Source organism: Erpetoichthys calabaricus, chromosome 18 (genome assembly GCF_900747795.2).
Source record: "Erpetoichthys calabaricus chromosome 18, fErpCal1.3, whole genome shotgun sequence".
Taxonomy (NCBI): Eukaryota; Metazoa; Chordata; class Cladistia; order Polypteriformes; family Polypteridae; genus Erpetoichthys; species Erpetoichthys calabaricus.
The window spans coordinates 61,645,831-61,767,726 of NC_041411.2; the positions used below are offsets into that span (position 1 = coordinate 61,645,831).

The following is a 121,896-nucleotide window of genomic DNA, read 5'->3' on the forward strand; positions in this document are numbered from 1 at the left end:
TCAGTACAGGAGCACAGGGCAGAAGCGGACACGGATGAGCTGCCAGTCCATCACAGGGCACAGGTAAAGTGGACCTACTGACCGCATGTGTCAATTAACATGAACATGACAAGAATGTACAAACTGGGATGACAGGAACTGCGGAGAGGTGCTGGATCAAATTTTAGTTGATATAGCGTCTTTCTAAAGTGCCTGCCACTTTTCAATGCTTTACACAAGTAAATGTTTCCGTATTTCTTCAGTTAAGAGTGCAGGAAGGTGACGTGGCTTAAATCGTAATACCGGCAGTTCCTAAGCAGCCCTGTGTCTTAGTGGCTACTCTCTCCATTTCTCAGGACATAGTAATAAATGGCCGTAACACCTCTGCTGTGACCATGTCACTGTGATCGTTACTGGTCATTAGTCAGTGCTGTACCAAACAGTAATGGTTAAGAGACTGTCTTAAGTTTCAAATCCTAATCCGTTTGCTTGCCATTTTGTTGCCAACTGTGGACAGATGCTACAAGGTTGGATTTCTCATTCTCCTCCTTGTGGCGCCACACCAAAGAGGACCTTCATACTGGATCTGAATGCTCAGCTACACAAGAATGGGAGTGCGTCTCGACCAGACTGGGCAGCGATTGTGTCACCTGTGCAGTGCTAAATGACAATGGAGCCATGACAGCAGTGCAACTGAAGCGCATCACATTGTTGAGAGAAAGTGCACCGGTGGAGTCCCAGAATGAAGAGAGCGGAGGATCAGACTGTGGCTTTACCCTCTTGGTCTGCTGCATAACTGGTGAGCCCTGCCTCATTTAGCAGCGTTCCTCTACGGCAGGCAGACGCGTCGCTCTAGCAGTGATGGTGTGTGGCTGCTCATGTGCCTCGGCTCTAATTATAGCAGCTAATTACTTGTGTTTGGGCTGCTTGGAGAAAAGCTTTCAAGCCGCCAGGGAAATCTGCCAGACGTGTCAGCAGCTCCAGGTGCCCCATCATATCCTAGATAAACCGCATCAAAAGAGAGGAAGAACAAAAAAGTACAAGAAGCCGCAATTAGAGGAAATGTGCCGCCTAAAAAAAAAAAGAACGATGAGCCCAACAATCGGGGAGAAAAGTCAAACCGTCATCTGCTAAGAACAAGAAACGGCTACCCAGCTGCAGAGCGCCAAGCCGAGGTGGGATGCGCCCCCAAGTTCTGCCTTTATCCACACAACTGGGAACAGAAGCAGAAATCTCATCCACAATCTGAGTGACATTTGCTCTTCACTGATTTAATGTGCACCCCTGCTTGTTTTTAAGTAATGTCTGGCTTGCTCTCCTGCACAGTTTTACTTTGTCTTTTCAGTCCCAATTTACTTGTAGCGGGTCATAAGGCACACAACCTCAGCTCAAGGTCTGCCCAGTGGGTAAAGGTCACCAATGTGATCAGGCTGGGCCAGGCAGCCATGTTCTCTTCTATAAAATCACACCGAGGCCAGAAATGCAAACGCACACACATGCTAGCAACTTGGAATTTTGTTTTTTATTAATGTTTCACTGCTTAACCTTGAGGTCTTGGTAAGAAATGTTAAAAGACTCCACACACTGACAACCATCTCAAAGCACAGTGTATAAATATAAAAAAAAAGTTAAAAGAAATTAAAACTATAAACAAATTTAAAAAATCCCAAGTGGCCACAGCTGGTCAGCATTTATTCAAAGAATCAAGTGAGACACCAACAAGGAGAGATTCAAACCAGTGCAGCAGGACCACCATGGGTGACTAGTGACTTGCCGACTATACTACCGCTGTGAACTGAACAATAATCCCATTGACATGTCCAAAGGTGACACTGCCAGAGCAAGGCCTGAACCTGAGGCCTGCTGCGCCCTCTTTCTGTCACCCTTACGGGGCTATGTGACTGTTGCAGGTGCTGCCCTGGTGGCTTTGGAGATCATTATGAAGAAGGACTGGGGTGAGTGACAGAACACTATCATTACTCAGACAGACAGACAGACAGACTGACAAAATGAGAGAGGCACTTCACATCCATGTCATTGTTTCTCCATTTGGTTTTGTACTCATCTGGCAGTTCCCCAGGGTACAAAGCTCTGGAAAAATATGGCTTATGCCAAACCAAAGCAATACTATCAACTGAAATGGAAAAACCTGGGAAAATAGAACACAGAAAGACAAAGAGAAAGTGTGATAGGGAGGCATCCCAAGTATTGTGCTACCCCTGCACACACAGGAAAGCTACTGGTGAAAGGACATTAAAGAGAGAGATAAGCACAGCGTTAGTAATGCTCCATGGATCCAGTCGCCAGCTCCTCCATCATTTTTTTTACCTTCTTGTGATATTGGAAAAGTGCTAAAAAGAGTCTCGAAGAAGTTCCAACACTGAGGAGTATCACAAATGAACAAGGCAACTGTGGGTAGGCTGGGTCCTCGCCACATGGCGCACCCTGCTCCCTGTTATAAGTTGATCGTGGCCTCTGCTCCGTCAACAGGGGCCTCCTCTTCTATCTCCCCTTTGGTCAATTTAGAAAGTATCTCCACCCATCTCATCTGGGCAGCCTCATCGTCCGCACTGAAGAGCAGAGTCTGATGGGGGTGGCTCAGTCTGAAAACATTCTTCACCTCGTGCTTTTCTGTTGACACGCCAATCTTGAGGCCAGGGAGTGGAACGGGACGTGGGCTACGGCTCTCCTGAAACACAAGACAGGGGCCTGAAAAACACCTAGGGTCTGGCCAGAGGGAGCAGTCTATCAGTCTATAATGGAATGAATAACTCGGCTAAAATGCCACCGATAATGAGAGAGTCTGGAATCTGTCAACTGTCCTATAAAAATTCCAGCCATGCCTGAAACCTGTTCCCATCTCACCATGGGTCTACCAATTCATCCTGTCACCTACAGTATGCATTCATTCCATCAGCTCTGCGTCTACCGTCTCTCCATTCTATCAACCCACACATTTCATTGACTCATCCAACTTTCAATCTACTAATCTATCATGTCCATTACCCACAATCCATTTATTTTGATCAAATCATCTCATCCAACATTTACCCCATTTTCTAAACCCAGCACAGGGTTTTAAGCAGTAAGACCCTATCATCGCAACACTGGGTGTCTGGGTGGGACAGCAGTGCTTTACCGTTCAGCCATTTATCTACTGTACTTGTATGTCCCCTTATTTTCCTGATTCATTTAATTACACTTCCACCCTACCATTAGTCAAATTCATCCATTCATCACCTGCCAGCATAGCCACCTTTTGTCTGTTTCCCCGAGTATGGCATCTGTTGATCCAGCTAACAAGTTACTGATTCACTCGTCCATCTAAAATTCATCTGTTTGTCTGCTACTCATTCACTAAGCTGTTTACACCTTTAGTTATAAATTCATCTATTTTCAGTACTCCACACATTCTTCTGTGATACACAGACTGGAGTAACTGGACTGTGTACAGGACAGCAGGGACCTGCCAAGGGGTAACATGACATTTTCAAGTCTACTTAATCCAATTACCAGGTGGACGTTTTTCTGGAGGTCTTGTTACACTTTAACAGACAATGTCCTTTAGCGGGACACCAGAGTATAACATCTAACTCTGGGAAACGGATCTGGCTATCGTCACTCTGTGCGGGTTCTCCTGCCCTACTTGTGCTCGTCTCTTCCACTCCGTCTTCATCATCCATTATATATGTATTTATGTTCAACTTCCTTGGTAAATAACTAGGGGGCTCTGCCCCCTGCTCGCTTCGCCTGCCCACCCCTGGGTTTGGTTATCCAGATATACAATTTAAAGAGATTGTTATTTTCATGGGTATTGTTACATACTTTTTTGATTCTATGTTTCATCGCTTCTCCGTGATCATAAATATACACCTGACCGAAATTGTGGTTTCTTCGAAATGAAACTTGTCGTAGCTTTAATTGTTGCGGGACCACAGATTCTCATAGCGTGTGGTCAGTTATGTAAGAATTTCCGTTTGTTTGTGCTAATGCGATCTTTATTATCTTTTTTTTGATACTTTTGAATTTTCCTACTTTCATATTCTTTAACTTGTTCTGCATGTGTATCACGGCAACGTTTTTGAACGTAATTATGAAATCTTTTATTTCTGTCCCCGATTGGACCTACAAGGTTTTCAATTCCACATGGTCCAGGCTGATTATTACTTTCCTTATTTTCTGAATTTGCACATAGATTATAATTGTTCTCTTGTGCATCCTTTTTTGCCTTTTTTGTCTCTTTTCAACGTGGTGCTCTTTCTTCTTCGCTTAGTCGATGATGTGCCATCTAGAACGTATTAAATTTTTAAGAGCTGTGAGCACGTGAAGTGTGTCTGCCAAAAGCATTCCAACAACTGAGAGGTTAGATGTCCGTGATCTTGTTTTAAATTGTTTGTAAGTCGGGCGTGACGTGCAAAAGTCACCGTCTCACGGGTCTTGCTTCCAAAGGTTGTAAAGTCTAGTCTCGCAGGACGCCAAATTGTCTTTCTGAGAAGATCACGGATTGACCCAAAACAAAAAAGTCTAATTATAATAGAGAGATATCTTAGAGCTCATTTGTTGAGTGCATGTGATTAAAAAGGTGTGCTTTTGCTATACAGCCATTCATTACCCATCCACCCACTCAGCCTTCTAACCATCAATCTATGATTCTTCAGTTTTCCATCTACTCAAACATGATTCACTCACCATCTTTAACCACCTTCTTTAACAGAAGAAAAAAGAAATCACCATGTGCCTGCTTGCAACCTGTCCACCCAGCCAGGAAAACCAAGAGGTTGAATGTGTGCCAATAACTTTAGAGAGGCTGTCAGAATACTGGAGTGTGACCTCTCTTGATTTCCTCACCTGGTTGCTCCATTGTAGGTACATCACAAGAGGCTCATTTTTGGTGATGGCGACCCAAACTCTGCTCCAGTTCTTTCCCTTTCCCTCCATAAACTGAAGATGACCACAGACTAGGCAGTTGTCAGCCGCCAAGGAGACCTGTTTCTGGAAACAAAGAGATCACTGGGGTTAGGGGCTGTGTATTGTTCTGGATAGCACACACGGTCATGCTGCACCTTCCTAAGATGTCAGATTTAGGTACAAGCTCTTCAGATCTGGCCATGACTTTGTCACCATGTGGAGTTTCTATTTTCAAAGGGTACATTCAGAACAAAGCCCAGAAAACACCTCTCCATGCAGAGCTATGGGAATCTGAAACAAATGACCCAGTCATGTAGCTGAATGAGAAACTGTGACAACTTTAAAACATTTCTACATGAGATACTGGGATTACTTAGCCAACCAAACGAGTGAGATGGACTGAATGTTCTTCTTTTGTTTGTCAAGCTCTTTATGTTTTAAGTAATCACTTCCTGGAAATTACAATTATATATAAGGGCTTGTTGGATTAAGTGTGCCCCTAAAAATTTCAAAAATATAAATTTTAGTACAATTCCCAAACATAAGGCATGGATCGTCTCACCTCAAGTAACTTTTTCTGCTGCTCCACTGTTACGTCAGGTCCTGGGCTAGGAGGTACCCCCACTGGTGATGCAAAACAGTCTTTACATACTCGGCTTTGCCGGCTGGCATCCGGGAAAGGCATGAATTCTGAGCACTTGGCACAGATCGCCTGAAGGAACAAGAACAAGGCCGTACTGAGGAAAGGTTAGCTTGGTGGTCGGGATCTGGCAGGCATCCCTACATGACAAACTGATCCCATGATGGAAGTTCTGTGAGCCACATTCTCAGATAGTTTACATTTATATAGAGTATCAAATGCAGTGCACCATATCAAGATTACCACTAGACACATAGGCTTCAACTATCTGGAATGTTTATTGGGTTTTCTAGGTTTACCTCCATCTTCTCTCCCAGACAGAATGTGTCACACGCGACACAACACAAGGAAAGGGAATCACAAGCATGGATGACATGCATTTGAAAATGCGAGGAGGAGAGATGACTTGACGCCTTACCGCATTGCAGGCTTTGCAGTGGTGCCTCCGCTTTGTGATGGAGTTGAAGCTCTCATTGCAGCTTTTACATGTTTGTTTCTCTTTCTCCTTTTTTATTCTCGAGTGTTTCCTCCAGGAGTCCACCTAAAATTATGACGACACAGAAACACAGGAAGATATGCTATCTGTTGACATTGATCCTGACCTTTGTTGCCATAATTTCTCAGTTTCTTCTTCTAGTGTTTATTTCATATAATTCTTCTTGAACCTCAAGGCCCTGTCACACTACACAGTTTTTCTAGTGATTTTCAGTTGCAAATGTCAATTACATAATTTTAGCGAGTTGAAGGAAGTTCCCGAGTGCTTCTAGTGAATGCCAGCAGTGCAGCTTGACATCCCCAGCAACTCAGATAGACAAAGAGTAAGATTCGTCCCGACAGGGGTAGACCCATTGTGTGTGAGTTCTGAAAACCAATAAGCGTTTACCCAGAAGTACAATGCATCCACAAGGAAGCAGGGGGAGCATGTGTATTGGAATTCATAAACAGAACAGAGGCTTGTCTGTCTGATGTCTCATGTTTTACACACCATGACAGAATGGACAAAAAAGAAAATAAAAGGGCCAAAGTTGTGGCTGAACTCCCTAAACCAGGAACGCATTAGTACAGCACTGGCATGGTCAGGCAGCAGTACATTGCTGGCTGTCATAAAAAGAGGGGAGCTCACAATACTTGGGAAATGTGAAACTGCTGGAAAGTCGTCATTGAGTCCGGTGATTTCTCATTTCCTGTACCTTCTACTTGTGTAAATTTGACATCTTTAGCAATTGCAGTCATTATGTTTGACATCCCCTCTGACTACAAGTCATGTAATGTGACGCCAGCTTTAATCAGAACTGGGCTGACAACTGGAAAATGCAGTTAGCGGTGCATGCAGGAACTTATGTAAAGCAAACTTTGGAAAAGCTTTAGGTTTTCATTTTGACATAATATTCTCCTTACACATGCATCACGAAGACGTAATCAAAAGACACATGAAACATTAGGTTGCACTGTATATGCACCATGCTACAAAAAGGGAAGCTGGGCATAGATGAGCAATCAAGTGCATCCCTGCACCAAAGGCCACAAGGCATTGTGAAATACTTACCATCTCTCTTGCACCAGCACTCACTGTTTCCAGAAATGATGATGCGTGAGAATCGAGGATACGACTGATTACAGTTAACCATGCAAAGCGAGCAGGTGGCAAGAGGTTACAGCCACCATAAAACTGGCACAGGGTAACCAAAATTGTTGCACAAGATGTTCAGGATGGACAGAGAGAGAGAGAGAGAGAGAGAAGCCCCCCCCCCCCCCCCCCATACACACACACACGGACACACTGGTGTCATGAGAGGTCTAGTACATACGGGTGTGAGAGACCAAAGTATACTAAGAGGTAGCATGTCCTGCATGTATGTGTGCTGAATGTCTTTGGAGGGGCAAAATGAAGAACTACTAGCATGAGAGAGAGCGTGAGAGAGATGGATTCTTAACAGAACCATGCTGTTATTAGTCCTGGACAGTAGATGGTTAGGTGATGCAGCATGTGAGAGGAATGCTACAGCCTCTGGTGAGTTGAGAGAATGAGTGTTGTGCCACAAAAGAGAAAAGGCAGAATGAATAGACAGGGACCAGATAATGAGATGTAGTTATTTTCTCTAGCCAAGTTCAAAACCGTTTCACAATCCCATCTTTCACAAAGCAACTCAAAGTTCTGAAGTCAGAAGCAGAAAATCTAATCAAAATAAAGAACTGCACTTGCAAAGTTCTTAGGTTTTATATGTGATTGCTTGATAAGCACAAAGTGCATGGCGACCTTTATGCTGTCATGGTCCTAACATCATGCACCATGCAAAGCCATACCTGGCAACAATGTGGTAACGCCAACAAAATAGTGATGCCCCCAAGAAAAGCAAAATGGCTTCTTGAAAGATGTGAATATGTTATATTTTAAAAATTAAAAATACAATTTCTATAAAAAAATTGGACATCAGAAATTGAGTATTAATATTCAAAAACCGCAACAGGACAAAGAAAAGCATAGAATACCACCCAATAACATCAGCAAAAAATAAAAATGAAACCATCGTCACAGTGTGAGAGATAACGAGGCCTCAGAGGGTAAGTAGGAGAAAGCACACGGCCCCAAACCAAGAATAATGGGGTCATGTTGCCACTTTAAAAGTGGACAGTTACAAAGAGGCAGGCTGTAAGTACTGAGACAACACTGGCGCTTTAAAGCAGGCAGCATGACAGACCTTAACATGTTAAGGACAACAGGAGGGCAGGAACTCCAGGAACTGCCAAATGGAGAGGTGGGCTGGTGCCCCTCATACAAATGCAATATATACCTGCATCAGGACCAAAGTCATTTCTGGGGCATGGCTGAAAGTAACACTAGGAATGACCTTAGAGCCTCCTCCTAGTTGAGAGAAATATTGGCTGGGAGGCTCAAATTATGGGAGAAATAGGTTAGCTTTGAGACAGAAAGAGACAGAAGGCAAGGAAGAAAGCATATGGGTCAACATCTCAGGTGGGCAAGTGAGTGAGGTGCCCCACTGGGTGCATAGCAATTTAAGTCCTTTACAGTCAGGCCCACCATGAAAGAAGAGATTTGGTTGTCTTCCATACTTTGTTTTCCCACGGTGTTCATCCCACCCCTGATTACTGAATAGAGACACCACTTTTGTTCAACCTCTGATCTCCGTTATGTTATTCTGAGTGTCAATAGCAGCAAAGGACGTCCACTCCCATCACCTCCATTTCTAATTAAATATATAACAATTACTCACAACCTGTGCTGGTGAAGATCTATCAAAAATGCTGAATACAAGTGGCAAGTGCTCACTTTAAAATCCAATGCTTATTTATTTTAAGAAGCAAGTCATTGATATATATGTCCAATTTTGGAATCAGACCATGTGTGTTCTTACCATTTAGTGAAGACAATCAACATGCTTTCATAAAATGTACTGTGGAAAAAAGAGATGCCAACTTGGGTTAGCACTTAGAATGAAAAACACACAAGTACCAGTGTGAAAGCACCTTAAGGGAAATTCAGCCTTACAACAGACAAATAAACCTCAAGGCCCAATCCAGATCTTTGATGATCCAGCAGAACTCTTTCGGTTAAGCAGTAAATTACATCCTTGAGGACACCAGTGGAAATTAAGAAACTGCAGGGATGCTCGTTCAAGATGGGGACCCAGAAACATCAAACCAATTTTGATAAATGCTAAAATGGCCATCATCTGTATGCCCAATGTGCCAACCCCTGTCAAATAAGTGTCTGTTAAAAATATATTCAATAGGGTGAATACATTTGGAGAATTTAAACTGTAAGATTATAGTGTTGTAGCATTTACAAGTGGTAAAAATGACAGTTTACATTTAAATACAGTTTAAATACATTTAGCTATGAAGTGTCCTGCTTCTCTACATTATTAATATGGTGTTAATGCTTTACCAACACTGTGCCACTCTTGATCAGCTTTTGATGTTTGATAATTGGAACTTCCAATATCTAGAATTAAATCTTTATAGGTGAATACATACCCCTGCCACAGCGTTGCTTCCTTCTGCTGGCTCCAATGAAAAACTTCCTGAAACATTCTGGAAAGAAAAAGCAAAGCTTTGAGTGGTGCATAGTGGCGATTGAGTTGATGTTGTTTTTGCCTTCTTGTGGTCTTACAGCAGAGTTTAATTAAAAAAGCAGCTTAATTTATTTACCATATATACTCGTGTTTAACTGTGGTGGGCTGGCACCCCTGCCCAGGATTTGTTCCTGCCTTGTGTCCTTTGTTGGCAGGGATTGGCTCCATCAGACCCCCGTGACCCTGTGTATAGGGGATATAGCGGGTTGGATGATGACTGACTTGTGTTTAAGTTCTCCCGCGGATAAGTCGGGGCTTGATTTTACCACATAATTTCCGGTATTTTATAATGTCGGTCGTATAAGTTGAATGCGGATATGCTAACACCCACCTGAGAGAGTCACCACGGAGCACACAGCCTTGTTTTCTATGCATTGTGCCTACGTGACCACACAGTACTACCCAAACTATTCTGAAGCAACATTTGCACTGTTTTGTGTTTTTTGTATCTCACACTCTCATACACCCTTATCTACGATGGAGCGTATGATCAGAAGAAAATATGGAGCTGGTTTTAAATTAAAAGTCGTTGAAGTGGCAAAAGAAATTGGTAACTGTGCTGCTGCAACAAAATTCAATGTGTCTGAGAAACTGGTGCAAGATCGGAGGAAGCAAGAAGATGAAAAAAAAAAAAAAATAAATAAATAAAGTGTCCTATTTTTGAACAGGTGTATAAGTTGGGGTCCAATTTTATGATCGATTTTTCATGTTTGAAGACCTGACTTGTACGCAAGTATATACGCTACATTAATTGAGCTAAGAAATGCAAGACATCCTCCACAGGGGAAATGCAGCAACTGAAGCAGAAAAAGAAAACTGGAGTGTTTTCCCACAGAAAATCAGGTACCAAATGTGGAAATTGCCAGTTGCTCAGAACAGTTAGCATGAGGAGGCTGAAGTGGCGTTTACCACTTCTGGTATTGTAGCTGCCTCCTGAGCTTACCACCAGCCTGTTATAACATATTCAGGTCATGTTTCCTCCAACCTAACAGCTTAACAGTTGTGTGATGTAATAAGTAATCAATGTGTCACTGTGATTTATACTTTAGATAGTGATATCCTTTATTTTTGCCACATATATTTACTTGTGTTTAACTTATATTTATAGACATTGTCACACACACGCCTTTCTGGCAGGACGTTGGAGGATCTGTTCATGAGGTAAAGTGGGAGACAGCTTTAGGTGAGGCACAGTTACTAACCTCTCTTCCTCGTCCAGCCCTAGAGTGGAGGAGCCCTCCACACACTAGCAATGACAGAGAAGTAGGCCTAGCAGAAGCCCCAGCCTGTCACCATGCTCTATAAGAAATGACCAGAAGTCGGAGTTTATTCATTGGACCACATCTTCTAGAGACAGACTGACCGTAGAAACATATAAAACTTTAGCTGAAATGATCCCAGAACATCTTCATTTGTATTTTTTTTTTCATTTTGTTTTTAAGTCTATCGTTTCTATTAAATGGGAATCTCAGTGGGGACACACCAATACTTCATCTTTCTTTTGACAACATATATAAAAGAAGTTCAGCTTGGGCTATGAACATTTAGGGACTTTGAGAATATATTGCAACAATCTTACACTGTCACAGGATCCATCTTAATTATTTTTACTGTGGTACACAGTTTTAGTATTATGGATTGAAGCAGATGATCAAGGCGTAAGTGCAGAAGTAAAAACATTTGAGTCTTAAAAAATAATTTTTCCTTTTTTCAGTTCTTGCATCAGATGTATTAGAGGACCCCCAACTCATCACATTAAGACACAGTACACCTCACTCTTTTAGGCAGCATGATGGAAGCCAGCACATACCAGCCAACTAGGATGCTGACGCACACAGAAGGACACGCTCCTCACACGCAATAAGCCATACAGACTACTGTGAAGGTACATGTTAGCGGAGGCAGCTAAAATGAATATCATCAGTGTAGAATGGAGGTTATAAAATGATTAAAACAGCCAACCAAAGAAAAATCAGTCCTTGTCCATTGTGGTTAACAAGAAAGGAAACAACCTGCATTATCTTGACATACTGTACATGTTTAAAACATTTAGCGTAGAGTACTTGCAATGTATAAACCACAACTGACGCACCATTATCAAATGACAAACTACAGTGACATTAATAAACACAACTTATGCAACGTTTTTGAGGGAGCAGTCCGACTTGGCAGCTATGAAGCCAACAGAAATGTTATGAGATCCCCCACAATCAAGACATGTGAGTGAGAGGTGTAGAACTTGACAGTGGCAGTTGTGGATCAAACCACATCATCGGAGAGAAACAGAAGTGTGCTGTGACAACCCCAATTTCAGAGAGAACTGTCACAAAGCTTCTTTTTATCTACAACTACTCTCTATAAAAATGGCAACTATGAGCCTTTTGCAACCCACTTGAGTTGAACACTTAAAGAGAGGTGACAGCAATCACACTTCACTGCTTAAGAAACTCTTGAGTTTTCAGAATTGAAGCTCCAGTCACAGGCTGAAAAATACGTTTTCTTACTGACTGCCGAGCAAATGTAGTCACTACCCTGTGGGGAGTCACAATATTTAACTGCAAACCCACATACTGAGATTCTTTTAAATGTCTTCTCTTCAGCAGCATTTCAAATAGGGTGCCTGACGTTCCTTTCTACAAGAAAATATTGGGAAGGTGGAAATGGGATAAATACTTTTAGAAAGTTGATGGAAAAGGTTGAAAGAAAAACCAGCTCTGCACAGATATCTACTTTAAATTATAAGATATTTTTACAATGTAAACAGAAACAAACTACAAATCAAGACAGAGCTGGACATCAAGGACAAGATTACAAACTTGCCAGTATGTTACATTTACAGAGTAGCTATTAGAAGGGCCCTTTATGTTATCTTTTTTGAACTAAGTATTATAAAAAATATTTGAATAAGATAATAAAAACAGAACTATCTCCTTTTTGTGATTTTTAACTTCTAAGCGCTGCCCTGTTAGAATTTATCAAGTTATCTGGTCTTTGGTCCTTCTCTTCCCCAAAAGCCATAGTTTAGGAGTCATAGCCTTGCTTCTGTTCCTTCTGTGCTTGTTCTGGTGGTGAAATGCTCTCATGTGCATTGACAGCTGTTTATTTCAAGAAGTCTTGATATTTGAGTGTTTTGTTAATCAGTTGTCTATTCTAAGGCATGTATGGAAAAATTATGCAATTAATGAAAAGTTCAGAGATAAAAGAACCCAGGTTTCAGGAAGCATAGGTCCCCTGCAAAATATTACCTCACGGTAACCTGTGGCACATTATGCCATACATCTTGTTTAGAAAATAAATCGTGCAAGGTGCCCTTACTCAGTTTTACTATGGTAGTCACACAGAACAACAGGTATGTTTGAGGTAAGCAAGATGGCTAAATGTGTTTAGAAACTATTAGTTTAGAAACTATGAGCATCACCCTGCTCTCAAGCACACATGATGGACCTTTTATGTGAGGTGAGCTACAGCCACACTCATTGTTCACATCAAGTGGCTGCAGCCTTAATGAGCCACATCCTTTCTCTCTATATATAAAAGAAAATCCTGGAATGGAAAGCAAATGCGGTAGGGGAAGTGACGGCGAAGGTGGTAGGGATGAGAACGGCGCCCATACGCATGCGCCACACATCCGCCCTGCTGGCCACTGCCGAGAGTTGTTTCTACAATATAATAAAATTAAAAAGAGGAATAACATTGGAGGTAATTACTAGTAGATGCCATGTAGTATATGTGTACCCATTTCAGGTCAGTATTTCAAACGGTTTGCGAGCTACAGGTGATTTAAAATCCTGGACAGACAAACGCACAGCCACAGTAGCATATCTCTCTATATATAAAAGAAAATCCTGGAATGGAAAGCAAATGCAAGGCTACAATACGTGATAATCTCGAAAGACATTTTAAAGACCCGTGAGACCAAGGAGACTTGCCACGGTGCGTCTCGCGGGGACCATAAACATGAGACTTGGTGCCAAGAGATTGTCCCAGGGCCGTAGCAAAAAGGACAACGGCTGTACAGGCTTTAAAAAGATCGAAGGTCAGCGTGACAGCAGCTACCCCAACCGAACGCGAGCAGCATTATACATCCTGCAAGAAAGAATTCAACCACGCCCGGGGCCAGAAATAAAAGACAGGTATTGCTTTTACAACGTCACGCGAGACCAGGCAGTGAGCCATCAATTAAAACAAGTCAACAGACCTCTAATCTAGCAGTTGTTGGATTGCTTTTGGCAGGCAAGCATCATGTGCTCCGAGCTCTTAAAACAACGACATGCGACAGGCAGAAGAGGCAGCTAGCAAGCAGCAAAAAGACAGCAAATGATCCAAAGGCATATCCTTAGCGTACCTTCAGCCGCAACACCCTTCACAACACGAGCAGCATTACATGTCTGGGAAGAAAGTGATGTAACCTCGCGCGGGGCAGGAAATAAAGAAACAAGTATTGTTTTTGTACAAAAGTTTTTAAAGTAAAAGTGAAAATAATGCATATGTAACAATTCACAAGAAAATAACAATCTCTTTAAATTGTAGATTGCCTGCCTAAGGTAAAGTCATCCCTGATGAATGGGGACGTGGGAATGAGGGGTCCTTTCATCGGATTAGCGCTATTTCAGATGTGGAATGGCAAAATGGGGGAGGCAGCTTTATGAATAAGGTCTCCAGGACTTAAAACAAATCCAAATCATATTATGTGATATTATCTAATGTGAAATTCTACTCCGTACTTCTAGAATTTTTATTTTTATACTGTATTGAGGATTTATTCTGTTCTATGTATTGTATTGTATTGTATTGACCCCCTTCTTTTTGACACCCACTGCACACCCAACCTACTTGGAAAGGGGTATCTCTTTGAACTGCCTTTCCCTAGGTTTCTTCCATTTTTTTCCCTACAAGGTTTTTTTTTTGGGAGTTTTTTCTGGTCTTCTTAGAGGGTCAAGGCTGGGGGGCTGTCAAGAGGCAGGGCCTGTTAAAGCACTTCTTGTGTGATTTTGGGCTATACAAAAAATAAATTGTATTGTATATCCGGTAAACCAAACACAGGGGTTGGCGAGCGAAGTGAGCAGGGGGCGGAGACCCCTAGTTTCTTATAGTAACATGCTTGCTTCAAGTAGTCAAGGACCATAATTTTTGTAGGGTTGTAGTTAGCATTTTGCTCTCATGACTTTCCAACCCACCTTACAAGGAGGCAGCAAACTGTGAGAGAATAAGTTTAGGGTTATGTAGCATTCATCTTAAAGAAATAGCATAAAGGGTTAAAAAATGTTTAGGACTATCAGGAAACCAGATAAAGATCAAGTGAACAACAAAGACAAAAATGAAATACACAAAATGTACTAAAAGATGACTAAGAGTTTAGATGTTCTGTATACAACAAAATTGGACAGTCATTATGTACATAGAAATTCAAAGGTTGGTGGTTCAAACCAAAGAATATAAGAAGAACCAGAATGTAACAAAATAGACTTTTATTTTATATAGCTCATTTGTGTGTAAACCAACGAACATTATGTAAATTCAGTTTCTTATAAAACAGATCTACACCTTTAATAATTGACCATTCTGATCATGTTGTGAAAGAATGCTCCCTGTTTAAGCATTAGCTGAAGAGTAATAAATGACACGGATGGACAAACTTTGCTCCTGCCTGATTACTGATTAAAAAGTTTTACCAGACTTGTCTTGTTAATTAAGATGTTGATTTCTACCACAAAACCCATATTAGAACATTACACAAATTTAGACAAGAACAGGCCATTCAGCCCAACAGTTCACCAGTCTCATCCACTTAATTCTTCCAAAATAACTTTCAAGTCAAGTCCTGAAGGTCCCTAAAGTCTTACTGTCTACCACACTACTTTGTAACATATTCCATGTGTCTAAGAAGATTTTCTTTACACCGAGAACAGTTTGGTGAAATTTACCCTTAACAAATTTCCAACTGTATCCTCCTGTTCTAGATGAGCTAACTTAAAAGTAACAGTATCCACTGTACTAATACCCTTCATAATTTTAAACACACCAGACATGTCACATCTTAGTCTGCTTCTGCTTAAACTACCAGGAGAATATAACAAGGAAAACCAGAAACACAAACCCAAGAATAGTGAAAAAATAGGTAAGGATTTATAACTAAAGTCTTCTAGGAAGTGCCTTGTAGCTTCCTGTAACCCTAATAGAGGTACCAAAAGACCCAACATGACAGAGATCAGTTCAGGGAATGGCAAAATATTCAGAATACTAGAGATAAGTCAAAAGTACTCATCATTAAAAGCCCAGTATGCAAAACTAAAAATCAAAGGTGAAACAATCCATAAATCTACAGAAACGTTCCAATATCAGAAACAGTGACTCCAAATCTCAGATTACCACACTTAACACCAGTCTAGAAGGGCAACCAACTGTCTACTTACTGGGGAATCTGGGATGTGCTCATCATCTCTGGAAAAGGAGGTGCTGAACGCCTTATTAAATGTTTCACTGTTCTGCTTGTGCTTCTCGATGGTGGACTGGATCTCCTTAAAAAAAAAGAAGTGTACTTTAAGTAACTAAGATGCTTACAGGGGCAACCCTTCTTCATCAGTGTTCTCTACCTATCTATATGGCCCAGGCAAACCATGATGGATGAGAAGAATGATATTGATGATGATAGTGAAGCCTGCTCTAACTCCACTTTCTGCTAAGCAACTCAACCTGCTTTGCCAGTGGGGATACATTTCTAGCTTGGCTTGAAATGATTATTGGTACCAAGCAGGTAAATATGATGAAAACGTAAGTACTGTATATTGTCTTGGTTGCAGGCGGTAGGTCATAAATCATCTCTGTGTCATGAAGAATCTTTCTGAACTTCATAGCAGGATGCAACACATTAAAAACATTTTAAAGAAGTGTCACAGAAAAGGAAGCCAGATACTTCATACCTGAATCCAGTCTTTCTTCTCTTCCTCAGTTCTGTAAAGCAAAAATAGAAAAGCTGTGAAATACTGACAACAAATGTGGCAGGTGATGCAGAGCCCTGTTCGGATCCATAAGGCTACACTGCCTCCTTCATCAGGGAGCTACCTTCTATTCTAAAGTCAAAGACAAGAAATGGAGCAAGATGTTATTCCCACACTTTACCTGGCTTGTAGCTCAAGGGAGCGCTGCTTTCCCACAATGGTGAAGGTGTGTGGTAGATTGTGCTTTATGTTCTCCTGCACCTGAAACAGAGAACAGCAAAGGTCAGACGGCTTTTGGAGGAACAGCAGTTTACTGAGGGATCAAGTGGGTGTCTGTTTGGGGCCTCACCTGCATTCCTGCAACGTCAATCTTGTCTCTCACACTGAATTTCTGACCCCTCAGTCGTAGCTTTGGCACGCAGTACAGCAGCATGTTGTTGAACTGTGAGGACAGAAAAAATGACTGACATTAAACAAGTACTTAACTGTCTTTTGCATATGGGTTAATTTAAACACTTAATAGGCACAATATCAAATCCATTGTTTGTGTAAAAGATTAAGCTTTATTAAATATAAGGTAACCACTTCTCCATATAAAAAAACATTTAGCCATCGGCATACCTCAAACACACCCGCTACTCCATGTGGCTGCCATAGTAAAACTGAGTATCGGAATTCCTCCCCTCATACATTATTTCAGTTTCTAAGTAAAACATTTCAATGTATGGCAAATTGAGGAGTCACTCAAAAATATAAAAAGCATTGACAAAAGTCCAGGAGATTTTATAATGTCCCATGAGTCAAAAAGAGTAAACACCCCTTTATCATTCCAGTCTGCTTTATTTGGTGGCTCTGAGAAGACAGCAGTGTGTGCTGGAAGGAGCTGGAGCCTGTCTGGAAGGGTTCACGTCAGTCATTTCCCATCACTCCTGTATGTCCTGCCTTTCTAAGTGTAATGCAGTTATGGAATCAAGCCACAAGATGTCGCTGTTTCCCACAGTCAAACTCCAGCTGCGTGCCATCAGGCGGATAGCAAAAAGGCATTTATTGGTCTGTTTGTCAGGACAAAAATTTGCTTCTGTGGATTGGATTGTAAAACAAAGTTCTAATTTTTACTCTATCAGAAAACAAAATGAATTTGAATACATTTATGTGAGGGTAAGGTCAATTATCATAAGGGAATTAAGTGCATTGAGCATGGGAAAATCGCTACAAAAATCTACTCTATATATATAAAATCATAAGACTAAAAGTACAACGATTTTGTGCAATGATATTATGTGAATTTTTATGTCAAGTTTTTTGTCACACTTTAAATCAGGCTTATTTTAAAACCTACATACTGTATATATGTTTGGTATCATTCTTTTCAGAATTTATCAAACTTTAATATGATGTTGTTAGATTTTTAGATTCTTATTCAGTTTTTAAATTATAAACTAAAAAATATCAAGAACTCACTTCCCGCAAGACAAGACTTTGTGCCAACAGATTTAACCATGCCCGGGGCCGGAAATAAAAGACAAAGAGTAGATGACAAAGACAGCTGCTGTGCAGGCTTTTAAATACTTGAAGCGCCGAGCGAGATGCAGATCATGTGACACGGCAGCAGCAGCAAGACAGCAGCTAATTGAGTAAATAGGAGGTAAAACAAAACTGTATTTGTTTCCCATTGTATCACCTTTTAAGAGGGGCTTTCGGATGAGCGACTGCGTCTCCTTGGGGTGCGTTCAGCCTCCTTCTTCACAGCACGAGTGGCAGAAGACACGAAGTGGCTGGGGGGTTGGCAAGCGAAGAGAGCCCCCTAGTAAAATATATTATTGCTAGCCATGTGCGCCCAACTACGTTGCGCGTGTTAAAGTTGTCTGTGAAGGGCTCCCTGTTTAAACGTGGCTGCCAGTCGTGAACTGGACCCTTCGTCGCACAGCATTATGATTTTTTATAAGGGAAACAAAATTACAAAAGAAAACCCTTGGACATTGATTCGATAGGAACGGCCTACTCGGAATCACTGTCCGAATAGTAATTATGTGGTGGTGTAGGAGCATTTCTGCTTCTCTCCGTTCACAGTCTGTCTCGTTTTCACGCCGTTGTCGTTTCCTCTCACGATCTCTTCTCAACCTTTCTCCAATCTCGCAGGTTGCTTCGTGGCAATCCAAAGAGTAAGGCAATATACACGGAGCAATAGTTATAAAAGGGGGACACATAGGTATCCAGGCTCTTTAAAGCAAAAACAGGGATCACTTCACTGACATGTGAGCAAGCCACGGTACAATTGTGAGACGCGCAGCACTCGCCGGCTACAACGTAACAATAATAATTTCCGGAACGTGCGGTTACGTTGTCATTCTTTTTACCCACTTCTTTCATTCATATGTTACGTAGGCATGTACCTTTTATCTTCGGCAATCTCATTCTCTAACCAGGCCTCAGGAGCTAACCAGCGTAACACTGTCCACCACTCCTTTCGTTATTCCGGCACATTGTTGACATCCATGAGTAACAACAACGTACTAAACTGGAAGGTGGTCTACGTGTGCGTGGAATTCGCGGACAAACAAAGATCAAGATCCAAATGAAGATTATATATAAAGATTAGTTAATTTAAAGCACAACAATTTGTTTAGTTTGAATGTCTGTGTTTTGAGGTCTGACTGGAGTACTACAGTCTTCAGTAGTATAAGCCTGGAGGAGATTCTTAATGCAATGCCTATGTTTTAGCTGTCTCTCTACTGCCATCTAGTGCTTCTTCTTCTAATTAATTCGTGGACAAACAAAGATCAAGATCCAAATGAAGATTATATATAGAGATTATTTATTTCTCCCAAACCCAAATAAAGCATAGTCATTAAAGTGCTTTACTTAGACTTTATCATTTCTAATTGCATATTCAAAGGAAAGATTTTTCTGATTTTTGCAGTCTTCTACAACTAGTGCATGATTGGTTTTGGGAGCTGTGATGCCCAAAATAATATGAAAAGAAATGTAAGCAACACAAGTGACAAGGTGAGTGAGCCACAGCATGTGAACACACAAGTGCACCTGATTGAAGCCTGCGGATCATCCCCACCATATTCGTTAGGCTGTCATGAGGACATCATTGGCTGTAGAAATAAATAAAAGTGGGATTGCGCGTCACCAGCATCCAGTCCTGCTCCATTCTGCTGGCTGCAGTGAGGGGTACATTAAACAACTGTGTAGATGACTGGGTGTTAGCACCAGTGTCATGCATTTGAGAACCGTCCCAGATTCTTTCTATGCACACATTTTCCAAAAGCAGTTATTTGAAATGAAGGGAAGCCTGTACTTTAGATAACTGACTGATCAAATCATTATGCACATTTGCTTAGCCAATTTTTTTCTGCTTTAATATTGCAAATAACAAATGTCCCCAGCAAAATATAGCAGAGTAAAAGTAGCCATTTGTGTTTGAAAATGTGATGAAATTTAAGTGAAAGTTGACAGAAAATCATATACTTAAGTACAGTAAAAGTATTCTCAAATCCTACTCAAGTACAGTGAAGACAATGTATCTACTTCATTACTATACAACACCGGCCTATTTTCACGTTTAAGCAACAATTCACCCTTCACAAAACGCATTCATTTTGTACAACCTAAGACCCCTATTAATGAATAAATCACCAGAAGGGACAACTTAGAGTGAGAGACAGCCTAATGAGACAGTCTAAAGTGCTGTAGGTCTCAGTCCCTTTGTGTTACGGATTGTAAAGCCCACTGGGACACCTGCCATTGGTGGCTTATATCCAACATAAAAAATAGTTTACACATGCAGGTCCCACTAGTTTGAATTTGCATGCCCTGTAGGTGTAAGGAGGGAAGTAAGGTGGTACAGCAGAGAGCATTGATGCTTTTAGACCTTGGATTCTGAGTTGATTTGACACCTCGGCATGGAGTTGGATGTTTTATGAATGGTTGAGTGTTTTTTCGCCTCTCTGAAGACATGCACTTTGGTTGCTTTGAAGACTAAATTATCCTCGGGTGAGTGGGTGTGATGTGTGCAACTCAAAGGTGGGTCCCTGTATTGCAACTAGGACAGATGTGGGCTTCAAAGAAAATGGATGTGTAGACAGAATATTTGTAATATCATTTAGACTTTATTAGCTTGGTGCATGTCACAGCATCATAAAACACAAGCTATAATGACAATGAAAACCACAGTGCAGAGCTAAATTTTGTAATCACATGCACACACACGTGCAGAGACTGGGCTACCAAGCACCCTCATCACGCCCCAATGAGTCTAGTAAATGCTCCTCCTTTAATGTAAAAACAATTTGCAAATCACACAATTAACTCACCAGAAAAAGATAACGGTCCTGAGCGCTGCCATTCTTGGCAGACAGCTTCAGCAGGTGGCCTTCCTTGATGAGCTCATTAGCAGGGTTCACAATGTCTTCCTCCCCACCGAGTCTTTCATACACTTCCAACAGTCTGTGCATCTTTTCCTTAAATGGACAAGTATATGGATATTAAAAGACACCCTTTGGTCTGTAGCCACACTTACCATCCAGGCAAGATACTGCAAGCCAACACAGACTGCTGACAGCTGCAGAACCCTGCAGCTACCAGTCATCCTTCTGTTCCTCTCCCATTTTTTAAACATAAGCTAACAGGTTATGAGAAGGTGGAATCGAGAGGAGGAAGGAGCCAACAAAGAGTTAACTGAAAAAAGAGAGGGGTCCTTCAGTCTTGTGTACAATAGCAGACCCTAATGATGGTGCATGGTTCACAGGAAATGTGAAAACAACAAAGTGTGTCACCTGGTTCTGAGTTTCTTGAAAACTCTTTGAAAAAAGTACAAAATGGTGACAATTCTAATGTTTTGGCTACTGAACTTTCACTAAGTGTTTATGCATAAAAAACACAGACACAACTCTTGCGACAAAAAAACAGTTGCTCTCGGAAGCAGTGATCTCAGTTTACTTGGAAACTGGAAAGAGAGATTAGTGTTAACCAGTATGCAAATGATTAGGATTTGCATATCAGTTACACTCATAACTGCCACTAGAGGGCTGAGCTGCTGGCTTACAACAAACAATCAGTAAGTAACCCAAGGCACGGAGAGGACATTCTGAATCAGCAACAGCAGCAGCATAACAGGTGTCAAGGTGTGAGGCAGCAATGCCAGTCCTCCTCTCCTGCATGTTACATGGATACTCTCTCAAGCCCAATTAATTCAAGCAGACACAGAGGTCCAGAGCTATACAAATATTGAGTCTAAACTGGAAACAGCCCTGGACAGGGTTAGGGTTAGGGTTAGGGTTAGGGCCAGTCCACTGCAGGTCACATTTGTATATAAGCATGCTCAAACAGACTGGCCCCAATTTGTAGCCACCAATGATCTAATCTAAACTTCTCTGGGGATGTGTGAGGAAACCAAAGTACCTGGAAGAAAACCCAATTGTTAACAACCAATTTTATTACACAACTATGTGTCATGTAGGTTCTTCTGACCATGACCAAGACATACAATCCCTAAGTATATGCCATGTCCTAAAGCTTGAAATCCAAACATGGCTGCCATGTCCCAGGAATTCCTAGGTCACATCAGAACCAGTAAAGCATGTGAAAGATATTTCTAAGACACAGATAGCCCATTTTGTTCCCTCCAAAGACTATAATTTTCATGGAAGAACAAATTCAATTCTATGTTAAAAATGCTAAACATTGGTGGGTTTGCATGCTGGTTGTAATGGTTTTGCCTGATAATGACTGCCATGAGTAGACCCCCTTATGACAAATAATTCATTTCCCTGCTTTAGCTTTACATTCCTTAGTTTTTACATGTTACCAGTTCTGTTTTGAAATTTAAACCTCCTCTTCTGGGTGAATAATTGCATTTTTGAGTTGACATCGATGGGCTTACGTGACTGCTTGGGGTGGAAGGACTTTAGCTAAATCCCTCATGAGCCACAAGAGGAACTGCTAAAATTTTTTAGAGTTACCAATTTACTCTGTAAATTGTGGAAAAGCTGAGGTGGTGGCTCAATTTAGGCAGCCTGGTGCCGTTTACCTCTATTGCCACAACTGATTTGGCTGAAGTTCCTTTACTTTAGTGATTAACTTTTAAACAGTCATTAAAATGTTGTTGTTATACATATAAGGTACTGGTAACTCTAACAACATTAAAAAGAATAGTATACACCGATCATCCACAACATTAAAACCACTGACAGGGGAAGTGAATAACTTTGGTTATTTCTTTACAGTGTCGCCTGTCAGGGGGTGAGATACATATGTTAGGCAGCAAGTGAACAGTCAGTACTTGAAGGTGATGTGGTGGAATAAAAAAAAATGGGCAGGCGGAAGGATCTGAGTGACTCTGACAAGGGCTAAAAAGTAATGACTAGATGACTGTGTCACAGCATCTCCAAAACAGCAGGTCTTATGGGGTGTTCCTGGCAACCAGTGGTTATTACCTACCAAATGTGGTCCGAGGAAGGCTAACATGTGAACCAGCAATATTCATTGATGCACGTGGGGAGCGAACAGCTACTGTAGCACAAAAAAATGTAATGCTGGCCATGCGAGAAAGGTGTCAGAACACACAATGAATCACAGCTTGCTGTGTATGTGCAGCCACAGACTGGAAAGGTAACTACAGTGGGCATGTGAGTGTTAAAACTGGACCAAGGTGGCCTGGTTTGATAAATCATGTTTTCTTTCAGATCATGTACATTGCTTACCTAGGGAAGAGATGGCAGCAGGATGTACTATGGGAAGACGGCAAGCCAGCAGAGGCAGTGTGATGCTCTGGGCAATGTTCTATTGGGAAACCTTGGGTCCCGGAATTCATGTAGATGTTATTTTGACACATACCAGCTACATAAAGATTGTTGCAGACCGCATACACCTCTTCGTGGTAATGGTATTCCTTGATGGCAGTGGCCTCTTTCAGCATGGTAATGTGCCCTGTTACACTACAAGAATTGTTCAAGAATGGCTTAAGGAACAAGTCAAGGAGTTCAAAGTGTTGTTTTGGCCTCCAAATTCCTTTGATTTCAATCCAATCAAACATCTATGGGATGTGCTGGAAAAAGAAACCTGATCCATGGAGGCCCCAAATCAGAAGTTACAGAACTTAAAAGATCTGCTGCTAATGATTTGGTGTCAGATACCACAGGACACCTTCAGAGGTCTTATGGAGTCCATGCCTCGATGGGTCAGAGCTGTTTTGGTGGCACAAGGGGGACCTGCACAGTATTATTCAGGTGGTTTTAATGTTGTGGATGATTGGTGTATAGAGATGATGTAGAATGAGGACATTGCCTCAGTACTGTGTATGAGCACTTTCTAATCAGTGTCACAAATTGTATACACATATTCACATATTGGTGTAGCCGGCAGACTTTGCACTGAAATTGGGACAGTGTTGGATGTGACAGTAACATTCTAGAAAAAAAAGTCTTCTCTACAAGCTTTTGAAAGTTTTTAAAAAGGGGAGCCATAGACAGTGAAAGAGAAAAGGCATCGAGTGTTTAAGGAGAGATGATGTGCTGGATAGGAGTTGATAAGGAGTCAGCCATACATCTACAGGTGTGTGTGACACGTTGAGGTACTGTCATAACAAATTTAAGGGGACAAGACAAGGTAAGCCATGACCTGTCCCAGTGTCAAACAGCAAGTTTGATGTTTTAAAGCTTTAGCCCATAGTCCTAACAGTGAGAAAGTTTGTTTATCTGAATTAGGATTAAGCATGTGCCACATTTAATCAAACAACAAATACCGCTGTGCACTTAAGGGCTGAACTGCTGATACAGTGGCCCATCTCTGTCAGTGTCACCGTTACTGTCGTCCTGGTGCTTATCAATCACACCACATGCAAACAAAACAATTTCCCTATTAAACATTTTATGTGCTATTCAGCATTATTTCCTGTTTGCCGAGGTTAGAGATTGGTTGGTTCAGGTTTTTACTTGTAGATTCAAATTCTTCAACACCCCTACAATATGTCAATAACAATTAACAAGCATCCAGCCAAAATTCTGCATCAAGGACAGAGAACTATAATGCTTTGTGAAAGCCAAAAGAAGAAGTTTTGTTTCCTGAATTGAGCTCAGTGCAGACATCAACGTGGTTCTGCATAAAGTAAATATTTAGAAGTATTGTTGCTTGTGTGACTACATCAACATCACTGTTAGTGTCAGACGGAAGTCACTCAGCAGGCGATTTCAAATTCTTGACTAAACTTGTGTCCAGCCATGAGGTAGGAGCAGGGCTTTGAGTGACCTGTGTACGCAGCTACCTTTGAAGAGGGGCACTGAGCTTGTACTAATCTACGAGAGAGATAAGTCCCTAATGCACTTCTTACACTAGGCTGAGGAGGTGGTCTGGCAAGTAGCAAAGAGTAAGAGCCTGATGTGCAATCATCAGCCAAAACAGATGGCTTAGCTTTTTTTTTTTAAAGGAATTTGCTGACACCCTTGCATCCCAATTAGCACATTATGATGTTGCCCATTGCAGTTCCCTATTGGGAGATTTTATAATACACATATTAAATATTCCTCTGTGTTTTAAATGAATTATTACTACTGTTTTTCTAAGATAAAATGTTGACAAAATGTTAAGTGACAAGCTCTTCCTCTTTCTAAGACAGAGAACTAAATGGTTTTAGTAAAAATGGCTCATCATTTCCTGCTGTCTCGGGTCTCCTTGTGCCAAAATTCTGTGCTTGTTTCAAGTGAGAAATGAGACATGAACTTCATAATTTTTGCATGAATGGAAAAATTTATTTATATGTTCTGCAGGGTAGGGTCTGGGTATTGGAAGATTATTTTGGATATTTCTACTTACCATCTTGCGAATTGCTGCATTGGAATGATTAGCTGCCGTGGCAATGAGTTCCAGAGACTCTGTGGTAATTAAAAATATGAAGCATTAATATTGCTCAGCCAGACAAAAGACCCCAAGCTCTACCATCCCATCTAGCCTAAAGTGAAGCAGGAATACTTGAACAAAAGCTTTTTTTGTGGTTTGGAAGCATTTTATGTCTACCCCGCGTACCCCCATATACCTGTAATCTTAAGAGACGGGAAGAACTTCTGATGTTGACCATCCTCTTGTCTCAATGCTTTGCTGCACATCTTTTTTGTAAGTTGCTCCTACTCTCAGGAGTAGTCTCCCTAGCTCTGCTACTACTAAAACTATGGCTGAAAAATCCATCTCTTCTTTGTAGTCTTCCAGGACTGTTCTTCCAATAAAAATCATCCTTCATCTTGTTTTAATTAAAACACCTTTCCACAACAGGGTTGTCAATTTCAGATGACCAGCAAAATTTTCCAGGCTCTCCATGCATCTCCCAAAACTGCACTCTCATTTCAGTTTGATATTTTATTCTATGAATATCTGTTCTGTAAGGCTTGTCGTGATGCTGCCAGATATGTTGCCATTAAAACTGACTGACTAATTATACTGTGAAGCAGCAATTCAATAAAGACTATTTCACATTACAAAATATTTCCAACGATTTTCATTCGAAGCCTTCATTTATATAATCTTACCAAGTCAAAGTCAGTCAACAGTGCGCTCCCTTGACGATGATCGTGTATTATGACATGGCCAGCAACTCACTCCAACTAGGCTGCGACTGGCTTCAGTAAAATCACACAGGCCTGATTCTGTCTTTTAACTAAGGCATGCTCTTTGTTTATGAGGGCTGACAACAACTGAATACTAAACCAGAAATATTATTCATATAATGCACTGACAAGGAACAAGGAATGCGTTTATTTTGGACCTAACATATAGAAGAGAAACTCATCTGTTTGTCAGAATGCAAACAAGAAAAGATGGGCAGAGATTTCGGCTGAACTATTCGTACCTATTAACCCTTTGTACAATGCTGGCTTCCTCAGACAGAATGTTATTGGCTGTCACAAAAAGAACTAAGCACAACTACACTGGGAGGTTGTCACTGAGTCATTTAAATTGACATGGTCTGGCAATGACATCAGCAACTACAGTTGGCAAGTCAGATGTACTCTACCACTAGATGTCAGGTGATGTGACTTAAGCAGACCAGGAGACAAATTAATAATAACTTACAGCGCTGATTAGCTCAGTTTTGTGTACCAGACCTCCACACCACCATGGATGCTTGCTGAAGAAGTGGGGCTATGCTTAAAGGATATCTGACCAAGTATTGTCACAGATAAATGTCTTTGCCTAAATCTTCTTACTTTCTGCATCCTTCCTGTCTGCCGCGTCCTCTGGCAGCTTCTTCAGGTAGTCCTTGAGGAGTAGCTCATAGCGAGGAATGCGCTGCACTGGCTCCAGCATATGATGCTGCAAGGTCAAGTTACCACACACGTCCTGTTTCTGTTGGAGAGGAAAGAAACAAATTACACAGCCTGTCTAGAGATCCAGTTTCCAGCCACCAGGACTGCTGTTGATGCTGTGCTTTCGGTTGGTTGTTCTACTCAGCACCTGAAATATTGTCAATTGTGGAAATCTGTTCCAAATACACTCTTGCTGTCACATCTGCTGGCCACTATCTTAACAGGTTCAAAGGCAAATACATATGTAGCCCTGGACACTCTGCCTCTGAATTACATGCACACCCCTGATGCGCTATAATTTGTGTGTCCACTTTAGCATTGTCTGCACATATGAGGATACAAATCTGTTTCTTTATGTGTACAAATTCTTTATACTCACATTTTGCGAATTTCCCATCGGGATTAATAAAGTATCTATCTATCTATCTATCTATCTATCTATCTATCTATCTATCTATCTATCTATCTATCTATCTATCTATCTATCTATCTATCTATCTATCTATCTATCTATCTATCTATCTATCTTGCCTGAGAACATGAGCACTACACAAAAATAAACTGAATTGATTATTACTGATCAAGCACTCAATTATGTGGTAAAAGCAGTTGTATTTAATACAGTGAACACAGACAATTATTACACTACTCAAGGTTTATTCAATTCTAACTGACAGTAACTGAAAAAACAGTGACTTACTCGGCTTATCATTGCAGAGCATTAGGCACTATTATTTATTTTGCATAATGCTTTAATCCTATAAAAATCTAAACAATGTCTATCAATAACCTAAGGAAGCTGACAATTAAACCAAAACAAAATATACAGTACAAAAAAAAATAAGACAGAGGAAGAGCACCAATCCTCTTCATACAAAACACACAATCAGATGCAAAAGCAAGCTTTGTCAAAGCATCAGCAGTGCAAGACAGTGCAGAGCAGTGGGTAGCTCAACACCCGAGAAGAACCAATTCGTTAATTCAACTTACATGCCCTCTGAGAGATCAAGAGTAGTGACGTCCAGTGTGGGCGCATTACAATTCAGTGACTTCCTGTCCTCTGTATTCATTTTGGTGTTTTTTTCTGTGCCCAGACAATCTCTCTCCATGTTCCCCACTGCAAGTGTGATTTTGAGTCGATCCTTCCCATATTGAACACTGTCATAAGACTGGGGACCCAATAGGAAGAGGACTGAGCGAGTGATAACGTATTTTCAAAGCTTGCGCCTTGCAGGGTTACATAACTTGCTTAAGGTCACAGTGAGTCAGGGACAGATTTGAAGTATAAACTTTGTGGTTTCCAGTCTAGTGCTTTAGCAATGGGCCATGCATGCAGTATCCTTTGTTTGTTTTTTTTTTTTTTGTCCTCCTGGCCATCGGACCTTACTTTATTCTTTGTTACTTAGTATCCCATCCATCCATTTTCCAATCCGCTGAATCCAAACACAGGGTCACGGGGGTCTGCTGGAGCCAATCCCAGCCAACACAGGGCACAAGGCAGGAACCAATCCCGGGCAGGGTGCCAACCCACCGCAGGACACACACAAACACACCCACACACCAAGCACACACTAGGGCCAATTTAGAATCGCCAATCCACCTAACCTGCATGTCTTTGGACTGTGGGAGGAAACCGGAGCGCCCGGAGGAAACCCACGCAGACACGGGGAGAACATGCAAACTCCACGCAGGGAGGACCCGGGAAGCGAACCCGGGTCCCCAGGTTTGTTACTTAGTATTGCCTAATCTTATTATTATATTTTTATTTTTTCTTTCTTTATCTTGTAAAGCACTTTGAGGTCCATATACTTTGTATGAAAACGTGCTATTGAAATAAATGTTGTTGTTCACAAATCAAGCATTAAAAGAAGAGATGTCTACAACTACAGTAATTCCAAGTATTTGATGAGGTTTATTTAACACTGATGTTTTAATTGCTGTTAGACATGTCTACTGCTCTTTCAATACAAATTACAATAATTGTCATAGTGACTGGGGTCTAACAGCTTCTGGTTCACTTGGCCCTGGAAAGACTGGCACAGTAGACTCAAAAACAGATTTTAAGTAGCTGCAACAGAACAGCAACACTTAATCATATGGACAGCCAACAAAATGATACATGCAGCAAGCGCATACAGCAGAATTACAGGTGCCAGAGGACCATCCCACATGGCGTCAGCTTTCACCACCTTTAACTGTGCTGACATACTGAGGCACATTCCTCCAGTGATGGTATTTTTTATTACAACACAATAAATCCCAGCTGTAATGAAAATAAAAAAGAAAACAAGACACAAGGACAAATATGGACAAAAATAAATGCAGAAGATACAACCCACTCCCCAGAACTACCTGGAAAAAGAGGGGCAAGCATCAGAAGACCTACGAGTTCTCTGTGCCTCCAACAGCTGTACTGTAAAAAGCAGAGTTTGCAGATCAAGATGTGATCAAGTCGTAAAAAAGCAAAGGAAAATAGCCAGCCATCCATTTTCTGAATTGTATTTATTCCAACATGAGGCAGTGGGGTTGGAGTATCAGACACAGAATGTCAGCCCACTAGGGGACTTGTTTATTCCAATTTATTCTGTGCCAAATACAGCGACAAATCACTCCAATCGGCACCCTTTTGTATCAGAGGAAAACAAGTTACCATAAATCATCTAGGAGTCTCTGGCCATTTAACCTTAGGATACATAAGTAACAAAGGCACATTCTGGAAGGGCATGGACCTTTTCTATACCTTACCTGATCTGTGCAGATGTAAGTGCTGTACAAGTAGCTAAGAGTCACAAGTTTACTGGTAAAAAAAATAAACATTAACTCCTTCATACCCCACTAAATATGACAGATAAACCAATGGAGCAGGCTCAAGTCACTTTCTTGTTTGTGGAAGCAACTTGAGATAATGCAAGTTTTGTCACATGGTGCATTTTCCTGAAATAAATATCCATTTCAAAAAAGGGTAGAACTTTGGGGACACTGTGACACAGAAATGAGGCTCATTTCATATTAAGAGGTGTAACGTGTCAAGAAGACATTCAACACACCATTATAATAACACCACCAGTCTGCTGTTTACACAAAAATCTGACCTTAACATCTACATATCACAGCAGAATTCAGGATTTACTATAGCAGATGAAACCTTTCTGATCATCAGTTGTCCACTTTTGTCAATCATGTGCCCACTGTAGCCTCATACCCCTACTCCTAGCTGGCAAGAGGTGTGGTCTCCTGGAATTCCAGCTCATCTGCTTTAAGGTCCAGTGTATAGTGCTTTTAGAGATCCATATTTCAAACACATGTTTTCTGAGGATTGGTGACATTTCTATTACCTTGCAGTAGCAGTTCTTTTCATATTTCTTTCATTAACAAAGTATTTTCACACACAGATCCGTCATCATTGGATTTTTTTTTGTTTTGTCACACTAACACTAGAGACTGTAGTGTTTGAATGCTCAGAAGGGGTTTTGGAGATGTTTGTTGTCAATAATCATACCACAGTCAAAGTCGCTTACATAAAACATTTTGCCCATATGCTATGCATATATTGAAGCTATGTCCACACTACTACATTTTCATTTAAAAATGGAGTTCTTTAACTAAAATGATCTCTGTCCACGCTAGGATTTTTATATTGTTTTCAAAAGAATTTCAATCCATACTGGACGTATTCTGGTATGCTGTTAAGCCCAATTTGCAGCCACCAACTGATTTTCTGAGTTGGCCCGAATTTCAGCTACAATGGCCATTGTTTCACATTCAGTATAAGACTGGTTGTGGTGCCCAGTTGCATCTTACAATTGGGCTCTTGGACGATCAGAAGAATTGTCATGTCAGAAACTTCATTCGGTTGGCCTGTAGTGTTAGAAGTCTCACGAGCCGATTTTCTGACATTAAACTTGCCTAAATTCATTATTGTAGTGACCACGGTGAGTGTGCCTTGCACACGTATAGTCTGAGCACCTGCATCATTTCATGTCAATCGGACTGAATGTGCTTGTGCTGTTTGAACACATATATGACTGGCAATTCTATTGTGCAGTATGACTAGACCTTTGACCACGATTTCTAAAAAAATTGCACAAAATGCAATTTAGATGCATACAGGTAAGCAACATGGCAAGTGCCATGGAATGCAATACTTTTATGTCTGCTATGCTGGAATATGTTTTTCTTTGGTGAAGGGTAACCAATCAAATAATAAGACAGTTAATGAGCAGGATCCAGTCAAAGCATAAACCAACCAGTTCCTGCAGTGCTCTGTAACTTTTGGTAATCTCTGAAGGAAACAATTCAAAACTGAGGAGTAACTGACAGTCTTACGCATAAGACAAGCATATCAGTATAGATCAGAAACCCATAGGCAACGAGAGATATCAAGACTCATGGATGTACCACCAGGCCTCCCCTCTTACTTTAATGTTTATGAAGTATTAAACCTCAAGTCAGCCATTTTGCTCAGATGAAGTTCTGACTTTAATATAAAATATATTGTATTAAACTAGTTCAAAAACTGTTTAACACTATAGTAGAATGTCACACTTCAGCTGTGTTACTAAGTCTCTTTGTATTATTTTTAGACATTTTAATAAAGGATGATGGTCACTTTTGGTTTTATAAAATATTTGCCCCTTAAATCATATACAGCTCAGTCACACCCAAACCATCCATACTCACCTGAATGCTGTGAACAACACTTTTGAACTGTGAAGACCGTTGTGTGTGAGTATTCACTAGGTCCATAGCTCTGTCAAAGTTTTTCACATATTCCCCATACATTTTGAGGAAAGGAGCCAGCTTTTGGAGAATGTCACCTATTCGCGGATTCTCATTCCTTAAAAAATTGAGAAAAGCATCGTTAAGAGGTGACATTGCACAGGCCAGTGTGTAAAATATCATCCACGTACAATAAGATCTCAAGTGCTTCCTTCCTCTTTACACTGCTGTATCTGTCACATCTCATAGCAGACTATAACATGCAGAAGATGGTATGGTGGTACAGGGCTTGCCATGCTGCCACACAATGCCTGTGTCTGGTTCCTCAGGACATGTGCTGTAAATGATCACCTTTGAATTGCTGTCATGTGAATTTGTTTTCTGGTAATAGACTGTAAACTGTTCAGTGGTCACCACAATTCATATAACTCAGATATACCTAATATGAGCTATAAACCTATACTGTACATATGCAATATTGTTATCAGTAACTTTGAATTTAGTGATCCTGGTTTCTTAACTTCCTTAGCATTACAGTTTTTCTTGAAAAAACATGTTAAAAGAGTTGCATTTTTTGGCTTGAAAAATTACATATTTATTAAATCTGATCTTTCTACTGTAAAATACTACAAGTACAAAGTCAGAAGTGTAGAAAGTATAATGATGATACAAATAATAATAATAATAATAATAATAATAATAATAATAATAAAAATAATCCTAATACCGTATATGTTGTTAAAATGTGTCATTTGTGTGGTATATCTTGAAGCACGGTAGAATACATAATCCAACGTCACAGTTGAGAAAATAGTAGTGTGATTCCTTACGGATTTTCTTTCCAGACTGATCAGCTTTTGAAAAGCACACTGCACATGTGTGATTAACACGCGTGTCACTTTCGATTTCACTGTTCATTTCAATTTCACTGCCTGAAGACACTCACTTTGTCATCACTGCTCGTATCACTGTCAAGAGCATACAACATCTGGGCTGCTGAAAAACGTTTCTTACAAGTCGCCATTATGAGGCTAGAAGAAGCTGTGTCTGCACAATTGCCTGGGTAACACTCGGGCCTGACGTTTATGCAAGACACGCCTATATCGTTTCTTGAACAACGCTTGGCACTAACACTGTTGCCGCTTTTACAGCCAGAGTAATCCTCAGGTTTAACACTTACGTGAGACATGTCTATATAGTTGCCCGAATGACACCCGAGACTAATGCCTTTAGCTCTGTTTTTACAAGCCAAGTGACACTCGGATCTAACGCTAAGGAGATTAATACATAATGTGCCATTCCAACTTCTAATAGGTAGCTAAGTAATCCTTACTCAAGCAAGAAAATAAATAAATAAATAAATGCTTCCTCACAATTGGTTAAAATAAGTGTATTGTGACAATCTTAACCATAACCTGTCTCCTCCCCAGTATTTATGACTTGAGAATACATTTGCCATCAACTGGGTTCCAGCTGCCATTGGACTTCTTCCACCACAAGTTGATGTGCCTTTTGTGTGAGATTTTTAATGCTGCCATACTGCATGCTTTCCCATTTACTTGATCCACAGAACTTTACGGATCCTTAGAACTCTTTGCTTTGGCAAGCACTTATCTCAATTTGATCACGCTCAGTCCTCCCCAATCCTTTATTGTTCCTCTAGACTCTGACCCTCTTCCTATCCTTCACTCTTTTCTAGTTACATCATACCTAATATGTATAACCATATAACTTGTGCATTTAAATGGCTTCTGATTAGGTTTAGTTTATTTTAAAACTCTTCTTTTAACATACAAAGTTATAAAATGTCTAAGCTTCTCAAAAAGTTGAAGAACAATTTCATTTTTATACTCGTGACTATAAACGGCAATCTCAAAATCTTAAGGTTTCTTATAAGTGCTGAGGTTAGTGAAACTATTGAAGGATGCACAACCTATAGCTATAGGACCCCACTGAAATAATCTACCTGCCATTTTTCACAGTTTAAATTAAGACTCAAGACAAGCACGGCATAATCTTATCGACGCTTACTTTGTAAGTTTCAAATACACACTCTCGGACCACACGCAGTATAGACCAAGGGCTTCATAATGTTATCGGGAGTCTGTAAGTAGTCCCCAGAGTCTACTCAATAGTTGACACTGGCTAAGGTTAAAAGTCCCTTGGACCACCAGCATGGTGAGCTTGGAGTTGGGTGTGGAGTACTAATCAAATGCTCACATGGTGGGAGGCAGAGTAGCTATACCAGAGAATAAAGGTGTGCAAGAGAGTGTCATAGGGAAGATGAGAATGGCTAAAAGATACTTGACTGGGTAAGCCACCCCAACAGCACACTTCTGAACTGCCTATATATGGCTAAACAGGCATCAGTTTGTTGTTTTTCCTCTTTTCTGTGTTTACTTTGTGTTCTTCTCCAACTGTACTTCCCTTGGTTATTTTCATTAAGGTCTTATTTTGATTACTGTGGCCACAGGTCACTGCATCCCAGGGTCACATGAGCTGCAGGTGCCCAGAAATATATGAAAAACAAAAAAGTTCAGTTTTTTAAAAGAAAGATTTCTGCTGGTACATTGGTTGATTGAGTCCTCTTTATCGTTCACTGCTAGTCACATAGTCATCCCTACCCATCAACCAGTGAATTGTAGATAGTGTAGACAGTGACGAGGGCGACTCTTGAACATCATTTACAGCATTCTTCTTTTAACATATAAAGTTATAAAAGTCTTAGCTTCTCTTAAAGTTGAAGAGAATTTTATTTTTTATCCTCCTGAGTGTAAATTACAACCTAAGTATCTTAAGGTTTCTTATAACTGCTGAAGGACAGCTGAATGCAGACTATTGGAACAGAAAGCACATGAATAAAAAAGCGGTTTGTCTTATAAGTGACAGTTCTTCAGCAATGGCCAGTGACAGCATTCTACTTGTAGTGATAGGGAAGCATACAAAGGTGATGATTTTGCATGAATGGGAAACTCTGTCACCACTTCTGAATATGCGAGGTGTAACAAAAGTACTGAGAAAACGTTTGAAGCTGCCATTCACTGACATCCTGGGTGCAAGGCAGATTGGTCATGTACAGATGATGCCTTACAGAATTTCAGTCTGTTAATAAGTGATGACTATGGTTAACAAATCACGTGAACTGAAAAGGTCGCTTAGCAATGAAGCGATGCAAACTGTACCTCGTATAGTTATACAGTTAGTAGCATTTGTATTGAACAAAATGTACAATTTATTGGTAGCTGGACAAAAGTGCCCTAGAGTATGCAAACTGGTGAAAAACTAAACCTGTCGATGTGTTTTTATTTTGTATTTTAAATTTATTTTTTTCTATTTTTATTTTCGTTTTAAATGTTTTTTACTTTAACAGTTGAAAATACCAGAAAAACTGTGAAAATTGCTAGGTGCCAGCTTAATGGTTTTTAATGTTTTCCTCCCTCTCTCCTTCTCGTTCTTTCACAATAGAAAGCAGAAGGATCAAACTATCTTTGTTTTAAATATCTGACATGACATTCTTTGTTCTGATGTCTACCAAGTAGAATTGTCAGCTTGGCATTGCATGCTCTGTCTCTCTCTGTCACTCATAATCTCAGATGCTGTTTCTGTAATTTTTAAGGCTATCCATACACCTTCTATATACTCTTGCATGAATATTCCTGTTAAGAGTGACCTGTGACTCATTTTCATTTTGCTGCTGAATAACTGTGGCAGTTTTATAAATGTATCAATGTTTAACGGTATTAGGGTAAATCCCTGCAATGCCTGGAAAGGGTCTGAATATCACGTTAAAATAGCAGATGTCATTTCTGCAGGCTGGAATCTTTTTATTGTTTTCTCAGTGTTTTGCTTATGGTATCTTAATATAATATCACCATACATTTCCACTTAAATTATTAGTATTTATGTGAAATAAACCTATATTTAAATAATATAGAATATATATGTCTATGTGTCTATTGCATAATTCTGTTTGGCATAGTATTTTGTTATTTTTTTACTTTGTGTAATTTTTAACTATATTTGTTGAAAATGTACCCAGTGCTCATGGCTTGCAAATATAAGTGTTCTTAATAAGAAAACACTGAACTGAATTTTGCTTATTATCCTGAGGGGCTCTTGTAAGTGATACCAATGACTGTGCCTGAGCTGGAAAATCAGGATGAAAAGGAAAGTGATGAAAGGCAAAATCAAAAGAGAGGTCCAAGCACAAAGTAAAGTCAAAACTAGGAATTCAAGCAATTAACAGTGTGGCAGAGGGCCGGGACGCCCCTGTGATGGAAGAATGGGGGAGGGCAGCTTTTCCCGGTCACTGCCTTCCCCAAAACGCTGAATGGCAGCTTCCCTGGGATCTGGTGGTGCCCTGGATTTCCGCGGGGCATCCTGGAACTTGGAGTTCAGTGTCGCAGCCCTGTTGGGTGCCGTGGGTGCCGCCAGGGGGAGCTGTAAAGGAACAGAAGGACTCGTGCCGTATCTATAGCCCAGAAGTACTCCCAGGTCACGAGGACGGGAATCCCAAAGTACTTCTGGGCTGAAGAAAAATGCAACTCTCCATCTGACCCGGAAGTGTTGACGAGTCACATGGACGGAAAGATAGAAGCACTTCTGGGTCACGGACTATATAAAGGACTGGTGGAGATCGAGCAAGACCGAGCCGGAGTTGGGAGAAGTGTGACAGAGCTTGCTGGGAGGTATAGTGGAGAAAAGTATTGTGGTTATTTCTTATTGTATTGCCTGTTTGCTGTGGCTGGGGTGCTTTGGAAGCACTACAGAGGAAAAAGAAGAATAAAAAAAAAGATCTTCTTGGTGCTTTTACCCTGTGTCAGCGTCTGTCTGTTGGGTCTAATGGGGCAGCAGCGTGTTACACAGTACCAAAAATCGCCACCATTACTGAGTATGAGTACTTTCTATAACCTTTAGCTCCTTATATTGCATTATAAGTGCAGAAAAGTTATTATACAGGTGGACATAAATCATTTTATATAAATTAATTACTTCACCTACCACTCAGCTGTGATTCGTGTCTTCAGTTCAGGAAGGAGGAATTGTTCATGGAACCGGTAGATTGAGGAGATGTTTGAAAAGATGCCATTGATGACATCTGTTTGAATTCCAGCTTCTGTTAATTTTGTGCAAAAGACCTGTAAAACAGGAAAATCAGGCGTGTAATGAGACAGCTGGCTCCTTCAGGCTGGAGCTGTGATTCTAGGCGACGAGCAGACTAGTCTAGCCCGTCTCTCATTATAGATTATTTGGCATTGTTTCCCTATTCAGGAACTTGAAGCTGTTTTCTTAGCCTAAAATTTGTTGGACAACTCTCCCAGAATGAAACTATTGGACTGGCAAATATATGGAGAACCACTGAAACCCACAGCGTGCCTCCACCCTACATAATATGAATTATAAGCCAAAAATGGACCATGAACAAGCATTATACTTCTCACCATGCACTGGAAGGGCCTGAGTGTCCCTCAGATGAAACTATACGTAGGGGTATGAAGTGATTTTGTCCCCTCTGACCCATGACTGTTATCACTAACTGGCACATTAGGCTCACCCCATGAGCATCTACAGCACGACAGACACACCTGGTCCAAGAGATTGAGTCTCTTCACGTAGGCCTCTTCAGTCTGCAAAAGCTCACTGGCAATGTTGAACAGCTTCTGTGGCACTGAACACTGCAAAAAAGGAAAAGACAAAAAGCAACTAGTGGATCAAAGAGGGAGTGAACAAGTCACTTCACATGAAACATACACACAAACTGTTGTACTATAGTCACTTTTGAAAGGCACTGTACAAAATGTATTGTTTTATTTGCAGTCTGAAGTGAATTAGGCATCAGAAAAGACCATACTAAACTGAAAGGAAACACAAAAACCACACAGAAACAGTGGGCAGCTTGGTGTTCACTATCACTGAAAGAAATCATGAGAAAGAGAAGCCATATTAAGAGCTTGGGAAGAGTAAATTTAGATCATGTTGGTCTGCCAATCAATTCTTATCATTACCAGACTATGGACAGGACTCCTAGAACTCTACATTCCCACTTCACTAATAACAATGCTGAGAACTCACAGGTACTGGGACACAAACATGGTTGCACAGTGTTTTGTAAAGCAACAGAGGTGGTATGAGTTTCTTCCTTTCTATAGAGGCTACAGTGTATACAGCTCAATAAACAGGATATAACTCTTTGTGTAAAATGAAAGCAATGTTCATAAATCTGGACATTGCTCTATTAAAATTGAGCACAACATCACATCAAAACAGGTAGACCTTTCTGCAAAATGACACCAAGTCTGTTTAAAATTACACAATATCTGACAATAAGGCCCTATTTTAAAAAAGAGAAACTCAACAAAATGGACACAGCCCTATAAAATAGAATATGAAAATGTGTTAAACTCCCCGTCACTGCCAAAAGAGATCCTACTCTGCTGGGCCCTTGACCAAGACCCTTAACCTGTAATTGCTCCAGGGGCGCTGTACAATGGCTGACCCTGCGCTCTGACCTTAAGGGGTATGCGAAACTAACAAATTCCTAATACAAGAAATTGTATAAGGCGAAATACAGAGCAAAAAAAAAAAAAACTAGTTCCGCAAAAGGTGCTCATTGAGATACAATCCTACAGAGGTGGCAACAATGTCAAAAAAGGCAAAACTCTTTACAAAGTGGATAAAGGAATGACTAACATGGTTATAGATCTCTAAAGGCAACTTAGCACTGTGGAAAACAGCACTGGCAGGACCTCACAGGCAACATGATATTATAGGGTCATTATTGTCATGTGTAGAGAATAAAGTGAAATTCTTACTTGAAAGTGGTAATCAATATGCAACACATCGCCACTCTTCAACACCATGATTATTAAGTAGCTTTAGCTTACCTCAAAAATTCTGTCTTTGCTACCTGAAAAATCTCAGAACATAGTTTACAATATTTCACACAATTAACTTAGTATATAAATGGTTAACTACTTAAATATATGAGGCAGACCTTGAGTGTCTCTAGCTGCTCTTCCTTCAATGAATCGGCAGCTTCATGTTCCTCACTGCTGCCTTCATCCAGGTCACTGTCCTCTTCATCTTGAGTTGAGTCTCTCTTATTATCTACTGGGGTGGCATTGCCAGTTATGACTTTTCTCTCTTCTTCTTCCTCCTTCACCTCATTATCAGGGACATTCTCTCTCTTCTCATCTTCATTGAAGGGTTCCCCATCTGTATGGCAAGAGGGGCTGTCGATCCCACTGTCACGGTTGGGTATCTTGCTGCTGCTGTTCTGCTCCTGATTGTCACTGCTTTCACAAGGTGCTTCAGTTCGTGATGTGCTGCAGGATGTGGAATAGGAGTCTCCTGATCTCTTCAGATCATCTGTGCTTATTTCTTCAACTTTCAGCAAACCAAAGTTGGAAAGCTCTACCTCAGCAGGGGTGCCACTGGATGCCTGCTGCTTGGAGCTTGTGTCCCCAGATAGTTCTTGGGAAGTGTCCATACTGAGTGGCAGGTGAAGATGGTCTCCCCGGAACACTTCCTTGATCAGCACCCTACAAAACAAAGCAACAATTAAGCACCCTGTGATGAGATATAATTTGGCACAGCAATCATCCTGCACAGCTTCAGATTCCTAGGTTTGAATAATGAAGATGGGCAACATGGTACTGAACCTCACTTTCAAGTCAATCTCTTGGCAACTAATTAATGTCAATGTCTGAAGACTATGTTGAACAGATGACAAATGCACTCTCACAAAATCACCATTCACAAGACAACACAAAAGTAAGCACACAACTGGAGACAGGCAGGATGCAACTTCCATGGCTTCTCACCACCAGCATCTTGATTTCTATTAAAATCTTATGTTCTAAAGCTCACATGTCTCACTCATCTCCTGCACCTTTGATCTGTAAGCAAGCCGTTCAAATATATGAATATATGGTAATCAATTACTTGTTCTTCAACAACGAACTAACCACCAACAGTGTTGGCAAGCTGTGGGACCGTGAAAGTAGTAAGAGCAAACTAGCTCATCAAACAACTGCTCTTGAATCTACAGGACCCCAAATTCTACATATTGGAGCCCTGGCTGCTCAGATGTTTGCCTCTGCTCTTTGTCTGCTGTATTTTCCTCTCAATTATTCTTCCACCATCTCTATGTTGATCTTCAGTTTCTAAGCCCTCTCTTCCTTACTTCCCCTTCATTTCTAGATACAGTAGATACAGCTCCTTCTCACCTGCCAGCCTTTTCAGATCACCTACTTCCAAATGCTCTGCTTGTTCCTCACACACTTGTACTATGAACACAGATGCTCTTTTGCATTTCTTCATATCTACTTCTTCCCATAATTTCTTGCTCCCAGTTTACCTGTAATTCTTCACTTGTCATTTCCCTGTTTTTCTTCAGGTTTCTTCCTCACCTCCTCTTATCATCATTCTGGATTAGAAGAACTCTTTCATTCTTAGAAAAACACTTCCTTATGCTCAAGTCAGCTTTTCCTTTTTCTTGCTCTCCTTATTCTTTATTTGCTATTCCTCTGATACTGGTTGAACATGGCTTTTTTGATCTTTCTGGTTTGATGTCTATCCCTCTCACCTGCTCTTATTCTTCCTCACACTCCTGCCTCTTCACCCACTTTTCCGCTTTAACTCTTTCTGGATGAATATAGCTGTTCTGAGCTCTATGACACTGTGTATTTTTGCATCTCCATAACTGTTGTCACTTGTTTATCAAGTCTGTGTTTCCTGTAAATTATTTTTCATGAATCAGGAAAGACAGCAGAGCAGCAAAGGATGGCTTGAAAAGACTCAAAACAAGCAGCAAAGCCAGTTGTCTAGACATCCTGTCTGACAACACCGTCAACATTAGGTCAGCATCTGGCCTTGGATCAGGAAGAAGCGCTTACAACAAGACTTCACTGTAGATCACATACCTGGAGCTCTCAAACTTTTTGATGAGCACACCAATGCTCTGAACTGATTCTGCTTCCTCCTGTGCCAACCTGGTAATGCAAGTTGTCCTCTCTGGCTTCAGGAGGAGGGCAGCAGGAAGGGGTCTGGACGGAGGCAGAGAGAAGTATCCGTTGTCCTGGAGGTGAGCAGGTTTAGGGGGAACTAGGGAGAGAAGAAGTACATCACCCTTTTGGAATCAAGGGTTTCCCCAATACTCTTCTCACATACTCCCACAGAAGAGTCTTCCATCTTTCAAACATCTGGATTTGTAAATCCTCTCATATGAGTGGCAGAGGGCCCCACTTGACCATGCATCTGAATCGGAGCAGGCAAAGACTTGTTGAGGCAGCCAGCACATAAAAGAAATTACCACTTCCTTCTCTCTTGCTAAACAGGATGCAGCAAGTGCTCACGTAACATGTGTGGTTTTGCAGAAAATAAGCTATGCATTGGCAGGCTAATGTTTTAATCTGAACAGAGGGCCCCTCCCCCTCCATTTGTTACCTAGTCCTACAATAGGATGGCATATGACAGCACAAAAGAAAACTGCTTTTCTGGACAGAGACAGTAAGAAATAAAAAAGAGACGAATGTGGGATGAAAAAACTAAACCTATTGCCAAAATAAGAATACAGTCATCCAAATATGTTAATGAAGCAGTTTAATTCTTTCTATTGTTCACTAAATGAAACAGAGATTGCAAGGCAGTGAAAACAACATTTTCTGAAAGCACTGCGGGGTGCTATAAAGTCAAAAGCTAAAACCAGCAAGGACTCATCTGTCAGCCATCAACAATGAGCAGCTTGGATAGCCAACCAGTAAGTTCTACAAGAAATAAGCCTAACATCAGGGACATGCTGAAGAAGAGGGACAGAGAAAAGTGTCTACTCTTTATTGGAGCAATGAGGCTTGTCTGGACCAGCCAGTACTTGGATGGGAGACCATCCAGAAATGCTTGGGTTGCTGCTGGAACATGTGTTGGTGAGGCCAAGCCCTTTCCCTGTGGTCTGTGTGTGGATCCAAATGCCTGAGTGCAGTGGTGGGGACACAATGCTGAAAAAAAAGTGATGTCCTTCGGATGAGACGTAAAAGGTCTTGATGCTCGGTGGTAGATAAAAGATCCCTGGGCATCATTCGAAAAGAGAAGGATGTACCCTGATGTCATAGCTAAAGAGCCCTTCATGGCCTCATCCATTCTGCGCCCACCTCACCCAAATCACCCACTGTCTCTAAGAGACTCTCTCTCTCTCTTCTCTTTACCATGATAATAGCTCATCTATTGTGAGCAAAATAACTCAAGAATGGCTGCAGTCACATAATCCTAGTAGATGCTGCACATTGTTCCCCACAATTTATGTAAAGCTTTTTGAATAGCTAGAAAAGCACTATATTAATCCATCCATCCATTTTCCAACCTGCTGAATCCAAACACAGGGTCACGGGGTCTGCTGGAGCCAATCCCAGCCAACACAGGGCACAAGGCAGGAACCAATCCCGGGCAGGGTGCCAACCCACTGCAGCACTATATTAATGTAACTAATTAATTCAATCACACTGGGACAACTGAAGTGAATTGGGGATCACATCACAGGCTGTGAAGCAGTACTGGGGCTACGTTGGTGATTTTAAAAGAGTGAAAAGGATGGCAGCTGCATCCTAGTGAGAATCATTTATTTCATATGCTACTTATTTTTAATGTCATATTGCATGATTATTACAAGTAAATGCAGTAAATTTAAATCACATATGCAGTCCGCTTGAGACCAGTGATGTAGGGGGGAATTTAATCAGCTAGTGAAAAAGTTCCCCAAATAAATACAAGCATAATGCCTACACTTTTCATCTGAAAATATTCTGATGTTTGCTACAGTAGAAATAGGGACATATTGTGAGAAACAAATTAGAAGGCAATTTGTGCATGGATATAGCAGGAATGTATTCGACCAACCACAAACTGCTGGCAGTCCAAAATATAAAACATAAAAAACACATATTGCTCATAAAATACCCTTTACATTTTATTCAAAAATAACATATATAAATTAAATACATGGATAGTAACCGCTACACATACAGTCCAAAACCATGCATAGCCCCTGAGTGAGAATTAGCTGCTTTACTCCATGATGGTACCTTTGGAGCACCCAGTAGTTTTTCAAAATGGGACAAAAAAAGTGAGAAAAAAGGAAACAACGGTCCCAGAATATAGAACACCTATTTTGAAAATCAAAAACACAAGGTAGCACTTTCATCTCAATTTTTTGTGTTCTATAATACATTATTACTGTAGCTAAACCGTCATCTAAGTAGCCAGCTCCACTGGGCTGCAAAGAGTTGAGGAAGCCATTCTCTAACATTTGCCAATATTTTGCTTGTTAACTTGCCCTTGCTACTGTTGTGACTTTGTAAGCTGATAAAATTTAATTGTGTGTACCTCACGATTAAGAAATTACATTGGACTATTAGGGTCAGGGGTATTAAATTAGGCTGGTAATCTCAATTAGCTGAAGTGTACGGAACACCATGTGTGATAAAATTAAATAAATAAAAAGGTAATTATGAAATAAATAACCACATGAAAAACAATGATATACAGTATATATATGTAGATATATATACCAATATATATATATATATATATACCAATATATACCAATATATATAAATTTTGCTGTGGTGGGCTGGCGCCCTGCCTGGGATTTGTTTCTGCCTTGCACCCTGTGCTGGCTGGGATTGGCTCCAGCAGACCCCCATGATTCTGTGTTAGGATATAGCGGGTTGGATAATGGATGGATGGATGGATGGATTAAATTTTGAAAAACTGCAACTATGTATGTAAAAGGTTGATTGATTGATTGACCAGGTTAAAAGTGACCTTATGAAACAGATAATAAGCTATTTTGAAAGGGCGAGTATCCTGATAAAAACCAAGATCCAGGCCTTTAATGTCCTCTTAGGCACAGCCATCAGCAGTATGTCTGTCTGCGGAGAGAGTGTCGACCTTGTTGAGAGGTTTACTCCCCTCGGCAGTGACATTCATGTCTCTGGTGACTCTTCCTGTGAAGTCAGTAGATGGATTGGGATTGGGTCATGAGGTCGCTGGAAAGGGGCGTATCACACTACAGATATCTTTGAAAAAGAATGAAGGTCTAAGTCTTTAGAGCCCTGGTGCTTCCTGTCTTGCTATATGGTTACGAGACATGGACGCTATCCAGTGATCAGAGACGAAGTCTGGACTCCTTCGGTACGGTGTCTCTTCAGAGAATCCTTGGGTACCTCTGGTTTGACTTTGTGTCAAATGAGCGGTTGCTCATGGAGTCCTGAATGAGGCACATTATCTGCATTGTGTGGGAGTGTCAGTTACAGCACTACAGCCATGTGGTGATGTGGCTCATGGGATCTTCACTGTTGAGGACCCGAGCCGCTGAACCAGGCCAGGGGTACATGGGGTGTGGCCAACCAGGGTCCCAAGCTGTTTTTTTGTATGTTGGGTGAAGCAACGCGCTGTACCAGCGCATCTTCCCTGCCTGACCTGACTTATTTTGAAATGTGTCATCCAAAAAGGCCCCACTATGGAATATAAGCAGCCTTTAAAAATAAGGCAATTTTTAAATAAAAGCTGCCTAAGTCCAATTAAAAGTACATTATTGAAACTGAATAAAACACTGATGATTAACTAATAATATTAGTTTTTAGTGTTATCAAATATTATGTTCTGCCTTACAGTTATTTTATACGGTGTATTTATTTATGCAGTTGAGTTATAAACAAAAAATGTTGGCTGCATTTTCCTTTGAAATTTACAATAATTTGACACTGTTTAAGCATTAGAATGAGATACAGAGCTATGCACTGAATAATAAATGGCACTGATTCAATAGGTATATCTTGTATCTCAGTTTATTTGAACCTTTCTCAAGAAACTGTTAGGCCAGAAAACACATAACATATATTGAAAATTACAGAATGGTAAGCTAATTAAAAAGTCCAGTCTTTTTGGAAACCCCACAAGGGAGGTTGGCTATGTCCCTGGTGTGAAAGGAGGTCTGTGGAATTTGCATATAGTAAACTGCTTGTGCACTTTATAAGCACTTAATGTACCATCCTGCCCATCAGTTCATACATAATTGACGCCTTATCAGAAAGGCTTCTGCCCTACGTGGACATGGCTCGTTCTACAAACGACTGCCCAGGGGCCTTGCTGAGAAGGCAGCGCGCTCACGCGCTCGCTGCGCGCACCTGGCTTATGCAGCTAAAAGGCGTGTGAGCGCGCGGAGCTAGACCGCGCCTCGTTCAATTCAGCCAGCCAAGCTGGCAGACAGGCAGGCAGAACACGTCTGCCTCATCACGCAGCACTCTGATTTGGTGCGGTTTCATTTGTAGTAGTTCTCAACTACTGACTGCATTGCTTCAGTTGTGGTTAATCATATTGAGCAAAACAAAATAAAGCTGAAATCTCCCTGGAGGTGACCGGTGGCGCCTTTACACTACTCATTATCTAACAACTATTTACATATAAATGACATACATTCTGAGAAAAAAAAACCTAGTTTATGTGAATACGTAAAACCTGCCACATTAATGTCGACGCAATATCTACTAGATTTTAGCTTTGCCTGCCATGTCAATATATCTTCTTAGCAAACTTTGCTCGTCGTGGACTCGATGACAGGCGACAGTCCCCAGGATCGGCCAGCTTTCAGTACACTGTAGTGGGCTGTTTTGGCGGTGTACGTGGGGGGGTCCTTTGTTATTAATTATCATCAAGTGGGCGGGACCTCCTCTTTACATCGATAATATGCTAGCTCACAATTCTAACATTCGTTACAGGGGCGGTGTCTCTTCTTTAATATTCGTTAGATGGGTGGTGTCAGACTTTTCGTTACGTGGATGTTCTGTGTTGTTATTTGGGTGGTGTTCATCTTTTAAAACGTTCTGTAGGTGGAAACTAATTTCACGTATTTTGAAACACATCACGTTATGCTGACTCTGTGTAGGCTACTTCCAAGAATCATTCATGCTTTATGTTTCTGTCTGCACTTTATACTTATATCCTTGCTTGTGCTATGATGAGTAAGAAATCCCTTGTTACATCTTTTATTTAATGCAACTGATCTTTTCAAACATTTTGTGACAGTGCTTACTTTGAAGAGAACTATAGAACATAAAGCTGCCTAATGAGGGTGCTACTTTTATTCCCTAGCAAAGACCAGCTGCCATGTGCCTAATAGTATCAAATGTCTTGGTAAACATGATTTTATGATGGGCTCAGTTCTATAGATGAAGCTGTTTCTTTTGGCTTCCTTATCATTCTGCAAGTAAATATCTGTTTTGTTTTCATTTTTTTCCACTGAAGTTCACGCAAACCAACTACGAACTTTCTGGACACATTTGGTTCTTGCTCTATATATGAAACTCCTCAACGAGACTGTGGTGACATCAAGGTAACTAATCAATTTCATTCTTTGTTTTCTTACAAATGACAAGACAGTGGCCACAGGTTATTTTCTTGTAATCTTTTTTTAAATACATGCTTTAGATGTTTTCAGATTGCTTTATTTTGTGCCACACTTACATTTTATGCCAAACAAATTAAACACTATATGGTAATGAAGATTAAATGTAAGCACTCAAACAGTAGTCAATCATAAAATTTGCACTGCAGGGAAAACTCAATATGTACTGTGTGGAGAAGTACGCAAATGTCCATCACTTGTATTTTAAATTATAGTTGCAGTACAATTCATTAATTTAAAAGACATGCCTAGTTTTTATCTCACTGAAATAAATGCAATAATCATGTTGTTAATTATATTTAATATTCAAAACAAATCAATCACATGTTGGATCAGAAATATCCTAATTCAAAATACCACATTAAATGAAACAAATGCCATATGAATAAAATAGAAAAGCATCACACATTCCCACTCCTATGTGGGTAATAGAACCGTAACATATTCTGTTTTAAATGGCTGTCTGCCACACAGTGATCTTTATTGAAGTGTTGAGATCACGAAATAAGAGAATATTTATTCACTTTATGCTCCAAGGTGACTAAAACATATTGCTTCTGTATCATTTATAATGTTGTGACTGGCACAAAGAAGAGCGGCCAGAGATAGAAAGAGGCAGGTGGTGAGACGTGGGAGTGCTTTTTGGAGTAGTTTTTTGGAGGTGAGGGTGAGATACCACATTAGGCAGACAAAGATCAGGATCTGTGATGTTTGGCCCTTAAAAGCTGCAGGTTTAATTGCTTTCTGTTTTGTTTATTCCCTAGTATTTAGTTATTTATAAAATTAACCAACGCTATCATTCTGACAAACTCTTGAATCACTATGATTTATAGGAAATGTAGTACTCATCCCATTAATTGGTAGCTTATGAGTGGCAGTGTCATAACATGTGATTTATACATATATTTTAATAAGAATGCAGTGAGACATGAATAATCCAATGGTACTTCGTGTACTTGCTAATGTGTCTCTGATACACTTGCACAATACTGTCACCCAATTCAGGATTGTTAAATTCTCAAGTAAAAACACACCAAAGCCCTTCAGTGTCTTTAACTCTCCCTCTTATTTTTACAGGATCATTACTCATGTTTAGGTATGTTAATTATATGTTTTCCAAATCAAGCACAATACCATGTGTGACATAAGTTCAGTTTTGTCCATGGAAAGGGTTCAAAGATAGCCAGACTGGGAAGGAAGTCCATCTGGTAAATGTGATATAACACCTCCACTCCACAGCATCACAATTTTTAAATAAAAATGATTAAGATTAAAATTTAAATTATTTCTGTTGAAACAGAGAGAAACTATTTTAACAGCTAACAAGTGAGACTCTCACAAGGGTGATAAAGTGACAGGTATAGAAGAAGAGAGATCTTAACTGCCCTGTAGCCAGGTAGAAAAAAAAGACTCCTCTGCCTCAGTGGGCTCTTCAACCTACATGACGGTTCAGAAACACAAGGTGGTAGGCCAAAGTCCAAGAACAGATAGACCTGCTTTGGGTGTGGAACACTTTTGTTTAAAAACAAAAGTAAGTTTTTCTTGCTGGAATATAATGTACTTTTAAACATGTGTCATCTGCCTAATGGCTGGGCCTTATCACAATCAAGATACCCTTAACAGTGCCTTTCTGCAATGCCAGGGTCATGAATTAGTCCATAGTTTTGAACGTTTCAAATTTTTGTGCGGGGCAGAGGTACTTCCATATTTTGAATCTTGTTATAGAAATGTACAAAACCACCAACCATGATTTCAGTTTTTTGACATGATATTATAACATCCCTACTTAAAATTAGCAGAGGAGAAATTGACAGTTTGCCTTATTGAGACTTCCTCATACAGTATTACTCCGCCTTTAGCAGATTATTGAGCCAATAAGCTATTAAAAAAGTGTGGAAATCTGTAGAGTTATGCAAGTGTTACTAACAAAATAATAGACATCCAAATGAATACCATAAAACCCCTGTAAAGAGAGACAGCCCTTACGTTCTTCTGCATCCATCCATCCGTCCATCCATTATCCAACTCGCTATATCCTAACCATAGGGTCATGGGGGTCTGCTGGAGCCAATCCCAGCCAACACAGGGCACAAGGCAGGAAACAAACCCCGGGCAGGGCACCAGCCCACCGCAGGGCACACACACATCCAGCACACACTAGGGACAATTTAGAATCGGCAATGCACCTAACCTGCACGTCTTTGGACTGTGGGAGGAAACCCACGTAGACACGGGGAGAACATGCAAACTCCATGCAGTGAGGGCCTGGGAAGCGAACCCGGGTCTCCTAACTGATAGGCAGCAGCGCTACCCACTACGCCACTTTGCCACCCACGTTCCTCTGCAAAAATCGATTTTCAGTTATTCTTTTTCATACTCTAAACATGATGAGAGTTTGACCTCATACAGTCCATGGTGTCTTGATATACATCGCCACTATGTTTTTGCTCAATGACTCAATGATTTGGTGCTGTGTAGCAAGTGCGCTTTGGTGTGCCCCTCTCTGCTGGGCGGTGATCAGTGTATGATATTGTCAGTTTCCTGATTTTCAGATATCGTATTGTGTATTTGCTAATTACGTTATTTTGTAAAATTTTGTTTAATTTCTGGTATGTTATTAAATTGTTAGCCATATATGCAATATCTGTTAAATGTCTCATACTTGCACCGTGCATGTTGAGTTAAAAAGGACAGGTGGGAGCATTTTACTTTGCAGGGCAGTTTGAAACTGCCAAGGTATTTAGAGAAGCATACAGGATGAGAGAAACAGAAAAGTTTAATTTTGCATTCAATTTCTCAATTCACTCTTTAATAAAAAAAAAAAAACATTGGGGGTCAAACAGAAGCAGAATTTATATATTTGCTTATTTTTAATGACAGCTTTATGTGTTTATTTGTTTTAAAAGTAATCTTTTTAATTTTTTTCACGTATTTTCCAAAAATAATATTATCTTTATTATTTAGTTGTTCTGATGATGCACTGTATCATGGGATTATTGCATCAGGAACTCTTTTTCGCAATATGGATTGTATGTGAATTAAGTGTATTGCCTCATGCCTACTGAGGTTATATTGGGGTGGGAGGGTGGAGGTCGTAGGCAGAAGAAGTGAGCCGTGCTTCAGATTGCATTATTTAAAGTGCCAGCCAAGAAGCAGGCAGTCAGGTGAATATTTACTTAATTTAGACATCTAATATTTAAGACGTTGTAAGAACCACATTTATTCATTAAATTGTGTATATGTCTCTGTGTGTGTTTTGTTTGAAGATTTATTATGTAATGTTTTGTGGTTTTGGATTTTACATTAATCATATACATACATAAAATGACGAAACCACTCTGGGCATGTGAAAGGATCTATGTTCTATAAATATAAATTAAAGTAAATTTTATGTGGGTATGCCAGTTTCTTCTCACATTTTATGTGCATTTTATGTCAGCTAGTGACACTAAATTTGTCTGTTTTGAATGAGTATAGCTGCATATGGGAGAACACTATGATGAATTGGCTAGTTCAATGCTGCTGGGAAAAGTTTTGTTGCTACCAGACCTTGTAACAGAAAGAAAAAGGTTCAGAAAAGTGGATAGACAGATTGAAGAAGCTGACTGGGCGACATGATCCTTCCTTTATGGGCACAACAAGTGGGCATTTTGGTGTGATGCATACGTTATTCTCCCAAGTCTACTGTACCTCCTAAGCTGTTAAATTAAAATAAAATGAAATCTAGATTATGCTGTACAAATGCTTTCCAAAAGAACTTGGTGCACTTGCTGAACTTTCAGAGGCAAAGCATGGAGAAAAGTACAACATATCCTTCCAGCCTACACCCACCATTTATCCAACCTGCTTAATATAGTTCAAGAAAGCATAAAACAGATGATGAATTAAAAGTTTTAATTTAAAAGAACTGAAACAAAAATGATAGGTTCATTCAGGTCATGTTGAAAGCTTGCTTCATTCAAAAACATCAATCAACAAACCAATGACAATTTTTATTTTATATAGGACCAAGAATATTGTTAAAATGTTAAAAATAGTTAATAAGAATAAATGTACACCTGATATACTATTCTACTGTATATTTATAAGAAAAGGTTTCCTATGGCTCCCGGTCAGAGCTTCTTCCATCTTTCTATTTTTATTTTTCTGTTTGACTAGCCGTACCTTGTGGTTTCTGGAATTGTGGTTTCTTGACTGTAGCAGAGCCATGGATTAGGTGCTTCTGCGTTTGCTGTCTGCATGGTACAAGGAAGTGATGTGAGCCACCTCTCACTTGAAAATATGGGTTGGTGGGGTGATGATTTCTTTGCAGTCGTCCCTCAGAGTGGCCTGCAAGCAAACCAAAAGAACAACACAAGTCAATGATAAAAAGAAAATGGGAGCTTTAAAATATACAGTATCTGGTAAGACTCTTTTTATTTCATGCTAACTTATTTAAGCTAAACGAACATATTCCTATTTTGTGGACCTAACCAGACAAGTGTCAGATGTCTTTACAGCTGGAAGGCACAAAGGTACTGCTTTCTGTACAGGACCTTAAACCTCTCAACCTCCTTTTTCTGTGGAAAACAAACAGTCTTAGTCTAGCCACACTACCATACCATTAGCTAGCCACTGGTCCATGCCTGAACCTGACTGTTAACGCAGGACAATAATTAAATCTACCGACTATAAGTAAACTATAAAAATAACCTTGGAATAGTGCTTCTTGGAGGTACTGCACACTAGGCCTTTCCAGGCCATGACTTTTTTCCTGGACATTTTAAAAAATATATTGTTAAATATGGTGGACAAGCGGAGATATTGTCTTGCAAAAAAACATTAAGTGAATGAAAAATATGTGTATTCGCCGAGCATGCATTACTGCCTGCTGGTTTTTTGTTGCAATCTGATTGTGATGTGCAGACCCCAAGTGAAGGACAATCTACCTCTGGTAGACTGCTATTTTTCTGAAAAAGGGCCCTGTGACATGGAGTTACCTTGTGAAATTGCTGATGGAAATACAGCAAAACTTGATAACCTTATGAAGGTGGTGCCAGGCCTGCATTGTTACATTAATGTAACTTTTCTGAAGTATTTATTTTCATCGATGCACACTTACAGAGCTTGCACCATTTTAGATGGTGCTGACTAGGTACTACAATATTATATATATTGTAGAATAATATTATATACATTATACAATGTATATTATCCATCCATCCATTTTCCAACCCGCTGAATCCGAACACAGGGTCACGGGGGTCTGCTGGAGCCAATCCCAGCCAACACAGGGCACAAGGCAGGAACCAATCCCGGGCAGGGTGCCAACCCACCACAGCAATGTATACTATACAATATTATATATATTGTATAATAATATTAGTATTTACAAGTACTAATTGCTCCCTCTCCAGATTCAGGCTTGTATTTCCTGTAATCATCATACAGCATAATATACAAATTTAAACTTAGCAGTGCTGAAGGTTTATTTCTGTAACTCAAAAAGGACTAGTATGTGTCGTTGCAGGGGTTGTGACATCCAAACAAAGGGGCAGTAACCATGTATGTATTACAAGTTGATGCCCTATACGATGGTGATGACTATGCTATACTGGGTCATTAAAAAGATGTGAAAAGTGCTGAAGGAACGGAAGTGTAACTTATAATCCAGGTATGAAGGTGGAGAATAAAGGTCTAGTCATGGTATGTACAAAGACCAAGACCTGGCCAGTCTGGATTGAATAAATACCTCCAGCACTGCAAAGAATGGTTGTGTCATCAGCATTAAGTAAATAAGAGTGTAATAATAGATGTTATCTAAAAAGAGTTTAAATTGAAAACCAGGTCCTGGCTCTCAAGGAATGTAATTATTCTATCAAATTCACCAAACATTGTAAGGTTTTTTGAAATTTTGATTAGCTTGAAATGCCATAAAAAAAGTTTTACAATATACTGCAACCAAAAAGAAAAAAAAAAGTTTATATATTAGGGCTATCAAATAATTTAAATTTTAATTGCAAAATAGCAGTTGATTAATTACATGTTTAACCAAGGTAGTTCAGCGATGCCCAATAGTCCTCTGGGAATTTGACTTCTGTACAACTTCTTAGCTGCTCAAAATATGAAGACTTGTGCCTTTCATATAAATAAATCCTTGGTATGTGACACAGCTGTCCCATGGGAAGGATGTGTAAGGATTGTCAGACTTAAATGATGTGTCTCAGTCCTGTGTCTTCAACTGTATTTTGAGGTATGCACTCTGATGCAATCCATTTTATATTTTGTTTCTTAACATTTTGCTGCTTAACATTAAAACTTTTAACAGAGGCACCATACATTTTTTGCTCTTAAGTGATAAGCAGGACATTGTACTTCTGTGATATATAAATTTGTCCACACTAATTTTTTAATTATCAACAATTTTTGTTCTTTAAACCATCTGGGAGAGTTTTAACTCAAAAGCAACCATCACAAATGCCATATTTCTTTGCAGTTGCTAATAGAATAGCTTAGATCAGGGATTGCTAAGTCAGTCCCCCAAAATGTTGAACCATCTGGTCAGGGCCCCCCTACTGATACAAACCCAACACAATGAGGTGGAGCATGATCTTGGGTTCTGCTAACAGTAATCATACTGCATGATTTTGTACGTTACTTTACGCAGCACATCACAAGCAGCTACAGCTGCTGTACAGGCTTTTAAATGATCGACATGTAGCGCAACATGCAGATCACGCAGCACGTCACAAGCAGCCCCCATAGTGATAACTCATTCACTGAAATAACAATCTCTTTAAATTGTATATCCGGTTAACCAAACCTGGGGGTTGGGGAGTGAAGCGAGCAGTTGGCAGAGCCCCCTAGTATATATATAATGTATATATATATATATATATATATATATATATATACACAAATATAAATAGATAAATATTCAGTGAGAGAGAAAGAGATAGGGGCTGTCAAAGTTAACACAATAAATATATCTCTTGGGAAGTTTATTTATTTTTGTTTTACAAATTAAAGAATATATTGCTGATCTTCTGAAACCAAAAATTTGATGCAGACACAGAAAGAGATGTACAGTACTTACAATGTACACATTTCTTCCGCTATTGAAGGGCATGGCAGTAACCAATCAAGAAGTAACCTATTTCAGTTTTTTCACCTACCAGCAATGATACTGTACCCTCTTTGTTTGTGACAAATTTCCAAAACATAGCCTGTTTATTTTCTTCATGAAAATATCATTTTGGCCATGTGGGTCGACTGAACTGTAAAAAGCTCATAAGGTGCATTATATCAAGTGTGGCCTGTAGATGGCACTCTCAAGCTAACACCAAAAACAATGGCAGTGGCAGCAAAATAAGTAAAAGGCTTTTATTACATAATATGATAGTAAACAGAACAGTGCTGGGTAAATAAATCACTCTCAGCTACAGTGGGCCTGACTAAACATAGGTCCAATCCCTACCTGACATGCTGGGTGCCCACTGCATTTTCCTGGCAAGCTTTTAAATCAGGTCTCCTCCTCCTAATGTATTCCAAATTCTTTCTCTGTTCTCTTCATCCAGTCAGTTGAAGCACTGCCCACACCCAGTCTCCTGACTCCAAGCTCACTTGTCTTGTGACTGGAAGGGGCTTTTAAGCCCCAGATAGAAATTACACCTGCGGCAGACCCCTAAGAGTACTTCTGAGGATGGGAATGGCCTTGGGGAACACCTGTGGCTGTCCTGCTAGAACAGTAAGTAGAGGCTAAGTACTTCTCTGCAACCCTGAAACCCTAATCTCTTCCAGAGAGACACACCATTCCCCGGGGCACTTTTCCTCAATGGGGAATAGGGAGTCACCTACTGGGGGACCCTTCTTTTGAAGTCTACAACAGTCTCTTATCTATGTTTTTGCCAAAGGAGTAACTAACTCCTGGGTACCATCCGTAACACACCATTTTGGTAGATTTACAAATGCACTTACCACAGGGGTATATTCTACCCCAACTCTTGTTCTGCACAATGTCAGATTGCCTACACTGAGCTCTCTGCTACACACTACAAATGTGAAAATCCTGGCGGAGTTTAAGCAGAATTTTCCACAAGGCACAACAGTGTGTCCATGGGAAGGTGGTGACAAATCTCCTTTCATCAGTACATGTACAGTTTGTGAACATATTGTTGAAGTGCAACCAAAATTTCAGGTGAAGTTAGTGCTGAAGTACAATGCAATAAGGAGATGATGGATAATGTCTAGCCTCTTTCCGACTCCTTCTATGCCCAAAACAGCAAGGCATTAAACATCTGAAATGCGCAGTATAAATAAAATGTATTATTATTATTAATAATAATAATATCTGTGAAGAGTCTCTTTGAATCTAATTTCTGGATTCCTGGGTCAAACAGTAAGGAAATCTGCAACTAAAGTAGAAACAAAAACCATGAAGAGGAAAATGAACAGAGGCAGAGAAAGGCGGTATCAGACTGTGTGAAGCGTGAGGCACTCAACGGGCTTCCTGTCAGCCCTATTTAGCATCAGACAGAGAAAGAGCGAGAGAAAAAAGGAAGTTGCACTGAGACACATAGGGGAAGGCCTGCTTTGGTTTACTTTTACATATTAGTCTCCCAGCATACAACTTTCACACAGCAAGACAGCAAGAAAGGATATCGAAACAAAACCAGCAACAGCTTGGTAGCCTGCAGTGGAGTCGCAGGCATATTAAAGACTGCAGGTGGTGTGCTCTAGTAACAAAGGAAAGTGGTACCACTGTGTGACTCTGGTGCTTTCATTATTTCGGCCTGTATCGCTGGACATCAGAGCAATGGCTAGTTCCAAGCTTGCCCAGTAATATTTAGAAGAAACCTGGGGCTAGATCTGGGATACTCCATCTGTCAGATGATTAATTGATTTCATGTGTACATAAGATGATATAAATCTAGTTCTTTTCAGATGACAGTGTAAATGCTTTAAGGCAGGGGTGCCCACACTTTTTTGGCTTGCGAGCTATTTTTAAAATGACCAGGTCGAAATGATCTACCTACATTAAAAATGCTATACATACATATATATATATATATATATATATATATATATATATATATATATATATATATATATATATATATATATATACTGAGTATACTTTATACATAAAATATATGTTGTCGTACCTTGCATAACTGAATAACCCTTATGGCATAATAACAATTCAATACATTTATGGTCACTACAGTATTTGGATTTAATAATGTTCATGTGGGAAAAGGCTGACTCGCATAAATAAGTAGAGCCGAATAATACAGTCAAGGAGGTAGCACATTTCCTCATGTTTGGGTACTTTTCCTCTGTTAGTAAGTTCCAAAACTGTCCAAGAGCCCAGACTTCAGCTGAATGTCATCCTGTAGTGTCAAAATCTCATCCTCCACTGTAGAGGAGTTTTAGGTGAAACAGTGTTGCAATTTTTGATGCGGGTGAATCACCCGCAACATGTTCCCTAAATGGATAGCATTTAAATGTAGCGATTGGCTCAAGTAAAATCTGAGTCTTGAAACCGTCTGTCAAAGTCTGACAGGCAATTTTCAATCTGCTCTGTGTAGCATATGCTGTCAAGTTATGCACACACCTTCCATTGCGTCTCCAGCTCTGACGCGAGGTTTTGGATATTCCTCAAATCAAGGCGCTGCAGCTTTGAGGACAGATGTTGCATTTTTCATTTGAAAGCATTAACTGAGCTAATCATATGGACCATGGAGTTCTCTTTTCCTTGCAACCGTAAATTAAGCTCATTCAACACGTTGGTCAGATCGGAAAAAAAATGCCAAGTCTAGAGGCCATTGATCGTTATTAAGTTGCTTGAATTCTGCATGTTTAATGACAAGGAGAAACTTCTTTTTCTCCGGCCAGGAGACAAATGCCTCTTTTATCATCTCTCCATCTTGGAAGGTCTTCTTATGCTTAATGATCGAGTGACTCACCCAGAGCGATGCTTCGGTGTGTCTGCCTTTGCTTTTGAATTCAGCCGAGTGAAAAATGACGGCTGTCCGATTAACTACAATTTTAGCTCCCTCCCCTTTCTCTTGCTCAGATCGCTTTCAGAAGGAAGTAAGTTTCGTAGTTTTTATGAACAGTTCGAAAGTACCTTTCCACATTTTCCTTCTTTGGAATAGCAATGATAGATTGACAGATCAGACAAAAGCACTTCGATTGTGACATTGTGAGAAAAAAAAATCCTCTTCCAATTCCACATCCAGCCCATACCCTCCCCAAACATTTTTTTTTAAATCCCTTCTTTAGTCGATATAAATTGGAAGGCTAACTAGATCACAGCCGGAGTTTTGCAGTAGCTTGCGCGTTTGATCGTGCGTGCGGGATGACCAGTGTGTTAGAAGAAAAGAGATCTCAGACTGGCCGCCCTGTATGTCAATCAAGTAGCAAATGCCATAGGGAGGATATATAGACTAACGTATAAAAAAATTTTTTTGAATGCAATGCGATCTACCTGCACTACCTTTCCAATCTACCGGTCAATCACGATCAACGTATTGGGCACCCCTGCTTTAAGGGATTGTGTTCCAAAATGCCATGATATTTTCATGAGCTTCCCTGATTTATCTCATGGCAAACATGTATCCATGTATTAATCTGCACAGGAGCAGCGCAAGTCCTTCAGCTTCTGCATTCCATCACCAGAGTCTCGGGTTTAAATCTCAGTCTGGGCAATGTCTATGTGTTGTCTGCCCATTCTCCCCATTTCTGTTCTAAGCTGTGTGGAGCATTTATTTACTTGTAAATATGTGTATTTAGCTCATACGCCAAACTAGCTGCACATTCTTTTTATTTCTTCATGCCCCCCCCCCCCCCCTCCAGGTATACAAATTGTTATTCTGTGCCCCAAAGATATGCACATTAGATCAAAAGGAGGCCCTAAATTGGCCCAGTGTAGGATTGTACATGACTGAGCACTACAATGGCTCCCAGTCCAGGGTTGGCTCCTACCTTGCAACCAGTGCTGCTAGGCCATGCACCAGCTCCTGCAACCCTAAACTGAGTAAATGGGTTTGAATACAGCTGGATGGATAATCCGCCTATAGTAATAGTGTCTGAAATAATTTTCACTAGCACATAACTAACCAATTTGCAAAAAGAAAAAAAAAACATTCACTGAATATCAACTGAAGTGCCTAATATTTTAAAACTTTTTTTTTTTGTCATTCACTCTCACCAATATCTGTCAGATAGGTCCCATATTCTTTAGTCTGCATATTTATCTGTCTCCTTTTTTAGCTGGTGTTTCCTGTGAGCCTGTATCAAATGGGTCAAAGGCTTGAACAGACTTTCGAGCTTCACAAAAAATGTGAAACGTTCTTTTAACTTCATTGGCTGACGGGTTACTTTTTACACTTTGGTGGCAGGACAGGACTGATGTTTAGGTATTGGAGAATGTTGCAGTTGGAAAGGGTCCAACTTGGCGATGGAACAACACTTTTACAAAATGTACCCGGTGTCATATACACATACATGCACACTCCCAGAAAGTTTGAGTAGCCTAGTAGAACTTTTTAATTAATGAAAATTTTTAAGCTGTTGGATTCTCATCTTCCTCTTTATGGGAGCTTATGTCTATGTGCAAGACGAGCTGAATAATATTTTACACGTGTGAGCAGGTCAAGCTCAGTTTTTCCTCAACAGTGTGTGTGCAAAGTCATGCCTTTATATACAACTTTTCTGATCTGTAGTGTTTGATTTTGATCAAAGAAGCAAACAACTTCCAATCAGCATTCTAATTTATAACTGTGATATGCTCCTCTACTTATGAATTGAAAAATGTTTTGTATGTGTCACCTAATATCCCATTAAAAAACTTTAATTCAAAGTCACGGCCAGCACTTAACAAATGGGAGTAGATGGCACGGTAAGAAAACAGTTGGTTTTAAATCTGGATGAAATGTTCCAAGGACACATTTATCCCATTCACTTTACTTCTTTGTCCTCTTCTAATGAACAGTGACCACCACTACTATACCAAACGTGACTGGCCACTTAGATGAGAGGTCTTTTGTGTCAATGCAGACAGGGTTACTGATGGAGGACACACAACATCAAATCTCCATAACTAGCAAAGGAACAACTGACATAGTTAAAAAAAAACATATTTTTGCAAGGTTCTGAAAGGCGGAGGTAAAAAGCTGCACAAAATGCTGACAGACAGGAATAAATGGGAATTCCAAAGCCTCAGCTAATCTATAAGAGAAATGCGTCATACATAGAAAGTAAATAAAAAAACACCAGCTCACATGTGCTGCCCAGTACAGCAGGTATTGAAAGTAAAATACGAAACTCATGTTGACATGCCTTGACCAAGATAAAGCTCCATTTCAGGTAAACAGGATGCTCTATAAAGCACTATAGTATTGAATATTACTGGAAGGCTGTCACACACATACCAGCATACTGAAGCTTAGTGTAATTCTTTAAAGTTTGGTTTTCTTTAAATATACAGTTAAAAAGGTATCTATAATTAACTTTAGGATAACTTAAAATTCGGGCGGCATGGTGGTGCAAGTGGGTAGCGCTGCTGCATCGCAGTTAGGAGGCCTGGGTTCGCTTCCCGGGTCCTCCCTACGTGGAGTTTGCATGTTCTCCCTGTGTGGGTTTCCTCCGGGTACTCCGGTCTCCTCCCACTGTCCAAACACATGCAGGTTAGGTGCATTGGCGATCCTAAATTGTCCCTAGTGTGTGTGTGTGCCCTGCGGTGGGCTGGCACCCTGCCCGGGGTTTGTTTCCTGCCTTGCACCCTGTGTTGGCTGGGATTGGCTCCAGCAGATCCCTGTGACCCTGTAGTTAGGATATAGCGGGTTGGATGATGGATGGATAACTTAAAATTCATTTTAAAAATGTATGTTAAAAGACTGAAAAGATTTTAAATGAATTTTGAGATATATCAAAATCACAATTCATCTTTCCATATGGGCAAACTGCTGGTTAATAAATATTAGCACATGAAATACATATTGCTATACATTTAGCCGACACTTTTGCAGCACACTGGGAGTGCTGTCACTTTCACTTCCTGGTAAGCTCACGTCCAGTCTCTCTGCTCCCTTGTATCTGCACACTGTCCCTTGGTTTATTCATGGCAGGTGAAATAAGAGTAGTAAGAATGAGATTAGAGCTATTTTTAAAAATTGATGTGTTCATTTCTTAAAAAGCCTGGGTAATTTATGAAATCGCGATTCCACTTCAAGTATGGCAAGCTTTGATTCCTCTTAGTAATTCGATCTAGCGAAGGTTAAACGCTTTTGCGCGATGGACTGGGAAGTTAAAACGCACAGGATGTATGAACTGTGTCACCGTCCGATAGGTCCCGACGAATGTCAGCAGACAGCCGAGTCGCCATCAATACCCTCCAATGACATCCCATCCCCGCCGAAAAAAAACGGAGCCGCACCGGGCAATCCTATCCCATTTTTTTTGACCACCATACCGGTTTCGCTCATACCTGTACGAAGGAGATGGTCACGGCTTGGCTGAACAGCACATCCAGTTTAGAATAGCAAGGCAGCTCGCGTACACTTTCTGCTTCTCCTCGGATTCTTCCACACACACATTGAACACACCTGTATGATGTCAGAGTAATTCCACCAAATCTGACATAACCCGCATAGTTATCTGTAGGTGACACCGCCGAACTCACAGCAAGAGCAAAGGCAACTCCCTTCAAGATTAGGCAAGGTGACTCCCGACAGCCAAGCCCTTCTGCTAGCACGCAGAGGTGACAGGGCGGTCGGAGGTGCGGATTTTCCTCCCTGCCTGTCGCTGTCAAATCTAAACAGGTGCTGCAGTCCCCATTAGGAACGGGTGCGGCCGGCTGCGTAGCACGACTGCGTGTTAGGAGTCTCTGGAGATGGATTTATACGTACATTCCGTTTGTCTATGTATACATGCGTGATGTCCTCGGGCCCTTGTAATATTCAGTTGTTTCGTTAAAGTTTGAGTGTACGTCTGAAAATCTAATGTTCAACTTGCACCTGTCCCGCGCCGATTTTAAGAGTTGTCAACGGTGCAAAATCAGAAATGTGGAAGTGCAATATGTACCATTCGTACAGTGGGCGGCATATCCATCCACAATACCGCATCAGGACCTTGTCTAACACAACATTCCAAAACCCACTTAATCCATACTGACAAGTAGTTTGTCATGATGAACCTGTAAACTCCACAACGTAGACGTTCCTGCACGGAATGAAGCTATTCTGAAATCGCCAAGATCATTCTATGAAACAGCTTTATCCATTACAGTGTCACGAGTGAAGGAATTGCCTTCGCTTCCAAGCGATTAACGTTACAGGAGCGGAAAAAGTCGCATTGGTTCAATTTGAAGGTAAAACTCATCCTAACGGAATGTATTGGAACTGTACGATAAATTTAAAGCGCACAAATACAGAAAGTATAAGCTGTCACACTGATGACACCCCAGTCGGTATTCAGCTTTAGCAACGCCACTCAGCAGCGTAAACCAGTAAAGAACACTGGTATTCGATTCTGTTTAGCAAATGGACGGATGAAACCTAATGGAGGAATAAACAAAAAATATCAGACCATCACTGAACGCTCGTAATCACCCTAGCTCAGGGGTAGGCAACGTCGGTCCTGGAGTGCCACAGTATGTGCAGGTTTTTGTTCCAACCCAGTTCCTTAACGAGAACTCAATTATTGCTGATGAAGCACATATTGCTTAAGTGACATTTTAATGCTTCATTTTAGTGGTCTCGCTTGTTAAGGTTCTCCAACCTTAATTGCTTATTTCAATCTTAAACTGCTGCATTCAGTGTTTTAATTGCTCCTTATTAGCAATAAGATGTAAAAGACAACGCAGCCAGCAGTTCTCCAGCTAGCTTTTTTCCAATTACATCTGTGTGTGTTCATCATGCACGGTTTGATTTAATAAAACACTTAATAGAAAAATGTGACAGACTGAAAATGATCTGTTTTAGGCTTCAAATCATTTGGATGATATCCTTGGAAAGGAAAAAAATCTACGATATAAAAGCCTTACATTGCACAGACTAACAAGCCATAAAATTAAATAAGGTCTGAGATTGGCAATGATTGGTTTCTAATTAAGCAATTGGGTTGAATGAAAACCTGTAGCCACTGCGGCTCACCAGGACCGACATTGCCTACCCCTGCCCTAGCTGCTTAATATAAATGGGTGCAAGTGACCAGTGTAAGTCTTCCAGGCACTCGGCAGTGTGGATATGATGATGACCGAGGAGCCAGACATCTGCGCGCAGCCACACTACACGCATTGCACACACAGTACGTTGATCGCGGCTAGATTGTTTTAACTTAGTCGTATAGTGAGTGCCATCTGCTGGTTACAACATGCAGACGTTACGCTGCAAGAACAAGATGCACACAAATCACTCGAATTAGCAACTGTCTTTAGAATTTTGAGTTAAATCAGAAATCAAACACCACCGCCATTTGCTTTCTATTTTCAATGGACACCTCCAGAACTACTCATCTTCTACTGCTGTTCTCATATGCCAGATTATTATAGGATTAATTAAGTAACCCGATGATGTCAGGTGTTATACAAATGTTTGAAATCAACTAATTTTAATATTCAGGCAAGGTCAATTGTCAAGCAGAACTGATGACATCGATATTACATTCGGAAACGGACATCCTGAGCTTTTGCTCCATCTGCGCCGCATGGCCGACTCGTTTTTCTTGAATTTTTCTCTTGCACAAGCTGCTCTGCAAACTTTTTTTTCCCTACTGCATGTTATTAGGCACAAAACGGATTTTAAAATTGTTTATCTTTTTCACGAACAGTGCACTCTAACAGAAATCCTCGTGGCATACTCATCAGAAACGAAGACGAAATTATTGAATCATCGGCTTAACGAATATTACTGTTTTGTGCAAATCAGACAAAAATCTGTTATTATTAAAAGCCCAGTTTTCATTTCCACTTTTTCGAAGTCTTATGCAATTTAGGTATCCATCTAGCGAACATCTTTGAAGAATGTACAGTATGTGACTGTATAGAAAGTAGATGACCTATTTATTGTGTAGCTGGTTCAATGCAGACTTACAGTTAGGCAGATAGAAAGGAAGACACCAACTCTGAACAGTACAATGGCCTAGCAGTAGGTTTCCAAAAATCAACCTAGAGGTTTAAATTCAGTTGTTTTAAATTGGACACATTATTTAACAACATGTTTTCACTCATCTGGCAAAAATCGAAGCCTATGAACAAAAGTGTTATGAAAATGGAGACAGACTATGTGATTACTACATAAATGACATCTCAGCTGTGAACTAAAGCAGGAATGCCCAGATGTTGTGATGAAGAGGAGCTACTTGCTGTGCTAGCCAGGACACTTGACTTTTAAAGGTCTAATACTATGTTACATGCTGTACAGTACTATGATAGTAAGCAGGATTAAAAAAATGTAGACATGCAGAATTTATCAATGTCTGATTTCAATTTAAAATCCATAAATTTGCCATTTATCTACACTCAATAACCCATAACAATGAAGTGAAAACTTTTTTTTTCAGAAAGGTCTACAAATTTATTAAAAATCAGAAACTGAAATCTTTCATTCATAGATGTATTCAGATCTTTAATTCATTACTTTGCAGAAGTCCGTTTGGCAGCAGTTACAGTTTTGAGTCTTCTTGAGTACGTAAGTCCCTACTGGCTTTGCACACCTGGATTTGGGAAGTTTATCCCAGTCTTCCAGTCAGATCCTCTCACGTTCTGCTAGACTGGTTGGCATGTGTCTGTAACCTGCCATCTTCAGGTCTCTCTGTGTTAATGTGGCCTAAATCATGTCTTTGGCTTGATCACTAAAGTACAGTCAGAGACTTGTCCCAAAGTCGCTCCAGCTTTGTCTTGACTGTATGCTTCAGGTTCACTGTTGTGCTGAAAGGTGAACCGTCACCCCAGTCTGAAGTCACGTACTCTGCGGCAGGTCTTCTTCAAGGACCTCTTTGTATTTGGTTACACTCGTCTTTTCTCAATTCTGACCAGTCCCTCTGTTCTTGATGTAGAGGTGCACCCGCATAATGCGATGCTGCCACAACCATGCTTCAGTATAGGGATGGGTATTAGGCAGGTGATGAGCAGTGCCTGGTCTTTGCCAGACACAGTGTTTGGAGGTTTGCCCAAATAAATCAATTTTTGTCTTATAAGACCAGAGAATCTTTTCCTTATGACCTCACAGTCCTTTATACTGTCATATACCTTTTACAAAAGAATTACTTTAATTTAGCCAGTCTAACAAAAACACCTGACTGATGGTGTGCTGCTGGGGAGTTCTGAAGCTCTGTTAGTGTGGCCATTGGATTCCTGGCCTCCTCTCCGACCAAGGCCCTTCTTGCTTGACTAAACAGTTGGCCAACTCTAGGAAGAGTTCTTGTGGTTCCAGACGTCTTCCATTTCACGGTTACTATAACCACTATGCCCCTGGGAACACTCAAATCTTTAGGAATGATTTTATCCCCCTGTTCTGATCAATGCCTCAGCACAATTTAACAGCAGAGGTCTACAAAGAGTTCCCTGGACTTCGTGGCTTGGTTTTTGTCCTCATGTGCAGTATCAGTGGTGGAACATTATATACTGTACAAAGGTCTGTGTGCCTTTCTAAATCATGTCCAAACAATTCAGTTTGTCACAGGTGGACTCCAATCAAGTTCTGGACACATCTCAAGGGGAAGTAAAGCAAACAGAATGCACCTGACCACAATCTGGAGAGCCACAGTCAAGGGTCTGAATACTTCTATGAAGGAGAGATTTCAGTTTTTGATTTTTAATAAATTTGCAACCCTTTCTGAAAACACGTTTTCATCTTGTCACTATGGGTAACATAGTGTAGACTGCTGGGCACATTTATCCAATTAGAATTAAATCTACAACACAATAAATTTTGCAGAAAGTGAAGGGGTCTGAATATTATCTAAATCCGCCGTACATCCACGTGTATACTTCGGCAGCACATTGCCTGTCCTTAACGTAAATCTGAGTAGATTTACATGTTCTCCACTTTTCCTGTGGGATTTCTATGGTTTCCTCCCATATTACAAACATGGGCACATTATGGTCAGTTAACAGCAGGGCCAGTGTGACTGCATGTGCATTAATGTGTAATATGATGGACTAGCACCCCTGCTCTGATGAGTTCAAGCCTTGTTCTCAATGCTGTAAGGATGTGTTTTGAGACCTACAACCCTGTATTGATGAAATTAGATTGAGTAAGTGGATGGGTGGATACATATTCATACTTGCACACCCACATACACAAGTAGAATTTGATTGCGTATTGAAATAATTGTATATCTTCATCATTCACTACTATACTGTAACTTAAAAAGGATTTGACATAAGAAAAAATTCTGAATAGAGGACTAGTTCTTGAATTGTTGCCCTAACAGGCTCCGGCCCTTAGTGATCCTGAACTGAACTAAGCGGGTTTGAGAATATTATGTTGCTATGTTTAGATATTGATATAACAGATATATCATATGAATCACATTACAGTTAGTTTAGTGCCAACTAATAATAGCAAACATGGAATTTACTTCATGTTCTATAATTTGTGAATGATTTGTTCAAACTATGCAAGTTAAATAACAGTAAATCCCTCTACTTAAAAAATGATTCCTCTGCCAAGCTTTTTGTAAAATGATTTGAATTCAGTGTTGAGTCTAGCCAGCAGTATCAGTCCAGTCCTCTGTGTTTCATGCTTTTCATAGCTGGCGGATGTACAGTAAACACCTTCCAGAGGTCTTCTTTAGTTTGCTTCTGTGCACTACTTACATTTTTAAATTTCTTTTAATGCCAGCTATCTACATTTTAGCAAAGTTATTAAGTAGTTAGTAGACTGAAAGATGCTTGATTATGTACAGTAAGAATATTGACATCCCTTATTTAAATATGACTGATAACTTATTTTTAGTTGGTTACAAAGTAATACAGTATAAGCAAATAAGTAAATGATTATGGGTGGCATGACAAAGAGGTGAACACTCCTTCCTCATTATACAGCATCTTGGGTTCAAATGCTGCAGCCAGATTTTGTTCACATGAAATACTCTGTGTTTCTTGCAGGCGTCTGGTTTTCATTCCGTTACATTCAAGTTATATTAAGAAATGCCTCATTTGGATAAGCCAAAACATTTACATGTTTCTAAATTTGGTATATAAAACTTGTTTGCCTAAATTATCCATCCATTCATTTTGTGAATCTGCTTTAACTATTAGAGTAGAGGACAAATGAAACAAGCAGTCACTGGTCACATGTAGTTTTTGATTTAACCACATCTACTTAACCTAATTTATGATCAACCATAAAGACCTGTGGAGTATGGGGAATGAGTGCAATTCAGCATGCTGTCATACTGCTTCATGTGTCTGTTTTGTGAACTGCACTGTTATTACCATGTATAATGCTATGGTGATAGTATATTCTGTTGTCCATTTTATTTTACTATCATAATGTTTATGACTGCAATGCCAAGACAAATTCCTAGTATCTATCTGCATGTCAGTAAGGCTCCATTCATGTATTTAAGAACCCACTTTGAGCTGGATCTCAGTCCATTGCTTCATTTAATCACACTTTCTCATACAATTTAGAGTTACCAAATAACCTACAATGAGCATCACTGGCATACGGCAATAGCTTAAAAAGACACAAAAGGACACATATGAATGTGGAAATACCACACGTACAGTGACCAAGCAAGAACTAAATCCGGGCACTTCAAGAGGGGGGCTCTAGCACCACTTTCACACTAATCACTACACCACCACGCCTCCCTAAAATAGTCTATATTATCTGTTGTTAATTAAAAAAAGCTCCTGTTTCCTCCCACAGTCCAAAGACATGCAGGTTAGGTGCATTGGCGATCCTAAATTGTCCCTAGTGTGTGCTTGGTGGTGTGGGTGTGTGTGTGTACCCTGCGGTAGGCTGGCGCCCTGCCTGGGATTTGTTCCTGCCTTGCGCCCTGTGTTGGCTAGGATTGGCTCCAGCAGACCCCCATGACCCTGTGTTAGGATATAGCGGGTTGGACAATGACCAATTAAAAAAACAGGATCTTATATGCAGTATCAACTGAAATAAAGTCGTATACAGCATGTTACCCCGATTTTGGCTTCCCTCCACTGGCTTCCAATTCATTTTCGAATCCATTTTAAGATCCTTGTATTTGTTTTTAAATTTTTTAATGGGTGTGCCCCTCTTTATTTGTCGGAACTGCTGCACCCTTTTACGTACCATCTCGCTCCCTCAGGTCAGCAGACCAGATGCTTTTACGCGTTCCCAGGGCACGATGCAAACTCCGAGGTGAGCGAGCTTTTTCAATTGCAGCACCAAAACTCTGGAACGATTTGCCATTGCATGTTAGGCAGGCTCCTTCGCTAGCGGCCTTTAAATCCTTTTTAAAAACACATTTTTACTGTCTGGCTTTTAACCCTGTATAATATGGTGGCTATTTGTATACTTTTTATACTTTCTATTAAGAATGTCTTCAGCTCTTATGTGTTTATGTGTTGTTTTTCTTTGTACAGCACTTTGGTCAGCCTTGAGGTTGTTTTTAAAGTGCTTTATAAATAAATAAATAAATACACAGTATATCAATTTAGGCATGGCCATTAAAGAATGTTGCCAGGACTCCAAAACGCATCTCTTCAGTTACCGTATGGACCAAAAACTCTCACCTTGTCTATAAAGTGTGTGGAAAATCTCAATTTAATATATCCCTAAGCCCCGATGTGTGCATCATATGCAGTCCCACAAACCTTGGCATAGGAGTGTTGAATTTAAACACTTGTCACAGCATCTGTTGTATAATACTCAGGAACAAGAGTGATAAAAGAATCGGACGTCCAATGTTTTGCAGAGCAAATGGACATAACAACGTGATCATTATTAAATGTGGAATGAATTCATATTCTCTGTTTGCCCTTCTTGACCTGTGGATATTTTAGGTTTTATTATTACTTTTTTATTTTTACAGTTTATCATTCACTTGCAGACACTGACTTAAACCATTTGGAGGGACCAGACATAACTCCCCTTCCATTTACAAATAATTACACAGTTTCCATCCGTTGGAACAAATCATTTCTGGCATAATAGCCAATGTGACTGCAGACACTAATTCATATATTTTTCACATTCACTCTACACACAAAAGTCCATACTGGGTTTTCTTGGAGGCGGGACATTGGTCAACATCTTTAAAATCTAACATTCAGATCATTTATGATTCCTTAATTTGCACTGAGCGGGTGCTGTCTCACTGGCAGTGTCAGACATGCAATGTAATTCCACCAAACAAGTAAAAATGCTCATAAACAATCACTATGAAATTGGCTTTGTATGAAAAAGCTGAGAGTGCTATTACATATTCTAGTGCAGTACAAACACTATTTCAAGTCTCAAACCGCAAGACGATTTATAGTGCATTCAGAAAGTATTCAGACCCCTTCACTTTTTTCACATTTTGCAAAGTGTCATCCATATGCTAAAATATTTTAAATTCATTTTTTCTCTTATCAAGAAACACTCATTAACTCAGAATGACAAGGCAAAAACCGGATTTTAAGAATTTTTGCAAATGTATTAAAAATAATAAATTAAATATCACATTGACAAAAGTATAGACTCTTTGCTATAACAGTATAAATTTGGCTCAGGAGCATCCCATTCTATTGCTCATCATTGAGATGTTTTTACACCTTGTTTGAAGTCCATCTTTGGTCAGTTCAATTGATTGGACGTGGTTAGCAATGCCACACCCATCTATAGAAGATTCTACAGCTGACATGGTGTATCAGAGCAAAAATCAAGCCATGAGGGTGAAGGAACTGCCTGCAGAGCTTAGAGGCAGGATTGTGTTGTGGCACAGATCTGAGGAAGGCCACAAAAAAAATTTGCAGCAGGGAATATTCCCAAGAGCACACCATAATTCTTAAGTGAAAGAGGTCTGGAACAACTAAGAGTCTTCCTGGAGCTGGCCATCCAGCCAAACTGCACAATCGTGGGAAAAGGGTCTTGGCAGGAGAGGTGACCAAGAACCTCACGGTCACTCTAGTTAAGCTCCACAAAAGCTGTGTGGTGATGAGAGAAACATCCAGAAAGACAACCATCACTACAACACTTCACTGATCCTGGCTTTATAACAGAGTGGCCAGACATAAGCATCTCCTCAAAGACACATGCAAGACCCCTTGAAGTTTTTGCAAAAAGGCACCTAAAGAACTCTCAGACTGTAAGAAACAAGATACTCTGGTCTAATGAAACCAAGATTAGCATGATGCCTAGAGGAAAACAGGCACTACTCATCATATGTACAAAACCATTCCAACAGTGAAGCATGCTGTTGGCAGCATCATGGCATGGGGTTGTGGGTAACTAGACAGGACTGATGGGAAGCTAAATGGATCAAAGAACAGAGATATCCTTAATGAAAACCTGTTCCAAAGTGCCCTTGACCTCATACTGGGTCAAAGGTTTACCCCTCAACAGGACAATGACCCTAAACACAAAACAAAGTCAATACAGGAGTGGCTTAGGGACAAGTCTGGGAATATTCTTGAGCTGTCCAACCAGGACTTTAACCCAAATGAACTTCTGCAGAGACCTCCAAATAGCTGTCCAATGACGGTCTCAATCCAGCCTGTCAGCCTGAGAGGATTTGCAGAGAACAATAGCAAAAAAATCACATATTCAGGGGTGCAAAGCTTGTCGCATCAGACCCAAGAAGACTCCAGGCTGTAATTGTTGCCAAAGGTGCTTCAAAGAAATGCGGAGTATAGGTTTTCAATATTTATTTCAATGGGATATTTCAGGTTTTCATTTTTAATAAGTTTGGAAAAATGTCTACAATCGTGTTTTTGCTTTGTCATTCCGGGGTATTGAGTGTTGCTTGATGTGGGAAAAAATGAATTTACATGATTTTATCACAAGGCTGCAACATAACAAAAATATGAAAAAAATGAAGGGGTCCGAATACTTTGTGAATTTACTGCATCTATCCATTTATCCATCTGTTCTTATCAGAACTTCCTAATCCAATACTAAGTTGATGTGACGGGTTGGAGAATTTGATGGTAAAATCAGGTGCAATCGCTTGGATGTGACGCCAGTCCAGAGCAGAGCATACTCATTTATACACACACACACTTACATAAACAGGGACAGTTTTGAAATCAGAAATGCACCTAAAGCCGATGTCACATTATGTGATTTTTTTTTTCTCACGGTGCAACTCAGATTTGCCAGTGGCAGTCGCTGATCTCATTGCTGTACCATGTCATATTACACCACTGAAAATCACTGGGCTTGCCTACTTTACTGGCTGGGTTATGATTTCCAGCATAGCAGTGCTCATCCCTTTTTTCTGACAGCCAATAGCATGCAGCCTGAAAGAGACAACACTGTACCACCGCTGTGTGAGGGGCTAACAGGTGCTGTGAATTCACCAGCAATCTCTTTTTTCCATATAATCATGGTACTTTAAATCCAAGACATCACATGGACAAGCCTCTCTTGTTTATGAGGTTCAAAATCGCCATGCTGCCTGACAAGTTGAGCCGCAGTCTCAGACCTTTATTCTTTTTTCCGTTGCTTTAATATGTAAAATACGAAATATCAGAAAAATGTGCCTCTCTTCTTTTAATGAGGTTCAAAATCCGCTACATTCTATGCAAAGATATTCCGGATGAGCACTCACTGGTTTGTCAGCTCTGCTGAGCATGCAGAGCCCGCCACCCCGACTAAAGAGAAAGTCAAACCTGTTTAATTTTATTGTAGGCAGTTGGAGACTACTTGATCTCAGTCATTGGGTATGTCGCTTTAGGCAATTGACTTCACGGGAATGAACCAAACTGCCTCCAACAGGCTAAAATTCTGGAAATCATGGCTACGACTGAAAATTGCTGGAAAAGTCATCTGATGTGACATAGGCTTAACATGCACATCATTGAATGTTGGAGGAAAACTGGAATACCTGGAGAAAAAACAATTCACTCAAAGAGAAAACATACAAACTGCATACAGACAGTGACCAAGTGGGAATTGAAACCTGGTCTCATGGTGGAGGGAGGAAACAGCAGGAACTACCGAGCCACTTAGTGCTATAAAACAATACATTAAACATATCTAAAGTTCATAATATAATTATATACGGGTACATAAAAGAAAGATTAATTTAGAGGTAACTGTGATCAATCTGACAATCCAGATAGTGGTGTTTAAGTAAATGGGCTGGCCATATAGAATCCCAGTGGTCTGGCTGTGATGGCAGGCACCCCACATTGGACGGCAGGCTCAAATAAAAGGTTCACATATGCTGGATTTCAGTCCTCACACTGCTCAACAGGGCTTTGCAGACACTTTGAAGTTCTTGCTGGCAGAAGGTGATCAAGGTGACCATTTACCGTAATCAAGGCAAAGAGCAGCGCAAGGCTGAAAAAGGCATGTGAAACAAACAGAGAGAAAGGCCAGTGAGAAAGGAGAGCTCAGCGACTCGATGTGTTCTCTTTTTAGTTGCTGAAATGCCACAACAGAGACCATCAGGACAGAATTAGTGCACTGAACAGAAACTCTCACACCACAAGGTGAATTTAAAATTAAGCACAACAAAAATGTCTTAGTAGCCAAGTTACAGCAATATAAATAAAAAAAGTAATAGCAGCAAAACGAATAAGTGCCAGAATAGAAAGAAACTTGACACAGACTTCAAAGGAGAATGATGGCAAAGTGTCAGCAGCTGAGATGCATGTACATTAGTGCCACTCATGCCTCTTCTAATACTGTAACAAATGGCACCCCATGCCTGTAGCTTCAGAGTCATAGATGAATAAGGACTAAAGAAGGGGGGGCTCAGCAACTATCCTGTGATGTTCCAGTGTATCAGTGTTGAATAAATGATGCCACCAGACCCAGGCATGCCAGTTAAGAAGTCCAAAATTCATTTGTAGAAGGTGATTTTAGGTCCAAAATCTAGGAGTTGTTTTAAGTGACCAAAAGTGTTAAATGCTGAGCTATAGTGTATAAACAGTACTCTGGTATAGCTGGTATTATTCAGATGTCTCAGGAGAGTATGAAGTTAAAAAAATAACTGGAGGTAATAAAACTTTAGGTGGTCTACAATATTTGGAATATTATGTATTATATGTTCTACCATGACACTCTCAAAAAACATTTCATTACAATTGGTATGAATGCTCCGGTGAGCCAGGTTTAAAGTTTATTATATACAAAATACAGTAGCTGCTACAGTTTCTTAACTATTGGTTTCTCACACTTGCCGTTCATCTGAATGCACTGTGAAGATGAGTGTAGCACAAAAGACAAAGGTAGATATTGAATGGCTTTTTTTACATTAAAAGTCTGTTGATCAGAAAAAGTGCATACAGTTAGTCAGGATAACATCGCATTTTTCAAGGAAGTAAAACATTAGCCATAAAGCCAGTATTCAAATCACACAGGAAATTGGTCAGCTCAGTAAAAAAGAATCAAGGTCACTAAACCTCCAGTGAAAATATTTTTACGAAACAAGTGTTCTATTCAGACATCTTTATCAAAGGCATGGTACAAGTATGACAAGCCTTTGCCTGTAACAATTTTATCTGGAATGTGTTTATGCTTTTATAGTATGCTAGTGTTTGAATGTCAATGTGAATAAACAAGGAGATATGTGTTAGTGTTATACATATAGTATGTGTTCCATCACTTGATTTTAGACGATTTGTGTGGCCCATTAGCCAAAATGTTTGTCCACCCTGGTCTATAATATATCATTTCACTGAATTCACTGCAAACTGGACAGTTAAAAGAAAGAAAACAAAGAAGCGGGTGATGGAGAGGTACATTGTTAATGTGTGGCAGCAGAAGACCTTTTCTTGGAACGTGGGAATGCTAAGCTCCTATCTCCACATGACAGGATGGATCTTCCTGCAAACAAGTAGAGTGCTAAAAAAAGAGATGTGCCCATATACATCAAAAAGAAAGTTTTCACCTATAACTGTCCAATGAAATAAAATGGTCCCCAAATGTGTCTGCAGTGACAATCCCAGGTTAGTAAAGGAGACCCTGTATGCAGATTCATAAAAATATGGAGAATCAATCTTACTTGCAATGAGCACACCATCCAAGTATGGGGACCACCTATACTTACTAAAAAGAACCCATTTGATTTTCAACTTCAAAGCTACTCAAAGAAGTCAATATGGTGCACTTTTATAAAAAGTGATGTGTGGAACTTACTGAAGTCACATACAGCATGTCCCGATGACAGATAAGGACTGAGCTTCATTCAGCTAACATGGAGCTACCAGGATAAGCTACAGCAAGCAGCTCTTGAGACAGCATAGCTTTGTGCACATCTTTTGTTGGGCTTGATGCCACAATTAGACACTTCCTGCTCTTTCTGTTGTTTAACCACATAATTTGTGTAATTAAAGGTATTGAGACTGTTAGTTGTAACACAGCTTTAGAAGTACTAACCTCACTGCTACCAGTAGTTCCTAGTGATTTTTCATGTCACCTACAAATCAATCAGAAGGAGATCAGGACATTGCAACCATGTGTTATAATTTATTTTGAAAGTAAAAGTCAGTTTAATACGGCAAGTGACTCAAGCTCACTGCAATATAATTAATCCATTTATAGCCGCACTGAGGTGTTATGACTCAGACAGGCTAGGAAGCAAAAGCTAAACCAAGAGATGATGTGATATCGGCTTCATTTACAGCACCAGTTCTGATATTCTGTCCCTTGTTGAACACCAATTTTATTATTATTTCTTCCTACGTAAGCAGCAAGAAAGGCAGATATATCTTATTCTTGAATGGTACCGAGGTGCAAATTTGTATATGGATCTTATATCTGATGCAATTACAGCCATCAGATTGAAACCAGGGTGCTGGTCTGAAACTGTCCTCAGATTTCTGCTACTTAAAAGGACTTTTTCCGCATTACTCTCTAAACAATACAGCTGATTAACATGGTCAACTAAAGCAAACTACAACACAACAAAAGTAATGATAAGGGAGCAATGGATGCTGATGTGATACTTTATGTAATTGATAGAGAAATAACATTTTATTCAAAGAACTATCTGCTAGCATGACAGAGGAGAGTTAAAAGATATCTCTGCTACACTCTCTTACTTCCAGTTTATCTTTTTGTCTCCACAGATTGTTATATTGTACCAATGGCATAGACATGACATTTTTGTGGCATTGGTGAAGAAAGATAAAAGAACCAGGAGATAAACAAGCGTTAAAAGAGAAAGATAAAGGTTGATGCCAAAAAGTCAAAGATGCCTTGGGCCCAAGCCAAAAATGAAATCCTAAACTCTAAATCAAAATAACTGAAACTGAGCTGTACTGAAAAATCCTTTTACCCAGGTAATTTGTTTTTTCAGATTGTATCCACAAACTTGGACAATCTAGAAATCTCAGTAGGCTGATCTTTAAATCCAATGATCATGACCTCTTGTGTTGTGTAACCCCGGACTTCACTCCACAGCAGCACTGTAGAAACTGCTAAACAATAAGGCACAACATGCTAATGCCTCTAGAATTAAAAACAGCACATGGAAAGACATAGACATATTTTACCACACCAGAATTGGGTTCTGTAACAAAAAAAAAGCCAAATAGGATTTGGAAAATCCAAAATCATGCAGAACAAAATTTGCAGAAAATTGTAAATCAATTTTAATCACAACAGAAAACACACGTATAAGCTTTCTTCTGTATGCTGCCAGCCACGTCATCTTCTGGCCTTTCAAAAAAGGAAAGTAACAATTTTCACATATGAACAAAAACAGTTGTCATGATAATGGAAGCAAGTCATGGGCATCATACCAGCTGCCAACAAAAGTCACCGGCCATTCACATGCGCCGACACCTGCCAACGGTACTTTGGAAATGCATACGTCATTGACCTGGAGAGGACAAAGAGGCTAATGAGTGATAGGGCCAGTCTTGGGTATCACAATGTCACTCAACCAATAAGCTCCATTTGTCGCTTTACTCTGAGTCCCTTGCAGATATCACTGGGAAATCTGTAATACTGAGGGTGACTCAAGTAGACTTTTGGGCATAAACACATGAAAGATACAAAAGGACATGAACACTGAGAAAATGGCAAAAGAACCAGGGCTGTGGAGTTGGAGTCGGAGATAATTTTTGGTACCTGGAGTCGGGGTTGGAGTCGGCAAAAATGTACTGAATCCAACTCCTAATAAATTTAAATTGTAATGACAAAAAAATACAGCAAATTCAAATGTTCCATTTCACAAACAATAGTCATAATTAAGTACTTATCTGATGTAAGAATAAATCCCAGTGCATACTTGTGTTACTACTAGTGTGAAGTTCAGATGAGCTATTATACAACCTGACATTCACATATTGTAATCTGGATTATGGTACATTACAAAAAGTGTTTTCATTTTATTTCAGATATAATGTGTTTAAAAAGTTAGCTTGAGTGTAAACAAGTGTAATGATGTAGGTGGAGGTGTGTGCTATGGCCTGATGTGTGTTCAGGGGTTCTCGTCTTTTGTTTAAACTGGCCAATACAGTAGAGAGTCAGATTCATAGCCAGTAGTTCTGTGGTTAAATGATGTGTATGTTGCTTTCCTTTAATCAACATGGAAAATACATTAGCATATTAAATACAGCGGAGTCAGAGTCGGGGATTTGGAGTCAGAAGTATCAGAAACTAAGGAGTCGGAGTCAAAGGATTTATCTACCAACTCCACAGCCCTGAAAAGAACTTGGCAGTTTCTTAGTGCTGTGTTTCAGACTTCTGAACAGTGGTTTCGCTATATAAAGTGTGACATGAGAGCAAAAGAAGCATGGCAATATACAAACAAGCTTAATTAACTCCTCTCTTACCAAGTAATGAGTAAACGCAGGTGCAGAAGCCTCTTGACCAGATTAGAAGCAGAAGCATGAGAGCTGAAGCGATATAACAGGCCTAGTGATCAGTGCTAGGTGAGTTAAGACCCCATACAGGAACGGTGTGGGAATCCAATCAGACAGATCCTCTAAATTATACATTTTATTCTCTAATGCCTGTTAACGTTTTAATTTCTAATTACTTAGACTGTTGTCTGTATGTTTTTTAGACATTACCTTGGATAAAGGCTTCTGCTAAATAAGTAATAACAACATCCTCATCATCATCATCAACATGGGTAGAAAATAGTAATCATTGAGTTTAAGAGGCATTTGGAGTATTAACCAGTACCCGGGATTAATGACACAGTAAAAGAAATACCAAACTCAGTTCCTTTCGTGTAACTTCATTTACTGTGAGCTCTGTAACAAAGTAGCAAGGACAATGGGGTAAACACAAAACAATACCAGTTGTAACCTTAACATAGCAGGCGAGGTTATGCTAGGCACCCATTACATCTCTCAATAAGAGAAAGCAGTTTTGAGAACGCCTGAATATTTCAATATTTGCTCGCTAGCCGAGTAGGCAGTCGGCTGGAATCATGCTGTGAGGAAGCAGGCAGCTAGAAATGCAAAAGTGAAAAGACAGGCAGGTCACTCTTTTTACAAAAAGTTCATTGATTGCTCAACAGCCGCATTTCCATGACAATGGCATTCTTGGAAAATGTACTTCAGGGACACTAGAAATGCAGCTTGTTCTGCCGGAGATGAGTTCAAGGTCTTTCCTATATTACCACTAAGCCTGAGCCAGCTAGTATACTAGCATTTATGAATGTACAAATATGATGTGTGCTAAAACTATGGAGGCTGCACAAGAATCTAGGTCACACCTGCCACATGTCATCTGAAATAGTGGATGCTTCATACTATGCTGGGCTCTTAGCTTTACCATGACTGATCTGAGATTAAGTGACCAGTCACAAGGGCTTGCAAGTAAAGTTATGTGGTATTGAGGTCATCATGCAGATACAGATATACTAATAGACTGAAAAGCGTAGAAAGAAAATGTGAAAGAAGAGAGCAGGATGGCAAAAAAACATACAGACAAATAGCAGAAGATGGATTCAGAGCGAATGGAAGGCGGGGGTACATAAGACAAATAGCAGTGCTGACTTGCAGAGAGATACCAAGAGAAGAGTCAGAGTGAGATACAACTGATTAGGAATGAGAAAAAAATGAGAGAGGTGTATACATACAGCTTATGGAAAAATGCAAAGTGCGACCTACATGTGGACAATAGGAATGTCAGTTATAAAAACAAGATGGGAGACAATACCCTACAGGAACCAGCCTCTGAAAGGGATTTAACGGTTTACGTCGACACAACATTTTCATCATCTAAACAAAGTGTAGAAGCATTCAAATAAAATGTTAAGTTATATTGTAAAGACTGTTGAATAAAAATCACGGGGCGTTACGCTTAGACTATATAATGCAGTAGTTGAGACTGCATCTTGAGTATTGTGTGCAGTTCTGGTTACCGTGCTACAAGACAGAAATGAGCAGCACTTGAATCTGTGCAGAGGAGAGCAATCAAGTGCATCCCAAGACTTCTGAACATGTTGTACTCAGAGAATTAAACCTGTGTAGTCTCGAGCAGAGAAGACTGTATGCGGACCTAGTCCAGGACTTCAAAATCCTCAAAGGCATTGATAAAGTAGATGCAGCAGAATTCTTTCAGCTTAAGGGTGAATCAGATACTGGAGAACACTAGTGGAAATTATGGGGAAGTGCATCTAAGACAGAAGCCAGGAAGCACTTCTTTACGCAAAGATTTGTGTGAATCTGCAGCAAACTACCAAGACACGCAGTTAAAGCAAAAACTTTGGTCATCTTTAAAAGGCTAAGTTTGGTATTTTTCAAGTCGAAGTTATTTCTTCACAAACATGGAATATACGCATTTGCAACAGTAAATTGTGTTCCAAAGTCCAGAGTTTTCTATAAATTATTAAAAAAAAATTTGTCCACACTGGCGCTTTACATTGGAATTAATGGAGTATGAAGCACCACCTAAAAATAAAAGCCTCAGACTTATCGAATATGTTCTGTAGGTTTCAATAAAAGAAAACATGCCTTCCATGTTTCTAGCACATGTTTGTGACACCAAAAGTGATCTGGAAATAATCAATATATCACATAATCCTGGTACTATTTTTCTTAAGGATATGTTTTCTATTTGCTTGTGTGATTTTACAATTGCAGGACGAGGAGCTTTTGTTTTCCAGTGGTGCTTTGTGCCCCATTAATTCCAATTCCAGTTCCAATGCAGATATGCCATGTTTGTGAAGAAATAACTTTGACTTGAAAAATACAGAACGTATGCTTTACAAAATATCTGGAGGAGATTTTAGGACTGCTTCGCTATTAGCTAAACAAATGAGCCTGTTGGACTGAATGGTCTCCTATGTTGCTATAGAGAAAAGAAAGTACAGACAGGAACTCCAAGACAGGTAAGGAGATGGTGACAAATGAAACAAGAGCAGACAGGGAAGCACAAGCCCAGAAAATTTCGATATGACACTTGCTTTACAAGCCTAGAGCTATACTACATTTGTTATACTATTTTTTGTAATTTAATTGAGTTTAGGCCTGTAAAGGGACTTGTACAGTGTCACAAAGTGAATCTATATTCAGGACTGAAGCAACAGCTCTAAGGTTTAAAGTGCAACATCTAAAATATTGGGTCAAGCAGTCTGTTTAGACAGAGAAATGGAAAGATACAAGCAAATGACCAGGGAAATGACACAACCGATGGCTACAGATAGACAAAATGACATGGAGACGATATAAGAGAATTATTAAAGCAGAGACAAATGACATACTGACTGACATGCATATGTACAGTGGTGTGAAAAACTATTTGCCCCCTTCCTGATTTCTTATTCTTTTGCATGTTTGTCACACAAAATGTTTCTGATCATCAAACACATTTAACCATTAGTCAAATATAACACAAGTAAACACAAAATGCAGTTTGTAAATGGTGGTTTTTATTATTTAGGGAGAAAAAAAATCCAAACCTACATGGCCCTGTGTGAAAAAGTAATTGCCCCCTGAACCTAATAACTGGTTAGGCCACCCTTAGCAGCAATAACTGCAATCAAGCGTTTGCGATAACTTGCAATGAGTCTTATACAGCGCTCTGGAGGAATTTTGGCCCACTCATCTTTGCAAAATTGTTGTAATTCAGCTTTATTTGAGGGTTTTCTAGCATGAACCGCCTTTTTAAGGTCATGCCATAGCATCTCAATTGGATTCAGGTCAGGACTTTGACTAGGCCACTCCAAAGTCTTCATTTTGTTTTTCTTCAGCCATTCAGAGGTGGATTTGCTGGTGTGTTTTGGGTCATTGTCCTGTTGCAGCACCCAAGATCGCTTCAGCTTGAGTTGACGAACAGATGGCCGGACATTCTCCTTCAGGATTTTTTGGTAGACAGTAGAATTCATGGTTCCATCTATCACAGCAAGCCTTCCAGATCCTGAAGCAGCAAAACAACCCCAGACCATCACACTACCACCACCATATTTTACTGTTGGTATGATGTTCTTTTTCTGAAATGCTGTGTTCCTTTTACGCCAGATGTAACGGGACATTTGCCTTCCAAAATGTTCAACTTTTGTCTCATCAGTCCACAAGGTATTTTCCCAAAAGTCTTGGCAATCATTGAGATGTTTCTTAGCAAAACTGAGACGAGCCCTAATGTTCTTTTTGCTTAACAGTGGTTTGCGTCTTGGAAATCTGCCATGCAGGCCGTTTTTGCCCAGTCTCTTTCTTATGGTGGAGTCGTGAACACTGACCTTAATTGAGGCAAGTGAGGCCTGCAGTTCTTTAGACGTTGTCCTGGGGTCTTTTGTGACCTCTCGGATGAGTCGTCTCTGCGCTCTTGGGGTAATTTTGGTCGGCCGGCCACTCCTGGGAAGGTTCACCACTGTTCCATGTTTTTGCCATTTGTGGATAATGGCTCTCACTGTGGTTCGCTGGAGTCCCAAAGCTTTAGAAAGGGCTTTATAACCTTTACCAGACTGATAGATCTCAATTACTTCTGTTCTCATTTGTTCCTGAATTTCTTTGGATCTTGGCATGATGTCTAGCTTTTGAGGTGCTTTTGGTCTACTTCTCTGTGTCAGGCAGCTCCTATTTAAGTGATTTCTTGATTGAAACAGGTGTGGCAGTAATCAGGCCTGGGGGTGGCTACGGAAATTGAACTCAGGTGTGATACACCACAGTTAGGTTATTTTTTAACAAGGGGGCAATTACTTTTTCACACAGGGCCATGTAGGTTTGGATTTTTTTTCTCCCTAAATAATAAAAACCATCATTTAAAAACTGCATTTTGTGTTTACTTGTGTTATATTTGACTAATGGTTAAATGTGTTTGATGATCAGAAACATTTTGTGTGACAAACATGCAAAAGAATAAGAAATCAGGAAGGGGGCAAATAGTTTTTCACACCACTGTATGTAGACAGGAGACTGAAGAGTCACAGTGGGAAGTCCACATAAAAAAGAGATATGGTGACAGGTTACACAAGGACAGACAGAGAGGTAAAATAACCAGGTCACTGAACAAGCATCTCAATGTGTGTTACCTTGCCACATACTGAGGAATAGTAGTTATAATACACACCAAAAAGCAAAATGCGTCGGGGCAGCATTGCTGAAGAAATGGTCTAATTTTCCTTTTTTCTTCTTCATGTATAATCAGTGCCGAAAAATGAATACATTTGATTTAAAAAACTGTCACCCCAATACATCTGATCTGTATGCGTGACACACATTAATACTAAAGAATTGGGTGGTAAGGGTTCAAGAATGCACGGAGGAACGGAAGCAGTGAGGGAGAGAACTAGATACTCAAATGGCGACAAATAAGCTTGTCCAAAGTGAACGTGTGCTGGGCAGAAAGACAGTCGGGTTCTTGGACACGCGGTTTAACCCAAGGCAGGCGTCACATTCGTTGTTTTTGGCTCAGGAGGAATGGGACGGGGCAATAGAGGAGAGGCGCGGAGGCGTTCGGGGATCCCGCGCCAGAACACAAAGACGGGCGGCCGGCTCGAAGACTTCAGCGTCTGGATAGCAGAGGCGCAAACGGAACCATTCAAATGTCGAAGACGAATTGAGAGGGTGATGCTGAAAGCTTTGTGTCGGGAGCCGCTCCCATCCCCATCCCCATCCCTTCGCCGCTGGCTTACCGGAAAGTGCCCACCTCAGCCATTCGCCGCCCGCCGCTGCGACTCGCGGTGGCTCTCAGCTGCCCTCGCCCAACGGCAGGAGAAGAAGCCGACCTTCTGTCACTGGCCCAGAAGGCTATCAGACGAGGCAGCATCCAGGACGGGAACAGAAGTCACAAGCGAGAATCCCGTTAGTGTTTGGGTTGCTGCAGGACCTCCGGTTCCTCCGCACCGCTGGCCAAGCAGAATGCGCGGCACCGCCGGCGATCTGCGCTGATTTCACTTAACAATGCCGAGCTGCTACCGTGCGGCGCGGGGAGGAAAGTAGTTTTCAAGCTGCATAATGCCTTCGAATAGTTACCATAGAGACAAATGACTGAGGGGGAGGGAGGCTGCTGACCAGCGCTGCTGAATCAGTGCGAGCGGATCGTCTTCTCTCAGCACTGTATCAGAGCTGCCATCATTTGAGTCACAGTCCTAGAAATGAACAAACGACCGCGTGCCGAAGGGTCTCCGGGCTGCTTGTGTCCCGTACACGCCAACTGTGTGATTGGGTTACGGCGAATGTACTCTGGATATACGTTGACTGCTAGGCACAGTTCACAGGGATACGGGGTGGTGGCGGCAGTGCTTGCTATCCTCGCTCCCGTGTGCCCCGCTATGATTGCAGGTTTCAGTTGCCATCACTTCTTCAATCGCATGTTAAATCATGCATTTCAGAAAACAGATATTCTCATTTTGGAGTTCATTAAGAAATCACGCGATTATGTCGAATTAAAAAAAACGAGTAACAGATTTTCTTTTATGCCGTTGCCCGGAACTTTCAGATGATTTGAAAATATTTTTTTTCTATTGTAATATTTGTAAAACCTAAAGAGATGCTTGCATAGAAGCACACAAGTGGAAATCGCCTCTGGTTGCTGTGGCAATGCATGTGTTCATTATCATTTGCGCATTTGTCTTCTCTTTGTTAGATGTCGTTGTTCTATAGCAATTCAATGAAAGACCTTTGGGGAAAGCTAATTAAAAACAGAACACGACAATACAAATGACAAAAATCAAATCTTTCCAAACGTTTAATGCAAATCACAGCATGTAGCCCATGAAAGAAAAATAAGGCTATTTAATTATAAGGACAGGAAATGGTTTCTGACTTTGAAATGTTAGATTTGATGTTAAGAATTCATTCATTTTTTCCAAATCCATCCATTTATACATTTCCCGAAACCAATCTTGGGATAGTAAAAAGCCATCGCCAAGCCTGGGAGCTAGGCGGGAACTAGTTCTGGTGGGGATGCCAGTCAGTTGCCTGGCACATTCCCACACATTCCTCGGCACAGGCTAACTGAGCTTTGGGATGTGGTAGTAAACCAGAATAACCAGAGGGAGGGACAACTATAGGCAGGCAGTGTGGTATAGTGGTTAAGGCTTTGGGCTTCAAACCCTGCAGTGGTGGGTTCAGGTCCTGCTACTGACATAGTGTGGCCATGAGCAAGCCACTTAACCTGCATCTCCTTTAATTGGAAAACCAAAAAAAGAAATGTAACCAATTGTATCAGAATTCACATGCAACGTTAACCTGGTCTGGGCATGCGATGTTGTAACCTGAAGAACTAACATCGGCATGCTCAGTAGGTACAGGTGTGTTAGGGGAAGCAGGGGCCAGGTCACCAACAGGGGCTGGAAAAGAGTCAAAAACCTGAGAGGAATCCTTGTGCACAGGCTTGATGCAATTCACCAAGACTATCTACTGTTTGCCACCAATGTCAAGCATGAACGTCATAAGGTGGTTTTAGTGGTCATGTAATGTGACTCTTGCCTGACAAACATGAACGTTGCTGATTGCAGGTGGCATGGGAACCAGTAGTGAGGTGGGTAGGAGTCACCTCTTGGAAGTTGACTGCTGTGTCTGGGAGCAGAGAGCAGTGTCTGAATGCAGTTCAGGGGACAGAAATCTGAGAGATAAAATCACACGAAGAGGCTGACCAAACACCAGTTCAGTGGACAAGACCTGCAGATCCTCTTTCAGAGCTGTACGTAGCCCTAACGGCACCCACGGCAGACAGTCGACCCAGCTGTCGTTGGTAAGAGAGGCCTTGAGGGCTGACTTTAATGACCGGTGAAATCTCTCACAAAGGCGGTTAGCTTGGGAGTGGTAGGCAGTGGTATGGTGCAGTGTTGTCCCAAGGTCTTGTGCCATTGCAGTCCAGAGCTGTGAAGTGAACTGTACACCTCAGTCAGAAGTGATGTGGGAGGGCATGCCAAACCATGCAATCCAAGTACAATAAAAGCCCTCGCTACTTCTGCTGCAGTCATGGACATCAAAGAAACAGCTTCAGGCAACCTGGTAGTCCTATTAACAATAGTGAGCAGGTGTGTAAAACAATGAGAAGGAGGAAGGGGGCTTACCAGGTCCACGTGAACATGGTCGAAATGGCGAGCAGGCACCAGGAAATGTGTCAGTGGGGCTTTAAAGTAGCAATATATTTTAGCCTTCTGGCATGCAACACAAGCTGCTGCCCAGCTCCAAATATCTTTCTTGAGGCCCCACTAAACAAATTTCCTTGCCCTCAGCCATGGATGTGAGAGGCTGAGTATGGTGTCAAAAATGAACCATCTCCAGTTGCTGGGGACAATTGGGCGTGGATGACCTGTGCTGGTGTCACACAGGAGCTTAGTAGCACTGCCGTCCAACTATACCTCTGACAACTGCAGGCCTGATTCTGCTGAATGAAGAGCCTGGACCTCCTGGTCCTTGGCTTGGTCAGCCTCCAGCAGGCAGTAGTCATTTCCAAATGTGTATGGTTGTTAGTGCATGCTGAGAGAGACAGTCAGCCTCCACATTGTTTTTACCCTTAACATCCTGGATGTTTGTTGTGATCTCTGATATGTATGCTAGGTACTGTTGCTGCCAGGCAAACTTTGACTTTGGACATTCAAGGTTTGTGGTCAACAATCACAGTGAATGACCAGCTTTCAAGCAAAAAACGGTAAGGCCAAAAGGCCAGGTACAAACTCAGTAGTTCCCAGGTGCTATATGGTTCATTGGGTCATAAATGCCTGCCAAAAAACACCAATGGCTGCCATGCATCATTAGCCCACTGTTCAAACACCGCCCCCACTGCATGGTCCTAAGCGTCAGTCCTAAGAGCGAGTGCAGCATATGGCAGTGGGTGCGTGAGCATGGCCACGTCAGCTAAAGCACGTTTAGTGTTCGTAAATGCCCTCATCCAGATCTTTTGGGCAACATGACAGGGGACCTTGCAGACTGGCCCTGTAGTGCCTCATATAAAGGTTGCATAATGAGTGCTGCCTGAGGATTGAAGCTGTGGTAGAAATTGACCAAGCCCAAGAATACCTGGAAGGCAGGGTTGTGAAAAATCAGTCACAGCAGAGACTTTGGAAGGCAAAGGAATCACACCCTCTTTGAAATGCGATGTCCCAGGAAGTCTATGATGGGCACTCCAAATAGACACTTAGCGGGATTGACAATCAACCCATGCAAGCTCAGGTGCTTGAACAAGGCTTGGAAATGGGCAAGGTGTTCAACTTTGGAGGAGCTGGCAACCAAGCTGCTGACTAGGTTGACAAAAAGGAAGTCAAAATCACTGAGTACAGAGTCCATCAACCCCAGGAATGTTTGTTTGCACAGCGTTTTTAAGGCTGAAAAGTGTAAGCAGGAATTCAGACAATCCGAGGGGGGTGATGGCTGCCATTTTGGGGATGTCCGCCGCGTGCACAGGTACTTGGTGGTAGTCAAGGTCCACTTCTGAAAAGATTATTTTCCTGGAGAAAAAGAAATCCTGAATGTGTGGAATTGGATAGCGGTTGGGGAAAGTGTGATTATTCAGGTGGCGGTAATCCCCACACGATCAGAAAACTCCACCTGCTTTGGGCACTATATGGAGGGGTGATGCCCATGGGCTGTTTAATCGGTTCACAATTCCTAGCCGTTCCATGACAGAAAATTCAGCCTTCACAATAGCCAGCTTGTCAGGGGCTAGCCGACGGGCATGGGGTTGGACTGCGGGACCAGAGGTAGAAATGTAGTTTTTCATACCAGGCTTGGTTTCTGCTGTGGAAAAAGTGAGAAGGCAGGCAAAGTCGCAAGTCGCAGCCATTATGTTGTACAGGGAGGAGGCAGCGACACTGCTGAGTGTGCAGGGAAGGGTGGCAAAGTTCTTTGCATCTATGAGGCGATGGTTCTTAACATCAACTAGCTGACCGTTTGCACACAGGAAGTCCGCACCCAGTAATGGCCTGGCCACCTTGGCCAAGACAAACTTCCAAGTGAAACGTCTTCCACTGAAAGAAAGGTGGCATTCTGTACTCCATAGGTGGGGATCTTAGTGCCATTAGCAGCCTCCAAAATGGGCCCTTCTCTCCCTGAAGCCACATCAATAGGTGATGCAGGTAGCACACTCACTTTTGCACCAGTATCACACAGAAAACAGCAGCTGTTATGTAGAGCAGGTGGTCTGCAGGGTCTGATGTGATAGTGTTCACCGACCGGAGTGGGCTAAACTTACAAAGAGGGTGGCATTTCTTCATGTTCTTATTGAATTGGACACACTAAAAACACAGGTCAGTTGTCGGGATCACAGTAGGAGAAAGAAGAGCAGTGCGAGCCGCAGGCTTGGTAACGGGACTAACGAGGGCTGCAGGGGAAAGGTAGCTCTGCAAAACAGAGTGCAGGCTGTCGGCCATCTTAACTAACTCTCGATAGTCAACAACGGGCACATTGGCCAGGGCAGTCCACACATGTGGAACAGTTCACCTAAATCATCCCTCCCCTGGTAAGCTGGTATCGATACTGAACACAAAATTTTAGGACCGATCCAATATTAATATCAACATTCAGTACAATAACAGCACTTGAGAATGACTGTCTGAGGTGAATCCACAGCCCTGGCTCTGAAGGGCGCCATGGAGGAAGACCAGCAGCAAAGTGAAGCACACTGCCGGTCTCCTTTTAAAATGGCAGGATCTCACAACAATGCTTTTCTTTTTTCCTTCTTAAGACAACATGGACACACAGTTTCAATATTCAACCTTTTAGATCTGAAAAATGTAGGTACCTATGATTGGTAAGTTTTAAGGCTTTTTTTAAACATTGTTGCCTATGTACCAATTAGCTCCACTACCAAATGCAAGAACAGGCTAGTTATTTGTCAAAATATGTAAGATAATGCTTCACTTTAGAACACAATTTTATGAGGCAAATTAATACATCTCACGATTGTGAGGAAATAACTTCGACTTAAAAATACCAAACTCATCCTTTAACCACCACTTCCATTGTCATTATATTTGGTATATAACACCATTCACAGCATGTGCCATCACAAGGTTCTTCAAGGAGAAAAGATAAGGGGTGTCCAGAATGTTTTGCAAAACAATTTTTCATTGTTAATAGTGTATTATAGAGTTGCTTGAGCATATTCATAGGTTGACCAGATGTTTTACTGCACTTCCAATATTTCTACATAATCTCTTGTCAGCTTCGCCAGCCATGTGCCACTTTCTTGTGCCACCTGAATCCCGTACTCCCACTTCTTCAGTAACCTTTTTATTACTCCTCAACCATTTCTTATTAATGGGATACTAAAGAGGGGGGAATAAGAAGGGGCCAGAGGTGGGCTTTAGGGAGAATGTGGGAGAACAGTCCACCTCATTTTTGTGATTGTGTCCTCCGCTTTCAAACTTGTTGTTGTGTTGAAAGTGGATATCTGCATTATGTCTGTGAGTTCAAACTATCCATAAATATTTGTGATCCATTTTAAGAATTTAAATGTTTAAGTTTAAATCCACAGTCTGACCATGTGACATCATTATGCTGTAGCTTCTCCATTTCAAAAAACAGTGGATATGCATTTCTTATTGAAGGTGTAACCTTAAACTTCTTCATCCGATATTTCAAGTAAGGAAGACAGAAGTTTCAAGGTGGGGTTGAAAGCGGCAGGCACCTTATCTCATCACAACACTTAAACCCAATACATTGTAGTGTGCTGGCTAACCTTTTCATTGTTTTTGTATTTGTCAGCTACTTTAAATTACTACACTGTTCTCCAGAACAACAGCCCACAATTGAAATATCAGCCCTCTACAGCTGTGCAGTGGATAGCAAGACAGTTTTGCATTCTAGCAAACATGAACTGTGAATACTGGTCAGAAAAGGTGTGCTAATACACATAGACCAATGAAATAACGTGGGACGTGTCCAGCATAAAGCAAATACAGCATTTCACAATATGAGAATCACACCCATGATCAATGCATACTTTGCTGCCTCAGTACCTGAATCACTTGTCATAGCTGAAGGAACCATGAATTCTTCTCTGCATCAAAAAATCCTTTAAGGGAATGTCTGGTCATCTACATATGAGCTGAGAATGAAATGTAATTGGTCACGAAGCAAGCCAGTGCTTCCAAACACAAAACTAAGACCACATCAGAATGGCCAAATTAAGTTTTTGACTAACTTAGAGTCCAGAACTAACCCAACAGAGATACAGAGAGAGGACCTAATAAAACAAAGAAGAGTGGGCTAAAATTCCTCCAGAGCTATGGAAAACACTGATGTTGAATTGCAGTCACTGCAGCTAAAGATGGAGCAATCATTTATTATGTGGAGAGGAACTAGCTTTTTCACACAGTGCCAGCCAGTATTGAATAGCTATACTCAAGCAATAAATGGCTTTGGCTAAAAATGTGTTATTTGTACTCTCAGGTGCCTTTTATTGAGTAATAATTTTCATCTGAAGACCTGAAAACGTTTAACCCCAACAGCTAACAATAAATAAGAAAATCAAGAAGAAGGCAAATACTTTTCATGCCACAGTATACAGGAGAACTCTAGGAGAGCAAGAAGCCCAGTTTCAAAAATCTTAGTTATCTTATGGGTTTGTAAAGTTTAAATAGACACTATATAGAGTGTTAGTGCCAACATCTAAAGGAGGATTTTGTATCTGAAAGAGAGACTGTGGAGATGAACTGTGGAGGGAACCATTGGTTCAAGTCAGGATATTAACAAGTGCATTTGGAACTTGCAGTGTGCTGATACTTTGTGAAGGAAGATTCTTAAAAAGAGTAGAGATAGCAGAGAGAGGTAGGAGCAGACCTGATGATGTTCTGTCAGACTGGCATCCATCCATCTTTGAAGCATCTGTTTAGGGTTGCAGAGGCCACTGGACATAAGGCCAAATAATCACAAAGGACAGCAAGGAGGTGCAGGTCAAAGTGCTGGAACGACTCTTTTACAGATTGTTGTGAATTTCCGAAGCAATACAATTTCTCTGTTATTGTGCAGGCTGTGACAAGGAAGCAGACCTAATATAACAAGCAGTGGTTGCTAAAGTTAAAAAGCAAAAGAAAGATTTGTCATCAAAATTCACAGCACATTTCAAAACCTAATTGGACAAATGGTTCTGGGCCAGAAATCTTTTTGAAAGTAAACACAAAACACACAGCAAAGCTAGGATAGTGAGAACACCACACTGGCATCTTCAATAAGGCAGCACAATGACGACACAGATAGCAACGCTGCTGTTTCTGTCAACAACATGTGAACAAAACACAAAAAAATACCAACTCAAAATGGCACTGGAACATAACGATAAAAAAAACAAAACTGAAAATCTAGGGAAAAAATAATGTTTTAAAAATGAAAATAGACAGATTATAGTTATGAAATTATGAATTATTATTTTAGAAATTACGGCTCCAATGCTAATATACTAATAGAAAAAGCTGTAAATTCAACAAGAAGATACTGAGATTTTGACGGTGTGCTTGTCACTCCACAAGGAGTTCTGTCTTCACAGCAGTTTTCTGACGGCAGAGTGCGCTCATCTAAGCTGTGATATCGCTACAGCTGGCAGCAGGCTTATTTCCATAAGGCAAGTCGGTGTATGTATGCCACCAGTATACAAGGAGGACATGACACCATACCGGTGGAAAAGGCAACCCAGAAGAAGATCAGAGACCTGAGCCAAAAATTCAAAGCAAGTGGATACTTCAGTAAAGAAGAAAACACAAGAAGCTGAAGAAGACAGAATAAATCTATTGCCAGATGAAGCAAGTCCCTGTTAGTCCCGCTAACCCATCAAGTGCTCCAGGAGGATTAAAGGGGATGCCAAAAGCAGCAATGAGGTGAAGAAGAAGCAGCAGCACACAAGAACAGCCACCCTTCATGTTTGTGAAGGAGTCACTTACAATCCAATAAATGACAATCTGTATCTTTGGTAAGAATATTATATAGTCAGGGTCTAGAAAGAATCACATACTATTAATTTACTAGATGTCCTCAGCCTTTAGTTCTGCATCAGTTCTTTTGACATCAGTTGTCCACAGCCCAGGCCTTAATATTTTTTATAGTCGGGGGCCTCAAGCCCAATTTCTGAGGACAACGTCTGCTTCTGGTTTGTGTTTCAAGTAATCCCTTCATTAGAGGGCAATCCCTGCTGCTAATTGACCTGCTCAATTAATGGGTTCCCTGTCTGCGATCCCATAAATTACAAATCAAGTGCATTCAGGGCCGGATTTATATGAAAAGAGGCCCTAAGCTATTCCACTTATGAGGCCCTTTCACTTTCCATTTTTAAGTTTGTAAATTACATGAGAGATAATAAAATTTTGCTAACAATTTGAATGTAGGCCCCTCTTGATCTTGAGGCCCTAGGCTGAAGCCTAGTTAGCCTATAGGAAAATCCAGCCCTGAGTGCATTTTACCTCTTTATAAAGTTCAGAAGAAAAGCCTATTAAATTCTTTTTTAAATGGTTGGGGGTTGTTGCATGCACTTATAATGTTCTTCAAAGAAAATGAGCATAACTTTCTGTAATTTACACTCTGCTCCACAATGGGAGGCCCCCCTTGACCAATTTTTGGAAAAGAGTGTCTTTGATGTCAAATTAGATTGTAGTGTGGATGGTTCCAAGCTATAGCATATGGATTTCTTTAACAGCTCCTGATTATGAACATGGAGGAATTGAAAACAAGCATCTCCTGTGGCCCTCAGGCACTATGTGTGAGACCCTTGTTTTATAATATTTTAGTTTTTATAATTATGTCTTTAGACTGTCCTGATGTATCTCTGTGTTCTCATTTGTAAGTAACTGCCTGGATCCACTGTACTGAATCCCTTCATGATTTGTAACGCTTCAATCCTGTCACCTCTTAATTGCCACTGAAAAGGGTCAAGTCCTTCAGCCTTTCCTCACAGCTCATATCTTGCAATCCTTAATCAGCCCAGCTGATCTTTTCCTCTAGCTGTTCTGTCTTTTTGCAACATGGAGACCAAAGCCAAATATGTAACAAGGCCAAGGAGATCATGTAAGGAGCAAGGTGAGCAAAACACAGCACGTGCTTTGTGTATGCATGTGAATTGAAATATTAACATAATAAAATATTGTTAAGCCTGCCTAATCCAATTCAGGCTCACAAGGAGCTGGAGCCTGTCCCAGCAGCACTCTGTGAAGAGTGCTATAAAACAATAAACTGAATTGAGGCATGAAACTCCCTGGATGGTGCACCAGTTCATCAGAGAGCCCACTTACATAGAAAAGGACAATTTAAAAATGATCATCCTAATCTTTGGCAATGTGGAATACTAACGATAACACGGGGAGTACATGCAAACTCCACACAGACAATAACATGGCATGACACTGGATCTGTGAGACGGCATGCATACAGACTGACTACTGTGAAATTCTTACTTACATGTGCTAATCAACATCAACACATCACCGCCTTCTGGTGCCATGATTATTACCTCGACATTAATTTGCAGCTATTTTTAACAATTCAGGCACAATTATTACAGACTGTAATGCTAATTAGTTAAAGTTAAGTCTAAGAACTATTAAAATGGGTCAACTCTAAATACTTTCATTACTTTCTCGTATACGAAGTATAGGGAAAGTATTGTAATTATTCAAAGATTCAATGTCAAGAATTTGACGAATCTTGACATTTTAGACCTCCCTGACTTTCTCATATATGAAGTATAGGGAAAGTATTGGAATCCTCCAAAAATTCCATTTCGTGATTTTGATGAATCTTGACATTTTACACATCCCAGAGTCTGAAAATACAATTTTTGGAATTATGTCTTTAAAGTTTCTTTCTTTAAGGTTTCCTTATTTATTTATTTAGTCATGTTTACACAAGAAAACATGAAATTTGCCTTCTCAGTTGCATCTAATAACAGACAGAATTAAATAAAACAGACAAATAGAAACAAGACAGGTAAGACAGTTAGATAATACATATTTACATAAAAAAAAAATGGTTACAGGATATATATCAAAACCTTAATCGTTATCTCCGATATTTCTTATTGAAAAGTCGAATGGCACAAGGAAGAAAGGAGTTTCTGGAGCGATTTGTGTGGGTTTTCAAAGCGACTCTCCTTCCTGATTTACTGAAGTTTAGTTCTACATGTAATGGATGTCTGTCATCAGTTGGGATGATTTCCAGTTTCTTTAACATTGCCCTCTGACACACACACACTAGTCAAATCATCTACATCAGCCCCAATAACTTTAGCTGCATACTTTGTAATCTGCTGGAGGTTTTTTGAGTTTTGGTTTGTCAAACTATTAAACCAGGCAATGAAACTGTCTGTGTGTCTGTCTGTGTCTGTCTGTGTGTAAACACGATAACTTGAGTGCGCTTTCACTTATGTCACCCAAATTTTGCATACAAGTATTAGATAGATAGATAGATAGATAGATAGATAGATAGATAGATAGATAGATAGATAGATATGAAAGGCATTGTATTAGATAGATAGATAGATAGATAGATAGATAGATAGATAGATAGATAGATAGATAGATAGATAGATAGATAGATAGATAGATAGATAGATAGATAGATAGATAGATAGATAGATAATCCCAAGGGGAAATTCACATACTCCAGCAGCAGCATACTGATAAAGAAAATATTAAATTAAAGAGTAATAACAATGCAGGTATACAGACAGACAATAACTTTGAATAATGTTAACGTTTACCATGCCCCCCCCCGGGTGGAATTGAAGAGTCGCATAGTGTGAGGGAGGAACGATCTCCTCAGTCTGTCAGTGGAGCAGGACGGTGACAGCAGTCTGTCGCTGAAGCTGCTCCTCTGTCTGGAGATGATACTGTTCAGTGGATGCAGTGGATTCTCCATTATTGACAGAAGCCTGCTCAGTGCTCGTCACTCTGCCACAGATGTCAAACTGTCCAGCTCCATGCCAACAATAGAGCCTGCCTTCCTCACCAGTTTGTCCAGGTGTGAGGCGTCCTTCTTCTTAATGCTGCCTCCCCAGCACACCACTGCATAGAAGAGGACACTCGCCACAACCGTCTGATAGAACATCTGCAACATCTTATTGCAGATGTTGAAGGACGCCAGCCTTCTAAGGAAGTATAGTCGGCTCTGCCCTTTCTTACACAGAGCATCAGTATTAGCAGTCCAGTCCAATTTATCATCCAGCTTTATTATTATTATTTATTATATATATATATATATATATATATATATATATATATATATATATATATATATATATATATATTAGGTACAAAACGTAGATTTCTATTAACTTTTGGGCTATTTCTGTTAACCAGAAGTGGTACTTTATCTTTTATTCATGCAGCTGCAGAGAACTTTACTTTTATAATAATTGTTCAATATATTATTCATTTGATTTGATTTGTTGTTGATGGTTCTTTAATGTACATAATATAAAAATAAATCATTGTCTTGCGGTTTACTCCTCAAATATTCATCCCCATATCTGAGTATACGAGGAGGTCTCGGGGAGACCACTCCTGATTTGTTTTTATAGTGGATCTCTATGCACATGACTGTCTTCCTCACACATATTAGGCACACTCATACACAGAGGTTCATGCTTGTTTTCAGTTTTAATAGAAATTTATGAAATAGGATGGAAATGCGAATTAAAAAACACATTATCATGTCCAGTTCTGCACATGTGGAGGTGCTGAAGCAGGATTCCTTTTGGACAGTCATTAGTGTTAAACCAGATTTCAACTGATGATCTTTAAAACCAGATTAGCAATTCCTACTCAATGCCCCTTAAAGCAGGCACTCAGGCACTCGTACTTGACAATCTCCTAATCAATCAGAGTCAAACACTTCTTTGTGATTCTAGTAATATGTCTGTTTTTTGATAGCTCATCATCCAGGCCAGGAACTTCAGTGTGATGACCCTTGAATTCTGGCCAGATATCTGAGACAATCCTGAGATATGATACTTTACAAAGAAATTCCAGGATGATTTTTAGCATGTCCAGTTCCTAATTTCTCACTTGAACCTTTACACACACTAGCATCTGGTCACAGTAAAGAATCTGTCCTTCACAAATGAATCCAGTGTCAGTAACAGGCTGGGATTCTTTAATGGTGCGCTGGAGATGCTTACCTAATGTGTTTAGATTCCTCTTCAGAGTTTAGCGCTTATTGTCCTGACACCCTTGCCGTAAATGCTCAATTGCAGTGGATGTCTTTAAACCTGAATCAGAGGTTCTCGGTTTTAGAACACTTTCAGACTTGGCACCCACTAAACCTACTATAGAGACTCCTACCTGTCTCTATGAATTCATAACTGATATAATTTCCCCATCATTCACAACACATTCACATGTCAAACAATTTACTTAATGTGAAGTACTGACATGTGTTGTGACCTATTTAGGGGTGGCCAGGATTCACCAGCCCTCAGCTCCATATGAAAATGGTAAAGGAGAGCATCTGAACTACTGGGGGTTTGGGTGGGTGTATGGCGTGATAAAGTCCCAAAGGTCCAACAACTAACAATATAGTTGACAGCGTGGATGGAGGGACTTGACATGATATTTGGGAGGGCTTAGCCCAGGTAAATGTCCCCCATGAAGCCATGCCTGCCCTGTGGTGCACTGTCTAATGCCTCAGCAGCTACACCACATTGCCTGGGAACTGCACCAGATGTGCACCAAACTCGTGGCAGCAAAGGACATCTGACTTTTTAACTTTAGTTTAGAGATTTCAACCCAGTCATTCATTCTCTTAACCCAGTTGCTCTTGGCGATTACAGCGCCTGTGTACTTGCAGATAAAATGCTAGCCACACATTCCTACAGTTTGAAATTGCCAGTTGTCATGCATGTATGTCTGTGGATCATCTGAGGTAAGTAGTGCCACCCTGGGTCAAGAGGGGGCACTCGTCCTAACTTTCTCCTCTTTTGTTCCGTCCACAGTACAGAAAAGACAGCCAGTGAGAGCAACTGACTCCGCCCCTTCTGGTCCCCAACCAATGAAGTCTGCAGCTGCTGGAAGGAGGTGTTCACTGCTGAACAGAACGAACCGCAGCACAGAGCTCCTGTCACCTGACCAGAATGCTACAATTCCATCCATCCATTTGCCAACTCGCTGAATCCAAACACAAGGTCACGGGGGTCTGCTGGAGCCAATCCCAGCCAACACAGGGCACAAGGCAGGAACCAATCCCGGGCAGGGTGCCAACCCACCACAGGAATGCTACAATTATCTACCCTAATGGCTTTCTTATTTTGATTATTTAAGTTTTTGTATTGGCACACATAGCTGCCCTTTTTCGTTACTTTTGCTGACAGAATTAAATGGGGACGACTGGGTTGTCCCCCAGCATTTCTTTGCAAAACTTGCAATGCTTTCCTCGACCACAAAGTCAACCTAAGAAGAAGCCAAAACATCCACACAGACAAAGTGCCAACAACATCCAGGCAGACAGTAGGTTGAGAACCACACCAACTGCTTTGCCACAGCCCTTTAAATCTTGTTCTTGACTAACCTTAAATCCTTTGCTGTTCCAATTTACTTTGACCGTCCTACTGACTGGGCTGCAGCTGCTTTCTCGCATCTTGTCTGAACGTATACCAGACACATTTTGCCCCACATCAGCAGACGGCCTTCAGTGTTGCAGACATATTTTGTTTCATAACAGGGTCAGAGTGCATATCTGCACGTGCAAGTGGTGTAAAGCTATTGGCTCTTGTGTTTTACTTATTTGATAAAGGATCAGACTAGAAGTGTTAAGTGTTCAGCTACAAGCCTTGTTTTAATGATTCCAGGAAAGGTGCTTTTGAAGCCAACACTTGCAGCATGACCAGGATAGAGATTCCTGGGCTTCCTAAGGGCATGACAGGGAGGATGGCATGTGAAGGCGTATTTGTCATGCTGCCATGCGAAGACAGCTGCATTACAGCCTGTCACCACAATTAAAAACCAGCACATGAAGAGCTCTGACAAGCACAGAGAGGAGAACGTGCCTGCCAGGAGCCACACGTGCCGAGCTGGGCGCATCTGGAATGTAAGGCATAAGTCGCTATGTCCAGATGGCAGCACACACACTGAGGAAAGAAAGGTTTAGAATGACATTGGAATTCCTGCAGCCCAGCAGAGAAAAATCGAAAAAGTAAAAATATACTCAATGGCACAGCAGCCCACTGCCAGTGCTCACTGGATGCAAGTAAGAAAGCAGCAAACGTGTCCTGTCAAAAAATGGCACTCGACTCTGATCTGAAGATAACTGGAGAAAATCAGTCATGTCTGTATGAACTAAATACATGTAATGTCTTTACACACTATCATTTTCATGTTTTATTATTACTTAAGATTAGTGGCGACTGAAAACAAGGATGTGTTCTGGAATTTCAGTGAAGTGTGTTGAAGTCAGTGGGGATGGAGAAACTGAGCTAGTTGTGATAATTATTGGGCAACGGTCTTTTAAAGTGTCCTTGAGGACAGGTGAAGCATCTGCCAACGCAGTAGGACCAATTATTGTGGCAAAAAATGTGACCTGAGTTGAGCTAAAAACTGTGCTACCATGCCTCCCTTAGATGAAATTACATTTGTAGTCCTTTATCTCTCTCTGCATATGTGTACAGTAAATTTGCATTGCAATGTAGCAAGCATTTGTGTGTCAGTAAGGTGAACCTTTTTTCTTCTATAAAGATTTTGCTCTTTTTTAACATTGTTTCTTAACGCATTTCTTACTAATTAGGAAGTGAATAAAACACAGTGGTCTTGAACCGTTTGCCACTATTTGTTGATATCTGGATGCAGTTAAAGGAGCAAACTGCAGAGACAGAGGATTTTTTTTAGTATAAGAAAATTACACATTTAAAGCTATGTCAATCCCATTTTCTGTTTTTATTTTACATGACAAGTCCATACCAACGCATTTCTTAAATGCAAAATAAGGTAAAAAAGGCTTGGGTATTCAAAAAATGATAATCAGATAGAAGTAAGGCTGAGACATTGATTTGTGAACCTGCAGCTTCAGTGGCATCTGAGCGTGTGAACCCTGATCTGGATGTTAGGAGTGCTGTTCTACTTGCTTGTTGTCGTTTGTATTTTTAGACGTGAGCACGTTTTTATATTTACTGTATTAATCTGTGGGACAGTAGGCCCCCAATCGAATGTTTACGTAGCCAGGAGTTGTGACGTCATGGGTATTTCTGTGACATCAGACCGCGGCTCATCAGTCCAAGCTGTATGTAGAGACCCGGTATTGGAGCGAGTCACTGATACAGTATGTCATTAGTCCGAACCTCAAGAGACTCCATTTCCTTGGACTGCACACCTTTTCCTTATCATGACAGAGAAAGTCGGGATGCAGAACACTCCATCTTTGGCTCCCTCAGAGGTCAGGTCTGTCAAACCAACCGATCTACTCCGTCATTGAGTTGAAACGGCACAGTTACAGACGTCAGCCGGCATTTCAGCTCTTCTCAGCCTAGAAGCTAATCCGGGTGTGAGGCCCGTAAATTTTCACTTCCTCGTGCGAGGATTATTTCAGAAAACATGAAAGGTTTAGTAATAAACTCGGACAGCTACAGTTTTTATTTTGATCAGAGCCCTTCCGGATTGACGACTTTCTTCTGCTAAGAAGCGAGATTTGTGTTTTTTTCAGTAAAAGAGCGGCCTCTAGTGGCTATGAATATGTGTATTTCTATCTATCTATCTATCTATCTATCTATCTATCTATCTATCTATCTATCTATCTATCTATCTATCTATCTATCTATCTATCTATCTATCTATCTGTTCAGGTGTACTGTAGATAAGATCGAGATGTAACTTTCAACTATGAAGCATTCTACACGCTCTGTAACATTTCAATATTATTAATAAACTAAGGAGATAATTATTATTACTGTTTATACAGAGATTTATCTGCTGCTGCTACTGTAAAAAAACATATTTCTCTAAATCCATCCAACCCGCTATATCCTAACTACAGGGTCATGGGGGTCTGCTGGAGCCAATCCCAATCAACAGAGGGCGCAAGGCAGGAAACAAACCCTGGGCAGGGCGCCAGCCCATCGCAGGGCGCACACAAACACACACACCAAGCACACACTAGGGACAATTTAGAATCGCCAATGCACCTAACCTGCATGTCTTTGGACTGTGGGAGGAAGCCCACGCAGACTCTATGCAGGGAGGAATTTCTCTAAATCGTACGCTTAATTTAACAGTATAATTTCACAGTCTTGCTAGAAAAAAGGGCTTAATAAATCTCAGAAGCATTAGATGCCACATAATAGTAAAACAATACATATCTTTATGCTGTCATGAGGCTGTAAGTGTCAGATCTGCTTTTTACTTATTTTATGCATGTGACATACATTTTATCACACTTCCGGGCAAAGTCAGGTACAATATGTATATACATGTACCTAGTAATCCACAAAAGGAGAAAATGAATCACAAATCTTAAAATAGTCTTTTACTCCTAAGCTTTCAACAGCCTACGCAGTGTCATCATCAGAGGAAAATTACTAGACATGCAGGAATCAAAGGCAATATATAGCCAATGAGGGGGGTGGGGGTGCAAGGGGAGGGTGGATCAATAAGGTGGGGTTCGGAGATACTTGATTCTTTTTCTCTCTTCACAGGCCTTCACTTCCATATACATACTTACAGTATATATACACAATACTACCAGCCAGACGACAGACGATGCTATAAAAACCTCAATGCCATCAGAAGCAATTGTCAACTAAGGTGGAAGGACCCATCTGTTGCCCTTTCTTTTCATTAACAGGCGTATGCCAATGGTTTTGACCCTGTGTGCATCTTCCGTCGCCCTTTTTTTTCCTTGACTATCATTAAACGAGGTTACCTGCTGGTACCCCAACCATTTTTACAATCTCTGTTTTGTTTCTACAGATCATAAAATATACTGTAAATGCAAGGGTGAAAACAACAATTGTTATACAAACGTTATTATACAGCTTACAGTAATTCCATTTTTGTCACTGTCAAAGTACTTCTCTTGAGATGCAACACACCTGCTGAGCTTCTTCCATTCAGAGCAACACACCCACCGCTTCTTCCATGCATTTTCTGTACTCCTCTCTTCCTCCTGTCATTTTTTTACTGGATATCTTTTATGGTAGCAAATCATATTTTCTTCAGTTTTAATTTTAATGACAGGGTGCAAGTTCTGATGAATTTGTGGTGGTGGTGAGGGGGTTTCAAAGAAACAACCACACCGTTTTTGGACCAAAACTCTTTGACTGGCACTTTTATGTGCGCCATAGCTCCAGACATTTTATTCCCTGATACTTTCCCACAGAGCCCTCATTCCCTGATACTTTCCCACAGAGCCCTCAGCAGTTCAGTGTAATGTTGCTGGTTAACAGTCTGTTCACAAAGAATAAATTCTGTATTAGTAAGTCTGTCAATGTCAAAAACACAATCATGATTGTCTTGATATTTGATGTGACCTGACATGTTTTGATGTGTTTGAGAAAAAAAATTGAAGTCACGCACACAATTGTAGAATAAATGTTAGAAATGCACACTTGAACAAATTAGCACAATGCCACTCGCTAGACTGATTAAGAAGACTACAAATATACAAAACCTAGCGATATAGCTGATACACTGTGCTCATGTGCTATTCAGTGAATTTTTGAATGCCCCCTCATATTTATCTGTATACTGTATATAGCACTATGTTGGCATACTTCATTCTAAGTAAAAATGAAACTGTTGCCAGTTTAATTTCTTATGACAACTTATGGAACTGTAAAAAGGTGAAGAAGTAACTTACCTCAAATGTACTTTGTTTTTGAGATACCTCCAATCCAAAAAAAATGTACAAAAAACTATAAACAGGTTGTAACATAATTTGATCTCATAAGTTGCTTTTGGTGTTATCCAAATACAAAATAATAAATTGGTGAAAAGACCACAACTCATCCATATGGGCATCCATATCTCAAAATATGAAGATCCCACAATAAAGAGTTCTGATGGCTCTGTTATAGTGTGGGGTGCATCTTCATGATGCCATTTAGGTTCCACTGGTTCCCTTAGAAGTCAAGGTTAATGCCAAAATATGCAAAGGAGTTCCAAGTGATCACCTTTTGTCTTCTGGTGAAGCATTTCTGTCCTGCTAGGGATAGGATCTCAGGATGACAATACTATAATCCACAGGGCACAAGTGATCAATAAATGGTTTGAAGAGGGCAACAATGGTTTAAACCAAATACTGTAGGATGGCTTCAGTACAATCTCCAAAACACCAAAGAATGGAATTTTTTGGGGAAGACTCTAGAGTAGAGATCAAGACACTTGCAGAATGAATGTTACAGTGTGCTGAAGCTGGTCTGATGGCTTGATACTTTATCCTGGTGTCTCCATTACTTTGTCAGTTATTTGTGTACACTTTCATGCCTTCAGTTTCATCAGCTGCACATGAACATTAACAGACTGGCTTTATTCTCTCCAACTCACAGAAGCACAGGCTGTATGCCAATGTCTCATGAACAGTCCTGCATACTCAGCTATGTTTCACTTCCATGAAACGCACAGGACTTCAGTTAGCGAAGGTGTACTGGCTAAGCCACTGACTGTCATCAACAAGGCTGCAGGTTCAGTTCCTTCCTGATTCATTTTGTGCCCCTTGGCGAGCCTACTCTCCACCTGTGAAGTGGTAACGTATCCTGATGTAATAAGATGCTTTGGCATCAGCCAAATATAAAATAACAATGATGGACACTCATGCATCTTCAGCATTTCCACAGTATTTACACACCTTTACACATACAGACATGCACACACAAAATGTCAGCCTAGGGGTCAATATGCCCAGCATTTGGCCATCTAAGGTTTTAGGGCTGAATGAGGTAAGATGGTTATTCACCTCCAGCTGGTACTCACTTCAGGCACCAGCCTCTTACTTGTGCAAAAAGTCAAGGGTAATATTAGAGTATATCATTATTTTGTGTATACAGTATATAGTGCGTCTCAAATGGGAACTTCTGAACAGTCAATGTAGAGAAGTACTAGAAACAAATATTATATTGTAGATCTGATGGGGTGCAAGTTGCCATCTCCTTAAAACTGCCCTTGCTCATCTGTAGTTACGTTAATAGCAGGTGTGAACCGTGAACCATTGATGTGAACATGAAATAGTGCATTGAAGATTGTCCAATCACATTAGATTAAGAAAGCCTAAAACAACACTAATTCTCTGTCATTAAATGTGGGAGTGTCCAGGTGCAGAGAGCTGTGTCCCCGAAAAAATCTGAAAGCAAACAATTAAAGGGTAGCCTCATGTCACCTGCTTGATCAAGGACTTACATACACTCTCATTCGGCCAGCATTCTTCACTCAAGAAGTATAAGTATTCACAGAGACATTAAACAAATACAAGTCAGGACCAGTTGTTAACAGATGTTGACATGTACTGACATCAGGCACGTTGTGCAAATTAACAAATTTATTTCATGATTATTTTGCATTACCTGATTAAGAAGGGAGGTACCCCAGCACCCTGCATTGCAATCCACCACTGTTTGCATACATTTCAGATGCACCATGTGGAAAGGATAACAGTTTTACTACATGGTCTCACCATTCAGAGCACCATAATGTTTGGACATAGCAATGGCAGGGATACTACAGCAGCCATATTTAGCACTTTGTTGCATATCCCTTGCATGCAAAGACTGCTTGAAGTCTGTGATTCATAGACCTCACCAGATGCTGATTATTTTCTCTGGTAATGCTCCCCCTAGCCTCCAATGCAGCCATCTTCCTCTCCAGCATGTTTAGGGAGCTTGTTCCCTCGCGTTTTCTCTTCAGCATATGGAAGGCATGCTCAATTGGACTGAAACTGGGTGACTGGCTTGGCCATTAAAGAATTTCCAATGAATTAATGAAGATGACAGTCTCTTTTAAGTCATTTTTCACAAACTGTGATCTGGCCTCTGTGTTTCTGTTCACGAAGTCTTCTGTGGATAGTGGCCTCTGACAGACACACACATATCTGCCTACTGATGACGTTTTCTGATCTGTCAGACATGTGTTTGGGGCTTTTTCTTTACTATAGTGAGGATTATTCTGTCATCTGTAGTAGAGGTCTTCCTTGACCTATCAGTCCCTTTGTGATTACTGAGTTCACCAGTTGATTTAGGTAATCCTAAGGTTTTACCGATGTCTCTAATGGTTTTATTCTTAATTTTCAGCCTCATAATGGCTTCTTGGACGTCCTTTGGCACAGCTCTTGTCCTAATGTTGAACAATGGAAACTACAGGCTCCTAAAGGTAGAAGTAAGCCAAGGTATCTTATGAGGGAACTAAACACACCTAGAGAATCACAAACAACCGTGATGCCAATTGTCACGAACATTATAGGTGTCTTGAAATGGGGTGACCATGAACAAAAAGAGTTGTAATTTCTACATGGTGTGACCGAAGTGTATGTAAATCTCTTTAAATGAAAGCCCACAATGCACACTTTAATCATATCTGAATTGTTTGATTTGTAATTTTAATCTGTGGATCAGAGTGTTAAATCAAGGGAAAATGTGTCTTTGTCCCAAACATTATGGAGGGCACTCTATCTATCTATCTATCTATCTATCTATCTATCTATCTATCTATCTATCTATCTATCTATCTATCTATCTATCTATCTATCTATCTATCTATCTATCTATCTATCTATCTATGGACAGTCTTTAATTGATTTATTTCATTGTTAGTATTGAGATGTCATCATTTAATGTTACTTTCATTATTCTAGCTTGGTGTGTATTAATCTCTTATATATATTTCTCTTCTGGTTTGTCCTGCTTCCACTTCAAAACTGGTCCCACCCACATGCAGCCGACACGGCATTTCTCGATTCCTATTCATCCTCTTCCATGTCATGCACTATACTGGCCTGCTGAGCGTAATACATCCAACAAGTACTCGAGGTGCTGCCACAACGGTAAAGTAGCTTTACCACCTTTGCGGGAGCCACCTGTGTCTTTTCAACAGCTTCTTACACAGCAAACATCAGAAGCTAAACATTATCGTGAACAAATTTGAGAATACAACTCTTCTCTAGCGTTTGCTTCCATGGCTGCACAGATAACTCAACCTCCTGGCCACGGACCATACTGTTTTAAAATACACGGGCAAATTTATCACCAAATCTCTCCACTATACGCTAACACTTCTACCTCTCCAGGATATGGGCAGTTGTATGTTTTTGACACAGTGCAAGCTACTGAAGTACGCTTACAAAATAAACCAAACTCTGCATGCAGCGAAAATGTACTTCTCCAGCTAGATTCCATGCTCAGAACCATCAACCCCTTCGCTAAATTATACAAACACATGCATGAAATTGCTCAGTCCAATCCAACAGCATCTGTACGAATGGTTTTCAAGGAAAACCCTAGGCAGGATTTGCGACGATACAATGATGCCCCAATATGTCACAGCCATGTTGCAGCGATTTTCGTCGGAGAAGATGGCGAAACGCCTGCCGAAAGGGACATTTGCATCTATCCCATCGGCAACTCCCGTAAACAGATTTCCACGCTCAATATGAATTGTGATCCTATGGTTTACCCACTTTTATTCCCTTATGGAGACGCTGGCTGGCACAAAGATTTACAACATGTTCCCGATAAAAGAACCGCCAAGCGAATAAGGCTTACTCAATGCCAATTTTACGCATACAGATTAGCAATGAGGAATACATTTAGTATTTTGGCACTCCAGCAGCAAACTATTCCAACAGTACGTCATAGATGCGTATGTTAAAACAGATGGCGCACATCTTAACTATCTCAGATTACATCAACAAGATCTGTGCGTGGAACTATCAGACGCACTGCAAGCAAACACTGAAAATAACAAAGTACGTGTAGGCAAAATGATCAGATTACCGTCCACATTTCCAGGAAGTCCAAGATACATGCAACAAAACTATCAGGATGCCATGGCCATAGTACGTAAATTCGGAAAGCCTGACTTATTTATCACTTTCACATGTAATCCTGCTTGGCCGGAAGTTCTACATGCACACTGTGTCTTTCAAGAAGTATTTATTTCTTCTTGATTTCTGAATTCTTTTCTCACTGTTTTCCGTTCCTATTCTTACACCGCCGTATGCTATGGAGGGCGTGGGCTAGTAACTGAATATTCTGTATCCTGAGTGTGAGTTTCATGTATGTCCTATTGGAACCCGAGAGGGAGTAACACCTTCTCTAATTCTCACTTCCATTCCTCTTCCCAGCATAGAGTAAGACCATTCAAGGACTGATGTCACATCTGGGGTTTCATCGTTCCTCCCCTTCTGGTGAAGACAAGATAAAGCCAACAAGATACAGGAAGTATATGACAAAGTAAAAAAAAAAATCAGACCAAACACAGCTGGTTCCCATGCCAACCGAGTACCCAATTAGGTGTTTTGATATCAGCTGATCTCATTACCATTCACGTATGAGGCCATCTTTGAAATGCCCTCCTTTGCAAAAACAGACCAAGCAAAATAACATTGTACAGCTTGTTATTGGAAGAGAGAGAGTTTTAACCTGGTAAAAATGCTCCAGAGAGGAAGAGATATAATTGGACAAAGAGCAACAACACAAGTCCTAGGCCAGAGGGGGCCAATGTTTGTGGATGTTGAATGATGATGTGTTGTTGCATAAACCAGTCATTGGTCCATACAACACCCAGCGCCTCATCTGAATCCTAGATGAACAATATGGGGGGCTTGTACCGGAGGATGACAAAGAGCAAGTGAGGACAAATGGTAGCATGGGTTAACATGGAATTCCACCACTCTACTGCAGTGACAGAATAGTTTGGAGCATACTCCAGGATATCCTCACTTTTCCTGTCACCATATTCTAACTTTTGAAACACCATAGAGGAATTCTTTTCTGCAGGGAGGTGAAAGGTTTACGACCACCATCCAGATGACCAAATGTCCTTACTGGATGTCATGAATGCCGGATGCCAAGATATTTCTCCTGAACACTTCCAGGGTTGGATAAGGCAGCGTTTCTCAACCTTTAAGTATTTACGACCTGAGTTTTCATAACAGTTTTAATCTCATCCCCCTAATGTTTTTTTGAAAGGAGCCCACTAATACCAATTTGTTCTTTTTTAATTAATGATATATCATAGACTGCGGTGGGTTGGCCTGCCCTGCCCAGGGTTTGTTTCCTGCCTTGTGCCCTGTGTTGGCTGGGATTGGCTCCAGCAGACCCCCGTGACCCTGTGTTCGGATTCAGCGGGCTGGAAAATGGATGGATGGATGGATGGATATATCATAGATGCATATTTTATTATACCTACTTTATCGACATTTATCTAACTAATATATATTTATTTTTCTAGTAACAGAATGTAGTTTAAGTTAATTTGTTTTGGTTTCAATAGATGTATTTTTTATATTTTCGATTCTTGTTTTCTTTTTTTCACATCTTCGCACCCACCTTTTTGTTACAGATTGAGAACCACTGGGAAAAGGCATGCTCAAAGATACCTGTACTTCCCCAGATGTATTGCTAGAGATGATTTTACTGTATATGTGATATTGATGAAAACTTCTGGAGAAATCCAAAGGACAGGATGAACTTACATGTGGAACCATTTTTTTGGTTAGGATGAAAAATGCATATCTATTCAACATAAAGGCCACTGAAGTTTAGTGCAACATGGTTTATTAATTTCTGGACATTTTACAGAGTGAAAAGATGTGCATGTTTTCTAAACAAGTGTTTCTGTAGACACAAGATTAAACAATGATGATCCATATTGTTATTTGTAATGCTGTCTGCTACTATTGCGTGTGACAGACTGGAAACACAGTAATGCTTTGATGGTACAAGTCCATTTTGAGATATGAATTAAATATTTTAGTGGTTGTAGTGCATTTTGGGGTGGAATTATTTATTAGGTCACGCTGTGAGTTGGGAATGCAAACTGTGTGATGGATTTTGAAAAAGTGACTTCAGAATTGAGAAAAGCTTGTTAGCAACTGAATAAAACTGCAAATGGAGTTTTTCCAGCAGAGACCCCAACTCTTCATTTCTTTTCGTCGTTGTTACATCTGTTACTTCCTTTTTAACCTCTACTGTGTAATCTGCTTTCTCACACATTTATCACTGATTTGCGTGCTTGTTAAATTTTGGCTCTTTTATGATTATAGTGGATCATGGCCAATGTGCACACCAGAATGTGACGCTCCTCTTCAGCACAGTGCCTGCAGTTTGTTCATTGTTACGCTTGGGGCCAGCTTCTCAACAGTTCAATGACTCACCCATGTTTAGAACTTGTTACACTCGCTGGAGCAGTGGCAGCACACTCAAAGTTTTACATTCCTCGCCCAATGCTCATCACACACTGACGCCAATTTTGGATGCCACAGGCATAAATTAATGGCAGAAACTGGTTTAAATCAAAACGAGATGCAGCTTGCCACCAGGGCAGAGATAAACTAAACAATTGGCCCTCACCACATTCTGATCTAATTAAAAGCTTCTGGGAGGTGGGATTTTCATGGCCTGCAGTGTCTCATATGTGTTGAGAAACGTCCAAGGAGGGCATTCAGCCAGAGGTAGATCTATGGCCTGAAATAAGGGTGTAATGTAAGAGGAAGGCCATGTGCATTGATTTAATATTACACTACATGCACCAGGGCCAGAGTCACTATATAGGCATTTTCCACACAATACTTTCTGTCCATAAGCATTTTGCCTTTAGAAGATGTCATTTGGAAACATCCATTCTCCCCAGCCTTGGTCTGTTATCCACCATCTGTAATTGGGTTCTGGGCTTTCTAACACGCAGACCTCAGGTTGTCCAACTTGGGAACTGCATTTCCAACATAAATACAGGGACAGTCCGGGATTACAGCTGTATGTTTACTAACACATTTTGGTGTCCTGTTGAGTACACCTTGCACCCCCCTCCCCCCAAAGTGACAACTCAGATCCTTTCACATGTTTAAATCCATCCATCCATCCATCCATCCATCCATCCATCCATCCATCCATCCATCCATCCATCCTCTTCCGCTTATCCGAGGTTGGGTCGCGGGGACAGCAGCTTGAGCAGAGATGCCCAGACTTCCCTCTCCCTGGCCACTTCTTCTAGCTCTTCCGGGAGAATCCCAAGGCGTTCCCAGGCCAGCCGAGAGACATAGTCCCTCCAGCGTGTCCTGGGTCTTCCCCAGGGCCTCCTTCCGGTTAGACGTACCCAGAACACCTCACCAGGGAGGTGTCCAGTAGGCATCCTGATCAGATGCCCAGTCCACCTCATCTGACTCCTCTCGATGCGGAGGAGCAGCGGCTCTACTCTGAGCCCCTCCCGGATGACTGAGCTTCTCACCCTATCTTTAAGGGAAAGCCCAGATACCCTGCGGAGGAAACTCATTTCAGCCGCTTGTATTCGCGATCTCGTTCTTTCGGTCACTACCCACAGCTCATGACCATAGGTGAGGGTAGGAACATAGATCGACTGGTAAATTGAGAGCTTCGCCTTGCGGCTTAGCTCCGTTTTCACCACGACAGACCGATACAGCGCCCGCATTACTGCGGATGCCGCACCGATCTGCCTGTCGATCTCACGCTCCATTCTTCCCTCACTTGTGAACAAGACCCCGAGATACTTGAACTCCTCCACTTGGGGCAGGATCTCGCTACCAACCCTGAGAGGGCACTCCACCCTTTTCTGGCTGAGGACCATGGTCTCGGATTTGGAGGTGTTGATTCCCATCCCAGCTGCTTCACACTCGGCTGTGAACCGATCCAGAGAGAGCTGAAGATCACGGCCTGATGAAGCAAACAGGACAACATCATCTGCAAAAAGCAGTGACCCAATCCTGAGTCCACCAAACCAGACCCCCTCAACGCCCTGGCTGCACCTAGAAATTCTGTTCATAAAAGTTATGAACAGAATCGTTGAGAAAGGGCAGAGAGTCCAACTCTCACTGGAAACGGGTTCAACTTACTGCCGGCAATGCGGACCAAGCTCTGGCACAGATCGTACAGGGACTGAACAGCCCTTATCAGGGGATCCGGTACCCCATACTCTCGGAGTACCCCCCACAGGATTCCCAGAGGGACACGGTCGAATGCCTTTTCCAAGTCCACAAAACACATGTAGACTGGTTGGGCAAACTCCCATGCACCCTCTAGGACCCTGCTAAGGGTGTAGAGCTGGTCCACTGTTCCGTGACCAGGACAAAAACCACACTGTTCCTCCTGAATCCGAGGCTCGACTATCCGACGGACCCTCCTCTCCAGGACCCCCGAATAGACTTTTCCAGGGAGGCTGAGGAGTGTGATCCCTCTGTAGTTGGAACACACCCTCCGGTCCCCTTTCTTAAAGAGGGGGACCACCACCCTGGTCTGCCAATCCAGAGGCACTGTCCCTGATGTCCATGCGATGATGCAGAGGCGTGTCAACCAAGACAGTCCTACAACATCCAGAGCCTTGAGGAACTCCGGGCATATCTCATCCACCCCTGGGGCCCTGCCACCAAGGAGTTTTTTGACCACCTCGGTGACCTCAGTCCCAGAGATGGGGGAGCCCACCTCTGAGTCCCCAGGCTCTGCTTCCACATTGGAAGGCATGTTAATGGGATTAAGGAGGTCTTCGAAGTACTCCCCCCACCGACCCACAACGTCCCGAGTCGAGGTCAGCAGCACACCATCACCACCATATACAGTGTTGACACTGCACTGCTTCCCCCTCCTGAGACGCCGGACGGTGGACCAGAATCTCCTCGAAGCCGTCCGAAAGTCGTTCTCCACGGCCTCCCCAAACTCCTCCCATGCCCGAGTTTTTGCCTCAGCAACCACCAAAGCCGCATTCCGCTTGGCCTGCCGGTACCTATCAGCTGCCTCCAGGGTCCCACAGGACAAAAGGGTCCTGTAGGACTCCTTCTTCAGCTTGACGGCATCCCTCACCGCCGGTGTCCACCAACGGGTTCGGGGTTTGCCGCCACAACAGGCACCGACCACCTTACGGCCACAGCTCCGGTCAGCTGCCTCAACAATAGAGGCACGGAACATGGCCCATTCGGACTCAATGTCCCCCACCTCCCTCAGGATGTGGTCGAAGTTCTGCCGGAGGTGGGAGTTGAAGCTACTTCTGACAGGGAGCTCTGCCAGACGTTCCCAGCAGACCCTCACAACACGTTTGGGCCTACCAGGCCTGACCGGCATCTTCCCCCACCATCGAAGCCAACTCATCACCAGGTGGTGATCAGTTGACAGCTCCACCCCTCTCTTCACCCAAGTGTCCAAGACATGTGGCCACAAGTCCGACGTCACGACCTCAAAGTCGATCATCGAACTGAGGCCTAGGGTGTCCTGGTGCCAAGTGCACATATGAACACCCCTATGCTTGAACATGGTGTTTGTTATGGACAATCCGTGACGAGCACAGAAGTCCAATAACAAAACACCGCTCGGGTTCAGATCGGGGGGGCCATTCCTCCCAATGACGCCCTTCCAGGTCTCACTGTCATTGCCCACGTGATCATTGAAGTCTCCCAGCAGTACGAGGGAGTCCCCAGAAGGTGTACCCTCCAGCACCCTCTCCAGGGACTCCAAAAAGGGTGGGTACTCCGAACTGCTGTTCGGTGCATACGCACAAACAACAGTTAGGGCCCGTCCCCCCACCCGAAGGCGGAGGGAGGCTACCCTCTCGTCTACTGGGGTAAACCCCAATGAACAGGCTCCATGTCGGGGGGCAATAAGTATACCCACACCCGCTCGACACCTCTCACCGGGGGCAACTCCAGAGTGGTACAGAGTCCAGCCCCTCTCATGGAGGTTGGTTCCAGAGTCCAAGCTGTGCGTCGAGGTGAGTCCGACTATATCTAGCCGGAACTTCTCAACCTCGCGCACTAGCTCAGGCTCCTTCCCCTTCAGAGAGGTGACATTCCACGTCCCAAGAGCCAGCTTCTGTAGCCGAGGATCGGACAGCCAAGGTCCCTGCCTTCGGCCACCACCCAAATCACACTGCACCCGACCTCCTTGGCCCCTCCCATAGGTGGTGAGCCCATGGGAAGGGGGACCCACGTTGCCTCTTCGGGCTGTGCCTGGCCGAGCCCCATGTTTAAATCCATTGTCTAAACTCAATCTGCATGAGTACAGTATATGGAGTCTCGGAATTAGCAAATCAACCAGCTAACCAGCTAAATTCTTGTTAAGGCTTTGTCTCACATTGTTTAGACTCAGTCTTGACTCGATCTTGAATAGTTGTGGTCTTGGATTTGGCAAAGGTGATCTTGACAAACGCACCGCTTCTAGTATTAGAGAGGAGGCATGAGTCTCCACATATAAATCAAGGTTGTAGAAGTAAGTGAGCAAAGCGTATTCCTGTTACAGCGGCTGTCACAGCTATTCAAGCATAAAAATGAAGGTCAATAATTTGTTTTGAGGGCAATTAATGCATTCGCCAAGGTAGGCTCCTGCAAATTCTTTTCCATTCCCCTTTAATCCCACTCAGTACCCTACTGTGACACTGGCCTGACATATCCTGGCTTTGGAACTGAACACCTGAGTGGATGGGAGACAATAGCATTTCCAGCAATGAAACAGGCCTAACAACAACAGACCCCTAGCATTATTATCATCTTGATCAGGACCACCTCAATGTCCTGTTCTCCACTCCTCCTTTGCTCTATCTTACCTTACTGTTCTTTCCTTTAGAATATTTTCCAATGAAAATTCCAATTCCATTTTTTAATCTGAATAAAAGTATACTCTTTCCAGTGAATTCACAAGCATATAATATTAGATGGACACCCTACCTTTTAGCATAGCAGATCAGTTTAAATACCTAGGGGTAAATATCACAAGTAAACATAAAGCTCTTTATCAACAAAATTTTGCCATCTGTATGGAAAAAATTAAGCAAGACTTGCATAGATGGTCAACCCTTCATCTCACTCTAGCCGGAAGAATTAACATTGTTAAGATGAATATTCTTCCTAAGCTTCTTTTTTATTTCAAAACATTCCAATATATATCAATAAATCGTTTTTTAAACAGTTAGATTCAACCATAACATCATTTATTTGGAACTCAAAACACCCACATATCCGAAGAGCGACCCTACAAAGACCTCAGGCAGAAGGTGGCATGGCTTTACCTAATTTTCAGTTTTATTACTGGGCAGCAAACATACAAGCCATAAAAACCTGGACACAAATAAATGAACGTACACAGGCTTGGTCCGCAATAGAAGTAAAATCCTGTAGTACTTCTTTATATTCCCTGCTCTGCTCTCCAATAAATGAAAGTTATCGCAAATATACTAATAACCCAATTGTGCTTTACTCACTCAGAATATGGAACCAAATTAGGAAGCATTTTAAGATGGAAAATCTTTTATCAGTGGCACCTCTGCAAGAGAACCACCTCTTTCAACCTTCACAAGTATATCCAGTTTTTAATACCTGGAAAAGTTTTGGGATTAAAATGCTCAGAGATCTTTATATAAACAACATATTTGCATCTTTTGAACAATTACACTCAAAATTCAACCTCCCAGCTACACATTTCTTTCACTATCTTCAAATTAGAAATTTTGTTAAACAGAAATTGCCCGATTTCCCCCACCTCGCACCCTCCACAATGTTGGAAAAAATACTGCTCAATTTCAAGGAATTAAACACTATTTCCGCAATATATAAAATCCTATTAGAGTACCTACCTTTCAAAGATCCAAGAGGACATTGGGAAGAAGATCTCTTAATCAATATATCAGAAAAGGAGTGGAAGGTAGCAAAGCAGAGAATTCACTCGAGCTCCATATGCACAAAGCATAGAATTATTCAACTAAAAATTATATATCGAGCCCATCTGTCTCGCTTAAAACTGTCCAAAATGTTTCCAGGCCAGGATCCAACCTGCGAGCGCTGCAACCAAGCTCCTGCCTCACTGGGTCACATGTTCTGGGCCTGCACCAAATTAACATCATTTTGGACCAAAATTTTTAAGTGCCTCTCAGACAGCCTTGGTGTCACAATCCCTCCTAACCCACTAACAGCTGTGTTTGGTGTCCTTCCAGATGGACTTGAATTGGAGAAGGACAAGCAAACTGTGATTGCATTCACTACACTTTTGGCACGCAGACTTATTCTGTTAAATTGGAAGAATCCTAACTCTCCTCTTATAAGTCAGTGGGAAACCGATGTTTTATATTATTTGAAATTGGAAAAAATCAAATTCTCAGTTAGAGGATCTGTACAAATTTTTTTTCAAAACCTGGCAGGATCTGATCAATATTATTTTAGAATAAGAGAAATAACTATTACCGCATTTAATTCCCTTCTCCATCTCCTATTTACCTATATATTTATTTCTCCCTTTCTTTGATTTATGGTTGCCTTATTAAAAAGCCCTAAGCAATTCTCCTTTGGCTTAGCTCTCCTTCTCAGTCGTGGGGTTTGATTTGTCTTCAAATTTTGTTTGGTTATAAATTGGTCTATTTGTATGGAATGATTACAATAAAAATTAACAAACAGGTAAAATGTCGTAGCAAAGAGTCTGAACACTTGTGTCAATGTGACACTTCAGATTTTAATTTTTTAATAATTTTTATCATTCTGTTGGGAAAAAAAAGAATATTTTCCAATGCAGGTACATTATGATTAAGTATTTGAATGTGTTCATACACAGTTCACATGTGTACATTGGTATGCATATGTTGTCTAGAGTTAGCAGTTTTCTCTTGCCACTATAAGCAGAGTGGTTAAGGCTTTGGACTTCATACCCTGAGATTGAGAGTTCAGATCCTATTACTGACGCTGTGTGACAATGAGCAAGTCACTTCACCTGCCTGTGCTCCAACTGGAAAAACAAAACAAAATGTAACCAATTGTATCTGCGATTTGAAAGTTGCCTTGGATAAAGGTGGCAGCCAAATAAAAAGTGACATTAATAAAAATAAATGCTTGCTGGGATAGGTTTCAGCCCCCCACGACTGCTCAGGACTGCTCAGGACTAGGCACTCTTATGAAATGGTATGTTACCGTGTATATTAAAATAGAGGTTGCCCTATAAAAAATGCTTTCTAAACTGTCAGCATGAATTAAAAATTATAGCATTTATAATAGTCTGACTAACTGTTCAGACAAAGAACACTTGTCCAAACTGGGCTCTTATAAATCAGCCTGTCTCATTGGCTAAGCTGCAGTGCCAGCATCTCTGTTTTATGTTTCCTTATCCCGGCCTCCTTTACATTTCTTCAGCATCAACTTCTTATTCTGTCAGATGCCACACAGAGGAGGGGTTTAGTGTTTGACAGTAATGAGATTATGAATGTTTGATTAAAGATGGAGTGCAGAATGTTCATCCATCCGTTCACTTTGCAATCCCACTTGTCTGTTACAGGTTACATGGAAACAAAATCTATGCAGACAGCATCAGGCAAATTTAACAACCAACCCGGAATTATATCTGTAAGATACAGTTACACGGTCACACAAATACCTAATCATCACAGACGGGTGTAGAGCCATTGTTCAGGATTTGGGCGAATTGGGGGTTGAACAGTGACATGCGGTGAGGTTCATGGTGAGGTTCTTGTGCGGTGAGGTGCACTAACTCCTGCAGAGTCAGATTTACAAATATCCATTCATCCATTATCCAACATTATCTAACTACAGGATCACGGAGGTCTGCTGGAGCCAACACAGGGCGCAAGGCAGGAAACAAATCCCGGGCAGGGCACAAACATACACCCACACACCAAGCACACACGAGGGACAATTTAGGATCGCCAATGCACCTAACCTGCATGTCTTTGGACTGTGGGAGGAAACCGGAGCACCCGGAGGAAACCCACACAGACACGGGGAGAACATGCAAACCCAACGAAGGGAGGACCTGGGAAGCAAACCCAGGTCTCCTAACTGTGAGGCAGCAGCACTACCCACTGCGCCACCATACCGGATTTACAAATATATGAACCCAAAAGAGTAGCTTATTCACTATTCAATTGGCAGCCAACATGCACATTGACTGCTGGCTATGCTTCATATCTCAACGGCATTCTTTACACACACATAGGTAAGGTACATATTTGGCTAAGAAAGAATGTTACATTTATAGCGGCGAGAGACAGCGGAGAAGAGCGCATTTGCTCTGCACCCTCCATATCTTCTAAATTTGCCATTGTAATTCCACAATTCCTACTCATTCAATACAAATGAAAGTATTGAGTGGTGTACAAAAAAAAGCATTTCAATTTTGACCTTAATTGAAATATTTATTTGTTTTTAAAAGCTTTTAATTCTGATGCTTTAATCAATTTTAATACAGACTGTTCAACAGAAGGACAACAAGAAAAACAAAAGATTACATCTTGCCTGATGAAGGGGCCTGAGTTGCCTCGAAAGCTTGCATATTGTAATCTTTTTAGTTAGCCAATAAAAGGTGTCATTTTGCTTGGCTTTTCTCTACAAGAAAAACAAAAGAATATTTTATTTAAGGACAAAATTTAGTTTTTAAATATTGGATTGTTTTTTTCTTAGCCTCATCCCATTTTTTTGTAAAACTGAAAACCGTTTATGGTCTTACCTTTATTTGTAAATGAAGTCCATGCGCCTATCTTTCTCCTCAAAAATCTCTGTTGTTTTTTTTTGTAAAAGTCCTCCTTATTTTCCTTGAGTTTTAAAAATCTTAATCTTTCATTTTGACAGTCGGTCAGAACAAAAAATAAAAATAAAAATAAAGGCACCGCTACAGTGCACTTGACTTTCTAATACCGCTAACTTTTTGGCACCTGTGTGTAAAAGAACAGCAGCAACAAGCGCCTCTTGGGCTCACATGCGCCCCCTTCAGTGCAGCACTGTACTGTCTGCCTCACTCACCTTGGGTTCTATTCAATAAGGGCGCGCACAAAAAGGCGACCTTCAAAAGGGCGACCTCAATTGGGCGCGGAGAATAAAAGCGCACATAAATAAAAGCGATCTTCAAAAGGGCGACCTCAATTGAGCGCCGAATAAATGCGTGCGCAAATAAAGGAGCGCTTCAAAAGGATGACCTTCGGAGCGAATTAAATTAATTGTCCTTGTGTGGTAATGTGCCTTACTGGCATTACCTATAAGTAAATAAAATTTGTCAAGTGTCCTCTGCAGTGTTGACAGGCATTTGTTTGGGGAAAAAATCAAAGTATAAAGAAAGGAAACTTGCCTTTTCCTTTTGTATAGAATGCAGATGGACATCTTCACTGACCTTATTAGCGCCTTTTGGAGAGTGTCGCGGTAGGTCTCGTGCAGTATGAAGAGACAGCCTTGCCATTAACCGGCCGGGATGGCATTAACGGTTTTCCACTCTTGCGTGTGCCTCCTGCGACCCCATAACTCTAAAAGTGTAAAAGAAAGGGTGAAGCGCCATAATATTAGTTTACCACGGTTTAGAAAAGGGATCCCATGTGTGAAGTTGTCTGGGCAGTAGCTCAGGGGAAGGACGTAAAAAGTTAAAAGTGCTTACTGTAACTTAAGGCAGAAACGCAGTTGCGTCTCAAAATCCGGCACAACTATGCGCGCGCGCCGGCTGCTCGATTTAATATAGCATTTTTGCAGGGCAAGAGACGCCACTTCTCGTCGACGAGTTCTCGTCATCGCACGGTTGTAGAGGGATGACATTGGACAGTTTAATTGGTCGGTACAAGGGCACCGATTATAAAAGGAACGCATTGCCCCAGAGCATGGTGCTTTTTTGATTAGACCCTCTAAGAGAAAGGTACTCGGTAGGACAGTTCGGATTTACCAGACATGACGGCTTATGCATTGTTTTTGTAAATATTTGTTTTTGTAAAAATATCTCTGGAATACTTTTTGGTGGAGGTATTTATTTGGGTTATGGGTTTTGGTGCACTGTTTATTTTTGTATATAGTCACTATTTTTGAACATCATTTATTTACTGTTTTTGTGTGTCTTTTGCGGTATTGAACTGTGTTTTAATATATAAATTCCGCAGGACATTATTTTTGTTAAGTGCACCTGTAAATAAAACTTCACTTTATTTTTAAAAACCCAACCCTTTTTGTGTCCGTGTCTCCCTGTCATCCATTATCATCCTGGTCACGCTCGGTCCCATTTACTAGACATCCAGAGTGTAGACTGGTGATTTGATTCCCACTACACGGGGTGTCACACCTTGATTATGCTAATAGACCGCATCTCGAATATCTACGTGGCATTGCACATAATCTACAGCTTCAAGTGTAACTTGCTTTCACCTTTTTATACATTCAGTCATTGCCTTTAGGTAATAAATTTTCTGTAATCATTTTGTTGCGTTTGCTTTTATTCGCTGCGCCCATTTAACGTCACCCTTTTGAAGCACTCCTTTATTTGCGCGCGCATTTATTCGGCGCTCAATTGAGGTCGCCCTTTTGAAGATCGCTTTTATTTATGTGCGCTTTTATTCGCCGCGCCCAATTGAGGTCGCCCTTTTGAAGGTCGCCTTTATGTGCGCGCCCTTATTGACGGATACCTTCACCTTGTGCCTTCTCACTGCGGTTTTATGTCCGATTAGCAAGACTGGATATGTCACACACATTCATTAAAGATTCAATTCAATTCAATTCTTTATTGTCATGTGTACAAGTACAAGTACCATGTACAATGAAATGCTTCCTTGCATGTGCCCCCGCAGACAGTGAACATAGACAAAAAAAAACCAAAAAAAACCCCACACACAATAAATAAATGAATATAAATAAGTAAATAAGTAAAACCAGAATCCTAGGAATAAATAGAGACAGTGGCAGAAGTATATGTGCAGGTAGCAATGGAGGTGACACAAGGTTACTGATTGTTCATGAGTCTGATTGCAGTTGGGTAGAAACTGTTCCTGAACCTGGAGGTGCGTGTCTGAATGGACTTTAGTCGCTTCCCAGATGGGAGGAGGGTGAAAAGTGACAGTGCAGGGTGGCTGGGGTCCCGCCTGATATGGTTCACTTTCCTGAGACAGCGTTTAGTGTGGATGTCCTGGATCGCAGGGAGCTGTGTGCCCGTGATCTGCTGTGCTGTATTCACCACACACTGCAGAGCTCTGCAGTCCTGAACTGAGCAGTTGTTGTACCAGGATGGGATACATCCTGTCAGGATGGATTCCACAGTACACCTGTAGAATCTGCACAGGGTTGTGGGGGACATCCGGGCTTTACTCAGTCTCCTGAGGAAGTAGAGGCGTTGTTTTTGTGGAATTAGCCAGACTGTGGAAAGTCAGGGTGGATAATAAACGTGTCTGCAAACATTATATTGGCGACATACAGTGAGGCAGCAACAGGCAATTGCATGCGTTTGAGAGCGCAGTCCGAGGTGAGGCTCGTCGCTACCGCACCTCACGTTTCTCCCCTGTATTTGAACAGGAAATGCGCCAATTCAGCAATTTTGACTATAAAAATGATCAAAACTATTGGAATCATACAGGAAACAAATTTATAGCACAGATCCGTGGCACATGTGTTTTATGTTATCACTATTAGTTTTTCTACTTTTCATGATTGACTCCTCTGAGCACACGTCCGTGGGGTGGCTGAGACAAACAAGGAGAGAACATGTGCACTTCACAGTGACAGTGACACTTGGGTCAGCAAGTGAACTCAGGTCTCTTCAGCCACTTATTAGTCTTCTGTCCGATGTTACTATATGCCTTTATAACGCCACACTGTTTTTTTTTTCGTTTTAGTAATTTTAGTATTTGAGAGGGGTTGTTATTGTTTTGTTATATCTATTTATTTATTGAACTTCTGCAAAAATCAATGAATATATTGAAACATATAAAGTGTTACCTGACTTATGATCAAGCGGAGGAAATTGTGAAAGTATCATTTATGAAGCCCTCTCATATTTTTTTCTGATACTTACTAGTCGCATGTAGGAGCAGCTCATGACTGCCATCTGTTATGGCAGCACACATGTCAATGAGCGTTATGTTAACATTTTCCCTTCTTCCGATTCTCTTCTTCACCGTCTGTATGTAATCAAAATGTTGCATTGTAACAAGCAGCAAGTTGGGAGAATCACCACACATCGTTTCAAGGACTAAGCCTTAAATGTCACGCCTGGGTATCGTTTGATAAACTTAAATATGTTAAACATCAGAGGGCAACTCAACCCGTTTCCCTTCAGAAACAAGAAGCACGCGCCCAAAACGGATGGGCAGGCAAATCGCAGGTCACGTGGTATTTCCACCCTTCGCGTGACTCTTTGATGTACACACTCGCATAGTTGAGCGACTGTGGGCGTCACTACCCGATCTGTGACAGAATCCTCATAAGTCGTCTCTCCTTGGGCACTCCAGACTTCCTTCTGCCATCGTTTGTGTCTCCACATCAATAAACGCTAAAACGCTGAGGAAGGAAGAGGTTCTTCATATTTAATTGACTACCAAAATATTGCGTACTGCACCAACTGTACTCACAATGTATTATTATTATTGTAAAGCCGCAGTGTGGAGACTGCTCGTAAAAGCAGAGAACAGCGCCTGGGCTTTATGACTATTAATTCAGTGCACGTGCACAGCTCACTGTGATAACTGTTAACTGTCATAAAGATATCCACAGGTTCAGATTGCAGGTTCAGCCATCCAATGAGAGCGCAAATCAAAAGCAGAGAAAGAGTGTTGGTGCTGCTCAGTTTTGCTGCTGGTGCCGCTGCGTGAGGTTATGCGGCTAAATGTTCCCGCCGCAGAAACTGATATGCTGTACCGCTTCTGTGCCCGACTGCTCCCAGACTGATCTCGTACTGCTTTGTTCCTTGGACTGTAGTAGCCTGCATCACGACATAAAATACCACACGCGAAGAAAAGCTCTGATGATGTGTGCCATTTATGCGTTTTAGGCCTTATGAATACAAGTATCAACTGGAGGAAGGCGATTAACACGAGTACCGCAAATTTCCAAATGAATACCTGTGTGTAAGTTGTGGTTTGCATGTACTGTGAAGCCATAGCACGGGTCCTTAAAACAGGGACGATGATCTAATAAATGGAGCAAGTGATTTTGTAAATATGTTTAACAGCGCATTGCAATGCGATGAGGAAAACGTAGAATGAATAACAAACTTTTCACATGGATTACTACCTCAAAGTGTTTAGAGCAGAACAACACAACAATACAACTGAAGGACAAGCAGTACACCTTTGACCAGCATATAGAAGAGGTGGGAGTGGACGCGATCGATCCAAAGAATACATGTGGTTGTCACACAGTTTATATGCAACATCAATCTGCTGACAGAACACTTCAAGCTTAGTGGCTATTACTGTTTAGTATACTAGGGATTTTGTAAGATACTCACATGTACAGCATTTATTTTATTTAATTCACCATGTACATGTAGAGCTTAGTGAATGAGAATTTATTGTACTTTATTTTGAAATTCTTATTGTATTTTTGTTGTATATGCTTATTTTTATACTTGCTCTTAATGCGACCTGTGTCTTTGTCTATTTGTACAGGTGTAACATAAATAATTTCCCTCTGGATTAATACGTTTTTCTGATTCTGAAGGAGCCTTGTGATGTACATTGCATGTGGCTCCTCAAACGGGACTGTCGATATCAGGCTCTCATGAAAATTAAACCAACTGAGTCTTGGAAACTGAAACTAGCACCATATTCCATCCATCCATCCATCTATTATCCAACCCGCTATATCCTAACTACAGGGTCACGGGGGTCTGCTGGAGCCAATCCCAGCCAACACAGGGCCAAGGCAGGAAACAAACCCCGGGCAGGACGCCAGCCCACCGCAAGCACTCTATTGTTGTCTCTATTAAATATGGCAACAGAAAGCTTGGATCAAGAGAAACACCGATCTGAAATACTGAGAATGCTGCATTCTGCTTTACCGACACGTTTACAAATACATTTGCTGGCTCTTTAAACTTACACTGAATCTTTCTTGTCTCAATTCTGTGACAATTAAAGTGCCATAGATATGGGAGTGGACCAAGTCTGCTGGTGACTTTGACCAGGGCACTCATGTTGGGATGAGCAAAACTCATCTGCAGTTTAATACAGGAATCCTAAATTGTCTTCATTTTTTAAAAATACTAGGGGGCTCACCCCCTCCCCCAAGTTTACAAAAACGTTTGTAAAAACAATACTTGTCCTTTATTTCTGGCCCCGGGTGTGGTTAAATCTTTCTCGCAGGACATATAAGGGCTTGTTTATACTTCACGCTCAGAACGTGGATGCACATGCATCATGGCTGCCACGTGTTCCTAGCGTTCATTTGACGCGTCCTCTGAGCTGGTTCTCAGAAATTAACGCGACGCGTGCGCGAGTTGCAGTACCAGCAAAAAGTTGTGGACGCAGTGTGATGAAAGTTGGAATGTGACGTCAGAGTCTCTGGTTACTATCTACATGTGACAGAAAGCTGCTTTGAGGATCCTACGAGATGGATGTCCGTGCTTCGATGTTTGATGAATGATTCGATGTGGTAAAGCAAAATGCAGACATACAGATGCATTCGTGGTGCTTTTATATTCAAGTGTCGCATATTCCTGATTGTAATGACGTGATACATTTTAAAAGTCTTACATACCATCTTTTGTACCGTCTTTTTTCTGGGGCTTCCTTCTGACCTGGCAGCAGCGGCAAACAGCAATAGATCGCCACACAGAACACATTAAATGTATGATATTCCAACTCTCTGTACATTTATAATAATAATAATAATAATTCATTACATTTATATAACGCTTTTCTCAGTACTCAAAGCGCTATCCACACAGGGAGGAACCGGGAAGCGAACCCACAATCTTCCACAGTCTCCTTACTGCAAAGCAGCAGCACTACCACTGCACCAGATTTATACTTGATATCACTTTCATGATAAAATGCATTAAAGTATTTATGCTACATTTTACAGATAAATTGTTAATTTGTTTAAATAATTAATGCTGTTAATAATTATACACATGAGGGTGACACAGTGGCAGAACGGTAGCACTGCTCTCCTACAGGGAGTCACATCGCTGATATTCCCTGCCTGGAGTTTACATGTTTTCCTGCTGGGTTTCCTCAGTGTGCTCCGGTTTCCATCCAAAGATATGCAGATTTGGTTACATTAAAATGACGCCAGCGTGTATGTGAGTGCTTGTATTCACCTTGCAATGAGCTGATGCCCCATCTTGAGATTGTTTCAGCCTCGTGCCCAATGCTTGCTGGCATGGACACATCCCTGGATTGATGGATTTAATCATTAAACATCCTTTTCAGAGATATTGCGGTAAGGTGTCATCAGAATTTAATAGGTGTTTCAGGTAATTCACAACACAGAGAAGCCGAACCTGTTCTCACTGTGATGATATCTCGCACTGCCACCTGGAGGATTCTTCCAGATTTACGTAAAGTACGCGCACAAGTATAAACCGTTAAATGCTTGCGTAGCAGGACCGTCCATGGCAGCATGCGTCGCATCGCATGAAGTATAAACTCGGCATAAAAGCTGCTCATGTTGTGAAGGGGGGCGGCTGAACGCGCGCTAAGGAGATGCCATCGGATCATCTGCTGTCTTTCTGCTGCTGCTGCTGGCGAGCTGCGTGTTGTTTTTGTTACGCTGCACAGCGATCATTTAAAAGCTGGTAGAGCAGCTGTCCTTTTGCCACTTATTGTCTCTGCTGCTCGCGTTATGAAATGGGGGGTGAGGGGGGTGTGTGGAGGCTGAACGTACGCTAAGGAGTTGCCATTGGATCATCTGCTGGCTTCCTGCTGCTGCTGCTGGTGAGCTGCGTGTTTGTTGTTGTTTTAAGAGTTGGGAGCACATGATGTCTGCAGACATGTCTGACATCTCTGCCAAAAGCATTCCAACAACTGCTTGGTTAGATGTCTGTGAACTTGTTTTAAATGTTGTCTCACTGCCTTCGCGTGACATTAAAGTGTCTCTCGTGGGACGTCAAGTTGTTTTCCAAGAAGATCATGTCTCGTTTCCCTAGTCTACCTCCCAGGATTTTTTTTATAATATATATCTATATCCATCCATCCATCCATTATCCAACCTGCTATATCCTAACTATAGGGTCACGGGGGTCTGCTGGAGCCAATCCCAGCCAACACAGGGAGCAAGACAGGAACCAATCCCGGACAGGGCGCCAACCCACCGCAGGACACATATACAAACCCACACACTAAGCACACACTAGGGACAATTTAGGATCACCAATGCACCTAACCTGCATGTCTTTGAACTGTGGGAGGAAACCAGAGCACCCGGAGGAAACCCACGCACACACGGGGAGAACATGCAAACTCCATGCAGGGTGGACCCGGGGAGTGAACCTTGGTCTCCTAACTGCGAGGCAGCAGCACTACCACTGCGCCGCCCATATATATATATATATATATATATATATATATATATATATATATATATATATATATATATATATATATATATATATATATATATATATATATATATAGAGAGAGAGAGAGAGAGAGAGAGAGAGAGAGAGAGAGAGAGAGAGAGAGAGAGAGAGAGAGAGAGAGAGAATAATATGAACATACCCTTTACAGTGACAATTAAATAGTTCATACCAAACCACAGTGCCAGTTCTCCCAATGAATGAGAGTGGTGTTTCTGCTTTCGGCCCATCAAAACTCAAATGCAACTTAACACTAGTCCAAAATATATGAAAATAAAAGTGAATAAACTCCTTGCTGTACCCTCTACTGTGCCATGTGCTGGATATAGGAGTGTGCCAGGTTTGCCAGTGAATTTGCCCGTGTAGTAGGACTAAACGAAACACATTAGCAATTTTTACACAGGATCTCTTTATTCAGAAAATTGTACAAACGTAAGTGATGTATCTTGATTTCTCTTCAGAGTGCTCGTTAAGTATCGCAGTTCCTAATGCGCTGTGGGTGTGGTAGTTTGCCAGTGCATTTGATTAATGAATCCGCAATGGCCTGAGCAAAGTGCAATCGAAATGTGAAATATTTTTTTCGAATTGTTGATCACGTTTAATGGCTCAAATTAGTGCATCACCTTTTAAAAACAAAGCACCGTTCTGTTACAACAGAGCTGCGCAAACACATAGTTGGTCTGCCAATTATCAGGCTCATGTAACTAGGCGAGCAGCGCGCAGCTTCACCTACCTGCCATTCTCCGCTCTGTTGTGTCCCTTTGGTCTTCTTTTGTTGGTCACATCACCGAGGGTCCTGGACGTCCCTTGCCGTTTTCATCCGCACTTGAAAGCTGCGATGATAAAATCAGAGATCAGGAACTGATTCCCCGCAAATGCGCGGGCACGGACACGGACACGAGCACATTCAGAGCGAAAGCTGCCATGTATGGTTCACGGGAAGCGGTGCTTTTATTTCAAACGTTTGCAACGATTAAAAAGCCCATGTAAAAGCAACAGCTGATTGGGTAAGTTATCGTCCT

At 41.0% G+C, this 121,896-nt stretch overlaps 1 protein-coding gene across 2 annotated transcripts; it reads right to left on the reverse strand.

Moving 5' to 3' along the window:
* Positions 1-1,634: 1,634 nt before the first annotated feature.
* fgd (faciogenital dysplasia) lies at positions 1,635-121,629 on the reverse strand. 2 transcript variants are annotated; one of them, XM_051921431.1, is made up of 19 exons: positions 121,608-121,629; positions 50,202-50,366; positions 40,504-40,684; positions 38,574-39,120; positions 37,165-37,254; positions 36,581-36,717; positions 31,541-31,697; positions 26,762-26,900; positions 25,377-25,435; positions 20,882-21,028; positions 16,909-17,001; positions 16,741-16,820; positions 16,542-16,572; positions 16,035-16,139; positions 9,524-9,580; positions 5,946-6,068; positions 5,450-5,599; positions 4,828-4,965; positions 1,635-2,668 (listed from the first exon to the last, which is right to left on the reverse strand). In XM_051921431.1, exons 1-19 carry the CDS (start codon positions 121,612-121,614, stop codon positions 2,435-2,437), a joined length of 2,640 nt encoding a protein of 879 aa, XP_051777391.1. In that variant the 5' UTR covers positions 121,615-121,629; the 3' UTR covers positions 1,635-2,434. The 2 variants fall into 2 exon arrangements, with proteins under 2 accessions (XP_051777391.1, XP_028681220.2); XM_028825387.2 differs by having other exon boundaries at positions 4,828-4,971.
* Positions 121,630-121,896: the final 267 nt, after the last annotated feature.

Coding starts and splice junctions, on each gene's coding strand:
- fgd (XM_028825387.2), bottom strand. Junction 31,698..36,580: donor ACACGAATCACAGCTGAGTG/GTAGGTGAAGTA, acceptor CAATTTTTTAAG/GAATGAGAATCCGCGAATAG. Junction 6,069..9,523: donor GAAGCAACGCTGTGGCAGGG/GTATGTATTCAC, acceptor TCATAATTTTAG/GTGGACTCCTGGAGGAAACA.